Source organism: Homalodisca vitripennis, chromosome 1, assembly GCF_021130785.1.
Source record: "Homalodisca vitripennis isolate AUS2020 chromosome 1, UT_GWSS_2.1, whole genome shotgun sequence".
In the NCBI taxonomy this organism is placed as follows: Eukaryota; Metazoa; Arthropoda; class Insecta; order Hemiptera; family Cicadellidae; genus Homalodisca; species Homalodisca vitripennis.
This window is the reverse complement of record NC_060207.1, coordinates 113,533,452-113,677,630: the sequence shown is the minus strand read 5'-3', so window position 1 is coordinate 113,677,630 and position 144,179 is coordinate 113,533,452. Positions and strand designations below refer to the sequence as shown.

The window sequence follows — 144,179 nt, the reverse complement described above, 5'->3', positions numbered from 1 at the left end:
ACATCTTCAAGTTCATGAGTGAAAAAGCATCTTAATGATTCGTGTAAAAGTTAACTATGTTTTATAAAATTATATCCAAGGTATACAGTCTGTCCCAGTACTTCATAGCCAATAAATATTAACCTGAGACGGTCCCTGAACAGTGAACTTCTTTACAACTCGGATAGAAGCTGTAAATAAAAACACATTTTTATGTAGATAGTGTATGTAGTGTAATAATGGAGAAGATGTAGACTAGTTTCCAGAAAGGAGTGACACGAACACAGATAAAACTCTAAATTTTTGTGTGATAAATTAAATCTTTAAAGAAAACCTAATTAAAGAAAAACGTTTTTTAACGTATTACAAGGTGAATTTATGTTTAAAATTTTGAACAACTGTTATGGTTTACAAATTCACAATTTAGTATTGTATAAAAAACCAATTTCTCAACTATGAACACCAATAACTGTAAAATCTAATTTATAAGTTCATATTTATTAATTGTAAATGTCAATTTGAAGGTAGCTAGACAGTTATAGTAACAGTTATATATTAGAGTTCACATCAATAAAAGTCCCTGGTTCATTTATATGTTACACTGGTTATGTGATTTTTATGCTTTTTATAAGTCGTTTGGTAGGTATCTCACACTGAAAAGAAGAGTTATTTTGGACTAATTAGAATATCATTTAAAAAAGGCAATCGTTCAAAAGCTGAATTCTCCCTCCTCCCATTGCTTCTATCTTTAGAAAATTAACAGTGGTTATGTAATGTTTAGTGTAAAGTTTAAAAATACTTGCACGATGAAAATACAGGTAAAACAGTTGAAAGGTGGTTACAAACACGTAAATCAGTCAGACGTTATATCTCTGGTCTTGTCATCAATAAAAAGGTAAATGAAAAGGTCTCTAATAAGCCCTTTCTGACACAAACTGGAAACAACAGCAAATAAAAAAAAGTAAATGTCAACAAGTAAAAAAGTAATTTCTACATTTAAAAGATGAAATTGAAATACGAGAATCCAAAAAAAACTGAACATATATCGTTTAATATTTTAACCTATTGATATTATGAATGATACACAATACTCACATGGTGCCGTCCCCACAGTGAGATCTAACCCGAGTAACACGACATCTGACCCTACTTTTTGTACGCTCCACGTACTGTTACTGCATTACCAACCTCCTGTATTATGAATGATACAAAATACTCACATGGTGCCGTCCCCACAGTGACATCTAACCCGAGTAACACGACATCTGACCCGTACTTTTTGTACGCTCCACGTACTGTTACTGCATTACCAACCTCCTGCATTATGAATGATACACAATACTCACATGGTGCTGTCCCCCACGGTGAGATCTAACCCGAGTAACACGACATCTGACCCTACTTTTTGTACGCTCCATGTACTGTTTACTGCATTACCAACCTCCTGTATTATGAATGATACACAATACTCACATGGTGCCGTCCCCCACGGTGAGATCTAACCCGAGTAACACGACATCTGACCCTACTTTTTGTACGCTCCATGTACTGTTTACTGCATTACCAACCTCCTGTATTATGAATGATACACAATACTCACATGGTGCCGTCCCCCACGGTGAGATCTAACCCGAGTAACACGACATCTGACCCGTACTTTTTGTACGCTCCACGTACTGTTACTGCATTAACAACCTCCTGCATTATGAATGATACACAATACTCACATGGTGCTGTCCCCCACGGTGAGATCTAACCCGAGTAACAAGACATCTGACCCGTACTTTTTGTACGCTCCACGTACTGTTACTGCATTAACAACCTCCTGCATTATGAATGATACACAATACTCACATGGTGCTGTCCCCCACGGTGAGATCTAACCCGAGTAACAAGACATCTGACCCTACTTTTTGTACGCTCCACGTACTGTTACTGCATTACCAACCTCCTGCATTATGAATGATACACAATACTCACATGGTGCTGTCCCCCACGGTGAGATCTAACCCGAGTAACAAGACATCTGACCCGTACTTTTTGTACGCTCCACGTACTGTTACTGCATTAACAACCTCCTGCATTATGAATGATACACAATACTCACATGGTGCTGTCCCCCACGGTGAGATCTAACCCGAGTAACACGACATCTGACCCTAGTTTTTGTACGCTCCACGTACTGTTACTGCATTACCAACCTCCTGCATTATGAATGATACATAATACTCACATGGTGCCGTCTCCCACGGTGAGATCTAACCCGAGTAACACGACATCTGACCCGTACTTTTTGTACGCCCCGCGTACTGTTACTGCATTACCAACCTCCTGCATTGTGTCGTTAGTGTTTCTTCATTTCTGGAAACGAAAACATTACGAAATTAGTTGTACTGTACCTGAGTGTTTATTGTATCATCTATTTATGATTAAAAATGTAAAAATGATTTAAAATATACACAATATGTTTATTGGTGTTTTGATAAGAGTCGACTGATAAGCATAATGTATGTTTACCAACCACCAAGTACAATTTGGGATGCTATTGAACCCTTTTCCATTACGTAATATCCACAAACGGAGAGTTAATTTGTATTATACGGGAAAATAACTTAGATTATCGTGACCTATAGAGGAATTTCTCCCGAAAGAGTAACTGATTGTCATAATAGCTATGCTGATATAAAAATACAAGGAAGGTATCAAAAGGATTAAACAATAATATAATATTTTCCCTGAGGAAATTTTTCAGTTTTACATATATGTTTCTATAACCGTAAAACATAAAGCCTGTAGAAAGAAGCTTAACATTGCAAAATGGCAAAACATTTTGTTTCACATTTTTATTATCTAGCGCAAAGCTTTATAAGTCGTCTATATAATCTGTCTTTATAATATGTTTAAATGTTTTACGTTTATTAAGAAAACTGTTAAGGTTGGTTTCGGTAAACCATTCACTACTACTTCTTTATTATGGATTCTTTGTGATATGGATCTAGTAAATCATTTCTGTAAGGTTAATAGTATTTCGGACATTTATCATCGTTATATATTACAAAAACAGAACACTGAATTCCGAGAATTGAAATATTATATCCTTTTCTCACGAGTCAAAAACTTAATAACTCAAGTAAAACATGCACTAAATCTAAAAAAAGTGCATTAATCCTCATTTTGTCAGAAAATAATGTTATAATTATTACCAAAAAAATCACTTATAAAATGAACCTGTTGAATTATATGTTTCAAGTTGTCCTTTAGTTATAATATTATAATCCAAATCGTGAGTGAAACCAGTAAGTAATGTTGTATAAGCTTCACTAATAGTACACAACTCTGAGTCATAGCAAGCGGCTGGAATAGTCGTAAAGTTACATCACCATCACCTATTTTATAGAAACTGAAATACAAAACCGATCAGTTCGTATAAGTGTCTCATCAAACAACTAAACTCATAACCTACTTATCTATCATTATTGACTCGTTTTAATTGGATAGAAACGCTTCTGTATGGTAACGTCATAATAACGAAAGTCCTTGATTTCTGATTGCGAAACTAGACTGAATTAACGATAGAATCCTGTTTCCATTGAAGGTTCTTTAAGAAGGTAACGTGGCGTTTTTTGTATATATGGATAATTGTTTTCCTTGATGCAATAGTTGGTGGGAAAGTAAGTAGTATTTAACTTATTGGCTGATTGTTAACTCAAGAGGTTGTTCTTGTCTGTTCATCTGTCCATACATATATCAAGAACGAACTGACCTGTAGAGTCAAAAGATTACATAAAGCTTCATTTTGATACACAATACATCGGGTTGTATGATGGTACAGGTTACTCCATGGAATGTGGTTGAACGGTAGGGAATATTTTTACATTGGTTAATTATAGTGCCAACGAGGAAATCGCAGAATAAATAGATCTGTAAATAAACTGAGTATAATCACATGATGTGCTAACTCGTGACCTAGAAACACTACCAGGGTAAGATAGTATCTCGGGAAAGTTTTTACTGACACAGCTGTTTTATATTTCGAAGGGGGGATCTCAATATTGTCTATATGTATATCTGTCCGTAGTACGTCTAAAGAGTGAAATCAACTATATACTTAAAATTTTGCGTTAAATAATCAAATCCTGTTACGTGGCATGTGTGTGACGTACTCATATCTTTCATTATAGGGATTTGCATTAATAATTTAAAATAGTTTTTTATATGCTTTTTTGCATTTTGATCCCATAATCATATCCAGCTGTTATACATGGCTGAATACTGTGAAGTTCAGGAGGTCAGGAAAATGGACTTTTGGTAAGGAAATCTTGGCAAAATTTTTACCCCTGCCAAATTTTAGCTTTAATTGTTTTAATTTTAGTTTTAAAAATATAAAACTCTACTAATATTTATCGCAGGTTTACAAGAATAGCTTAAATGAACCCTGTCTACATTGAGTGTTTCTCAACAAGGTAAGTGAGTAGTTTTTGCAATACATCAGAATTAGATTGTAATACACATCAGTATCTGTTAACTGTTTTAATAAATGCTCTAATTATTTAAAGTGTTTTGTTTGTTTGTTTTTTATATAACCAAGACTTTCAACACTATTAGCTATAAGACCTTAGTTAATAACTTTGTCCAGATTAGGTTATCAGTAGTATGGTTCAAGTATTGGTAGTAAGTTTTCGTAGTTCGCCCAATATCAGCCAGAATAAACGATTAAATATATTTATAACCAATGGTTTTAAGTAGTTTTTTGTTATCCTAACTGATGGATTCCGATGTTTTTATTGAACTTACTTCAAACTCTTGTGTAAATCACAATAATATAAATTATTTTTGCTAGTGGGTACATGTAATGCAGTCAATAAATGTATTTACGAAATAGGTAATTTTAGTGTTGGAAGTATTATTCTGAATTTAAGACAGTTTTGTATTAAGTTAATTTAATACAAGATAAATATATGTTCACATTCCTTTATAAATAGCTGGAATAAATCTCTGATATTTTGAAGTAATACAACAAAGTATTATGTTAAATTGTACCTTCTGTATTTTCTGTAAATTAGTTTTAAAAACGGTTCATCCTACTGCACAAATCCTGTACGATGTACTTACATTGTGCTATTTTTGATACTTAAGTAGATATATAAAATAATCTGGAAATCAACTTGCGCAAAATTAAACTTTTCAGTGGGATATCCTCAAACTTTGTTTTCGTTTTAATAGAAGTGGATTTAAAAAAGCTGTTTTGATGTGTTGTAAATATTTTACTACTTTACTATGTTGAGTTATAATAATCCTGACAATATTATAAATTCAAAAATACCTTTGCTTGTTTGTTTTGCTTTCATGAGTAAACTATTCAACTGACTGTACTGAAATTTTGCATTGTCATTGTTTCGATCTCTGGGAAGAATAGAGGCAAATTATTGTTTCGGAAGTCCATTCGGGTTACGGCCCACTGTTCTTTAAAGTAGCAAAAAATCTCATCTTGGTCTCTAAAGTTGTGAAATATTAATTAAAACAGCATGTATATTGTAATTAACTGTTCTGTGTAAACATTGATTATTATTTTTAATTTGTTAAAATTTATAATGAGTAATTTCTCTAGTGAATAACAAATATTTTTAACTCCGTTTTTGATTTCAGCGATTAGGTTAGTTACAAAATGCCATAAAATACAAGATTGCCAGAAATTGAAACCAAGAATTCCAATAAAGCAGTCGACATGAACTATGGTACATTAAAGTTAATTTAACTCTGCATTTGAACTAAAGTACAAATTCCAGTTCTAAAGCTCTAAAATATTAACAATATTTTTCAAGTTATAATAAAACAAAACGAGTAGTGTCACTTTTAGTGTAATTTTAACTATACGTTTTTATCAAATACAAAGTATTAGATCTAAAAGAGAATGTTACTATCGAAACTTCAATATAAATTTTAAAACTGATATAAAACTCATTTTAGGACTTTAAAATCTGTGTTTAAAAGAGAACGTAAATAGCGAATACACAGGCAAGACGAAAGACCACTGAATGTGAGTATTTAAGAAAATACTATCAAAGAAGTCATGGAAATTCCTAAAATTGCTCAAAATTGGTCTGAAAATCATCACATGAAATGGGATGAAGCCAACATAATACACCGCGAGGTGATTTTATTTAAACGCAAACTTATTGAGGTTTCATACATAAAATTAGCAAACCAACCGCTGAGCCAAACTCCCGCTGAGGTTAAACCTCTTTGGGTACCAATGCCAAAAAAGAACTAACTAGAAAACCTAAACAGATTATACCAACTAAACCAACGTCAACCAACAGAATTTGTACACACGCCATGACACTAAGGTCCAGGACCAAAACATAGGGCCGGAAACGACTTGATTTTACCTTTTGCCCCACCTGACACCATGGCCTTACTGCCACAATGTTTCAGACGATAATACGCGTTACCGTTGAAAGAGACGACATTGACACTCTTGTTAGTATCTCACTGTATCTCACTGTGCTGGTAAGATGTGTGATAGGGGCTCTCGTACTCGAGAATTTTGTGAATTAGTTTAATTTTTAATGACAATATCTATATACATACAATTTAGAAAACAGTACTGTTTCGAAACCAACCTCATCACAAAATCTCTCTCTCTCTCACACACACACACACACACACACACACACACACACACACACACACACACACACACACACACACACACACACACACACACACACACACACACACACACACACACACACACACACACACACACACACACACACACACACACACACACACACACACACACACACACACACACACACACACACACACACACACACACACACACACACACACACACACACACACACACACACACACACACACACACACACACACACACACACACACACACACACACACACACACACACACACACACACACACACACACACACACACACACACACACACACACACACACACACACACACACACACACACACACACACACACACACACACACACACACACAACATGGGTACCTGATCACTAATTCAAATAATAAACGACTCATTCCATAGGATTCTATCGTATTACATCACAAGTGCTTTCACACTTTAGAGTTTCTCTAAAGTGTTCTAAAATCGTTCAAGACTTACTGAAATTGTGGGAGCTATTCAATCGAATACACGGAATGTTGCATAAAACTTGCAGGCGAAGCCGCTGGTGTCCTCCTAAGACCCAAGACAAAAATTGATATTTCCAAGCAAATACCTGATATCGTTTTAAAAGTGCGCATTACACTTGGGTATAACCCAGGGGATGTTTTATGTTTATTAAACTTAAAACCCGATGTCCTTATAGAAGGACAGGATTTTAGGGGATTTTTTATTCTGAGAAGGGATTTTTGTTTTGTTAAGGTTGGCATTCCTGCTGAAGGATTGTTTTTTTCAGGATATTTGTCATCAGCTGTCTTCTTTTGAGTTGGTTAGTTTTAGATGTTGCTTTGCTTAACAACCATGACTTCACCCAAGAAAAGAAAGGCTTGATATTCAACGTTCTTGTAAGTACTGAAAAGTATTGAATATTCATATTTTCTCATTACAAATCTGTAGAGTAACTTATATAGCAATATGTAAAACTTTGAACCCAATGAAAATTAACTGTGAAAGGCTGGTTTTAGAGTCAACAAAAACATGTCCTTATAGAAGTACATTGGGTCTTAATGTCTCAGACTCTCTAAAATGGACTGTCCTAATAAAAGGACACCAGACTCTTGTGACTATAGATTTTATAATACATGTTTCATGTACGTAATGGAATCTTTTAGGAAAACACGTCATATTGTACAAATTGCAAGCGTTCAATACATTTTTGTTGGTTAAAAACCTCAGAAAAGTGTAAAACATTCAGGCCTAAGCAATTTTGGCATTAATTTCTTTTAAAGTTAAGCACTTAAATTACTGTTTTAGTTGGTATAGGTAACTTTGTTTAATTGTTTCAGTACACAGCGCAGAAGACTTTATTAGAACAATCAACCAGCTTGATGAATCCGACATTGATGTCTCAGAGGACGAGGGTCAAGATATTGTCAGAGACATCCCAAACAACCCAGTACCGGTTTTTGATCTTGGAAACGTCAGTGACGACACGGACGAAGACCCGGACTACGTCCCTAGAATGCACTCCGACAATACAGAAGACAGTGATGACAGCGTGGATCAACCGTAAATGTCAAATAATAAAAACAAGGTAAATTAAATTATAGGTAATTTAAATATTAAATAAATGTACACGCATCTCAAATAAATGTTTTCACATAACACACTTTTGTGTGCTGTTATATCAAAAGCTTACAACATTTTTTAGCATTATTGTTCCAGATGAGTAAAAAAAGTAAAAGGAAGAGGAAAGGAGACGCAGGTCAACTGCCAGCTAGAATGAAGTCAAAAATTACAACTTTTAGTTGGAAAGATGCTCAATTTCTTCCAGAACCTCTGAATTTGTCATCACCAAGTTATGTTCACGTGGATTCTTTGGGATGGGGTCCATGGAAGTACATTGACCAATATTTATGATGATGAAATCCTTCAGTTAATAGTTGACAAAACAAACCAAACTTGTGTGAAGAACTCAGGTAAGCCCTCCTTACATTACTAGAGTTGAAGAAATGGCTTGGAATATCCTTTGTTAAGGCTGCAGTGCAATATCCACAACTCAGAATGTACTGGATGAAGAAATGGAAAGTTCCTCTTGTAGCTAGTGCTATGTCAAGGGAGAAATGTTTGGTTATTAGAAGGTCTTTAAAAGTTGTATATGATGATGATGTTCCTGAGAACTCTCGAAAAGCCGATCGTTTATGGAAAATAAGGCCTTTGATAGATACAATTCAGTAAGACTGTTTAAAACAGGAACATGCGGAACACTTATGCATAGATGAAATGATGATCCCATTTAGTGGCCAAACCCCTAATTTAAAACAATATGCACGTAACAAACCGAACCTTGTTTAGTTTAAAAGTCTTTGTACTTACTAACCCAAATGGCGTAGTTTGCGATTTGGAATTTTTTTAAAGTTCAAACTCTTTTCAGGAGGAAAAAGCTGCGAGGTTCAGTAGTATGGAGGGTGCTATTCTATGTTTGACACGTTCCTCAGTTCCCGGGCACAAAATTTATTTCGTCAGGCTTTTCAGTACAATTAAGTTGGCAGATGAATTATTGGCTCGTGGTTTCAGATTCACAGGAACTCTGGACAAAATATACTTGCCTAAATATCCCTTAAAGTCTGATAAAGAAATAAAAAAGAGGGCCGAGGTGCAATGGATGTAAAAGTGAGAGAAGACAAGAAAGTACGTGTAGTAAAGAGGCAGGATAATAAATCAGTTATGATTATTTCTAGTAATGAAGGAACGGAACCTGTTAATATGGTCCGTAGATTGTCAAAGTCAGAAAAAAGTTGATTTTAGTGCCACAGCCTCAAGTAATAAAAGCATTCAATACATATATGGGAGGTGTTGATTTTGCATTCCGCATGCTTTACTATTGTTCTTCCAGACAGCGGACACGGAAGTGAACGACTAGGACCATGATGCACCTGTTTGACTTAGCATTAACTAATGCCTGGTTTAGTTACCGCGAGGATGCGGTCAAGTCATACATACCCCTAAAGAAAGTGACCCAACTGAGAAAATACTAAATGGATTACGGAGAGTATTTAACTGAATCGGACTATATTATTAGTGACAGTGAGGGCTCAGAATACTTCACAGATGAAGAGGGTACGCCTGCAAGAAATCCTAGGGATCTTCCAAGTCTCAGATTTATAACTCATGAGAACCGCTTACCTGAAATTACACCTGGAGTTCAGCAGAGGTGTAAGAATTCAAAGTGCTCAAAGAAAACATCAGTAATGTGTACAGTACATTTATGTTTAGTAGGACAAAGAAACTGTTACCTTAGCTTTCATAAGAAGTAAGATCTCTTTAACTTATGTGGGACTAAACGAAAATGAAATAAAAGTGAAGTTTTGTATCAAAATGTCCTTAATGTCTACTACATTGGCTTTTACTCATTAAAAACCCAGTCTACTTATAAAAGGACATGCACAAATCATATAAAAATATTTAAAAACATTTTTATATTATATAGAAAAATTTAATTTGATTTTATGGTATCTAAATAAATTTTTGATTAAAAATAGATTGAAAAAAACTTATTCCTTAGTACAAATTTTCCTGGGTTTTTCCTGATTACAAAATTATGTCCTTTTTTAGGACACTGGGTCTTAAAGACTTAAAGTAGTACGTTGAACTTGAGTGTTACTTCAGTAAAAAATATTGTCCTTTTAAAAGACCAGTTAGGAGGGTATGTGCTACTATGTAATAAAATTTAAGTAAAATGCATAGGTTGTAATTATTTTAGAATCTGTATTATTTATTATTATTATTTATTCAGCTATTGCAATGGTTTAACTTTAAAACTTTGTGCTTTGTGAAAATTTCTACTTATTTATTGATGCTTATTTTCGTATAAGCGTTTAGCTATATATGCTACAAATACAACAATCGTATTTTTGTAAAAACAAAAGACTTTCTTTCTATTTTTTACAATAGCAAATGTGCAATATTCTATTATCCTTTCAAACCTTCCATCGTCAATAACAAACTTTAAGCAACAAATTTTCTTCTCGTATAATTAGCTCGTCTTTACTTATCTTTTGCTTTTATATTTGTTTGACTTGTAACATAAACATATTGTAACTAAATAAGTGGCGTCATTGAATGTTTTGTTGTTCACTGGATTTTAATTAGAAAGTATAACTGGGTTGATTCAATTGGTATTGTAACGCAAACAATGTTCAACCATAAAACTGTTCTGTTTGACTTTCAAATTGAAATTATTTTCTCATAAGTACGAATATTCAAGCAAAATCATCGTTAAATTGAATGAAATGTTACTACCAACACCCGGACAGGCACTTGTCCTTGGACTTCTCTTAAGTTTGATCCTTTTGGAAGGTATCTTGTGGTTTCGTAATTGAAAATGTACACAATTTTATTATCCTATTATTTATATTATATTTCGTGTACAGGGAAAGTAATCGGTACTTCTTATTGTATCTCTGCGTTTAGATTAAAAATGTGATAAGCAACTTAAAGCTTTTCAGTAAAAGATTATGATTTTATTTTCAAGTAAATTCACTCAATGTATGTATATATATATTGATTTATAGCATAAAATAACTGAAACATTCTAGTATGATAGAAAAATGTTCAAAACAATTGTTAATACATTAATTATAAGAACTTTAGTACCAAGAACGATTTTGACTGTGAAACAATTTCAACATGGTTACCGGTACGTAATGTGGGGAGATAATAGACCAAGCTATATAATTATTTTGCGAATTAGTAATGCACCATCAGCATTAAATTGACGAATTTGCTCTAGAATTATAATAAATTAAAACATAACTAAATGAACAAAATACCTAATTTTATGACAGTAATCTTCAGTTATACAAAATAATAGTAGTTTAAGAAGATATAAAAACAAGTATAAAATAGATGTCGTACTCACTGGAAGTCCTAAAACTAAAAATATTTCTTATAACAGAACTAATACATGCCTGTTATGAGCTAAGTAAACAGTAACACTACCTGGTCTCAAGTGCACTGAGCCTAGACGAGCCCGACAGACTTTGCGACGGGAACCAGTTTTTGTCCAGAGGGGATGACCTTCACAGAGATATAATTGTATCACTATAAAATTTCTTAAGATAAGTAAACTCAAAAAATACATACTTGCAATTTATATGAGGTGTTGGCACACAGGCAGTGTAATTGTTTTTTTTATACATCCTTCAAAGTATAATCACACAATTACAGTACTTTTGCTACATTACACAAAATGATCTTTAGAACATGAAAGCAAGAATAAACCATGAAAGATAAAATATAATGCCACCTGAAATATTACAGGTTTTATTTGTCAGCGATAAATGTCGTAAGTGTTTTGTACAATTAAATTTCTTTTACGATAAAAAACGTTGGAAAACATTACTAAAATATTCTCATATGAAAATAAATTAATAAAAAAATATAAGCCAAATATCTAATTTACTTTTAATAAATAAACCTGACTTAAGGAATTTTCATGAGTTATTTTATTTAGAATCATTGACAAAATTGGCTGTATACATTAAAACATATCTGCTGAATGGTTTTTTAAAGTTCGTGCTTGGGTGTAGTTCGTGCTCTTATAAGTACTATTCCTCCTAGTTTCCTAATCTTAAACGTTTAAATTCGATAGTTAATTAGCTTAACACTCCTTTGATTTGTTTCTCTCCTAAGTAATTCACCACATATTTTTTTTTACCTCGTAGCATAAATATAACAGTTAGACTACACGGTTTATTTATACCATTAAATTAATTTCGTGATTACAATGCGTGATTATATATGTTTTGCACCCAGAAAAATTAGTTTCATGTCACGGAACGTCACGCATGTTTATGTTTTTTTCTTTCAAAGTATAATGACAGCTTTACCGAAAGGTAAACATACCGTTATATAAACACCTGCTATGAACCAACAGAAGTTGACGTTATTAGAAAATCTGTTAATGGAGAATAACAGGGAAATATAAATTACAATAACACAACATTATATATATGATAAGGAATCTACGTTTCTCTAATCTAGTAGTGTTTTACAATGATTTGTTTTCTAATTGTTCGATCATCTTACTCATATTATTATTGACATAAGTATTATCCAAAATGTCACATTGTCTGGATCCATCCCTGCTTCTGCATATTTCCTTGGTTTTAGGATTTTCAAATTAGGTTACTTAAACTCCAATTTAAAAACTTTCCAGCTTACAAAATATATCCATACTCTGCTAATAGCAGCTATATTGACTTTAATACATTAAAAATCTTCCAATGCCAAACAATCGTAGCAAAGAGACTAGAATATATCGTAATGTACCAGTTTTAATAAATCTACGAACTACTAATTTATTTATTAATGATTCCAACGTCAAATTGATTAACTTATTGCATGATTTAATAGCAGATTCTAAATTGGACTTCAATACGGTTAATACTAATGATTATTCTAGTTCATTTCTAGTTTCATCCTAAAAGGAGGATTACAAATAAATTGATTAAATCTTTTATAGCTAACAAAGTCATATTGTAATTTAATCGTGGAAAAAATTAGTCTTTCTGTTGATTATAATTTTAACCTGTACCAATTATATTGGGCCTTACCTTAAATTCGCCTAAGAAATAAATTACGTAAAACAGATTTTAATAAACATTTTGCTGAAAAACTTTAAAACTATTAATTGAATTGTTAAAAGATAAATTTAAATTAACAATATCAAACGATAAAAACATAAGTACAACGAGATATGGAACAACAATAGATGCTGTGTTTACAAGATATTTAGCAAGAGTGGATTCCAGAACTGTTATTTCTTATTTAAGTTATAAACCAGTATAGTATTCCATTTATAGTATATAATGACGATGAAAATGTAATTATTTCGGAAATACAGGATTGTAGTAAAAATTATACCTACCGCATTAGAGAAACTAATACAAACGATAATAATAAAAGTGTATACATATTTATTACTTTTTCTCTCCTATAGTTTAGTCAAATACATTTTACGTTAAGGATTGCCGTTATAGAATTAAATATGGATTTACATTCATAATTTGTAACACTTAATCGTGACATAAGTTGCTCGAACGAATAAAGGCATTTTTACTTATTTAGATAACACTTAAGGTTTAGATGGCGGCCGCTTAAAGTTATAGAAGTGTATAACTGAACAGTTTAGATTTAAAATGTTTGCAAGCATAATTTTGATTAACTTTTATTGAATCAAGTCCATGTTTTTACAAAGAAATTTATACGCTTAAAACAATTTTTGGAGTTTATAAATGTTTCAAAGTGTTACAACTATTTTTAACGAAACGATTATCATGGGAACGTTGAGAATTATTTTCCCTTCAGTGCTGTGCACATTAACAACAACACAACACAACACAGCACAACATTGTTGCTGTTGGTGCTAACAATGCATGTTCATTTTGAAATTTCCGTCCAAGCGGGAATATATATTTTACATTTCTAGTATTCATAGATTCAAAGGTATTGTTTGAAATAATTTAGGCAAAGTTGAGTTCTCTCTCATCCACTTACATAAAATTATGTTCACCTGTTTTATTAAAGAAAGAAATAGTTCAGTAAGCCTGTTGTAAATCTCTAAAAGCTTTAATTTTGGTTTCAAGAACAAAATATTAAGATAATAGAGGGCATTTGGGAATACCATTCTAACTAACATTAAACGTTTAAACGTAACAAATTCATATAAATATTATATTTTGCCTATTTATCATTTTTCTTCTCGGAGATTTTCTGCCTCTCTCTTCTATTTGGTTAGTACGAAGATTTTCATCACGAGTAGACCAATCAGTTCAGTAAGCTTAATAACCTATTTCAATATACATCCCAATCACCAGACATCTCGGATTTAGAACTATTGTGAGGCTATCGTAACTAATTTGAATCATTCGTTACTTTGAAGATAACAGAATTGAGAACGGCAGTCGTAAGCAATTTCATGTCGTAAAAGCATGTAATGAAACTAATGTCACAATAAGTCTGCTTTAAATACTTTGAGATTGTATAATGATAAATCACTTTAGGTGGAAATTAACGGTGTTTGATAACATGGGGTGAAATGTTATTTTACTTCATTTATTAATTTTTTATGTGGAGAGGCTTAGTTCTAGCTATGAAGCTGAGATACAATGGGTCAGCTATTCTGATCTGCTGACACTTTTTAGCGTTTTTACTGAATTAAAGTTAGTTTCAATCTAGATCATCTGACGTAAGGTGCATGAGCTCTAACGTAGTAACTAACGTAGTGACAGTATTACATGATCTGTTAAAATAACAAGATCTACTGGGATGAGAAACCAAACACACAAAATCCTTTCAAAGTTGAATCAGACCCGAAGGAGTTTAGTAGAACTTTACTTGATGTTTATCAAATTAATAAGTAAAAATGGACAATGTGAGACCAATACTAATTTGTTTGCCATTAATCATAACCTGCCACTGATCCAAAGTTTAACACTTTTAACACTGTGCTGTGGATCTAACCACATTTATCCTTAAATCAGATATGCCATGTAAATTAAGAGATTGCATGTATGCCATTGATACTCGGGCCAAGGGCAATGCCAGATTTGTGTTGTGCATGATGCAAATGTTGTCTTAAATATCAATAAGGACTCATCATGTGTAATTACTTAGTCCAGCGTTTGTTCGTCTGTGCTCCTGAATGGAAAATAACTAGATGTTTCTAGATGAATTGTAGTAAGTGTATCAAAATAATCATACGATTTTAAGGAGTCGTGTTTAATGTCAGATATATCCACTTTTCCCGCAGGATGAATCGAAAACTTATTGTGGTTAGACTTCCTATCCAAGGCTATCATGATGTTTTTATATTTCTCGTTTACATTAATTTTCTTATGTTTAATTTATACTGTAACGATGTTTAATTATTACTTCCGGCGTAGTCGGGAAGGAAATTAGATTCAATATGCGGCTGCCATGTTGAAATATAAATAGTTATAGCAATGCATATTACCTCAGCCTCTGATATTTTCGGGACAAATTGAGCTATAATTTAGCTATTTGTACATACATATGATCAAGATTGATTATGGTGCATGTCCACCCATAGGATTTGTCTGAGCAATATTAAAGTCTAACAATCTGCGGGATATTGTCTAAACGAAATGAGCTGTATATTTGAAATTGTGTTTTTTTAATTAGCTAGTAGTTTAATTTATACACAATTAGATTATAGTCCATCTATGACAATGGTAATGTGGGTGAGCATTAGTAAAGCCTTTAACTCAATACTAGGAAATGCAATGGTTTGTTAAAACACAGAATTTTAATGCACCCTGATCAGGCTGATCACAAAAATCTTAGACTGCCTTAGGTTGTGGCATATAATCTCAGCCTCCTTGGCTCAAAGCCAGTTACAGGTCAAGAGATTCCATGTGGACCTCGATCCGACGTGCGCAGTAGTTTACTGATCATGTGGAGTGGAGGGGAAGTGGCCAGTTCAGACTGTGAACCGGCTCCCTTCCACTACCTCTCCCCTCCTTGTCAGCCGCTGTTCCCCTTGAGCACATCTAGGAGACCACTTGGAAACTCTCGCCCGTACTTCGTTATTACTTGTCCTATAGAACATTCATGTCACTTTTTTCTAAAATCCATCCAACTATAAAGTGTTTAAGAAATGTTGGGCTAATTCTCAGCCTCATGAACGTACCAAAGGTAATTAAGTAAGGTAATTACTTATCTCGCAGAACGTACATTCTAATTTTGATTTCAATCCATCCGAACACAATGCGACTATAGCAGATGTGTTAAAAAAAAGGATCTACCCTGGACCTCCAACAACGAACTTAACCTTGTAAATTCACTTGTAGAATGTTCATACTAAGTTTCGTAAATGTGCGTAAGAAATGCGGCTGTAATCGTGAGTAAACTTATACAAACACAATATACAAAGAATGTTCAAATTTACGCACCGCAATACATATATTTTATTATAAACCACCATATTGTTTCCAGGAATACTTTAAACCACAAAAGGCGATCTTAGCGTCATTACTGACATTTCATACACACATCGTATAGCCTAGTAATTGAACCCAACAAATCATATCATAATGCTATTGTATAATATTTATAACTCTGTTTCATTAGTATAAAATATAACTTCAAGGTTTAGTTTAATTTGGCTTATAATAGTATTCTCTATCTAATACTCAATAAGCTGGCTGCACTTCAATATGTAAAAGAAATCATTCTGTTATTTAAACTTTTACATACAATTACAAAATTATATGGCCCTGGAAAGAAATCATTGTTAGAAAACTCATAGGATTTTATAGATACACAAAGAAATAAAGAATAAAAAACAAACAATTTAAATTTATAATAGGCTAATTGGAGAAGAGCTGAGCATATGCAAAGTTATGATAGAACTTTGAGACATATAGGTTCAGAATAAAGACAAATAAAGTAGACTTATTTATACATATAGTTGAATAATTTGGAAACAAATGTATGTTAAAATAAAATAAAAATATTTTTCTGCAACAGCACAAAAAAACCTAATACACTGGCCAAAGCAGGTTAGTGAATTTATTTTACCAATATTATTAGCGTTAGTCACCAAATTTGAATTTGGAATTGAATTTTGAAAATAATTAATAATATAATATTTAATAATTCAATATTTAATAATATAAATTAATGACTTGTACTAAATTTAAATACTACATCACACGGTTTAAACCTTTCCATAAGCAAATTATAAAAATTCAATACTTCAGTAATATTTAATGAAGTATTACTTAATGTATATTGCATAGGTTTCACTCATGCATCACTTATGAAGATTCTGTCAGACTAAACTGATTGACCTTCTTGTGGAGTTGAACGTACCCGTCTGTAGCTGTACTTGTCGATTGCCTGCAAGGTGGATCAATTTATCGTATATACAAGGTCGGCGAGTCTGATGAGTTTTACTATCGCAAAATGTGCTTCATTCCGTTACTGTAATCTCTAAAAGCAGTGAGACACTACTGAGAGATCAACGACCAAAACACCTATAAGAATATCTTACAAATGATCTTGAAACTCCAAATCTTCCTTTAGGTTTTGCTGTGCATACTTTACCAATCCTTTTCAACATTTTGAACGGCCACCACCTAAAAAAAACTGTTATTGCTTAAGACAAACTGCACAACCTCTATAACAATATATATATATATATATATATATATATATATTTATATATATATATATATATATATATATATATATATATATGTATATATATACACAGAGCCCTCACTGGTGTAATGGCTATATATATTAATATATATATATTTTAATATATATATATATATATGTTTACATTATATTATAATATAATGTATATAATATATTATATTGTATGTACACAATATTGTATAATGCATTTATAATATGTATATAATATAATGTGTATAATATGTAAATTATATTATATTAATTTGTTAATATATATATATATAAATATAATATATATATAAATTTAATAAATGTAAACAAAATTTATTTGACGTGTATTTGGTCTTCCGATGTTGGTTTGGTTATTTAAACGCATATGTGACAGATACGGGCAAATAAAAATATAATTGAATCGTAAAATGTAAGGGCTCTGTGGTGTGTACATATATATATATATATATATATATATATATGCATAACCCCACACGTTCACATGTAGGGCTGTGATAAATGAAAACACTAAATTTGATAAATTCCGTCACGAAAGTCGTTGTAATAACCAGACTATATTCCTGCATAAATCCATAAAAGACGCATAAGAACTGTGGGTAATAAAGTATAAATTCCGCTTTGACTTCTTTCTACGATCCATTGCAGTTGAGTCATAATATTGTATATTGTAAAAACTACAAATGCCCACCAATTTGAAACCTTACAAAAGTGGAGCAAATCAGAAAAAATGTGAGTAAAATAAAATAAATCCCAATGAATTTTGTCATACTCCAAAAGAACCTTGTGTCATGCTCACATAATTAGGCACAGACGAAACAGAGTGTTTACTTGTAATGACTACTGAATGACAGTTAGTAAAGTCTGCATCTCGCTGGTTGGAGTTGGTGAAAAGCGATGCTACGTAAACTGCACGATCGGAATGACTTTCTGCACCTAACAAACAATAGGAGTACTCGACACATATAGATTCTGAACTTTATATCAATATAACGTTTTATAATGGTTTATGCACACCTTGTCCTCTCGATGAAATTAAGGCATGGAGAGAATTATATATAAGAAGAGAGTGGTAACTGAACGGAGACTGAATTGTGTCTCAAACCACAGTTTTAAGTAACCAGTGATTGGAATACTACCCGTAGATTTCTTTCTGATCCATTGGAAGAATTTGAAAACCCTAAAGAAGATGAAGAACAAAACTAACTGGATAAATTAAACAGTTCATGCAGTACTCCTTGGAAAATAAAACAGGCTTTTTATAAAACAATTTTGAAATAATTCAACCTTTCCGATTCTTGTTTACGATTATTATGTTTATAATTTGTGTCCTTTGATACCATATAATAAGTAAAGATTTAACCAATCGCCTGAACAGTAGTTTCATTATAACATATCATCAATTTTGTATTAAACCTTTTAAAATTCAATTTGCGCTGTATGTGTGTGTGTGTGTGTGTGTGTGTGTGTGTGTGTGTGTATGTGCGCGCGTGTGTGTGAGTGTGTACAGGTATGGGTGTAACCTCACCTTATAACTACTTTTCGTGTGTTACAATACGAAACAACAGTAAATTGTTTGAATTATCTTGTTTTTTAGTTTTTAGCTCCAATGACATCTAATTCAAGAGTATTATGTGCTAAATAGCTTAATCAGTATGCTCGGTAAGCGTTTTCACGAGGAAACCTTTTCCAATAACATTATACAGACTGAATGGATATTGCAATATTGTTGATTACACTGTAAATAAGTTATGATACAAAAGTTATTGTTATAAACTGCTGACAACGTAAAGCACAACGGTATTTCATAAGCAAACTTTTTGACACAAATTTAAAACTAACTTTGATCAACCAACGCTTGTTGCATTGCTGTGGAAGGTATATTAATGTAATAATTTATATATATTAATGTATATGTTTTGTTATTAATGCTTATAAATGCTAATATAATGTTATTAATGGTAATGTATATTAATTTTAAACATTTTAGTTAATTGTATTATACTTGTACTTGTATATCATTAAATGTCTTCTGATTTTCAACGACACAACACGCTAGCAAGTTAAATGTTTTAATAAATCGCGATTTTTTTCATAACTAACCATTTGTCATACCGTGTACGGTGTGTAACTTTATATCAGACACAACAAATTAATGTGACTTTGATTTATAGGTTATATTTGTAAATGCAGGGTTTAGAGATAATGCAATACTAATTCATTTAACTAGTGACCAAACCATTGTGAGGTATAAATAAAGAAGCTACACCGATTACATACCCTTACCTTGACCTAGGACGTAAAACACAGTCTTAACACTCTTAGCCCCACGTGAAGATTCGTTGTAATGCTATTTACACTTACTATAGAGTAGCATATACACTTAGGGCTGAAATGGTTTAGAAGTGTACTGGTAATCATTACGATAATCCTTTGACTATATTTTACTAAAAAGATTCTCTTAAACAGTTGCAGTGACATTTATTTTGTACTGATGTTATCATTAATACCGAACTATACATAAAATACAAGTGGGTCCTAGAGAGAATTGTAGCCACTTTGAAAAAGTAAAAGATTAACAAGGGAAACATATTTGAAGAATGAAAATCATAATAATTCTTCTATATTAAAGTTAGATGAAATATAAGGGGCAATATAAATGTTTACTGAATTTGAAAGACCGCATATTAGCTAATTTTGTGTATACAATGACGTAAAAACCCGTATGTGAACCAAATAAAAAAATATATTTTAAAAATGTTTGTAAGATATTTGTATGTCGTTTAAAGAAATAACTCAGTACGTAATCTATTCAAGCCTAAAGTAAAACGTTGGGAATATAAACTAACAAAGAATAAGGATTGTACATTATAAGTTAAACTAAAATTATTTTATTCTTTATACATATTAAAATACTCAGTATTGTGCAAAAATAAAGCATTAGCAGAAAGGGGAAGATTGGTTTCATAAAAGTGTTAGTTGCTCGTTGGCACTTTTGCTAGAAGTTGCTGTATCACAAAACAATTGTAGCAGTTAGGTTTTGCAGTATTTGGTTGAAATGTTCGTAAAACGTTTATTAACAACCATTACTTGCTGTTTACTTTAAGAGTTTGTCCACACATTTTCTTGAATATAGCTATTTATTTCAGTTAGTTAAAAAGACTTGAATAATTTTTTACTTAAGATTGTTACATTCAGTATTGTATATCAGTTGGGTATCTCAAATTTGCACGGAAAGAAATTACATGACTTTTGTACTATTATGAGAATATAGTGTTTGAAACTTATATCAATATTAATGCAAATACGTACCAACACTTTTATATGGTGGTGTTGTTTATGTTGTTCCTAGTATGTAAATTTTATTAAATAATTTAAAATATCTTGCTTTTTAACTTGGGAAAAATGATATATGTTTCTTATGCCATACTGAACGGTTTATTATCGAAAACGACTCTAGTGTGATGTAAAACTCTTTTGTTTTGTTAAACCTTTCCATGATGGTCGAGCGACTGCACCAGCGGTGACGTATATGCGTGCATGTAGTTATCGTACAGACCAATATGTTTAACAGGTTTTTCCACAGGTAGCTCACACAATTCATTAAGTGTATTTTTTATAAGTTTGATGAGTTAAAACTCCCAACTAAAAATATTTTTAGAACATTTAAGGTTTTACTTTGTTTATAAGAAAACTAACCGTTACCCGTTGCTTTGCACACGATATTCTATTGAAAAACAGATACTTTATAAGCACATTATTTTTAGATGGCATAACCAACACTCTTGAAATTTTGTGAAGGTCACTGGAGGTATTCCAATCTCAAAATCCATTTAAGAAAATTGAACTTTAAGTTTAATGAGCAATGTTCTGGATCAACATTCCGCAACGTTTCAATAAACAGCTCTGACAATTTTAGTAACACTTGAATTAGTTTAGACCAGAGTGGGGGAATACTAAGTCCGTTGTAATCTTAGTGAAAGCTCTTATAATGTAATATAGTTGAGCCCTGTGATGGTTTTGAAATGGAAATAGACATGTTTAATGTACATATTATTTAAGTATTAATTGTTGACAGGTTTAAATATAAAACAGCATTGCCACTGATTCTATTTCAGATATAGTGCCTGAAGAAGTAATTCCGGTTCTAATCAATTATATTTCCCACGCCTATTTTCAACTAGAGTTTCCATTGTTATCACGATGAATAAAATATATAAATCTGAAAAGGTCAAAAAGTGTCTAATTCCAGCAAAAGCAATCTTCTTCTGGTCTAAGGTATTATCGATACCGTAGTAGCGTTTTCATAGTTGTAACGTTTCACAATTTGCCTTATCTGCACTCGGAAACGGAATGATCAACCCGTTTAGAATTAATCAGTTGCGGTGCGCGCCCCTAACTGTCCGACAACTTAAGCTAACGATTATCGTAGATATTCGGAAATTGCCGCTCTCTACTGTACTTACCGGTGAATGTAAAATCCATAGATTGACCCAATAGCCAAGCTTGACCTATATTGCGCTATTATCAGCCGTGATGTAATCAAAAGCCGTTAACGAGCAAGGACACGTTGTGGAAGAAAAGTTTAAGTTGGAGGATCATCGTTCGTCACCCTCAGGTCTTCTCTTCGTTTTGGGAGTATTTCGAGGATTTTCTTGGACTTTGAGGTGAAAACAGTGCAATATATAAGTTCTGCTACATCTAAGGAATCAATTGCCCCGAGAGTAATAATCCTTTGTTTCTCTACTCTCTAAAGACATTTCTTCTTCCGGCGTCAGGGATATTTTCCCCAGGGGGAGCCCTTTGTGTCTCTCACAAATGAGGTGGCGCCCTAAAGACAATACCCTTACAAGAGCTAGACTTTAGAGGACCACCGACCCCAACCCACCTCTGAGCTAGCCACCATATAGTTTTCTGGTCGAGGTCTCATGGTTTACCGACTAGGGAAATAAATAGTTATATATCTGAGCTTAAAGTTTTCTTTAAGCGTTTACTTCCAGTCAGTGTAATCTACTACCAGTCTAAGGCATGTTTGGTGCCGTAAAAGTATTTGCATTTTTGCTGTTATAAAGACATAAAAATAATATATACATCGGTCTCAAAAGTCTTCTTTGGTCAATAGACGTATATTTACAACTAGTACAACTACTTCTGGTTCAAGGCGTTTCCGGTTCCGTAGGGGCGTTGCCTTGTTGACTCGACTAAGAAAATTTATACATACGTAGGTCTGATAGGGGTGTGTGTGTCAAAATAATGTCATATTAAACAAAATTTAAATGTTGTAAAACAAAATATAGTTCTTCTAGGGACTTCAACCCATTTTAATTGCTGTCCCCGACGGATATTTTAATTTAACCAAAATTCCATACTTTTTTTATTGACGTGATGAGACATACGTGTGCCAAATTTTAACTTGCTTTATAATATCCTCTAAAGAAAAACCTAGAATTGATTCAGTCTTAGACTCGTTAATCATGCTAGGACGCGCTAGTGTGCCATAGAGTTACGCGGAATCAGGATTACTCAGTATAGAGTCGCATTGAAGGTGTTAAGAATCTGTATTTTATCATACATACCTGTATTGTCGTCAAAACTGGTATTTCATTCGAAATTTACTCAAACCAGTGGCTACTTTTAATTAAAAAAAAAATTGGTATCTAGAATTAAATTTGCTGACAAACATGCTTATTAGTACTAATTTCATAAGTGATCTTTTCAGGCTTTTAAAAATATCTAATTATTAGTTTAGTTAAATAAAGATGGTGTTTTCAGTGCCTAAGTATAGAATACAGTGTATTCAACATTGGAATTACAAGTATTTGTTTATTATAATCGCAGGAGGAACGAATTCCAGAATACTTTAAATTTCTTTATTATGCCCAGTTAGTAATATATCGAATACTCAAAAACATATTAGAGAATTTAGCTTAGATGTTTACATTCCTTATTAATCATAATAAAGAATCTTTTTCGCTCTGTGACTTACAGATTTTTTATCTCTGGAGCTATAGAATCTGAAAAATGTCTCAACGATTCATATCTCTTAAAATGTAGAAGACTCGAGTCGATATTTCAGCCTGTTGATGTATAACTTATTATTGAAATATTATAAAATACCGAAATAAATTCCAATCCCGGAATACTAGTGATGCCTTGTAAAAATAGGATTATTTATTGCATCTAATGAATATATGAGAAATATAGTTGGAAGACACTTTCATAAGACATTTATTTTATGCGAGGTGCTAAACTAACAATATTTCACATTACAGAATCAACTTGTGAATGTAATCATAATATGCAAAATAATGTTTATAATTACTAAGTTTTTGACAAAATAATATATTTATCGTAACAGGTTAAACATGGTAGCGCCTTCAATTAGGAAATCCATTATCTTTAACTGACGAAAATGTATGTTATGCAGTATACCCACAAAATAGTAGGCGTTCGTTTCAATATTTCAAACTGCTTTCATTTACATAAATCTTTTTGATTTGATTTATTTTTATAATATCTTAGGATATCTATCTTATAATACTTTTTTTTCTTAGGACATGAAGTTGAGAAATTGCACTATCATAACAGGAACTTTACGTTGCTTCCGGAGAGAAAGATTCTGTCTTATTCAATCTTTTTCTGGGTGATTAAGATTGTGGTGAGGATACTGGCCACCACCCTGTCGATATCCATGAGGAAGGAATTTGGAAATAATTCTCAGTCTTGGAAGAAGGGAAGCCAGCACTTTACCGGCCTCTCCAGTCAAAGTGGGCAGGAGTGGCACACCCTTGTGTCTAGGCCACTAACAACCCTTAACACTTCGGGAGATCCACCAAATCCAACAGACATTTCCCGCAGTAGGCCAGACCTAGTGATCCACCCTTGTATCCTAATATCACAACATTTGCGGTAAGTGATATGCCGCTCCTGGACATCCATAAGGTTGCCTAAATATAAGTGACACATCGGCTTTTGCTGTATCCAGTGTAGGTTCAGATGACATGTATAAACGAGGCTGAAGTGAACCCTCCTGGAGCATGTTTTGATTAAATGTTTGTTATGCCCAAGTAAAATCTGGATATTTACACGTTTTAAATTTATCACCATAGATTACTGTGATATTTTAGGTTAAACAATAAAATTTCCTTGAAATTCATAAAATTAATCGAGGATGGTGTTTTTTTAGTTAGTATACCTGGGTCAGAAAAATATGGAACTCATTGCAAAGACACCGTATTGGATTTACGTGTGTCTGTATTTTCACTAGATATGACATGGGAAATAGCTTTCATATTTAATACAATTCATACTCAAGATGTTTTCTATACACACATTTTTACTAATATTAAAAATATTAAATTATATTACGTGAATTTTCCATGTTAGTAATCTCAGTAAGCAACAATCAATAAACGAAATCACGACTCAAAACGAAGGAGATTCACGAAAATCCCCAATTACGATTGATATCAGTTACGCGATTCTAAAAGGCACAAGTCAAAAGTTTTATCTAAAAAAGAAACTTAATACAGAAGGTATGTTGCTATCAAACTTTTATCCTTTGAGATATATCTAACTGTATATTAATTACATAATAAGAACATTACAACTATTTAATGAACATGATTATAGAAACCACAGAGAAGCAGAGACAAAACTAATTCTGCAGTAAAACGATTGACTAATATTATTCAGTGGGCACAGTACAAATAACTATAGGGTGTTTAATAACAATTTGTTCTGTTTGTTTGTATGTTCTGTATATATGAACGTTTGTCCTGAATTTCTATAGATCAATTTAAGTCTTAAAAAACTACAAAAAGAAAACACCCATTTCAATGGAAAATAAAGAGAAATTTTACATTTAAAATATTACTTGCATTTGCATTTTTCTACATTCATACCTATTGATGTTTGAGAATATGTAAGATGCACAATAAACGTCCAGTCTTTATAAATATTTCTCAATATTAAAAGAATGAATAGATTTAGATAGTTACAATATAGACTAGGACTTCACAGTTTTATTCTAAAGTGACAACTTTGGTAAATATTTATAGATGGTAAAATTAAATGTTGCTTATTCCACAACCTGCATAAGTCTACAAACATAGTTTATAATTTATGTACATATGTAAAATGACTAAAATGTAGCAATAGTTTATTGGCTAACCAGTCTAGAGGCAATAAAAAGATTTTAAACGGATCCAATATTAAAGTGATCTATAGTGTCTAAGGAAATAAAGGTGCGATAGGAGACTTTTCATTCATTAAATGCTGCATTTCGTGAATTAAAAGCATTCTTCGTGAAGTACAAATAAAGAAGTTCTTACACATAGTTTCTACCGATTTTCTAAATGTCATGTTTAAAAAAACAATAATATTAAAATTAGTTTAAATTTATTTCAATAACTCAAGATATCTCTTTACTGATAACCGTCCAATCAATATTTACTTTTATAATTACTTTATTATCCTATCGGATATAAATTTACGCATTTGCGCCTTCACCTACCAAGTATTTACATAGATATTGACACGTAGATATATAGCTAACACATTTATTTCAGGCGTCTCGTTGTGAAAAGAATTGTAATAAATTAAAAAGATTCTAATCATGGTAGCCTTTTACTTATTAAATATAATTATACGTTGTTGTTTATGTGGAATGTCACAAAAAAGGTTATTGTTTCTTGTTCCCATTTATTTTTAAGAATTTAATATGTGTAATTATTAAAATATATTACTGGACTACTAACTTTTTAGGGTTTATTAAATAACGGACACTGTATACCTCTTGTACACAAATGCAACTTAAATAATAAATTATTTTACCAGGAAGTCTTTTACCGGAAGTGTTAACTAACTAATATCAACTATTCATTACCATTTATAGGAGTGTCCTGATACATACAGTTTTATTTTCTGGATTTAAAGAACACAATAGTAATGTATATTAACCTATGTGCGTATAATAAAACAAGAGGTATAAGTCGTTTACTTTTGAAGCACAAAACTGGCAAGATTAAAAGTACAGCTAACCTACGAGATAGTCTTTTTAAACTATTAACTGAAATTTAAACGTATAGAACATACTTATAAACATTCTTCAGGTTTAAAATCATTATCATATTATTTCGATGAGCAAGTACTTTTAAGAGATGAGGGCTAGGTATATCCTCATCTCATTTATGCACCCCTAACATTGCGTAAACAAAACACAAACATCTAAATCTCTTTACTAAAGAAAAGAGTGATTTAAGAACACTATTACGTTAGAAAAAATAGAATTACAAAGGGAACATTTTAAAATTATGTAGTATATTGCGTATTCAAGTTTATATTCTTTTTACATACATTCATATCAAGAATAATCAAAACCTTTTTGATACCTACATCACATAACTATGTCTGCGGCTAATAAACAATTCGTATATTGTACATCATCTATTATTTTATTTAAAAACTAAAAAGTCAGTACATAATTAATACATATAAAGAAAATGTAACAAGATTTACAAGAAAACGTTAAAAAATTACAGGAACATCTCGCAATTCTGATGGTGTCAGGTGTATCTGAATCCCCCCTCTACATCCCGCATCCATCACTGTTGCCAGTTTTTCGTATGGAAAATTACTGTTTCGTTTCAACATCTGTTTCAATAAACAAACATCATCAGCTGTTACTTCAAACAAAATAATTATAAGTACGTTTAATTTCATTAATCATTTTTGCAGAGAACGTAAATCTAGCAAATTACATAACTATAGCGTCAAAGCGACAGAAAGGTGGATTGCATCGCCACACATATCATTGGACTACTTAGGTATGGACTGATCTAGTTGAGAAATCTCACAACAACATTAAGAATTATAAAATGATGAAAATGAAGGCCTTTTTCACACCTGAAATTTGAATCGTACAAAAGAAATCAAGAATACAACTAAACTTGTGTTATATTTAGCACATATGAATTTATTTATTGTTCATATCTGTTACGCTATTAGAAATAATCTGTACACCGTCAATAAGATAATAGTAAATACAGTAGAATGATTTATATCTAAGATTGCCTAATAGTTTTGGTTACAACAATAAAAACTAAAATTAATAATATTCCAATGTTTTTCATAGTCGATTGCGACTAACAAATTGTGTTTACGTGGAACATTATTACAATTCTATTATAGATTAAGTCTCTGGATAGTTACTTGTGTTATATTATTGCCATACATGAAATATAAATATGCAATGAAATGCGCAGATTCATATATGAACATTTTCCAAAATGGAATACGTTAACGTACAAAATGTATCAGAAACTAGAACGATTTTTAGTTGAGTCACAAATAAGTATATATGTAAGTTCATTTTTCAACTGAATTTAAAAGTAAAGGTTTTCCACGAAACAATGAAATGTTGAGAAACCATTTATTATGAATACAAAATATTTATTTGTTTAAGTTAGTTACACAAAGGACAATGGTTAAGAAACAAAAGTTTATAGATTATCCTATAGACTATAAATATATAGACTATCCTGATTCAACTGGTTTTTCCTATTTAATAATACTACACTTCTGGAAGTGTTATGTATGCTCATTAAAGGTGTGAAAAAGTGAACCAGAAACGTTCCATGACGTCAGGCCTGTCAATAGTGTAGCCAGGATTCTGTCAAAGAGGACGTATACTGAGAGATAGGTACACAGAGCTAAACCAACAATTTTCATTTAATTTACTACGAAACAACTAAAAACAATTTTTGAATTACTCCAAGTATAAATTAGCAGGTTGGTTTGGTAAAGGATACAAAGTTTTTCCAAAATTATAAACAGGGGTAGGCCTACCCATATAAGCCCTTAATAAATCTGTTGCCAATTCATTACATTTTTAAAAGGAACACACTGATTTGTTAAATATATACACAAATTAAGGATCTAGTTATCAAATTCTACCGAAATTGCATTTTCCCCGTAATTCTGTACTAATGGATAGTACAAATATCACAGTCTCAATACCTTGGAATGGAAATTTTGTTTGTTACATTCTCAGATTGGAATTATAATCAGTGTGTTTAAGTTAAAATCAGCCGCCTGTTAACAAGAACACGCACTACAAGAGCCCAGATGCATTTAAATGGTCAGATTTGAGTCAATTGTCATGTATCGTGGAATGTTGTACACATTAACAAACCTATTTTGCAACACTTATTTGCACTCACCATGGTGCTAATACTTCAAAAAAAGAAAGATGATCGGTTATTTGGCACTAACGAAGAATGCAGTAAACGTGGTGTGGGAGATAGATACAAAAGATGTGAGATAATTTATTGTAAAAGGGCAGGGATACTTGTATGAATGCTGGCCGGATGTGTAGGTGAGGTTAGATTTATCCGGGCCACAAAGTGACGTGGAAGCTGATAGAGTGATGGAAATTCGTGGGACTTGTTTTGACTGATATGGTAACAACGGTGTGGATAAGAAACCAGTTATGGGTTCTAGCCAATGTATTATGAGAGTGGAATGTACAGAACGGTGATAAGTAAGCATCAAATTGTACCAACTAAGTTTTCAGAAAATAGCTTGAAGAGCGTAAAGGCCTGTATGCGAATTTAGTACGTTGATCGTATATTAGTTTTCAGGAAAACAGATAGGTCATCACAGAAGAATAGAGGAAGGAGTAGAATACAAAGCAGAAGTAAAATGGTTTCCAGTAATCCATTACTCATTACGACACTGTGGTGAGGGAATATGTTAGGGTTGAAAGGGACGGGGGTCGATCAGCCTACATGGCATAGGAGTGGCAAGGATATGTGATAGGTGAAAATGAGCATAGTTTGGTTAACTGATGGTCCTCCTCTCATCGGAAAGTTTTACAAAGATAGGAACATTCCCCAAAGAGTCTTTACCCAATATCTAGAACATTAAAACAAAGTTTACCAGATGAAACTCTTAACCTACGCTATGTGAAGATTTTGACAGGGCCATCACAGAAAGATAATCCCAATCTTATTTTCTAATAAAGCTGGTTTGGTGACTCTTGACCCAACTCTGATTACCTCTTTACTCGGAATTTCACAACGTTCAACACATTGAATGTGGTGGACGCAGCTTAGCATTATCCCGGATGACCTACAAAGTTGGTACGTCACTCGGATCGCAGTGAAGGTGTTAAGGACTGTAAAATTGAGGAAAATGGTAGGGCACACCATCTAGCAAAGAAGGAAGCTTTGTTGACCCTGAGTTTGTTAGTAGGATTAGTTGAACCATAGTCATTAGTTCCGGGGATAATTAGGCTCGTACTAATTACTATCACAGGAGTTAGAGTAGATTGTCTGATAAACATTCCAAAGTAAGGCCCGAGTGCCAAACTCACACGTTTTCATGTAAGGTGGTGAGAAAGGTTATTGTTTTATCACTAAGCTTAGCCAATTAGGCATTTGGCGTGACCAAAGTGTGAATTTGTAGTCACATTGTAATTGTGTAGTCACATTGAAATTTTGTAGTCACATTGTAATTGTGTAGTCACGTGAAACTTATGTGTTATATGTAATCATGAAGCTGGATCCGATAAATATTTTATCTATTACTGTTTACTGCTAGATTATAAGTATCGGCTGGGTAACATCATTCCTTGGCTTGTGGAAAGAACTGAAATAAGTTTTCTTTCAAGCTATTCATGGCATGATACAATAAGCCTCTGAACAGATTTACCATTCAAAAACTTAATATATAATATCCAAGCCTTACCATATATTTTGTTTAAAACTAGTAAGCTATAACGACCATAAACTATAATATATACACGTTTTTTCGTGTTCCTGTTGCATGAGAAACTGTGACGTAAAAGAGGAAACTTCAGTACGCACTACTCTTTGATTAACCACAAAAATTGACTGTGGGGTGTGGTAACTTAGTTTTTGAATTAAACTTATTCAGAATTATGAATCGTAAACCAAATTTATGCATACATTTTTTATGTTTCAGCTCCTTATGAAATTAATATTACTGGGACTACAATATTTAACCGTTTGCTAAAACTGACTACCCACGCTTCGTCCAGTATAAGGTAAAGGCAATCTCGCAATAATGGCACTGGCTTTGTTATCCTTGAAAAAGGGCAAGTTCATATTTTGAGAACCAATGAGCAGCCATCTTGTGACGTAATGAATAATTCCGCTCGTAAAGTCAACATACTTGTCACTATTGACGCTGCATACATTATACGACATATGTTGTGTCGAGTACCATACTGAGCCCTGGTCCTTGCACCTGTTTCACCAGGATCATTTAGTTCATATTCCGGTTAATTTTTGAGATATTTAAAAGATAAATGGGTCCAAAATAGTGCTTTGGATATACATTTTTAAGGTAATATTGGGTTATTAATTTAATAGGAAACAGGATAGTTAAAAGGTAATGAAATAAATAGTAGCCTACATTATGAGAATTACACGTTGTGCAGTTTTATTCTGCATAATTATACTCGTAGTATGCAGAGGAGTTGGCAGATGATCTAGGTATGAACACTGAATCAATTACAAGGAAGTAATATAGGAACAGTCTGGTAAGCGATAAATCTTCGTGTACATTACTCATGTAATGACAACTAAAATGTAACAATGTAAATTACTGTCAACCAATGTTATTAATATTTGGTAATAGTTAGACCTAATTTATATTTCATTTATGCATATTTAATTTATATTATTTGATATTATTTATTGTTATAATTTTCGTTTACTGTTTTATATATATATATATATATATATATATATATATATATATATATATATTAGTTGTTATAATCCTATTATTGCTTGTCATGGTTACAATTTGTTTATGCAGTTATATTCTTCATTATTTCTTTTTAGACTCAATATTTTGTTATTTTCCGCACCGTCAGTTACTAGTGGGTAATCCTTACAATGTTAGTACAGACTCTGTTATACCATTATTCGTATGACTAGATAATGTCATGACCAGTTAATATTTATGTTCGCCATATTTCCTATTCTCCTTTATATATAGCTATTACTACTCTGTATCTTATCACTTCCAGCTATCTCATGACTATTCATTCCCTATCAATATAGATTTTATAATATCCGTGTACCTAGTGCACGACACAGGAACACTGTAGAAAACGGTGCACACACCAGAGCTGGGTGGAGATTGGTTTTATTTCTAACATGTGAAATGAAAATTTCCGAAATCATGTCATCCATATCATTTTGGGAGACCCCTGAGGCCAAAAATGATTATTAGTGTTGAATTGTTCATATGTGAGACAATCAAAATATTTTAGTCTTTACTCCAGTTTATAAAGTTTGAACATACTATTCGTATGACTCCCATAAGGTGGTTATTCATTGACTCAATGAGTGAATTTATTACTGTAGATGAATCGCCGCATCAGCGTTTCACCTTCAGGGTGTGCATAGAGTTTAAACTAACCATATATACGTACTATACGTTTGTGTCGTAATCTGTTAAAAGAATGGTCCACATTCAACTTAAACCATCTTCTGAGGCCGATAACGCTGCCAGAGAATTTGTTAACCTCATGATAGAACCGATCTTGAGTTGAACCGTCGTTGACTCCTTTGTTACTACACGAACAACAAGCGATTGCTACACTGCCTGTCTACGAGTATGTAACTTAAATCGCAGAACTCCGCCAGTAAATATTTCACTGTCACTCACGATTCCAGCCTCAGTTACGTAATACCAGATGTGTTACGTAATAGGCTATTCTAGTGTCTAAAAATAAAGAAAGCATTAGAAGAACGTAGAATTACAGATACTCTTGACATTTATTTTAATGAATAAGATACGAACTTGACCAAGGTTTTGAATGAACTTTACAAACACAAAAATGTTTACAATTTAATCTCTATTGGGTTATTATTGTAACTTTTTTGTGTGGTATAATTATTCTAGACATGGAATGTTTAATCAGTTACACAACCTCCCATCTCATGATAACTTTGAAACTGAGTTCTACAGGCGTGTGTAGTATAATTATTCTAGACATAGAATGTTTAATCAGTTACACAACCTCCCATCTCATGATAACTTTGAAACTGAGTTTTACAGGCGTGTGTAGTATAATTATTCTAGACATGGAATGTTTAATCAGTTACACAACCTCCCATCTCATGATAACTTTGAAACTGAGTTCTACAGGCGTGTGTAGTATAATTATTCTAGACATGGAATGTTTAATCAGTTACACAACCTCCCATCTCATGATAACTTTGAAACTGAGTTTTACAGGCGTGTGTGGTATAATTATTCTAGACATGGAATGTTTAATCAGTTACACAACCTCCCATCTCATGATAACTTTGAAACTGAGTTTTACAGGCGTGTGTGGTATAATTATTCTAGACATGGAATGTTTAATCAGTTACACAACCTCCCATCTCATGATAACTTTGAAACTGAGTTTTACAGGCGTGTGTGGTATAATTATTCTAGACATGGAATGTTTAATCAGTTACACAACCTCCCATCTCATGATAACTTTGAAACTGAGTTCTACAGGCGTGTGTGGTATAATTATTCTAGACATGGAATGTTTAATCAGTTACACAACCTCCCATCTCATGATAACTTTGAAACTGAGTTTTACAGGCGTTTGGTCATTGTCGTCGCTTGTATCGTAACTAATGGAATCACTCAGCGATTTCGGCCCATTTTCCTCATATCGCCAGCGCTTACCACTCGTATCGTATCCGAAGTCTCACTACAAGAAAAAAAGCAAAATATTGATTTAATGCTCCTTCCTTAACGCCAAATATCGGTCTAAAAACTCATAGGTGACCAGTAAAAAAACTGTACTATGGTATCATACAAAGGAAAATGGATGTTATTTTGTAACTAATAATACACAATGGTGAAGCTGTACATATGAAACTGTCCTCTATCTTCAGAAAATAATAGAAAATATTGTTTCAATATTAAAGGAGGGATCAACAGAAGGTAGATCCATCACTGTAGATTTCCTATGAGATTGTAGAACTTCTTTCTTCGTAGTGGAGGTCTTGATAATATACCTATTATACATTGTGTTTATTTAATATATTGTGCCATACAAACATTTGTGAAGAAATAATACATTACATTTGGCAGACTGTGAATATCGAGGACACTGGAATTCGACAATGTATCGCTCCAAATGATGATGTAATATCCGGTCTGTGCTGAGTGGGTGGAAAATGACGTCCATCTAGATAGAAGTGTACGCTACCAATTGAAAGTTGAATCTACAGTGAACATTCAATTGAGAACCGAAAGTGTTATGTTCACTATATATGTTATTTATTTAGGGTTCCTCATTTTTATATTTTAGCTTTATTTATATCATATCATAAAAATGCAATAAATGTAATAATAATACGTTTAATTATAATAATTGTATAAGTAATAAAAATAGTTTTTACTTTGGTGTATATTGCCCATTAGCATAAAGTAATACTCTGTGATTTGTGATAGTGTTTCTAATAGAGGGTTACTTTTGCAATGTGAATGAAATACAAAAATATCAAAACCTTTATACGAACTTCTTTGTTTTATCTGCTTTGTCCACGTATAGACTAATAGGAAAATAGTCTAAAAAGGAACGGTTCAGGAATAAAATATGTATAAATAACACAAAGTTCAAACAGAGTTTATATCAACTCATATATGATTGCTCTTCTCACCAGAACCTGCAGATCTGTCGCTCATATCTTTTCACTTCTTAAATTTTATGTGCTTCCTTGGAAAGCAGTATAATAAGAGTAAGCTTTAATATCCTCAAATAATCTCCAAATCATAATGTGAAATGACAAAACATTCCTGCATAACTATAATAGGTCTACATGATCAACGTTTTCTATGTAGTCTTGCAATAACAAAATTGATTTGCATGCGCATGTTTCTATGTTTCAAAACAAGTAATGGCCAATAAAGCATGTGAAAGGAAATTAATGGTTCAAAATTCAGTCCAATAAAATAAATTACAAATATCCTCACTGTATTTACCTAATCAAAGGGTATTCGCAGGATCTCATTGTAATAAACAGTTATATATGGGTACCTAATAATAGTGGTAGACCTGTATAGCATGAAAATTCAGCATTCTAAACAAAGATCAGTGTGGACTTGGGCTGACTGGTATATGAGATTTAAATTTTTGTGCTGCAAATATTTTCTGAGATGCCGGTTTACCCATTACAGTTGCATATTGTAAGCCTATCCTTTTATTCTTATATTAAGCTCTCAAGGTACATTTTAATACATCATTGGAATATTGTAACTTAAACTAAAGTAACGATATTATAACTGTTAAGTATAACACACATACAGGCAGAACTCTGTGAACAAAGAAAGAAAATATGTTTATTTATTGGAATTTTTATCCTGTTAACGCACACTGTGACGTTTGCTTAATTAATTAGTTCCTTGACAACTGGTATAATGGAAGTTGCCTGATCCTGTTTCTGTTATACAGTTGTGGTCGACATCGAGGAGTCGTGAAGCAAGTGACAGTCTAAACCAGAATGTTGAAGGTCAACCACCTCAAGGTCATGTCTGCAGAATTCTTTAGTACTTTACCTAAGCGTTGGTGAGCTCACATTTAGATACATATGGGGCGGAACCGGTTTATAGCGACTGGCTGGCTGTGGATTGTAAATTTTGAATATATTATCTGAGAGCGTAAACATACAATATGTAGGTATACCACTATGTGTCTTATTATATAAATGAGTTGTTTAAAACTCTGGATTATTGAAAGTAATAAACAGCTATGCAGAAAAAAGCAAATGTTAATTTTAATTTATCATTATGCAAGAATCCGAAAAAGGAAACATATTTCCAAAGGCTACAAATTTTAAATTACAATGTTTGTTGATTATGTGGATTTAGCCATGAAATATAGTTTCTTATACAAAATTTTAATAACCTTCTTTATCCGTAGGATTTAAAAAATCACAATAAATTTCCTAATTGTTATTATTGCAACAATTTCTTCTCTTACAATAATACTGTAGGCAAGAAAAAAAAATAATAATCATGAATGAATAATCAATCGAATTATTAATATTTGTACATATAAAGAGACAAAAATATTTCATGAACATCGATATTTACAAATACTGCACTAGTGTATTGTAGGAATTATATTTGACTCTGAAAAATTCTGTGTGTTTACAGCAAGCTAATACATTTCTAATTTCAGGTATACCTGATGATATCTTAGATAAATACTTTACCGTGTACGCTGAAATTATTTTTGATTGGACAATAAACAACGAAACAACTGTCTTGACTGTTGTAGAAAAATGTAAAATTTGTCCAACCACACTCTTAGTGCTAATTTTACTATTGCGTGACTTGTATACGAAACAGAAGCCTTTTTGTTAGTGACAACCTGCACAATAATAAGCAGCAACATTGTATTGAAGCAGATTAAATTATCGAAATTATCTTTTCAACAATAAAAAGCCCACTTAATGGAAGCAAATGCATGCGCATGTATAACTCCACGCAGGGACAGCCATTTTAAGAGATTTTTTAAAAAAAATTTGAGGAATCTGCCTTTGTAAAAATCACAAAAAATATACATTGGAGTCATTATTTGTGGAGATAAACATGTTATTGCTTTAATGATCTTTAAGTAATTTTTACCTTACAAAATATTAGTCCAAAAATGCCTATTAATTGAGATAACATTTGGCGTAAATGGGTTCAGTGAAGTTGCATGCAAAATTTAAATATATAGCGCATTTAGTTCTCAAGATATCATTTGAACAGACATACAGGCAGGGAATCGGCCCCAAGAGAAATATTTCCCTCTCTTGCAAAAACATAACAACATAAGAAGACTCATTATTTTATATTTATAAATTAAGTTATACGCCAAATTTTAAATCTGCCGATGATATCTTTCTCGAGATATCTTACAGATAGTTAGGCAGTGTAAACGCTCAGCCTCATCCCACAGAGCACAGAGAGAAATATTCATCATCAAACACAACGTTGCCTATGTATAAATTACGTTATATGCCACATGTCGTGTTTATACCTCAATTAACTTTTATACACATCACCCTAAGTTATAAATTATCCTAATGATCAGCCAGATCCTATGGAGGGACAAGCACCTGACCCTGTCTGTATACCAATAACTCGCCTTCGGCTCGCCGGGGGCTACGCTCCCAGGCCCCTAAATAGGGTATTGATAAATTCGTGCATATGAGGGATTTGGTGATTACAAACAAATACATTCGGACATTTGAACATGAAGTTTAAACGTCTTCTAGCCTCATCTACTACGGTAATAGTGTTGTTCAGTATCAATGCCTGTATGTACTTATATTGCACAAAGCAAATTTGGACCAATGGGAATAGTAAATCGTTACTTTTGTACCTTCGGAATGTTTGGTATACTGAAATCCCTCTTTCCCTATCTACTAATACTGGTTTAAGAGTGTTTCCGAGTTAAACGTTAAAGATACGGAAAACATACCCTAGAAATTATTTGTAGCTCGCCCACATTAAAATTGAAAAATAACTAAATTCGAGGTTCTAATCATTCAAACGCTATTTGGCTCATATCATTAATTTTAACGCGAAAATCAAGGGAACTTCGGATGTGCAAGCGTTTTGTGACTAAACCATATCAGAGAACAAAAATCCAAAAGACCTAATTTGTGGATCACATTATTTGGTAACTCACAGAAACATTTAAATTTAAGCTTCGGTGAATAGTTCGGTCGCTTGACCTGTAAACAGAATTGTCAAGTAAAAATTACAAACAATGACAAACCTTTTGCACTTAAACGCGTTTTTCAGCTTAAAGCGATAGAGATACGGTAAAAAGTTGCCGAACCTTTTTTGTAGATAACGCAATTTGCTAATTTGATGGGTCAATTAGATTTGAGCTACGACCAACCGTTCGGCCTCTCCTATCGGGCTCCAAAAATTATTTAAAAATAAAAAACCTCTGGAATGTCAAATATGCGAGGATTTGTCGCTTAACCATAGAGAGGACAAAAAGTAACTGGACATTTTTGTAGTTCACTTCATTCTGGACAGAACGATATTTTGTCACATTTGATCTAGATCTAAGGGATCGCCCCCTATCTGGCTTCAAAAAAAGCCTGCAAGGGTGAAAAATGTGCGAATTTTCTCGAATTTGTTTAAACAGTTTAAAAGTGAAAATGTTCAGACTGTTCTGCTAGTTATACGGAAAAGGGTATCTGCGTGACAAATTTCAAGTTTCCAGCACTACTAGAAGTATTTTAGAATTTATCTATATGTCAGCGTGTGCGTGAGTCAGTCAGTTTCACATGCGGCTGTATCGGATCCCATATCCTATACAACGGAATACCACTAGACCCGACAGAACATATCTGCATATCTTACCCATCAATACAATAAAGTGTGACACTCATTACACGTGTTATTACTGGTATGTCTCATGTTAGAATGTCAAATGACTGTTTTCAGTTTATTTATAAAATTTTGGATCGAAATTAATTTTTCCACATCTTCGAGGAATAGCCGTCACTAATGCTCAGCCAATTAATGCAAATCCATTTTGCATTAATACTTTTGGCCTATTAAAACATCTGTTTTAAGCTATGCTGTACTGTAGAAAATCTAAATATTTATAATTAAAGTCTAGTTTTCCAGATTGATGTACTTGGATTGTGCAAAGCAAAAGAAAGTTTATATAATCTACTGCACACAAGAGTATACAAAATATTAGGGCTAGTATTAAAATATAAAAGTTAAGATTCATGTAAACATAGATTTTCTTCATATATATATATGTGTGTAACCATAATAGATTTTCTGATTAAAATGATGTCTCCCGTAAAAAAATTGAGTCATGTATTAGTTTGAGAACACGTTACGAACACGCAACACGGTACAGAAGAGCAGACATAGCAGAACAAAATAAATAGTTACATAACCAAACAAGATATAAACGTCAATAAAACAAAAGTAATTAAACGCAAGAATTCCATACTATAATGTAAGAATAATAAGATAAACCTTATAAATAGGTAAGAAGACAAATAACTTCATTGAAGAAGATAGCATAAGGCTATCTAAAATATGGCAGCTTGTAATAAAGCAGCCAAATTAATAGCTGATTTGCCAGTGATCGATGATTGGTAAACCTTTAGTAAATCATAATGAAGTTCTATTTTGTTTCTCACTTCTCAGAACGTCAACTATTACCTAGCAGTTTAGTGTAACATTTGATGTATGAAGATGACACCTGGTGAGGATAAAATAGTCCAATCTTCGAATGGTTTATAATTTTCGATGTGGTTGAGCAGGAGAATCATAAATATAGTTATAACAACGATGGCTTAAGCCTAAGAATCTAAAGGCGACTAGGAAATAAGAGGTTACTATTCCACTCTCCATGAAAATTTACATTAATAATTGCGTACTATTAGTAAGCAGCGTGTTATCACACTTTGTTTACTCATTGCTCCTTCGCGTGTGGCATAAATCATTTTAATTATTCTGATCAAGGTAGACACGAGAACAAATGTAATTGTTTTTAGTACTGTTATTATAATGAATAATAAATAATAAGCAGCACAGAACAGAATACATTTAAAAGGAAGTATTGGTTGGTTATTTCTTTACATTAAAGAGTTACTTGCAATACTTTATTCACACAATATAATTTCAATTGCAATAGAATATAGTATTAAAGATACTCCTCTGGTTTTTACCAGACCACAGTAGTACTTAGTAAAAATTAATATATTGCTAAATAATATTTTTATTAAAGAGATATGCTTTAAATAATCCTCTAAGAGACGATTGCATAATTATTAGTACCATTTGATCTATTGTGTACTGATTACCAAACATTTCAGTCCTGATTTTATGTTACTACTAGCTGTTACCCGCGGCTTCACACGCAATCTTTAGAACCGAAGTCCTTATATTACTTAGTAAAAGCACTTATGATGTAATATGATGGAATGCTATGAACATTTTAAAACGAAAGTAGGCGTACATCAAGTAGATATTATTTAAGTTCATGGTAAATAGTATCAAAGTTTAATTTAAATAATATATCATGTTTTGCACCGGGAAGAGCATTTCTGGTTCAAATTAACTATATTTCCAACGTCACATCTGAGCCTGCATTGTTACCCCGATCAAGAAAATACAATACACAGGTCTCAAAAACTTACTTCGGTAAAAAAGCGTCTATTTCTAGCCTTTATCACATATTTCTGGTGTAAGATATTTCCAGTACCATATTAGAGTTTGCCTTGTCCTGTCGAAGAAAAAAAGTATACTTACGTGTAGGGCCAAGAACCCTACTTCAATTAAAAAGTTCACCTAGTGCAGACCATTTAAATTCACTTACTATGTCACAATTTATTATTTATACGTATTGCCTCGATCAAAATACTATTTAGTTGGAATATGCAGTTCTTGGAAATCTACTTTGGTCAAAATAATCTACTATGGGCTACTGTAATATACTTTCCGTCTAACATTTTTCCAGGGACATAGTTGGGTTTGCCTTTTTGTGAAGAAAATATACACATAAGTAGAACTGAGAAGCCTATTACGGCCTAGAAAGAAGTCCTACCCATTTCCTATGTACTTTCGGTATAAGGGAGAAATCCTTATTAAGGTTATGCAACATTCCAAAATAAAAGTGTTTTGTTACGTTGAGGCATGTTAGTATTACTTTTTCTCTGTTTTCCCATAAGCCACTGTTAAAATGCCATATCACAATGTCAAGAAAGCCTACCAGTTTAAAGTAACGTATGTGAAAACATTCATGACTTTGTTCATTAAGGTTTGTTTTATAACAGTGTTGAAATAATATATAAAATGCATTGCATGATTTAAATTTAAATTCATCACTGGCACGATCTGGAGTAAAATTTTGATATTAACTTTGTATTTACTATCTGCATTACACTACTGATCAAGCACTGTTTACTTCATATTTGATCAAATTTAAATGTAAACAGATGTATCAGCCAATTTGCCAACATAAAACTGAAGGTGTGAACAGCTGTTTAGTGCCAGTTTAATTTGGATTATGAAACGTAAAAACTACATTTTTTCTGAATTTCAAAATATTCCAGGTAGCTTTTCTTATATTCTGCTTCATAAAAACCTTCCTCGGATTTCAATGGACATTTTACAAAAAGAATTAACCGAATTGGTCCAGCAGTTCTTGAGATTAGCGCTTACCAACACATTTAACGATTCATTTTTATTTATAAGATGGGCGCTAGTTAAATTTAACTTCTACACTTCTGCATGCTATATTAAGGAATTGAGCTTAAAAGCTCAATTCTGTATAGGGTGCAAAGTCCCTGTATCCAGGTCGTTAGTGAGGAGTAACCAATCATCCGGAGGATATATCGAGAACAAATTGAGCCAAATGCTTAACATTTTCAATTAAACCAATAAAGACTGTGTACTAATACTACTAGCTTATTTATTAGTAATGATGATTATTTCTTTTAGATCAAATCGAGTATCGCTGATCGATTGACGCCTGCACCTTTATTTCATCGATGAGTTTTATTTCGACCACCATGTAAAATACTGCGTTTTTTCTGATTCCCAACATCTTGGAATTGATATTTATAAATTAGTTTTCAAAAGTTTGATATGAAATTATCCAAAATTTATGCAGTTTCATCTACTTGAGAATTTGATTGCTTGGAGGTTAGGAGACTTATCTGTTAGTTGGTAACAATGAATAAATCTGCTTCCTATGAGCTTCTAAACAGAAGTGACGTCCACTTGCTTTACGTCAAAATAAACTGTTATTTAACTTGAATACGTAGAAGAGATATATCCATGTGCTGTGAAAAACACTGCACTCGTAATTTACATCTGCCACTCAAACGCACAATTGCTTGCCACAAAGCTTTGTCAGATACAAGTTGAATTGTGATGTAAGGGCAGTTATAATATCGTAAGCTGGTTATAGTTTGTTAAAGAGACAACAGCGTGTGTATCGTTAACACTAAGATGGTGAGAGCAATACGGATATGGATATCATTGCTACGAAGAAGACCAATAGTCTAAGAAGAATAAACAATAATTGAAGTAAGTCTCTTGTAAAATTGATTTATCACCTCGTTGTGCACGACGATTTGGTACGGGGTTTAATCTCACAGTTGGGAATTCTTGGTTACTCTGTTACCAAGTTGCTTTAGGTGAAATAAAATCATTAGGAGAGCTTTGGGGCCGTGTAAATCAGATAACCGATCCCACTATTGGGAACCAGGTAATCTAGAAAGGTTAAATGTTGTAAGTATCCTGAAATTAATTCCCTCTGTAATTTCTATTCCTTTTGCTAAATTATAGCATGTGTACGTATAACATTGAATACAAACTTGTTCTGCACCTTGTCATCACAGACAGCGGCACTGGCTCTTCGCAACCGACACTGACCTTGAGATCAGATGGAGAGCTGCGGCCTTGGCCAGTCTGGATGCCAGATGTTGGGTAATCTCCTTCTGCTGCCTCGAGTGACCTAACAGTCACCTACCGGGCCCTACACAAAGATTAATGCTACTTGCTTGGCGCTTCGACAACACCCATAGTTGTACCGAATGTCTGTAACTGACCTTCATCTTAAGATAAGACGAAGACCTCAACCAACCAATCAAGTTATCAGATGTTGGGCTCCTTTTGTTTCCTCGGGATGCCAGGTCCTACACAAAGATTAATAATACTTGCTTTATGGTTCGACAACACCCATAGCGTACTGAATGTCTGTAACTGACCTTAATCTTGAGATAGGAAGAAGGCTTCATCCAGTTAAGGTACCGGATGATGAGTAACTTCCTACTGTCGCCTCAGATGACCAAACCTATGCCTACCAAGCCGTGAATAATGATTGGTAATACTTGCTCCTCGAAAACACCCATAACGGTACTGATTGTTCGTAACTGATCTCTATTTTGAGATAAGATGAATCCTCAGCCAGTATGGGTACCGGATGTTCAGTAATCTCCTCCTGCTGCCTTGGGTTACCAAACAACTGCTTGCTAAACCATACACAGAGATTAATGCTGCTTCTTACGAGCATTAAAACCCCATTAAAGGTGCATGATTGTTTGAAACTGGCATTCAGTTAAAATCAATGCCCTACCTAGTTTAGACGCCAAATGTTTAAATAATTTCTTATAATTTGGTACAGAGAGCACTAGCCTTAGAATTAACTGGCTAAAGGCTCGTAGCGACTCCTTTGTATATGTTCCTTCCCCCGTTGGCTAAACACTGCGAGTTTTGTACAAGATTACATGATATTTATTTACACCTAATAACAGGTTATCATGTAATCTATTGCAACTAAGAAAAATGTCTTAGTATATTATTAATATACGTTGAATATTTTTATATAAGACAATTAATGTTACACAAACAACTATAACAAATTATAAACATTAGAAAAATCACAATAAATAGTAGTGGGAGCATCAATGATGAAAACTTTATATCGCGCATAATTTTCTTTGCTTTATTATTAAGGCTGAATTATCACAATAATAAGCACAAAAATATTATAATCAGATTTTTTAGTATTTCTCTTACATTTTATTATGTACTGTTAGAGAAAAGTGGTATACGGGAGCTCCCGCATTTATGGCTCCTTCTTGCCTGAACGATTGATTTAGTGCGTAGAGATGTCAAACATTGTCTCAAACAAAATTAAGATAACTCTTGGTTACCTAAGGGTATTCTTGGGCATCTTTTACTCGTGGTGTATGTCTGTGGAATGAATTCAGTTGTTCAACATGGAGCATTGATTCAATATGCTGACGCCAATATATTCTGTTTTAAAAGCAAATAAAAAAATAGAGGCAGGGACAAATTTATAATTTAATAGGTTAGATAGACGATGTCTCAAAATCTAGCACAACAAGTTGATGTCACATGAACTAACTAGCTCCCTGAAGGTAATACAAAACTGTAACGACCAAAATCAGTTTAAATTTTGATGGTATCCAAAGCGTTTTACTCTGTTCGAGATAAGAAGCTGGGATATATGATGTACGGAAAAGCTGGATCTGTGGTCAGAGCAAATGTGTTTGAGCAAACGTGTGACGTTGTAAGTTTCACTGTGAGTACATCTTCATATTAGAGTTAACAATCATCTAAGAATTAGAGATTGTGATAAAATGTACATTGTGAAAACATAGGACCAATATAATATATTATAATAATATTATTATTATTTTTACTTTTTAAGTTGTATTGTATAATTTTATGTAAAAATATAATTTGAGAGCAAAAGTTACAGCGAAACTGTGTAAATGTATGTACTTTTTATCCTTATTAATTGAACTAACTTTACATTATATGTTCAATAAATCTAAAATTCGAAAGTTAGATTGTTATGTAGAAAGTTATATTGTTGTTATCGCATTTTTTTTAAAGATTCAGAGAATCAGCAGTGAAAATAAAATAAAAGTACCATTTTATTCAGTACAACCATTATCATTCCTCTGTATGAACTCATTTCCCTCAAAATGAAATGAGTAAGTAATAATTAGGATGTTAATGAATAAAGTTTAGAATTAGGAAACATAATGCACATTTTCTGGTAATTTAGTAGACTTCTAACTTGGAATCTTTATTTTAATTTTTAAAATAAAAAAAGGAACTAATCTATTTTACACACATAAAATTTTATTCGACAAATTATTTTTGTTATGCACATAATAAGTGGGTGAAAACGGTAAAAGTTATAGTTATGATATTATGTAAAAAACCACTTCCTTTCAAATCAAACTGTATGCAACACTATGAGGTAAATCTAAAAAATATATATTTTGCAACGACACTAAGATTTTCTAGCCAGTCTATACTACGATCACGTTGTTATACAAACGCCAATTTTTGGGCTAACCAGCCACAAGCCTGTCTGTAATAAGGAGAATGCTACTTGCTTTACGCCTCGACTATACTGGCGGCAACACTGACTTTTCGCAAATGACCTTGAGCTTGAAGTCTTGTGGAGTTCTCGACCACTCTGGGTGTTGGGTAACTCCTGTTGCAAGGAGTTACTAGACAGCTCCTTGTCACACACACGGAGGAATGCGACTTAGTCACCAACACCGACAGCGGCGCTATCTGTCCGTAAATGACCTCGTCCTTCAGATCATGAGCTGACATGTTCCATCGGATATTGTGGACGTCAGTGCATGTGTTTGTGTAATCACCTACTGCAGTTGTGATGGCTGCTTACCTATTTCGCTTCAATACTTAGTAATTCCCCGTGAGCTAAATCTTTACGAATCTTTGGATATTAGTCGTCGTTTCTCTGTTTTAATGGAAATAACCTGATATCAGTGAACCCATTACGTGTTTTGAAGATTAGTTTAAAATGTCAACAACCCAAGTAAATATCAATTAATATATTTCCTGAAGCAAAATTAATGCCATTGTTATCTTATTTTTCCAGATTAGTAATATCCCTTGCAGATTGGCTAGGAAGGAGAAATGAATGAATGTTTTGAAATGATTTTGACCTTTTGACCTCTTGTTTAGGAAAGACCTACCGTTCGATAGAAGCTCTTCATAGGTAGCTTGTGTTACTGATATTTTGTATCACTACACAACAATTTAAAATGTCCTGTGTTCCTCACCTCATACCATATAAAATCCGTCGTTTTCGTGACACTCGGTGCACTACGGTTGAGAGAAAACGGATCGTGTAAGATGAATATTTTCATTTATTCCAATGTTTTCTTCTCTGAAAACGTAAGCAGTGTTGCTTCGAAAGTTGCGAGAAAGTTAGATATTGTGATGTAGACTGCTCAATACTTTATAGATACTTAGTCCAAATCCATCTTGAGTTTTCCACCGTAGTCCAAAATAGGGACAGAGACTATACAGAAACGGAAACAATTGAGGTTAAGCAGAGAAATTCCTCCCATGAATGGTGGGGAGTTTTCTAAGCTAATTAGAGTAGATGTATGAAAGTAGCTACGACTTCCTTCACCTACCTCTTCGTACTGTGATAGAATTCTTGTTTTTATCGAGATGTATAAGATGGCAACATATCAGGGTAGCTTGTAAGGAAAAGAATTCAGAAAATAACATTCATATGAGAAATCCGTTATTAGCCTCTATTTGTGTTTGATGCAATTAATTTAGATCAATTTGGAGCACAAGTCCTTTCAATGTGGACCGTTTTTTGAAGTAGCGTTAAATGAAATGAGAACTGTAATAGTGGGAAATATTTTCAAATTGAGCTTGGCTTTTAATAAGGACTCATTAAAAAATAAATAATCTTTTGTTAACTTATATATTATAACATTTTACGAGTTTTCTATTTTTAAATGTTTAGGTAAGATCATTATTAGTTGGTAATTTAAAATCAGTTATCAGGTGCATACTTAAATGTCAAAACAAGATAATCTACATGTATTACCAACCGGATCTGTTTTAAAACGATGCTAATCAGTGTGTGACACGTGAAGGATTTATAATTTCTCGTTATGATTTGCTATAATTAATTAATTATGGTGATTTAAATGTTCAGACAGAAATCAATAGCAATCCAAGGAAATACTTAACTTCGCAGCTTTAATTTATGTGGAAGTACGGAAAAACCGGTATGACCTTGAGAGAGATTGGTCGGAACTCACTAATTCCTGCGTAGTAGTTATTATCTCACATTGGACCTTCCTACAGGCAAACCTGCACCTTCCTATACATGAGGTCACAAATGATCTGGAATTATTTTAGCTGTGATGGGAAGTTGTCCACTCAAAACAATTTCGTCAGTAATAAACTATGAAAATATGTATTTTCTGATAGCTATTTTACGTTCCTATTACACATGGGAATTGTTGACATAAATCTTTTGTTGCAATTCTGAAAATACTTTTTTGATTAAGCAGTAAATGAAGAAATCCAATAGTATTAATGTGATTTGAATGGTATTTTTACATAAAGCGATTTGAGCTCAATTTGAAAAACAAAAAATGGAAAAACTTCTGGCAATCGTTTGTGACTTGTTGTTCCTGGCAATAAACTGACCAATACCTTAAACATAAGTTTTTAGAAGAAAGAAATTATTTTAATGTGTATTCAAACCATCATATATGCATTTTGGTAAAGTCCTGTATAGATTTGTGTTAATTGAGGACCTCGTTCTCCATTCTAGGTATTAAAAGAGGAAATCATTTAACTTTAATATAAGATATTATATTTAATGTTATTTTTAAACTTGCATGCTCGCCTGTAATTCTTTTTAGAATTGTAACCAACTAAGCTAAGGTGGGCAATTTGGAATTCAATTTGGATAATGAGTAGTTTAAGCTTCTTTTCGTCTTCCCCTTAGTACAGCGTCTGAAATCTGATACTGGTACAGATTGACTCCTGGAATCTGGAGTGCACATTTCTCTGAGAGATTCATAAAGAGTCAGCGATGTATATGTGTGCCTGATGTTGAATCGGTGGTAGGAACGTCTTCGTCCAGCAGAAAATGACGAAATTAAAAAAAATGAATACGCTAAGAAGTGTTAGTTCTTCAATGAACTTAACTAAGCGAAGTATTTCGAGGTGGGGATATTACATAAAACTTGCATACCTCATTTGAGAAACATTCGCTCATTGATTGCCCTGTAGATCGACGTTTACGAATACGTCGATATATACTGAGAAAGACTATGCATCGTTGTGTTCATACTTCTGGTGTGTTGATGTATTTTTTCATATTAAACAATAATGGTTTTGTTGATATTTTGTCGATTGATAAGTTTGGTATAAAAATCTAATTTTGTCTATGTTGACGGGATATTTAGGCAAAGATTTATAAACCAATTTTCCCGTCTGATTGTATGCAGATAAGCAATAATTATGAAGAATAGACACGACAAACGACTGCCCCTGGTAAGGAGTGGCGGCGCATTTGTGTTATCCAACCAGTTTAGTGAGAGTTTGGGTTACCAGTTTAGGGTAGTCAGAGTCGTATTTCCTGTCACCTGACATCTCATTCCACACTAAAACCCACCATGAAATCGATGTTTTAAAATGATCATGGAGACGTGATGGCATTCAAAGTTAGACGCATCAACTTTGGATTCATTCCTTTATCCTTCTAAGATTAAGAAAACATTTATATTTTAGATCTCAGGGTAACTAAGACAAATGGAGATTTAAATGCACATTATAGTTCATAGGAAAGCAGTGCAATGAAGTAGAATTCTAAAGATGCCGTATAAATCCATTGCAAGATCTAGCCCTCGTATTGCCCACCCTTTTATGGTTAACTGAAACTACCAAGCTATATTTCACCTAAATCACATGGTTTTACTTAAATAATAGTTAAGTTAAGTCAACTAACTGTTATGAAAATTCTTGCTTTTCTAACTGTAGTTCATTAAATGTGATTAATAATTTATGTGGTATTTTAATTTTATCGCAAATAACACTTTTTAATTACTGACCAAAATGTCAGTAATCTACTATTAAATACACACATATTAAATTCGAAAAAATCATTCTATTTATATCAGGGAAATACAAAACAAAGTTTTATACGATAATTGCAGTACTTTTCATTCCATATACTTTTTTCTGGAAGAAAACAAAGGAGTTGTTGGTAAAAAAGGAACACTCGATTTGTTTAAACTACCATAACGGGCTTAAAAATTGGTCATAAGTGTACAATATAATGAAGTAGTAGTAAACTCTAATGAAATAGAGACGTATGTCCTTGGCTGCACTTACGCAATTCTGCACAAAGCATTGGATCAGAAATGTTTGTTTGAGCCTGTGATGTGTTGTACAACGCCCAGTGACCCAATGTTTACACCGCGTTGACTGACTACTTAGCGGCAGAGGTATAAGTGATGGTGAGTTAGCCAATATCTGCGGCTGGCTTCCCAACCTAAGCCTACTATCCATCCTAGTGTACAAGTATGAAATATGCAACAAAACTCTGTAGAGATATGAACAGTATAAATAAAATATGAAATCAATACAAATTATTACAACATGATGTCGTGAAAACAGTTATTTTATCTTCTTCAGGGGAGAAATTTTAAATCGAATACTGAATTAAAGAAAACAATGACAAAACTCAACAAATAAAACTGGTTTTGGGTAATTTCTGTTTTTGAATTATTGGTGGGTTTCTTCAAGACTTCTTAATAAATGCAATATATTATTCAGTAGTACCATTCCTTTTGAATAATATTCTGTCTGATGATATATAAAATACTAACATATTGACCAGAATGCATAAGCTTCTTTTACAAGCAGTCTGTTTACCTAACCATAAACAGATTGATTACCCAAATATTTCTCAACTAAGCGTCATACAATTATCCACCAATGAGGTTTTTTGTGAGGAAGTGAGTCTTTTAAATATTAACTATGAATCACTAGGCTTGTTTGCCGTACTTCCTTTTGTTGAAAATGTTTCTTCTGCTATAAAAATATAAATAGATTTTTTGATTTCTCCTAATAACTTTTTGAAATGATGAAATATTCTATTTTCCAGGTTATTACCTGGTTATTACCTGAAGACCAGAAGTTTATAAGTACAACAGATGAGATAAGATAATGATCAAAGAAAGCATTATTGACCTGATAGCATCCTGGAAATTTTTTCTGTGCAACCTAGGAATAATAGTCACGTGCCACGAGATGGTTGGTGTATGAAGAAAATCCTTTCCCTCATCTATTACTGATCACAAATATGGATTGGCGGACTTGGTTCTGGAAGAGATTTTGTTCTATTCAGGTTTGATCTAAGAGGACGTAATGTAAAGTGTAGATGGAATTTCCCCATTGACTACAACTGATAAGAGACGCTTGGGACTAACTCAGCCCGTGTCAGGGGTTCCCGGTGACAGTTATATTGGAGGCCATTAGGTTCTGGTCCTGATACAGTGAGGCGAAACGAGGTTTGAAGATTAAGATATCTTCCAATGGTAACTAATGACAGTTGTTCTTCGAAGCTTAACAGTGTTCAGGTAAGATGAAGCAAGTGTAAAGGTTAATAAAACATTTAAAGTACGTTAAAGGCTGCAATATTCATACAACACGTTGTAAAAATATTGTTAATTACTTTTAATAAAAAAGTTATACCATATTAGTTAAATACGAACCACACACCCTGTTAGTACTGTAATTAGTTTTCAACAAATACTAATTCAAAAGGCCAGTATTTTTATTTCATTTAAATTTTAACTTCTTAATAATAGTCGATACAAAATTGGTGTATTAACATATCAAATAGATTTGTCAATACGATATCTATGATATATGCTTAGTTAATACATAGGCTGAAGATTGTGTTATTTCCTGAGAGAATGTTGAACATTAATTAAATTAAATTTTGACTCACATATTAAATTAATAACTGTATAAAAGTATACCCATATACTTCCTACTTACACATCTTGGTACTATCCCATCCAGCTGGTGGTCCGAAGTAAATCATGCGTTTGCCCGTTTTCAAAATTGACACAAGTGCAGTGATTGGTCAAATATTTACCTCTGAATCTGCCTGTTATTTTAGTGTGAGTAACAATAACAGAATGATGTGCTCTTGTAATAACGCTCTGCTCTCTGTTCCCTCAATGCACTCTTTACAGCAACCATTGACCTTTGACCTATACTGGAAACCAAAATATTATTTCCTCGAATACATGAGACTCCATCATTCATTGTTGTAACTATGACAAAGCTAGATACATTTAATAATGGATGTTTAACATTGAAAACTACAATTTCCAGCTGTTATAAAATGATTGAGACGGAGTTCTATGTTATGTGACTTGCTTTATAGATTATTTACCTAAAATTTCTTTACCTCATAAGGCACATACAACAGTGCTGAATCTAAAACCTAAAGATGATCTGACAGGAACAGTCACGCACAAACTTGAATAATGAATTTGTGCGTTAACTTTAGTTTAAGCAAACGTACTTGTAAAATAAATCTTTGATTTTGTAATATGAATGTTTATATAATTTGAGTGATCAATATATTTAGTTCATGCTTGACATATATAAAAAATCAAATGCGTAAGGACGCATACTCATACGTATACGGCACATAATGGGGCATGATGGATTCTTCAGAAAAGTTCTGTTTGTAAAGCTATCTAGGTGATTGATTAAATTTTGTTCTGAATGGCTGGACACATTTCTATATTTATTATAATGAACAGATATATATATATATATATATATATATATATATATATATATATAATTATAATAAATATAGAAATGTGTCCAGTCATTCAGAACAAAATTTAATCAATATATATATATATATATACATATATATGTGTGTGTGTGTGTGTGTGTGTGTGTGTGTGTGTGTGTGTGTGTGTGTGTGTGTGTGTGTGTGTGTGTGTGTGTGTAATTAGATAGTTAATACATAGAAATGACTGTCATAAAGTTTAATTATTTAAAAACTTTGAGAAGCGTAATTTAATACTTCAAACTGTATAGTTCTAAAACCAATTTGAGGGTATTAAACTGAGTTTTGAAAAAAACTTCTGATATAGGATATAGAATATGGTAGAATGGAGGAAAAGTATGACCCGAATTGTCATGAAATTCTGGGCGTTTGTTTTATCTGCATACCTGTATAAAGGGTCTTGTTTTTAATATGATATAGGGAATATCGTCTATACATATATCACATCCATAACCATTAAATACATTTTAATTGGACAGACTATTGACTGTTTCTATAAAATACGCACATTAGGAAATTCGCCCTCGGTTGTTTGTTGCGACATATTTATAACAGTGGAGCACACACGTTTCTACAGATGTAGCCTTGAGGTTTTGACATGGGAATTCTCAAGGTCTTGGACATTTCACGCGTTTATATCAGGACGTATTTAACCTGTTTTTACTGAGAGCACATTCCAAAGTATTTTACACTGTACATTGTTCAACAGTTTTACTGGGGATTCTTGTATATACTAGCACAATGGTGTTAGACATGATTAATTAAGTACCTAAATTTCAAATAGCAGCGTAAAACTATGGTATACGTATTCTGTGATGTATTCAACATTGATTTACCTGTTAACGGATGTGATAATTTAGAATGTATGAATAAACTAGATTGATATGTTTGGTATCAAGTTTAATTGACATATTTTTTAAATATTAAAATAAAAAATTTGTGTCATAACACAAATAGTTTGCAATGACAGAACCAATACTCTGCTTTCTTGTACAAATAGCACTTGAAAGTACGTATGGTATATGTATGTAGAAATAATTTAGAGAATTTATTCAATTTGGATATACAGTAAGATACAGAGTAGACTTAGTTTTAAACTTTGGATTGCTTTCAAATCCTTTCTTTTTTTAAATGAAATAGCATCCAACAAGTTGGTTAGGAAACAGTGGATTTAGATTACAGAGCTAATAAATATATTCTCTAATTCTTGCTTACTCTTTGCAATCCATTTCAATAAAAATATTTTGTTCACAAATACATATTTCTAAACCTTTACAACAAAGTGGTTTACTCCTTCGATTCTTCTTATATAAAAAGGGGTTGACCTTGGCACAATTTCAAGCTCTTAATTTATAAATTGCAGATGATCAATACTGTATTTGGTTCCACGTGAAATAATGCGTGGATGCATCACGATACCGGCAATCTGTTATCGGCTCGCCGATGTGCCAGTGCTAAATCAAGGTGAAGTAGATAGGCGGAAACAGGTTCTGGCGGCCTAGTGTGCCAGCACTCCCTCGCCAGTGTCTGGACAGTAGTAAGAGTCAAAGTGCTGTTGCCTCAAGTCACTGGTTTACTCTTGCTTTCAGTGCGGTGACGATCTGAGTTCCGCGCATTACTGTGAAACGTTCATTACTACTTTTCATTGGTTATATGGTGAGTTTTACATTAATGTATTTATATAAGTATTTATTAATATGTTAGTGTTTTATTATATTAATAATATATCACTGTATTATTCACAATAAATATAATGTTCATGTAATCAATTATACTTTCAAAACACAATAATAGTAAAAACCTTTCAACATATATAGTGTTTGGTAAACGAGATGTTTTTGTGAGTTTTGTTTCTTTGGATATTTTAGTAGACATTAACGTCCAAATAAGTAAGCTCATTGTTATCTGATGCATATCACAATATCATATTAAAAAAAAAAATACTTTCTCCAATGTTGGATTTGTTTTGCTTTAAAATGTCGCTGACATTGTATTTTCAACAAAACATGCCATGCAAGCCTTGATTAATATATTGCCAAATTTGCATTATATAAAAGCAAAGTACATACATTGATTTGCTTTGTTTTAATGTATTAACAACTATATTGGTTTGTATACCTATTTGTTAGTCTTGGCAGGATATATACCCTGTTAGTAATTTTTACAAAGCTGTTATTGAAAATTACATCACTTAAAACTAAGATGTGCCAATAATCAATATATTTATTTTTATAGAGAATCAGAAAAAAATTTGACCAAACAAAATACTCATAAGATAATAATTGGTTTGTAAATAATTGCATTTACAATAACCACACACTAGTAAAAACTAATGAACTAACCACTGATTTAGAAAAAACTAAATATGTACCATTATATTACAAGAAAATGTTTTACAACCATTAAATAGTAACAGAACAAACAAATTAGTAATAGAGATAATTGCATCAAGTTAATACTACAATAAAACACTTTGAAATTAATAATAAGATTGATTCCACAATATATTACATAATCATTATTTGCATACTTCTGTTTATTACCTTAAAAAGTGCATGCACTTTCAAAACACAATATTAGTATACAATTTTGAACACAACACTAGTCAGACTGTGGTCTAGATGATAGAGTTAGCAAGTATTTTATCCTCTCGGGTTATGAGTTAAATGGTCTATATTATTTGCTCGACTAAAATAAATCTGTGGAATTTCGATAAAAATTATACTGAAAATAGTTCATCATGTTAGATAAGCAATAGAGGAAAATTTTGTATTTATAGAATAAATTAAATATGTACACCATGTTTATTTTTTCCGTATTTTCTTTCAAAAACTATATCTACTACATTTGTTTTCCTGCGTCGTTAGGAGTAATATGGTTAAATTATATAAATATGGGTAAATGTAACGCTATAAATGTAGAAATATTACCTTTAGGTTATTTTCAGGTAATAAACTCAGTCATTGGAGTGAATAGAGTACGTACCATATGAAAAACAAACACACTGTTAAATATTCAACCCCGAGTGTCCCTAGTCTGCCGAGGCTAGAGGAGTGCCCAGCACAGATGCACTGGTTTGGCCTAATGCCACGATCTGGTGGTCTCATTGTTAGCCTAGGCAGAGGTTAGGTACATCAATTCACAACAGGGATTGTCGTCAAATTATATGCCATGTTATATGCAATGCACTGATTTGGCTTATTGTCATGATCTGGCGGTCTCATTGTTAGCCTAGGCATAGGTTAGGTACACCACTTAGGCATCGTGGTTAGATTATATGTCATGCACTGATATGGCTTATTATCACGAACTGGAAGCCTCACTGTTAGCCTAGATGAAGATTCGGTATTTCATTGTACAATTGGCGTGGCTGTCTTCTTATTTGCCATGTTGTGTCATTGGAGCTAAGTTTTCTTTACTAGTGGTAAAGAGGCTCAATTTCAAAACTAATAAGCCAAATTCCAATGGTATTTTATTATTAATGTAGCAAGGAAATACAGGGTTAATTTTACTCTTAACCTACCTGTTGGTATATAACACGCGGACACGATTTACTACTGTATTTTGTATTATTTTTAAATGTTTACGCAAATTATGTGTATACCATACATAAACAAATTGATGTTGTCATTTGAAACATTTTAGACAATTTGTAATGGACTTAATACTAAAATATGAACTGTATCTCTTTTACTACATATAGAATTTAACGTGCATAAGTTTATTAAACTTAAACTTTAAGGGACGAATAGAAAAAAGCCACAGCGATTTAAAAAATTAAATATTACTTCTTATGTTACGTCTTAAATATTTTAATTTGCGGTGTGAAAGAACTGCAGACTTATAATTAGATACCAGTATCAAATAGTAAGTATATTCCTAGAGATTCAAACAGTGTATCGTTAATGTTGAGAAAAGACGCCGGCATCCACAAATAAACATACAAGAGCCAAAATATATACAAAGCATTTAAAGAAATTATAAATTTAAATCATCTGTCTTGTGTTTACACATACAATATAATATAATTATAGGTTTTTGGATTAACGTTAAGTATAAATATGGTTGGTTAAAACAATCTAAAATGAAATCCCTAAGCCAAATATTAAAGAACGAATGAGTCCAGGATCCTCCGCGAGGCAGTTCGAAAAACCAACGAAATTATTTTTAATATTGCTATCAACCAAGGCGATGAAACACCTCTAGGACAAAATAAGAGTGCGCCATACCACGAGTCTTGCAAACTTTTCAAGCTATATCTTAGTTCATTCTCGATATATCTTTCGAACAGTTAGCCATCACTAAACCTCAGACAAATTCCGTAGACTTATATGCACTACCATTGAACTCGGTCTTGCCAATGCAGAAATGAAGATTTATGCTATATTTATAACAGCTTAATTGTTCTCGAGATATCCTGCTAATAAGCAGAAAGACGGGATATGATTATTGGTTTTTTTATTACTCAATCAATCATCTGTCTGTGCGCAATAATGAATGTTCCTTTGATGTTTGAATGCACATTAATTACAACTGAAGAATTAATGGATTGGTGATGATAAAACAAAAATACTAATACACCGAAATGCGAATTTTATATTGTAGTATAGGGTTGTTTTAATCACAGCTAAACGTTTTGAAATAGTTATATTAATGTCATATAAATTATAATTATTAGTAGATTTCTCTGAAAGAAAACCGAGGAAGCTACGCCGAAGACTTTTATGGTTTGGGTGAAGTATAGATTTGTTTTACATTTTTGTGAAAAATATAAAACGTCAGTCTATTGGTACAATTTAAATTTACACGTTATCAACCAGAAGGTACTTACATCGGTCCCTTCATATTTACAAGGATGGTTTTAAAATCCTAGCCAACCGCCATCTTAAAATCTTTTCATATTAACATTTTTATCAGGAGATCTTTGACAATGCAAATTTAGATGTTATCTACGTATGAAGCTTAAAGGTTAAGATATACGGAACTAATGTTGGAGTATTTACTCTGAATATCTTCTGCTCAATTGTGCAGTAGTCTCTGTTGGAACGATAAAAAGACGGCTAAGTAGCAGTTTTGATTAGGCTAGTATGAAAGAAAGATTGGTTACACGCATACAGTAAAACAATTAGTTAAACGAATGCTTGTAAGCAAAAACGGATCCGTTTTGAATTTTAAATCGCATTTTTATGCTTAAAATATGGTTTTGATAAACTTTATTGTTCAATCGAAATGTTTTACTTTGAGGCTTTTGTAAATTTACACATTTTCGAACACTTTATTTTGTGTTTTTCTCTCTAAATCCGATATCTTCACTTTTTCCACAAAAGGACAATTTTAAGACAATAGAAAATATTTAAAAATTAACAATTACATACAGGACTTTTTGACAGTTATCAAATTAAAAGTACATTTTTTGCAAAGCCTCTTTCTTAAACTAATGGAATCAGAGTTTAAACTATATATCTCTTTATAACTTAACCTCGTTAACCTAGCATATTTTTTACTAGTTGTTTTCACTTTGTATCTGACGATATACATGATGGAACGAAATGTAAATAGTACGTAATAATGTATAAAAACCCACTCTCTAAGAAGGAGTAAATTTTGGATACAAAGTTATATCTCATTCATTTATTATACAGTCCAAATATTATAGATTTTAATTTTAATATTGGAATAGGTGGGGGATGTAAACATTTACTGCACAAAACCTATTTCCATACAAGGTAGAAGTACGCCACACCATGTGTTGCGTAACAGGATTCGCTGAGGTCGCATGTAAAACTTTTAATCTATATCTTGTTTAGTTCTCGAGATATCCTTGCGGATATATAGACAGGCAACCTTTATTTAGGAAATAAATCGACGCAAAACTTACGCTCAGCCTAATTTTATTTTTGGACATGCATTGTCATAGAACACATATTTAAATATTTGTCTGCGTAGAAAAGAACTTTTATGCACAATTTAAAGTGTTCAGATGAAATCTTTCTCTAGATGTCTCGCCATATGATACGTTAAGTTTTTGTTCATTGTTGATTTTCAGAGCAATGTTCAGTGAAGTTACTAGAAAACAAGATTGCGCTGTGATCAAATACTGCATCCAACTTCAATCAATTACTTGCCACTCTTTTAGTTTTCGATTTACTTACTTACTCTTACTTACTCCTGTGGCCACTCGAAACCCAGATGGTTTTTGACTTCGCCAACAATGTCTCTCCAACTTCCTCTATCTTGAGCCACTTCCAGTGTAGCGCCAATCGTTCTTAAATCCTTCTCCACCTGATCTCTCCATCGCATCCTGGGTCTTCCCAATGGCCTCACTCCCTCTGGTTCCCCTCGCCACACCTTCTTTATCATTTTATCTTCCCCCCTACGGGCAACATGGCCCATCCATCTCATTCTTTTACTCCTGATCAGTGCAATCACATCGGGATCTTGGTATATTTCTCTTAGTTCTCTGTTCTTCCTGATCCACAATATGTCTCCTTTTAGTTTTCGATTTACTTTACGAATATAAAAGTCACATTTACAAATAACTTTATACTGTACGCGGTTTGTCTACAAATTATTATCCATAAGAACAAAGTAAAAATATTCGCTAACTCTGAGCCTAATCCCATATAGTTACATGCTCCATCAGCAGTACTGTTCATATAGAAATAAAGCTTCATTGCAAAATGTCTGGAGTATTTTAGTTTTTGTGATATCGTGCAGACAACCAGAAATTTAATTTCCCCCCTCCCCTCTCGAGTGATGTGCTTCGCTACAGCTCAGCCACTTGTATGTGCCAATAGGTTATATCGACAGTGTTAGCGTATAGCGTGATTCACTAAATCAATAACACGTTTTCTGTGAGATGTATCCTGTTTTGGTTGGTAGATGTCAGGAAATCCCAGGTTATTAGCAGTCTAATAGCTACAATTAAATTTATTAGAAAGAAGATTATACGTGAGAATATAACTTATTATCAGATTCTTGTGGCATTGAGATCTAGTTGCTGTCTACTGAAATATCTTAACTAGGTGGAAGTAACTAATCATCAGGTATACCTGAACAATTCTATGTATCAAATTACTGCTTCTTTTATATTCTAAAATTTAGATTGTGGAGCTAGATTGTTTGGAATCTTCCTTTGGATCTTCCTTTCGTCAAGAATGCGTGGGAAAGGAAGAAGATATAACAATAATCCTTGAAAAAGTGTAGCCCTATAACTAATTTCTAGAAAATGGTCTGTCCCCAGTTTGGGTATAGAAGGTAGGTCTACGGAACCAAGGAATAAAAACAAAGTTAATGTGATATTGGATGATGTCCACTGTCTAGGTCAATAAAACAATCACAGTCAGTAGTCCTATAAACAATTAGCATACATTCCTAAAACGTAATATAAAATAGCACAAAACCTCGTAGCTCATCACTAGGATTCCCAAAGACCCTAAATAATGCAGTTCTAACATTTTTCTATAATGGTAAAATGAATTGAAATTGATTCTATCATTGGAAGTTTCCAACATGTACGAAGAGAAAATGTTACATTACTCTGTATCTTTCTGTTGGAAAATGTATTAGTCCTTAACTTGAGAACTTTAAAGTTCCAATAGATATTTTTACAATTTTGCAAACATAATGATTTAGCTGCTTTTTATAATAATTATTATATCGCGTTGCCATAACTATAATATTATAAACTTACGCGTGCATGAGCTATTAATTCCAATGTCCATGGCGACGAAGACATAAATCTCCAATGATACTCTGAGCCTAAGCTGACTGTTTAATTTGTACGACATAGGAGATTCAAAATTAAGTTTGAGTCTTAATATTTCGATTTTTTATATGTTGGTCTTATAAAAATAAATATGTAATATTAGTTAATATAAAAATGACATAATGTTTTTGGATGTTATGTTTCTTTGAAACTTCTGACTAGCAGTGTGCCAGGTTTGGGGTCCGTGGTAAACTGAAGTGGTTTTGTAATACCTTGAAGGCTTGTTCAACCGGATATTTTGCCTAACTATGGGTAGTATGCCAACGGTCCTTTTCAGGAGAAGACGTTCATGAGTGCTTCAGGTCAACTGTCAAGTAAGAAGTGCGGCAGGAATCAACCACGCATGCTTAGAGAGATAACATAAAAGAATGGAATTGTTAATTTTCTCTCAAAATTTAAATAATGTTTAAAATTATTACAGTTATTTGGAATAAAACCGTAGCCTCTCTTTACACTTGACTTGATTTATTTATTAAATATGAACTTCGTAAAGTTATTTTATATATTTTATTTCGCTGAGAAATAGAAGTTATTTTGTGATTCTGGGGAAGAGTCTCATCCCTTACTGAAATACTCTACCTCTGTAAGACAAAGCATTTTTAACAGCTAAAAAGCTGTAGCTCAGGTACTGAAAAGCAACAGGAATGAGATGTTTCAGCTTAGCTAATTCAGCAAATGGATTATCATGTGCTTGGAAACCATATCTCAGCTGTACTTAGAGAAATAATTAAAACAGTTATCCCTGACTAAGTCACAACAGGTAGAGCACGCATGTAAGTCAGATAATCAAAAACAGGACGATGATGTAAGGTGGCGTTTTTGTTTTGATCTTGTATTAGATGTCGATATTAAATTTGTATCTTACAAATATTTGCACAAATATCCATGTTTTTTTTCGATTTTTCATTTATGAGCAAGATCACCCCATGAAGAAAAGGACAAATACCAGTTCTTGAAACAGAATGCATATCGAAAGCAAATATAAAAAATCCTGTTAACCTTGTTCAGGGATAACTATAATCCACAGAAAAACTATATAATCCTATTAATATTATGAATGCCAAAGTGCCGATTGTACTGAAATTTTACATCGACACGCTTACGGTTACTGGTACGTACGTATATAGGCCTATTCGTATTTTGAAAATTCCTCGGGATTTTACAACACCCCACTGGTCTTTAGTGGTGAAAAATCCCATCTTTGTCTCTAAAGTAGTTAAATATTAATTGAAAGATCCTGTAAAATGCAAACAATTGTTTTGAGCGATCATTGTATCACAACACAATCATATGTTTAATTAATTTAACCACTATTTTCAATTTGTTTATTTTTATAGTATGTAAGTTCTCTAAAAATTAACATTTAATTAGTTAATTAGGTCTCATCTACCCTAGAAAATGTCCTAAAACCCAAGATGTTCTAAAATATTTAAAATAATTTCAGTTCATTAAGAAACAAAAACGTAAATAGTGTCATTGTTAATGTATTTTTAACTGTACATTTTTAGCAATAATGTTAAGTATTAGATATAAATACAAAGTTACTATCTAACTTTTACTATACATTTAAATACTGTTATAAAACACATCTTAGTTTTCTTTTAAAAGAAGTAGGCTTCTCTGATCTGTGATATATTTTCTTGATCGGGAAATATACTACGGAATAAAAATACTCAGAATGAAGTAAATAACAATGGCCATAAATATAAAATTATATATACACTATTTAATCACTTAAATTTGATTATATAAGTAAGTTCTCACACCACTATTATTTTTAAATAGTAAATTTTTTCGAAACTTTTCACTTTTTACGTCTGTTGTTTTACTTTTACCACCTAATAATATAAAGCATTGATGATGTTCAGTCTGAATATTCACCTACGTTCTTGTTATATAAATTATTTTATTTACAATTTCTCAAACAACGATTGAATTTCTATTCATTCTAATTTTACCAGAACTATGTAGATATTATTGAGTTTATTTCAGTTTCTTAAGTAATATGACAGTTTTAGATCGTAAGAATGTTTCTTAAGGAACTTGAAATATAGCTTGCTTTCTATGACAATAGAACTGCCTGTTATTTGGTACATGTCCAAACGGGTAACAAAGTTTAGCCAACTTGTAGTTATTTTAAGCAACCTTATGTAGTTGTGAAAGTTGAGTTTAGCTCCAGTTCACCTTCCTCTAAGAAGACGTATGTATTTAAACCTACTTGATAATCGTAAAGCAAGATTTACTCCGACAGTGTAATCAAAATAATGAGTTTGAACTTGCTTTGTCTTAGAACTCCAAGAAGAAGCTCCGATCCTAATCACGAGCCATGTCACATGATTTTTCCAAGTTCTGAAACAGGTTTTACAACTGATAAGTATGAATGTACGCAATGCATCATTAGTAACACTACATTACATGGCGTCATGAGTAGCAAATTTCCTCGATTGACCAATGATTTCCCATTTTATGATGGTGCTGAGAATGACGCAAGCCTTCTGTAAAAAACGTAAATTGTATGGCAGTTTGTTTTTATACGGCCTTCATAAATTGTTATTTATCATTAAAAGGACGTGGTACAATTATGTAGTTATAGAGTTGTTTTTCTTCTATAATAGCACAGGTTTGTCGTATACTGTTAGTTACATCTGGTCTTAATCAATTGTAAAATACGGAATTTAAGTCTTATTCTATGTAAAATTACATTCTGGAAGCCCAAAATATAATTAATGACAATGTAATTATGTAAAGTCACTAAAGTCGGTCTCGAGAAAAGACGCAATAAAAACGATATTGCGCTTTTTTTTATTAAAAGCAGGAATTTATGCCACGTTATTATTATTACGTTTATTGTTAACAAAACAACATGAATTGTGAATGAAACTAATTCTTATTCTACCAAAATCCCTTTCTTTGAGATCCGCGAGTGTGCCTTGTGGTCGCTCCAGTTGTGTGGTTCCTCGCCGTGCTTAATTGAGTTGAGTTACTTAGAGAAGCGTTCTTGGTTAATAGAATCTAGGTTGTAATCGAGTATTGCTGTATTAAATTCTTCTACCTGTATTGCAAAGTACCAAATATCTTGTGAATACTTAAATTATTACACTTATTAATTTACCAATTGCAGAATAATTTATCCCTGAGTAAAGCAATACAGTTCTGGAAGTTTAAGGTATACGATATACCCTAGTATAACATATAACTGTACGTTATTGTTAATGTAAAAATACGATAAGTTAAGTAATAATGTTTTAGTACTTTGTAGCTTCGAAAAAAACACAAATTTTAAAATGATTATTTTATTTTTGAGAGCTTTCACTAGTGGTATTATATTTATTCAGAATTATTTAGTGCAAACATTAAATAGTTGTAGAATATTCTAGTACCGTTACTAGCTACTGCAAGCCATTAAAAACCTCAATTATTTACTATAAAAAACAATAAGACTTAGTTTAAGCGCAATGCATTTAGTAGGTAATTGTATATCTTGTTGTTAAAAAATGTATAGCACTGAGACGGGGTATCCACATCAAAGTGATGGAACTAAACTATGTTGAGACAAAGTTTCCAGCAGAGTTTCTGAAATGGTTCCGAAGTCACGAGCCAACTAAACCTCAAGGTCCTCCGGTTGGTCAGCGGTTAGAAGCGGAATGAGGAACCGTTTGTGAGACCGGTGTAATTATTCTGAGGGATCAGCAGATCACTTCAGGGCCATCCGCATAAATATGTGAAGACGAAAACAAACAAACGTTGAAAGTGTGGATGAAGATTGTCACAACTTTATGGGTATAAGAAAATCACGGATAAAGTTTTTCATTACCGTCTACAAGTTTAAAAAATCCAATGAAAATATTTAATAAACCCTCAAGGATACAATTGTATAACACCTTATCCATGAAGTTACCGATTATATAGACGGAAACCTAAGAATGTGTATTGTGTTTTGTGATGAGTGGTTTCCAATTGTTGTTGACCTCGTATCTTTAGATCAGGAAATGCCACAAATGAAAGGAGCGAAGGCGTTGCCCGTCTCACAAATTTGCAGGTGACGCAAAAGTTTGTTTATTCTGTCCATCGGATACAGGTGGGCGGAGAGCGGAGCCTTGGAACCCAGAAACCTATGATTACATTATACAACGATTTAAAAGCACGCTTTTAACACTGGAAATCGTTCAATGTTAATGACCTTTAAATTGTTCTTGATGCAGTCTGTTCGATTATGTTCCTGTTATTGACCTGTAATAAACTCTGCCCAATTGACGGGTCTTTGAAGCTGCTACTAGGGCTATGTAACTACTTATAAACTCGATGCTACAACTAAGCCACTCCAAGAGCCTTAAGTTCGGCTCTATAAATAGTACTAACAAACACAATGATACAATTCGTAATCTCCAACTGCTACTAACAACCTTAACTACGACGCTTTACTTGCTACCTATTAGATTGATGCTAAAACTACGCCTCAGAAACTCCTTCTAACAGCGTTAACTGCGACTCTACCTACGATTAACGATCTTTGCTACAACTATACCTCTAGAAATGACAAGAAAATTCGTAATTACAGCTCTATTTATAGCTTGATGAAAACTTCGCCTCTCCAACAACAGCTTGTTAGTCTTAACTGAAGACACTACAGAGTTATACAGAGGTGCCTTTATGTAAACTTCTTGTGTCTTGAAAATATACCGTTTTGGGTATTTCCTTATCTTCCTTTCGGACATTTTGCCGGATAAAATGTTTCCATTTTATCCCAAACTCACTTTACTCACTTGTTCCTTTGGTTCATGATCAAAACAAAATTGTGTACCAACGTACATTTGTTACTAAAACACTTGTTAGAGTTAAATAGTGGACCTGCTACTAAATATGCCTTTTAATACAGAAATAAATTACTCCGAATCAATTAAATATAAAAAAAATCTTTAGTCCTTGTTAAAATCACACACATATAATAGCATTTATCTAACTGGCTGATAAATATAAGATACAAATAATACTAACTACTCGTATTATCAGGCCTACGATTGATAAATTGAAGCCAGAAGAAAACTATATGATTAGAAGATGACCATATGAGCCACAAGTAAACAAGAACAGAATGTCTCCAAAATGACATTCTAATAAAAGCGTGTGTAGAAAAACGGACTTCAGAGTATAAACAGCAGCCTCGTAAAGTGATACTTTCTGGGCTTTGTTAATAGTCATAGAAAAGTTTAATATGATAGGATAGTGGTTTTTTTATATATATTCAAACACCTACTTTTATTAAAAAACACTGTTTTAAATTCAAGATACAAATCCTCACTATACAACAACAAAGTAACAATGCTTTATCAATCTGCCTCTTAGAGTCTACATAATACTAATTAATTTATCAAATCACGATCAAAATTAGCTGGAGAAAGATTAGCCTCGATGTTCATAACTGATTTTATCAAGATTACAACTAAGTATGACCACTAACGAATAACTACGATACAGGCAAGTATTCCAAACAAAATTTAAATACGTACTTTGCAAATTTCCCTTCTCCATTATTAAGTCACTTTTATGAATTAAGTGTGTGGTAAAGATACCTGGCAGTTTTAAGAGCCTATGCAATTATACATGGTAGATACCTAACATCACGGAAATTGCAGCTCTTAGTTTTCACTGTTTAGCTTCAGTAAATTTCCCTCTCACGGATGTGTAGAATATGCCAGCTATGTTATGCTAAGACATTCCCGAACAGTGAAGACAGCTGATATATAGAACAATCCTGTCATTATAATTTTAAGTAAAAAGTTAAATTATTTAAAGGAACTCAATTTTATGGCCTCTTCTGTTCATTTGGCCATCAAATGTTGCAATAACACACAACAATTTTGAGTTATTCATATTCCTTAGTAAACTTGACCATTATACCCATATTTGTAATATTACATCTTGTGTATGGCATAATATTGTTACTGAAACTTACCATTACAATGCAGTTTATAACATTTTAATTGTTTTATAATGAGTTATTTCCAATTATTAAAACTCATCTGTTAAATAAATGGCATTCTTAATACTTCTGCGTGGCACCGCACAGTAGACGTACGTAACATAATGACGTAGCACGTCACTAAGAGGGATATACTCGTAGTACTTATAAAAACTGAGGATTTACGATCAGAATTTCCAGTTGTTGCAATAATAAACCGCTATTTAAATAATACATTTGTATCATTGTTCTACCTTTCATATTAAATTATACTAATTTGGATATTTTAAATTATTCACAAAAATGTATTTGTATATATTATAATTAGAATTATACATTTACAAAAATAATGGGAAGATAAAGTGTCACTCCCTGTTCATTACAGGAAGGATATTTATCAAAATGTCTCGAGTAATACTTATTTTGTTATTACTTACCTGTAGACACCGTACAGCTATTTCAGAATTATTATAAAATAAAATTGATTTATTAGGCTTGCGTTGCTTTAGTGTATAAACGGCTGTTTTAGGACCAAATTGGTAATTAATTGTGTTATCCTTATGGGGAAAAACAAATTATGAAGGCAGCCTGTGTCCATCAGAATTAAAATAAATAAAATTAAAAATTACTTTGCATAACTTGGAACCATTTGCAAAGCACAAGGCTACTTTTAGACAGTAAAATTGTTAAAGCGGGTCGTAAATAACAGAGAAGTTATGTCATTGCGCATTAGCGCATTATGATATCATGATGTATGTTCAACTTTAAAGCAATTGATTATAATAACAAAATTAAAAACATTTCATTGGTTATTCACATTTAATTTACGATACGATGCTTTGTTATTTGCAACAGTTATGGCCAACATAACTGCGCACGGTAACCAACAATAACGAATGCTCTTATTTGTTATGGACTAATTTAGATTCTACAAACGCGTGGAAGACGCATGGGAGTAAGTTCTGTGCCAAAGGTCATTTCGGAGGCCATATCCACCATTGCTGCATATAAAGTATCGCATGAATCATCCATCAGTATTTTTCCGGTTGCATGTATTGCCATGTCATTTTAACTTCTCTTTCTCTTATAATATGTATGTAATTAATAATATAGTTTTTCGCACGATTCAGTTCGCTAACGAGTATAATTTTCAATTTCTGTTAACAATAAAACTTTGTATTAAATTATATTACATCTTGTAGTAACTAACTACTCGAGGATACTTTGTCATGTTCTGGAAAGCTGTGTTTTGGTTAAGAACCCAACCAATATTTTTATTTTTATTTTTTATTAATAAACACGATCTATGTAAAAATATTATTAAGATATAGGTTTTCCTTTGCTACCTAGTATCTAATGAGGAAGCATAAATATAAATAGTTTCGGAAATGTCCTGATAAAATGATCAAAAACCAATTATAATGTTATGAAAACATATTGTTATGCATGTGAGTGTATAATTACACACTTGTTACCAATACTTAAAACTCTATACTTTTTTATATGACTAAACTGTATCGCTTTATACAAAACATTTAGTTAATGAAAGCATTTTATTGTAAAATAATTGTTTTATAATTTAATACAATATTCAGAGATTTACTATAAAAATTACAAACATAAAATGAAATAAAATTTTCTATTGAAAATCAGAATGAATTAAACTTAAAAAGTTATAATCACATTTCCATGGGAATGTGTTCAAAAATTGTTTTAATAACAAAGTCTCTTCCTCTCTCACGGCTAGACCACTAGATCGATCTGGTTACCATTGCTACCTTGGCAACTGGTAACCATTCATTATAGTAATAACTTGGAGCCAAAATTATCTGAGGTTGTTCAATTTCATGGCGGGGGGAGAGGGCCCCCTGCATCATTACATAGCAGACCCAGGACTACAGACAAACATTCTCTAATACAACGAAACCTTTGCAAATTTATTCACTGAACTACAGTAAGTGTTAGTTTTTAACAAGTCTCTTAAAAAGATCTTAAAAATAGTTATTTGTGATAAAAAAGTAATTTATAATATCAGAACAATAAAATAAAAGCGTGACCTACATTATGTGGGATAGTAAACAACAAGTCTGCTGGTGAAGACACCAGACGAAATGTGTTGTTTTCCTATACACCAAAGTTCGTGGCATAACTAGAACTTATATTTTCTCGTATACTCACATTTTGAATTTCCAGAATATGCAGTTGATACACGAGGGCTTAACTGGCTACATATTTTTGATTCTTATAAAATTATAATCATTAAGAGTGGTGTCATTTCAAACTTCACTTGTTATAGCTGCTGGCCTCCGATCTCCATTGTGTACTGGTACAATTACATACTTTGAACCAAACGTAGAACTTATGACCTACTAGCAATTCATCGTGGTGCATCTACAATAGGAACTTTTAACCACGATTTTATTAAAATAAAGCGTTCTTTGTAAACACGAAAACAACATGTGTCCTTTACAAAGAACCAGGCAGGGCCTTCTTAAAATCGTGTTGTTGTCTGTCTGTCTGTTCGTTTCTCCGTTTTTGCAACAACTCTCAATAGAAGGGTTGATAAATAGGATCAAGAGACTTTAAACATGGTAGTTAGGTTCGTACGGTCCACCCCAGCAATCATGAACGTTCATGGTCAAGGCCAGGTCGGCCGCCCATCTGTCTGTCCGTCCGTCCATCTGTGAAGTACGTAGAAATATACCTACTGTTGATTTTGGGATCAAAAGGTCAAATGTCTTTCGTCTAGCAATAAATCACATGAATATTGCTGTAAAGATTTCTCTACCTCTTTCTCCCCTCTCAAGGAGGGATTTACTAGTTTTGTCATACAAATTTGAGGAATTCCATTTATTTTTCTAGCCGTCTGAGCAATATTGCTTCATAAAAAGGATCTAGACACTTGAAGTTTGGAATATAGGTTTGCTCCAAGAAAGATGTATATCCTGTGTTTGAAAAGAGCAATATGTCCGTCTGCCTGTGTCTCTTTGTAATAACTTTTCCGTACTTTCTGTTGGTTACTTTATAAAACTTTACTTATTTTTATAGATTTATTTATTCTAACACTTGAACGTAAACAATGAAACCAATGAAAACTAGTTAGTCAACAAAAGCTGAAACATCTAAAAAACAAAATAACAAATAGGAATTCCATGTTAAACAATATCACCATTAAGGGAAGATAAGAGCAATGAACTCAATATGGTAATAGTTAAGTTAAGCTGTTGACCGCATCAGCATACTGTTTAGCTCGCATCAATATGTAAACCATGCAGTTAATTGTGTTATTCTGCTACCTACCTGCAGTAAGGTGTTAATATCTCCCTTAGTAACAAGCCAAATTTAGAGGTTTTAGTTTCGATAATGTTTATAAAATGTAGCATTTTTGTTTTTCAATGAGTTTTTAAGACCTATTGCGTCCTTACACTGTTTCAGTATAAGGTTTCTCTAGGCCACGGTTTTAAAATGGATGGAGTAAATAAAAATGTAGTTTGAACCAACAAAAAATGAGCTAAACAAGGAATTAACGATATTCAGTGATACTTTTTTAACTGGTTTGAGGTAATTTGATGAATGTTTGAAAACATGTCGTTATGAAGAAAAATAAAAATGGTGAGTAGAAGTTAAAATTTACTTTAAAAAGTTTAGTACTTCCTCTGATTCTAATTTAAAACAAAAGAATGTTTGTACACACTTCCGATCCAATCAATATAGTTATTACATTCTGAAATTAAACGGTATATAGTAATACATTATTGTTATAAACTATATTAATTACATAATTATAAAGCCTGATGCTGAAAACAATAGGTCTGGATAATGCATGAGTATTTGTTACTATAATGATTTATTCTATTTAGGCTACAATTTTAAATATAAGCTTTTTTATTTATTTTTAGAACATACTTGATACTGGTGCTAAAATTAAGTTTTCATACAGTAAACCTATTTAATTGGTCTATTTAATTTGGAGCTTCAGTGCACTTGATATGTTAATATAAAAAATAACTATTCAATGAGTGTTCCATAACTATTCCATAAAATCGTACCATCAGGCCATACCTGTTCGAACTAAATGATCACCCATCAAAACTACGATAGTTAAATTGATAAGTAACTGCTTGAATAAATCATTAGCGCTGAAGTTTTAAAACAAGAAATGTTACATTAGTCACCTACAAGCACAACGTATACAATACATTTATTTAACAACAATATAAAAATATATTAGTTATCTAAATATACTCACAGCATCATTGTAAACGTATGATTATATACAAACCAAGGTATTTTGCCAAATACTTCTCTTAAAAGGGGCACCAACTTCATAAAACTATAACAAAACAATTATAGACTCTAAAAGCATGGGGACGTCATTGTTATAATCTGTTTCCGAAAATCCTTTTGTTATAATACCGTATTGGTTCAATTTATAATTTATTAACTCTCAATTAAATAAAATTACAGCTAACTTTTAAACAATCTTAATGAAAATATAATTTTACTACAATGAAACGTTTTGTAGAAAAGTTTTTCTAGCATATCTCATCTTCAAAAAGTGAGAAGATTACCAAGTTACCTAAACGTTATATTTACACAATATATAAGAGCAATTTGAAGTCTTATAACAATAACAAAAACAAAAAGTGAAGAAAAGTACTTTTGTTTGGTATATATTTCAGTACTGTGCGATACTCCGATTGCGAATGTTGTGTAACACACTATGCAGGCGAGTTCTCAAAAAATCTCGCTAACCCAGTTGTTTTCCAGCTTTTTGTAGAAACAGGTGAAATCGAAAGTGGATTGGGTCGATTTAATTGGAGCTTACAAGTTTGGCGGTAGCGTTTGTCTAACAACTTGATGCCCGATACCGGAAAAGGTAACATAATACTTAGGTATTATCTTTTACCTTTTCCAGTTTCATAGTCATGTCGCTGTCACCTATGAAATGAGTAGCACAATTAAAATAATATTGTATAAAACTAAACAGAAAATATTTGTAATAAAGGCAATATTAAGAAAATCTTCTCGATGTAAATTACTTTTGAAATGTGTAATTGACTTTTGTTTTGTGAACTGCATAATGTTTATTTTTCACCAATACTAAAAAACAGTTAATTTTAATTTTCCTTTGTTACTTCCTATGTTGTTTAAAAACGTAGAATAGAGTTATGTAGAGTCAACTATTGGTTGCTGAAATGACTGTGAAAAATCAAAATTAGAAATTAGTTATCCTTCCGACTTATTCTCATAATATTCACAGCTAGTCACTTATTCGGAACACCAATAATTGAGATTTTACACCATTTAAAAATGTTTATGGGGCAGTGCTCATGATGTGTAGGGTTCTTTTACTTCATAAAAGGTTGTAAGGATAGTAAATGGGCTCGGGAACAAAGCTCACTATAATTATTGCCACCTTAATATATAGCAAAAGAAAACATTATGACAGTATATAACTCGTTTACTGTATTTGCTTGTTTTACAGGAATTACAGGTTATGTGCACTGACAAAACAATGTTCACCGTAACCGTAGTACAAGGAACAACAATGTATTAAATCAAGCATATACACTCTTGTTGAGGACACAAAGTTTGTTTGGTTAAATATCTCTAAATTTGACAGTTTATTTTTTCTGTTTTTTTGTTTGTTTCTTCTTTTTAATATATATATATATATATATATATATATATATATATATATATATATATATATATATATATATATATATATATGATCAGTTTTAGTATATGAGTGTATGGGATTATGCAATATATATATTAAGGCAAACATTTTACTTCTAGACATTTTTGACGTTATTGGACCTTGATCTTGCGCTCTGTGAGTAGTTAGTAAGGTACTGTAGTCTACAATTCTGGACTACGTCTCTTGCAGTTTATAGCGAGCCGACCAGTAAAGAGGAAAGCGATGGACAGTGTAGAGGTGGCCGTGTGTTGGGTTTCGGGTGATGGCTGGACAGGGAAGTGTGGAGTGCCAATATTTGCCTGACCCACAACTCGCTGGCACGTCCTCTGGCTCTAGTGGGTCACGGAGTCTGAGGCAATCCTCAAACAAAAGGCGCAAATCCTTGGTCAAGTGCCTCGGCCTCTATTTACTATTATATATTATGACGATTGTTGTGTCTAATGCATTGCTAAGAAAAAGGGTGATAATTTGAAAAGATTTTATTATATATTTGTCTTATATTTTATGTAGATCTCATAGAAACACAGCTAATCACACTCAAAACAGAATTTCCCGGACAATAAATCTTTTCAGATCATGACCAAATAATTCATAACTAACATAATCTGAAAAGTGATATACATAATATGTGCTTGTGTGTTTATGGGATTACGCAGTATAACGCGAGACTGTGAACACGATAAGAGCTAAAATGTTTATAATATCGGACTAAATTTGGTACAAAGGCAGTACTTGCACATAGCTTGGTTGTGTTCGTTAGCTAGTCTTAACTAAACAAGAGTTTCAAAATGGTGGCCATTCATATTCGAGCAAACGTTTTAACACAACTAATATACAACAGAGACCCAAATCGAAGAATTTTTTTAATAAATTAGATAATTATAAATTATACAAGATGGCGATCATTCAAAGTTGTATAGCATATATATGGCCACCATATATATGTATATATATATATATATTTATTTATTTATTTTTATATATTATACAAACATATATAAATTATTATGCATTATAACTTAAAATGTCTCTAGAATTCATAATGTTTGTTCTAACACGTTTTTGGATCTCATAAGATTTACAGATATTGGGCATACTAAGTTTCAAGTAGTATACAACATTGCGGGAATAATTTTGAACACGATAACTACCGTATATTCAGACTAAACTTGGTACAGAGACAGTATTCACACATCCCTTGATGAAGTTGGCTAGTCTTAACCAATAAAAAATTTTAAGATGTTTAAGACCACCACTCAAATTTGTTTTATAATACAAATCTAAATTGATACTTTTCATGCAAAAAATTAATTTAAATTGCTTCTTAAAAATTAAAACTAATTTTAACAATCCGACTTAGATGAAATATGATAATTTGCTAAAATTTAATCAGGGAATATCCTCATACAATTTCTTTTATGAAAAATTTTGTTTTTAAAACTATTTACACTGAACTGTCAATAAAATGTGAAATAATCAATATCACATATTATCGTCGCTTATAGCCCATACACGTTAACAAAATAATGAAAGCTGCAAAACATACGAGTATTCTTCAGAAAATGGGAATGGTGAACTATTAGTGGATATAATGTAACATAAATAGTAAAAATAGAGATTTTGGAAGCGGCGTGAGTTTTATGACATTTACAATGCAGTAAATGTTTGTAAATATCCAATTCAATCACTACGTCAGTAAGTAATTATATTTTGGAATTTAATAAATTAAAGTATTACCTAAAGTGAATGAAATAGCTATAATGTTTTAGTTTTGTAAAAATTATGTATTTTGATATCTTATGAAAATAAAGAATTCAACTTCAAATCAGAAGCTATAGAAATATATTTTGGAAAATATAACAGTGTAATATATGGTGCTTAAAGGAAGAAAGTTTTTAAAATAATTTGGCACTATTTACATTTTCATTAGTGGAAACATAGGCTTTGCACAAACTTCTGCACTGAAAGTTACAATAACGTGATTTTATAGTAGCAAGGGAAAGTAAACCTATAAGGAAATGATTAACTATACTTTATTATTGATTGGAAAGCAAATGTTTAATTAATTTAGAAACTAGTAAAACTAGGAAAAACTAGTATAACCGATCAGTAAAACATTCTAGGAAAAACATGCGTCACGTGATCAATCCGCCAACAGTTGCGGAACAAAAAGTTATCCCAGCAACTTCAACTCAATAATTAAGACACTTTGTGCTGTTCTATTTACTATTTTGATGTCTAGAAAGGTGGTGGTCTTAATGTTTTCAGAAGTATTTCATAACATAGCAAGATAACATATCAGTGTGTTAAATCACAATATCTACCTGTCATAGTTGATATGATTTTATTTAATACAAATACTTTGAACGGGATTTTAATCCATAATCGACCATTCAGATAAAAAAATAAAGCAGCTCTTTACATCACTTCTTAAATATTTCCCCTTAAAATGTTACGTTTAACTGAAGTATACTGTACTATATACGAGGTACTATATGATATTAATTCTAGAACATACTATTCTTTATGAAACACATGTGTTAACGTTAGTGTCAGGAATATCAACCAGTATGGAATAATCACAACGGTTCATATATCGAGGTCCAGGTTGCTAATGTCATTTTCATTTCACCATCAACGTCGTACACAAACAGGTAGTGAGCAGATAGAGATCATCCTTGGCCATAGCAGTCAGCGATCATCTCTTAATAATTACTTCTAGCATAGCATGTTAGTTAGTGATTTCCCACTGTAGTCTCCGACGTACGTAACACTCAATCCTATAAGTCTTGAGCAGATAGAGATCATCCTTGGCCATAGCAGTCAGCGATCATCTCTTAATAATTACTTCTAGCATAGCATGTTAGTGATTTTCCCACTGTAGTCTCCGACGTAACACTCAATCCTATAAGTCTTGAGCAGATAGAGATCATCCTTGGCCATAGCAGTCAGCGATCATCTCTTAATAATTACTTCTAGCATAGCATGTTAGTGATTTCCCACTGTAGTCTCCGACGTAACACTCAATCCTATAAGTCTTGAGCAGATAGAGATCATCCTTGGCCATAGCAGTCTGCGATCATCTCTTAATAATTACTTCTAGCATAGCATGTTAGTGATTTCCCACTGTAGTCTCCGACGTAACACTCAATCCTATAAGTCTTGAGCAGATAGAGATCATCCTTGGCCATAGCAGTCAGCGATCATCTCTTAATAATTACTTCTAGCATAGCATGTTAGTGATTTCCCACTGTAGTCTCCGACGTAACACTCAATCCTATAAGTCTTGAGCAGATAGAGATCATCCTTGGCCATAGCAGTCAGCGATCATCTCTTAATAATTACTTCTAGCATAGCATGTTAGTGATTTCCCACTGTAGTCTCCGACGTAACACTCAATCCTATAAGTCTTGAGCAGATAGAGATCATCCTTGGCCATAGCAGTCAGCGATCATCTCTTAATAATTACTTCTAGCATAGCATGTTAGTGATTTCCCACTGTAGTCTCCGACGTAACACTCAATCCTATAAGTCTTGAGCAGATAGAGATCATCCTTGGCCATAGCAGTCTGCGATCATCTCTTAATAATTACTTCTAGCATAGCATGTTAGTGATTTCCCACTGTCGTCTCCGACGTAACACTCAATCCTATAAGTCTTGAGCAGATAGAGATCATCCTTGGCCATAGCAGTCAGCGATCATCTCTTAATAATTACTTCTAGCATAGCATGTTAGTGATTTCCCACTGTCGTCTCCGACGTAACACTCAATCCTATAAGTCTTGAGCAGATAGAGATCATCCTTGGCCATAGCAGTCAGCGATCATCTCTTAATAATTACTTCTAGCATAGCATGTTAGTGATTTCCCACTGTCGTCTCCGACGTAACACTCAATCCTATAAGTCTTGAGCAGATAGAGATCATCCTTGGCCATAGCAGTCTGCGATCATCTCTTAATAATTACTTCTAGCATAGCATGTTAGTGATTTCCCACTGTCGTCTCCGACGTAACACTCAATCCTATAAGTCTGATTTGTTCTAACTGTTTCAATCTCGAGTGATTTTTAAGACATCGCGTGTAACTGTACAGGTTAAATTGTAAACCAACTTTATTCAGTGCTAGCAGTCATCCACGGCTTGACACACAATTTCCAAATCGAAAGCCATATCTATCTTAATGAAAACATTTATTATGTAATATAATGGAGTCCTACAATATTTTTAAACATAAATAGTCATATCAGGTTAAGATCATTTCAGTATCTATGGCTAAGAAATTCAAAACGTAAATACAATTTTGAATGCTTATAATGTATATGTTGTTGCATGTATAAATATATACATTGAAGTGTCGAAAACCTAATTTGATCAATAAGTGTTAACATCTGTTTAGACTTATTTTCTATCTAAGTTATTTCAAATACCGCAGTTAAGTTTGACTTTTGCCCCGATCAAGAAAATGTATACCAACAAAAACCAACTTCGATTAAAAAGTATCTAGTTTTGGGTCTTTTAATTTACGTACTTTCTATTAAAATTTGTAAAGTTTGTTTTTTATCCCGAAAAAAGGAAATATATAACTCACGTAAGACTGAAAAGTTAATGCCGATGAAATTCCAATCCGCTATTATTAATTTACGGTTCCACAGTTGAGTTTATGTTATTGCAATGACAAAGAAAATAAACATATATGTGGGTTTTGGTATCCAACTTACTGTAGGTTTATTTGCGGTCTGCGATGATTCTGGTAATATTGATGTTTACACCGATCCAGAAAATATGTTCATACGTAGGATTGAAAGGATTAATTTAGTAAAAAAGCACCAACCAAGGACTCTTGAATCCTGCTTCTCATATAAAAGGAAGAGTGTGCTATCTCTTCGCTTTTCTTTTAAATACAGTTAAGGGAGACGACCAGTTTCGATAACCATATGTGGAAAACACTTATAACTTTGTTCATCGAGGTGGGTTTTAGAACACCGTATAAGTACGAATTTAAGTGCATTAGATGGTTTATTCGTCACTGGTGCAATCTACAATAATAATTATGTAATAAACTTGTCTTTGCAATCTGCATGGCACTACTGATTAAGCACTGTAAACTTATTCAATATATACAAAAATTAAACGTAAACACATGTTTCTGTCACCTTGGTGAACTTCATCCGAAAGTTTCAACAGCTACTTGTTGTCAATTAACTTTGAAGTACAAGTCGTAAACATTAAACAAATTTTTCTGAATTATTAAATATTCTGAGAAACTTTTCTAATGTTTCTTACCTTTTAAACGTTCCTTGGGCAACTAAAAATAATTCAAAACTAAAATTAGCCGAATCAGTCCATGCGTTCTTGAGTTTTAGTGAAACTAACAAACGTAATTTCACTCTTTTATATACAGGGTGTAACAGAAAGGTTGGACTGGTTATGTACTTTCAAATTCTGTGTGTGATTCTAAGCTAAAAATGAAGACTAACTTTTTCCAATTTCCACTTCGTTTAGCCACTAACCGATATTTTGTATTTTTGATTAATAAATTATAATATCTACAACTAGTAAAGCTAAAGAAACCAAATTAGAATTGGCACATGAGATTGAATAGGTAGGAGGAGAATAAAAAAAGATGTGTTATTTTCTTAAATATTAACAACATGGCGTCTGTTAAACATTTTAAAAGTCACATAATAAAAAACGAGTTTGGTTATACAACATGTACTAGACACCAAATATTTGTAGAATTTTATTGCAATTCCAACGGTACTTGCTTTAACGGAATCCTTCAGCCATAAGGGGGCACGACCACTTTAAAGGTACGCTTGCACAAGATGTGAGCAGTGAACATTTTGTCTTTTGATAGGTATCAGCTGTTTTCCATGGGTTATTACAATTTTAAAAGCCCAGCTAGTTACTCGCTTTTAAAAGTTTAGATTTTTGGATGGAGCGGAGTTAGTTACTAGTTATTGCACATGCGCTCAGCGCTTCCTTGCCACTGCACATGCAACCGTAGTTTCTGTACATAGTCAATGTCTTGGATACAAAAAATGTGCTCCAGGATGTCGCATTGTCTACAAAAGCTGATTTTCAGACTTGTCAAAAAGTTAGTTCCAGTTTTATTCAGTTGAGGTTGAACGCGCGCTATCGTTTGTCTTAAGTTGTTCATGTTTGTAAAACATTTTGTTTGTTAGTTTTAGAGATATTATACGGAACTGTTGAACTGTAAAATATGGTAGATGTTTGTTCAAAGAGCAAAACACTAAAGCTAGCAGAGGAAAACCATAAATTTTAAGTTGGGAGAAAAAATGAGTTTTTCTTTGTTAAAGATAAGACAGACATGTCAGCCTTATACAATATGTAATATCTCGTGGAAGTGCTAATGGAAACAAATGGTACAATCTAAATAAACAATATTCTACTGTTCATAAAAATTTAGAAAACAATATCTAAAACAATACAAACTCACAGATTAAAAATTACAAACCTTGAAAAAGTCTCTTGGTTTGGAAACACAAGTTTTTGCGCAACGAAAAAAATGAGCAAACTACTAAGACATCTTATTTTGAGACATATTCTACTAACAATGATTAGGCCTTTCTCTGATCCCGAAATAGTAAAGGAGTTTGTTATAACTGTTTATAAAACATTTTTCTTACAATTCCAGAACAGTAAAGAAATATTGGATGGTTCTGCAAAATTACAGCTGTTCCATTCAAGTTGCATGAGAAGGTCAAAGGACCTGGCAGCAAATATAATGTTGAATCTGAAAATATTTTAATCTTGCCGTTGGCACATTCACAGACATTACATCTACTTCCAAATTGCATTTGATTGTCAAAGACTTGTCTAAAGATGGTGGAGTAAAAGATCTTTTAGGAATGGTTCCAATGAGTGGGCAAACACGTGTTATTGATTATTTTGACAGATTATATGGAGTTTTTAATGATCAGTTTTGTTTATCTGTTGAAAAGAAACTTATTAAATGATAACTTGATAAGGTTCCACTGCATAATCCATCAAGAAAATCCTGCCACAAATTTCGGGCAATCTTTAAATTAGTTTTGAAAACAGTGGTAAGCATAAACAATTTTATCAGGTCAAGAGAATTAAACCACAGAATATTGAAAGAGTTTTTAAGCCTACTTATATCACAATATGCAGATGAGCTTTACTATATAGAGGTGAGATGTTTTATCAAAAGTAGAGTTTTAGACCAATTTTTCAATCTTCGTCATGAGATAAAATATTATTTTTGTCTGAAGTTGTTGATTTAGGTTGGTGGCTGAAAGTTGCAGTTATTACAGATACCATGGGGTTTGTTGACGAAAATGGAAGGGAACATAGAAATCATCACAAAATGATAAGTATTGTTTTTTCTCTGGAGAAAAGGCTTTCTATGTACTGTACATTTATTTACATACGGTATACACCATTTCACATTTGTTATAGGTATTATGAAAATACAAGAGGCTTGATATAAACAACTTACATAAATAGTTTACATGCATACATGCTAAAGCAAACAGAAGCAAAAAAATAAGCAAAACAAGTGCCAAATAACATCAACATCGTGAATAAAAAGAAAAATTACAACAGCAATATAGTTCATAAACAAGTGCAACATGAAGGTGGAACCGTAAAAAAGACTTAATTAAAGTACCGGTAGCGTATAAAATATAGAGTTACTTATATACTACTGAGACTTACATATGCATATGAACAAATACAATACGAAAGAAAAAATAAAGATTAGCGTAGCCTATGTTCATTGATATATATAAAAAAATCACAAGAAACCATTTCCATTTAGCAAAATATAAAACATGCTACAATACATGCAAATTTTGATGCTATTATAATACTATATGAACAAAAGTGTTAAGAAAATAGCAAGCAATATATAACATTCACAAGAAACCATCTCTATTTAGTGAAATATACAATATGCGACAATACATGCAGGGTTTGATGCCATTAAATATAAACAAAAGTGTTAACAAAAAAAACAAAAACAAAAAAACAGCAAGCAAAATATAACGTACATTGAAGAACTCGTTGCACAAAGATTTATCTTGTTCAATCATTTTTGAAATAAAACTGAAATGAAATAAAAAACGTTTCCGAGATACCAAAGCTTATATCAGGCCGCAAAGAAAAGATTTCTTTCAGGTTTTGTTATTTCAGAAAATATCAGGATATATTTTGTTTGGTTGAAATTCCGTGTGCAATAACAACAAGAAATGTGTTTCAACTGTCCGTTTGTGGGTATCAAGCCAGCGACTTGGTAGCTCTTCAGCAAGACAGAGCTCAAAGGTTGTTTTAAGAAAAATAAAAGACGAAATCTCAAGCGAGTTCTGTAAACTAGTCGAAAAGGATAAGTTCTCTAACTTAACGGCATGTGCGTAAATGATTCTTTGCACATTTGCATCCACTTAAGTCTGTGAATCTACCTTTAGTAAGTTGAACTTCATAAAAAATAAGCATAGATCCAGACTCACAAACGACAAGGTTGAAACTCTGTTAAGATTATCCGTCACTTTACAGCCTTCTAATATCAACGCAATACTCCAGGAATGTGACATATTCAGACCTTCAACGTCAACATTATTAGAATATGAAATAGCTACAGTAAAACTTGTTTACTAACCTTGACATATACACACATATACATTAAGTTATTACATTTACATTTGTGTCCAGTGATTAGTAACTAAAAATAAACCTTAATGTAAACTTTCTTCTATTTTCGATAATCTTTAATAAGATTAGTGTTTCAAAACATATTTAGTTCACTTATAATGTACTAGGACTTTATTGTAATATATGTGTAATCAGAAAAAAAACTAAATATATTTACTTGCGGCCCTCAGATTAATGTGAGACAATTAATAAGGCTCGTCACGAAATCGTAGTGAGGGGTCCTGTGCTAAACCAAATAATTATCAATTTTTCTCTCTACATTTACAATTGGACTTCAGCAATACGTTAGTTTAGTGGTGTGCTATACTGATTAGAAATATAAGTAGGGATATTTTAGCTTAATATTATGTTTAAGTTTTCATGATTAACAGGTTAAAAGTTTAAGTGAAATTGCTAATGGCTATTAGTATTTGGGATTTGTGTGCGCATACAGAATTTTGGTTGAATTGAATTATATTTCCTACGCCAACGTTGAGTTTGCCATGTAGCCCTACCAAGAAAATGTTGACAAAATTATCATCCGAACTCTCGATATATACGTATATAATATTCAGGGTTCGAGTCCCGGCGGAGCAAGCACTCTGTGTAATTTAATGTTTATTGAAATTAAATCGCATCGTTTATAATCGTTTATTGAAATATGTAGATATATATATATATATATATATATATATATATATATATATATATACGCAATAAGGAGAAGCTTTCTTCTGTCAAAAAAACTGGTAAGGTGAATTTTATAACAGTCTTTAAATCTGTAGTAAAAGATAGTAAATTTGTCTTTGATATCTGCATTACAGTATTAAGGATTGCATACTTAATATATGCTCAAATATACTGAAAAAGTATATTGTTTTCAAATTGTTTTATCTTTTTAAACTCTGTCGTCAGGAGTGCTTATCAACAATAGTTGAAATATAACTGTCACTATACAGTCTACTCTATAGTTTTCAAGACTATACATGTAAACAGATTAAAAATTTGAGTCAAATTAGTTCAACATATGGTTGTGCTGTCATATTCCATGTTTACACAGAACAGTTTAACAGTCTCTTAATTACGTACACTTAATTAATGACATGTGTTTGCAGTACCTTGATGTCAGAGATGAAATAAGTCAGTCAGAGCATCTCTCTCTCAAATATAGTTGAACTTTACAGACTAGTGGGGCTAGAAGAATTTCATTTCTGTCTCTCTGTGTCCGTAAACCTGTCTGCATATATCTTGAAAACAAACTGACCTATAAACTTGAATTCTTACATGAAGCTTCACATTTATATTTACAGCACTGAGCCCGATGGTTGTGCATGTAACTCTATGGGAATTGGCACCAATAAAATGGTGGAATAAATAAATTAGTAAGACAGTGTGAACTTTTAATTCATAGAACGAAATCTTTTTAGGATATAAATGTTAAAAGACGGGGTTTAGACCTTATTTCATCGCAATGGTTTGCTCTGCCCCTTCCCTAGTTCACCGGAACTTATATTTGACCACTGCTATGACACTTGCCTTAAAGTACAAAAATGTTATTATATCATGTGGCAAGATGTCTCCATAAAGACATAACCTGTAGAGTTTAAATTGTGCGTGAAGCTTTATATCTGTGTAGACACGAATAAGTTTTATGATTAAGTTTAGCTGGGCATCACTGACATAATTTGTAGTTTGTCTGCCACGTTGGTGGTTGGTGGGGGGGGGGGGGGTTGTAAAGCTCCCTTCTTTGTACGATTGTCTATATGTCCGCAGAACATCTCGTGAATGAAGTAGTCAGCTACATACAATATATTATTATTATTATTATTATATATATATATTTTTATATATATAAAAATTATATATATATAGTATTTTGAATGTGATAGAAAGAATATGTGAATATAGTGTACTGTTTTTCAACGGGAAATTGCGTGCGAAGCCGCGGGCAACTGGTAATATATATATATATATTATCTTCAATAAGATAGAAAAAAATAGAAGAAAAGAACATAAAATTCTCTATATTTTGTCGTAAGACATTTTCAAGAGTATATATATATATATATATATATATATATATTAAATTGTATAAATGGCAATAGCCTTATTTAATTTAAATAAACATTGAATCGCAAAAAGTACTTGCTCCGCCGGGAGTCGAACCCGGATCTCTCACTTGCCGGGTGAATGTGCTACCATTACACCACAGAGCGCTCACTTTTCCCGATTCAATTATTTTGTATTTGGCCGTATCTGTCACATATGTGTTTAAATAAGCAAACTAACATATGATCGGAAGACCAAATACCTGTCAAACGACTTTTATTTACATTAAATTGTATAAATGGCAATAGCCTTATTTAATTTAAATAAACATTGAATCGCAAAAAGTACTTGCTCCGCCGGGAGTCGAACCCGGATCTCTCACTTGCCGGGTGAATGTGCTACCATTACACCACAGAGCGCTCACTTTTCCCGATTCAATTATTTTGTATTTGGCCGTATCTGTCACATATGTGTTTAAATAAGCAAACTAACATATGATCGGAAGACCAAATACCTGTCAAACGACTTTTATTTACATTAAATTGTATAAATGGCAATAGCCTTATTTAATTTAAATAAACATTGAATCGCAAAAAGTACTTGCTCCGCCGGGAGTCGAACCCGGATCTCTCACTTGCCGGGTGAATGTGCTACCATTACACCACAGAGCGCTCACTTTTCCCGATTCAATTATTTTGTATTTGGCCGTATCTGTCACATATGTGTTTAAATAAGCAAACTAACATATGATCGGAAGACCAAATACCTGTCTTATTTGGTATATTATATATATATTATATAATATATATATAATATATAATATATATATATTATATATATATATAATATATATATATATAATATATATATATATTAGCAGTTGCCCGCGGCTTCGCACGCAGTTTCCCGTTGAAAAACAGTACACTATATTCACATATTCTTTTTCTATCACATTCAAAATACTCCTGACATAATTGATAGTCGTTCCTTAGTGAGCCTCTTGGGCACATTATGAAGGTATGTACCATATTTCCTGCCTCTATCTTTCATGGTTTTTGCTAGGCGTTGATAAGTTATTCTGAACAATTAATTTATATGGATGAATCTCGATAAACTAATTAGGTTATAAAGAATCAAATTCGGTCTGTTAAAATTAATTTTCTGTCTAAGATATTTCCAGTATTGTTGAGGAGTGTGCTTTCAAGAAAATGTACCAACGAAAACTAATTCGATCACAAAGCGTCTTCTTTCAGTGCTTTTCATTTAACTTCGATCTAACCAAATTCGATTACCTTATGTGCAAACATTCACGGATTTGTACTATGAGGTTGTTATCATAATAGCGTTGAATAGTATTTTCATTGCATTAGTACATTTTTACTTTTAAATGTACTATTGTGACAAAATAAGCTACGGTATAATAAAGATTTTTCTAAAAAATTGTAGCTATGTTAAGAGAAGAATTATGGTATAAACATTATTTATAATTAATCAAATTAAATAATAATGGATGTTTTATAATAAGCAATTAAAATAGGTCAATAATATTGGTTTAATAAATACGATTATTTAAATTTTTTAATAAAATATACAGTTACTGATCTTCCTGTGAAGCTTGACCATCTAGAATCTTATAGTTAGTAGTGCAAATTGTGTATTTTCACTTTACAAAATTCCATCGATTTGTAGCACGTTTTAAACTTTGAGAAACGACCCACGTCAGTGCCTAGTGGACCTTTATTGACTTCGTTAAGGGATTCTGGCCACACAGCAAAAAACAAGGTGGAATACTTAGCGTTGATGGGAAGAATTAGTTATATCTCCAATTTTACATGTTCGATAAGGAAAGTGCTTAATAAATCCAAATGCTATTTAAACGGATTCTATTAATAGATTGTCTCTTTTATAAATCAAGCAGTTTTACATTTTTTTTTATTTGTATTACTCACTAAACATTACATCCGGAACCAAATAGGAGAGGCATATTTCAAGGTTATTTGTATGATGTAAACAAAGAGAAAATACGGTATACAAAGAAGAGAAATGTCTGTATATTAACAGTTTGTTTCACTTCCATTCCCTCTACCTGTTGTTAGCTTTGACTTTGTCAAATAATTAAATCTGTTATGTAAACATGTCTATCTTAGTACAGCTGAATTATCTCAGGATCTTTTAGAGAATGTGTTGTGTTGTTATAAGAGAACAAATGACTGAAAACTATAAATTTATGTTTTATTTTTCTAGAACAACACATAATAAAATAACAGTAATAATATTGAAGATGAAACTGACATCAGTTGTTATAAAACAGCTGGTGTTATGATTAAAACTTTCATAAAGCGAACAGTAAATTATCATCACATGTGTGAAGTCAATTTATAAATTGAAAGTACCCGTAGTAATAAAATTTTATTAAAAGTTGTACAGTTTAACTTATGAAGATATTTATTATTTTCTAATATCTATTTTCTATTTATTATATTCCATGTTGTATTACCATTCTAAAGCCAATGACTTCTTGTAAATACTATTAAATGAAAAATGAGCGTTGGCATGCCATATTAAATATACTCGTATTTATTTATAGTTAATTTGAAGAAGACTATTACATTGATATGTGCTGGATTGTTGAATCTTCATATTCGTTCTTACTGTGGCTAATGTTTCTAGAGAAAGGATGTACTAAAAAACAAAACATGCGGGAAAATTCAACAAAGGCAACTTGCAAAGTACCAGCTAATGACGATTATCTATAAAAGAACGTGGTTATAAAAACAAACATTCAATATAATTCCAAAGGACTTCCAGAAAGTCCATTCTATTATCTAGGAAAAATAATAGGAACATTAGAAGCAATCAACAAATAAAATAACCGCGATATGGAAGATAGCATTAGATTATCGCAAATTTGGTAGCCTTTGATAAAGAAGTCATATTGACCTGTGATTGAGTAAGCTTCAGTTACTCACGATAAAGATGCACACACCTTCACTAATTTGTAATTTTGCTTTACTTATTTTTAAGTTTCTGTACAGTATTAACTGGAAAACCGGTGATGACAATAGTAATCCCGTAACCCTAAGATTAGAATATTGTTTGATCAAAAACATACATATAGTTCTTTAATAAAACTGGTATAAAAAACTTTTCTAAATTTAAAATTAAATATTTCAGTAAATCAAAGATTTGTCGATAATTGTAAGTACAGTATTGACCTAAAGAACAAATGCGACTCCACGGCTTTTCATTGCATGCTTGATAGTTAACCTTCAATTATAGTAACAAATGTCAGATTGATCAATCATAGCGAAAGTATAATGGTTACGCCTCGCTGTTCCATGCCGAGTGAAGTGCACCCAGTTCTTGGCATTGGTGGCTCTGACGGCCTTGCGTACTACTGGTAGGCGCTTCCGGTGACCCCAACGGTCGGTAACACAGATCTTCCGCTCGACCGCACCTTGCTAATCGCTTTGTCTCTTTGTTGGACTTTTTGTACTTGATGGTATCTGACTCTATCATTCCACCTTTTAAATCCACTAATCTACAAGAGCAGCACTGATTCCATCTTTATCCCTGATATCAATTTGCATAATTGCCGCCTAATCATAATGGGATATTACTCAAAAATAGACCGAGGAAGAGTTGTTCAATCTGATATGGTTATAACAAACCCCTCAGTATAAATGATCATTTATTTTCTCAAAAGTTGCAGTTATACCGACACTTGTTGTTTTATTTCAGTACTATAATGATACTTCCGAAAATGAACATTCGTATGGTATTATGAATACGAATTGCATTTACTTATATCGAATCAATCATGTAATTTAGTGGATGTGGAAGTGATAGCATGTATTGTGTCCTACTTTCGTTTGATGCCATGGCAATGTATTCCTAGTTTCATAAATCAAAGCAATAGAAATGAAGTATAAATTAAATACAGTACATAACACTCAATTGCTATATAAAATTGCTCTAGTCGTAGTGTGGGAATTTAAAAGCAAAGACATTTTATTTAAAAATCTGGGACTCACTTTAAATGAAATTTTCGTAATATTGCAATGGTTAAATCCTAATTTAACAATTTATAACAATACAAGGTATGAGTATGCCACATCACAAGCAAAAATGTAAAATAATCAACTTTCTCTTACACAAGTTGCAGTAGAAGGTGATATAAAACATACATGGTTTCGTTACATAAAGTTAATGAACTAAATTAATCTGTTTTCTGAGTTTTCTAGTGAAGAATTGCAAACTTAAATACAATTTAGACATATCTCTAATCTACAAGTTAATAAACATTATTCTCATTTAGCTCCAATATAAATAGTAATAATTACTTAAATGAATATTATGTATTAGTTTCCGTATACGAAATAAAATATAAAACAGAACAATTCATTAAGAAACCAACAATATTAAAAGATAATATAGGGTACTTTTTAGTACAAAGTATTAAGGTAAAACATTACGAACGAGTTAGCGTTCATGAAGTTTACTAGATAGAGTAGTTTTTATTACCAAGAAAATCGAGAAAAACGAAGGAGAAAAGAAATAATAGAATGTGTGCAGGTACTCTTATTACTGGTTAGGTAAAAAAATACTATTATTAATTGTAATGCATCCTTTCTTTAGCGATAACTACAAAAATCTATATTGATAGAAAACTTATATAATATGCATATGTACATTTTCGCGTACACACATTTTCGCGAGATACATTTATTTATTACCATGTAATGTTATAAAAATAATTGCCTTCATCTAACATATTTTATAATAGATCCACTATAAATAGGACATTGAGTTGTACAATAGCAAACTGAATAATTTTTTCAAAAACAGTTTTGTGCCTCTTGCCATTATTGGCCGAAGTCAAGGTTCGGGATGTCGAGAAATTATTTATCTAAACATTTGTATTATGAATGTGATACAATTGTAACAGAAATTGACTTATTTTATGCAACGATTGTTTCTGCAAAAGTGGACTAAAAGGTCACCCACAACTTTGACAGGCATGACCAGAAGGAGTATCTGAGCAATGACAGTACCTTACAACCACATATGACATCGTAATATATTATTATTATTATTACGTATGTATACAATTGTAATTGAACCGAGTGTGATTGTTTCAGAATATGAAGCGATAACCAGGAGATATGGAAATGGAAGGAAGTGCGGTGATGGTGAGGGGGGCGTTCAAGAGGTACAGTCATTCTACTGTTGTATTGAGAGGCTTGGATCTCACAGTCGCAGATGCTACCATGTGAGTACCAGACTGTACAAGTAGAACTTGGCAATACTAGTACAATTAAGGGTTAGTGGAGTGACTATAATGTAGATCACCTTGTAGACGTGATATGTACACTCTCAACACCAGCAAGAATAATAGTTGGCAATCTTAAACATTGCAGTTGAAGAGTCTGTTTAAACATATGTAATTTGTTGTGAAAGGAATATATATATATATATATATATATATATATATATATATATATAATTTCAGAATAAGACATTTCAGAGCGCATTGCATTATTATGGACACTCTAAACTTAGATTACAAAATCTCACATAGTTGCGTCTAATATTTTGTATTTTAATATCAACTTCGTAGTATTAGAAAAACTTTGGAAAATGTGTGGAGCTGAACTGATGTTACAAAGTCACTTTTGAAGGGGCAAAAAGTGACCTTCACTAGTTTTTGTTGATAAAAATCATTTCTTTTGTTATAGCTTTTAATATACCTTTCCAAAGACAGGGAAAAAATAAAAGTTTTGTTATTCTGAAATAATCTGTAGTTATATCAAGTACTACTAAGTAAGTATTTCGAAATCAAAGTCATAGGTCGTAAAGGTCTGTGACTTGAAAATAACCGAACACCGATTGCACGACTTTAGTTGTCTTGACACGAGTACAAACAGTTCTTTGTTGATTTTTTATAGGAGAAGTTTCAATTATATCTATTCAATAAAGATAGTGGTGCCGTATTAATATCTCTCCCACAGTCTTTTCGGAAATGCCAGCTTACATATTTAAATGTACTGCCAATTGTTAAATATGCTGAAAAATTCCATTTCACTCATAAAAGAAAACAATTAGCTTAGGTGATAATAGCTTCAAAGAATTTTTTAGCCAGTTTCAGTTAAGTTATAAAATGATATTTGTTAAACTGTAGATATTCTCTCACTGACAGATCTATACATTCAACTATAGTGCACAAATTTTCGGAAATTTTGCTTAAGATGTGTACTTTACAGAACACACTGAAGTTTGCCAAATTTTATTATATTCTTTTTAAAAGGTAAAACAATTTGATGGTCTTAACACTGGCTTGAATTCTTCTAATGAGCTCTCATGTTTTAAAGGAAACATGCAAATCAAAATTTGATTCTTTCAAATGCTGTTAAACGTTTTTCTTATTTATTTTAATAAAAGTTACATATCGTAGTATTTTATTTTGGAAAAATATGGTCTGAAGGCTTTCAAAAATACAATAATATGTGCAAATATTTTGTGTGAATTATATTACTCATTGGTTACGAAGTGGTAAAGGTTATATTCAGTTCAATACGTGGGTACTTTGTGAAGTCCTGTGAACCATACACCTATGAACCATGGTTGGACGTTCGTCTACTTCCTCGTAAAAGTGTTACATTTCTTGCTTCATAGACTGGTATCTAAAACAGTTTAACCACAATGGACATGCTTCACTGACTCAGTGCTCCTGGCGATTACATTCAAGGTCGAATAGATTTATTACTACACATTGTGGTTAAGAGTAAGAATAATGTGAACATATTGTAGTCTATGATACCGATTTTCCTCGTAAGTACGAGAGCAACTCTTTATTCTTACTGGGCTACTACTTATTCTTCCCTTGAAGACCTTGAGTAAACTAAAAAATAATAAGTTCATTTGTTTGTATAATACCACTGATATTTATGCTGGAATGATGTGCATATTGGTTTTGTGTCTGCTGGAGGTTAGTATAAAGGCAACATTTTTACTTCTTCACAAACCTATTCTAACAATACTTACACAACGTATTATGTTTCAAAATAGTTATAACTATAATCAAGATTAATATTGACATAATATTAAATTATTGTAGAAAAATACTGACCAGTCAGTAAATCGCAGTAGCTTAGGTAAAATTAATTAAAATTCGGTACAAAAGCAAACATAAAAGCGTTTGAACTTCTTCCAACTTTCCCGTTCAAATTAAACATGGGATCCAAACGTTATAGGCTGTTTACATTAAAACGTGACGGAAATGATTCGTTGAGATTTAATACGAGATCTACAGCGACCATTTACGGTGGTACGAGAGCATTACGGTTTTATAGGCCGGCATGTTATTAACGAGGAAGCAGTTCCGTAGAAAAAAATCAACAGGTTACACGGTGATTGCGTCCTCGCCAGGGCCTTGGCCCGGAGTGTCCTTAGAGTTGCTGTAGTTCCGCTGGTACGTGAGGAAATGCTACCGTTGAGCGTATAATCACAGTTGCCTATCTGATTTTTTCCTCAGTCTATTCGTGTAAGAATGTTGTTTATTGTTCACTAAATGATATATCTTTTGTTATTTATGTTGTATAAGTATAAGCACAAACAGCCTTGTTCGTGAGGAACCGGCAGAGGAATTTTGCCTACGAAAGACATCGATAATCAGTCTGGCTAGTTTTGGAAGAGATTTAAATGGGAAAGAATGAAAAGGGTTATAATAAATCAGGTCAAATGAAAATTATTTTCACAAGTCAAGTTTTTTAGGTAGGCCACAGGCACTTAAAACACCAACATTGAGACACGTAACTATAAGTTAAATATGAGTCAGCCAACCGTTAAAAGTCCCATATATATAAACACACATACACACACTTTTTATTCTACAATACCATATTAATAATGTATTACTACGATATACTTACTTATATGAGAAAATTATAATTTTCATTCGTCATATTTGAGTAATAGAACAACTACATCTGCCTTCACAATTTTTACCAGTCTATAAGCCCAACGCTACTCCTACGAAATGGCTGTTCTGAGCGAAATGTAAATTCTTGATTGGGTCCACCTATTTTTGTATTATTCTGCCCTAAAAAATATTTTGCAGCAAATCGGTCATTCATTTCCAGTTATTTTCAGTAGCCGTAATATAATTATTATGGCCTCTCATTCATGATTTAATCTAGGGATATACTTCTTCTTAAACACTTGAGGTATACAAGCAGGATCTAGGAAGTGAAGTATGTATTCCAGCAAATAAGAAAAAAAAAACAATCTTACATATTTAAGTAAAAAAAAAAAAAAAAAACTGTAGTGGATTGATATGTAACAATTAGTTTTATTTATATACACATTAATTACTTTCTGTTGATGAAAAAACAATTTGTCTCAGTTATTTTGTCAACTATGGCTTTTTTGGTACGTTTTAATATTTTCTGGTATGTTTTATTCTCTTTGCTTAGTGCCTACAGAAATACATGGGAAATATATTGGCATAAATTAAACCATAATGCGTTTACTTTTTCGAAGGCGCTGTAGTATGAAATCTGCTTATACGTACTCGTTTGACTGGATTATAAATAAATATTCTAGTGCAGTATGAGGGAAAACTGTGATCATAACGTACAACAACAACTATTGTACTATAACTAAAGGTTAATTTCAATGGATTCTAACGGTTGATACAGTTCCAGAGTCGAGCCATTAGAGAGTAGATATTGTTTATTATACCATGTATGTTGCATATTTTCCAATTATGTCAGGCTTTATTTATTTAATTTAATTATACTCCATTATAACAGCGTTTATTTACAGTTATGGACTGCTGGGGCCTAGCGGATGTGGGAAAACGACCCTCCTGCGCTCCATCGTGGGGATGGTCCGACTTGACGCGGGAGACATATATGTTAAAGCTCATCAAAGACACAAAGTCGGCTACATGCCCCAGGTAACATCTTCTGTTTTTTAAGCGGCATTATTAATTAAATAAGTGATTTTAGTACATGTTTAGATATTACAATTTTAAACTACTATAGAATAATAATAAAAATATAATGTGTTACAATTTATGACGATTATTGTTTCCACAAAAATTACAACCGCTTTTCTTTGCTATAAGAAAAATAAATAGTACACAACCCATAAAAATATGAAGGGTTTATGTTGACAGTCAGAATTGGTGGTTTTATTCTTCTTACAAGTTCGTTGTAACTCCATAAGAGCGTTATCTACCTTTTATTATGACCATTACTGCAATGGATTCGGCTTTAGGATGACCCGTGTAGATACTCTGAATTTCAGGAAGAAGAACAACTGCAGTTTCGAAATCATTCCTCTATAGTCTCAGCAATGGTTATAATTTTGGAAAGTAGCAAGAATACATGTAACAAATATAGAGCGTGGTAGGAAATAAGGCGTAGTTCTATATATGTTTATAAGAAAAACCAAATATCATGTACAACACTACCCAATCAGAAAATAAATAAATATAGTATGACGTTAATGTACATCGATGTGTCGGGGTGCTATCGCAGGAGCTGGGGCTATACGACTACATGAGTATCATGGAGGCCTTCCATTTCTACGGGAAGCTGTATGGGATGGACAAGGAAGAAGTGAAGAGCCGTGGACAAGAACTCGTGGCCTTCCTGGAGCTTCCTGATAGCAAGAGACTGATCGGCACCCTCAGGTAGGCTTTTTATAGCCATCTATCTTAGTATTTGAGAAATATATAATCTCTAAGTCACAATCAACTGTTTTGCTTTCACGTTTATTCATATGAGTAGGTTAGATTTTTTTTAAAGCGCTTAATTAATGAGAATTGTAAATCTAAAGGTTTAATATCAACATGAGCTAGTGAACACATACAGCACACTAAACGTCAGGATATTAAAAATTCTGCTAAAGCCAAACATGAAATGCAATTCTATATAGCAAAATGCATGAAAATTACTTACTTTTATTCAGGGATAAAAAGAGAAACCAAATAAAGAAAATAACTTGTACAAAAAAGCATCAGATCAACAAATAATGATGAATAAACATGATCTATTAGTCTTGTAATATTGGTCATTATTTGATTAAGCTTTAGCCAATTACGAGACACGCAATCGTAAACTCATCTCTAGAAGTGTGTATGTGTTATTTATAGTTTTGTCTAAGCATTTGGTTTAAATAGGTCTCCATAGAAATACTTCATGAATATAACTTTGTAATTATTGTTTCGTTCGACTCGGTGAGAACTAAAAAGCTTAAGTTAGTTATGAAAACGACCACGTAAGTTTAAGAAATGATAAATTTTGTTTTGGGCAATATGTCGGATAGAAATGAAATGTTTTCCTGTGTTCTCTTTCAAATAATATAGTAAAGACAAAACACCCATATTCTGGAGCCAACTCATAATAAAAAATTTGTACTGGCAGACTCCGTTCATTTATACTTCTCCTAATATATTTTTGTACTGACATGAAAAATAAATGTCTTATTCTTAGAGCCTGCTTATATTATCTAATACATTCCCTGTCCTTAGGCTAGTAATTTGCGGTTGATGGTTCTGAATTAATACTGATAGTTGTCATCGTCATAGAAATTTACGAAAGCGCTTGCAAGGACTGAAATAGAATCTCCATGAATGAAATTGCAGGAACTACTATTGGTATTGTGCAGATACTTCCTTTAGTACTAGGTTTCAGGTATTCATACACACACACACACACACACACACACACACACACACACATATATATATATATATATATATATATATATATATATATATATATTTATGTAGTTAAGTTAAACCAGCGTCATTGGTCTTGATTTTAATTTTTTGTCATACTTCATTACGAATATCATGTTCACTCTAAATTAAAAAAGCTAACAGATATTTTCGTATATGCTGTTTGACGTAACACATGCTAGCTTTAGCTAGTAATAGATATGTAAAGGAATCAAATCAAATCAAATCAAATTCTTTATTGTTCATTGACATGAGACATGCATGGAACATGGTCAGAGATTATAAAACCGATTAATACTAAACAGAAGAATACAACATCACACATTTACATCACAGTTAAAAACAGTTTTAAAACATAAAATATTACAACTTAAACTACAAACTATCTTATCTATATCGTCCACTAGGCTGGAGCACCGCTCACCAGTTCGTTAATGGAGTAGAATGCTTGTCTTAATTAGGTATTTTTTAAAGTTGTTTTTAAAAGGACGTCTCAGTCTCGCACGCTGTCATACTAGAAGGCAAAGCATTAAAGATTTTAGGGCGCCCATATATGACATTGATTTTTTAAATGTGTTATTATGGTGTTGCGGAATGATTAGAGCATCTCTGTTTCTTGTAGAATACACGTGGTTAAATGATGGGAAGGATTGAAGGTTCTTAAATGTAAATGTGGCAACCGAATATATATAAAGTGATGGCAATGTCATTATGCTTTCCTAGGGAAAAACCTCCCGACAGCTCTCACGATGACCCAGACCACACATCAGTCGAACAGCCCTCTTCTGCAGTTTAAAAACCCTAACCGATCAACCCACCTGAAGCCGTCCCCCAGAAAATCAAATCCATATGTTAAAATGGGCACAAAGTAAACCAAAGTACACTAGCCTAACGGTATCTCTAGACAGAAAACTTGTTAGGTACCTTAAAGAGTAAATGCTGGCACCAAGTCTTTGACAGACATGACTGATGTGATTTGACCAATCAAATCTGGAATCAATGTGGAGTCCCAGGAAGCAGACCGTTGAAGAATGCTCGATAGGTATATTGTCAAGGAGAGTAACTAACGCACTCTCATTCTTGTGGGGTCTAAAGTGAACTATTGAGGTTTTTTCAGGATTGAGAAATAAATAGTTAGCAGAAAACCAAGAACTAAGACTCTTGAGTGAAAAAGCCAGCTCGGTGGAAAGAGATTGAGCTGTGTCAGCTTGAATAAGTACACTGGTGTCGTCCGAATATTGCACCAAGTGGCCCCTCACAGATGAGTTAAGGTCATTCACCGTATATATTAAATAAAAGAGGGCCAAGAATTGAGCCTTGCGGCACACCAACCTTGACCGGTAAGAGAGCAGACCTACCCCTACCCCCTTTGTTGGTGATCTCAACAAACTGAGAGCGACCAGAAAGATAGGAACGAAACCACTCTAGAGGGATGCCTCTGACACCGTACCTTTCCATTCTTGTCCAGGAGGCGTTGATGGTTGACGGTGTCAAAGGCACGGGAAAGATCACAAAAAATGCCCGCAGTATCACTGCCAGAGTCAACAGAAGAGAAGGCGGTATTAAGGAAATCATTTATCGCGTGAGTGGTTGATTTATCTTTTAAGAAACCCGAATTGTGAAGGAGATAGTAAGGAATTTTCGTTAAGAAAATTAATCAAGCCTATTGTGAATTAATCGTTCAAATATTTTGCTCAACGTGGGAAGTATTGAGATGGGGCGATTATTGGTTAACTGAGGTTCTATCTCCCTTCTTAAAGACAGGAATGACCTTGGCGGATTTTAACGCAGAAGGAAAGAGTCCCTGGGTCAATAGAATTATTAAACAGGACAGTTAAGGGATACGAGAGTGAATCTGCAACCCTCCTTACAATGGATGGAGACATATCAAATACATCAGAAGAGGAGCTGGCCTTGAGACCCTTAGTCACACTCACACTTCACTGTACGAGGCAGGAGCAAAAAAAATGCTCGATGAACTTGGAGAGCTGGGCAACCCCGAATCAGTTGATGTTATTTTGCTCGGAAGGTCCAACTGATTACAAGCGTTAACGAAATGAGAATTAAACCTTGCAGCTCTATAAAATTAGGTTCTGAGACCAACAAGCCATTATCAATCAAACCATTTATGCGTTTGTTACTTTTGCACTTCCCTGAATACTATAAATGTTTACAAATGAATGATTTGCCTAGTGGTGGACAACAAAGGAGACTATCCTTTGCTGTGACATTACTGCACGATCCTGATCTCCTGATCCTGGATGAACCCACGGTGGGAATCGACCCTGTCCTGAGCGCAGCGTAAGTACTTTATGGTAGTAAAAAATAACAGTGATTCGTTTATTAATATTTTCTATTGTTAAAAATATTGTTTCAAAATATATATCTCTTTGTGTCTACTTTGATCAGTTGCAACATGTTGATGAGTTGTTATAACATAAAATGTAAACGTTTAAAAGGTATGGTACGTCGATAAAATGTTTTACATTTAAAACTGAAAAACCGAAAAGTTATTTGACACGATCGAGCTTCTAAAAAATTAATTTGTGTCAAATTGTGCTAAACAAAAAATAATTGTAATATTTCAATTATGGAAGAAAGAATTTTAATGGTTTCTAGGATGACTTGATCATCATAAATCCACTAAACCATAATTGAGTATAAAATGTTTAATTTTTGTGGGCAGAAAACAGAATCTAACGCAAAATATTTCTTTTCCCCAGTAAATAAGTGTAAAATAACTGTTTCCGTGGTTAAATATTGATTAATACTATACACCAAATCTAAATTACTATTGCTATGAACTAATAAGTTTACTTCATTAAATTGTTAATTAAGTCTGGACTGTCGCCGTATACTAATAATGTTAATGGTTTACCTTTCATTACTTCCGAAATTGTATTTAATGCCCCTTAATATATTTCCTCTATTATGCAAACTCTAGTCATAAACGTTAAAACAGATAACGCTATACAATTGTAGAATTTGATACCATAATTATAGAATTAATTATCTATGTGATATTTATATTTCAACTTCATAAGGTAGAATATCATGTCGTTCGATTCTAGCACTTTAAATAAGAAGATGCTATAATTACATGAGAGCTTTTTGTGTTCATTGAAAGATATGACTAAAATAATTAAAATAAAAAGCACATGATTCAAAGTGGTATATTTAATAATGTAATGTCCGTAACACATTTATGAAATTGTTGAAAGTGATGTATGTATAATTGATATGGCTATATTTAATTGAATAATTCCCAATAATTAAACGACTATGCTTAAAAACAAACAACTTAGAACACATAATTAAGTCTCTGACAATAATGAAGGTTTTCTTTAAATATTTTTACTCTAACAGGATCTGGGAGCGACTGCTAGAGATGACAACTTGTCAGAGGAAGACGATCATCATCACCACTCATTACATAGAGGAAGCCAAGCAGGCACATATGGTGAGTCCAGTAGCCGAGTACCAATACGCATTGCATTGTACAATACCTAGTTATTCGTGAAATCAATTTCACCTTACCCTTAGAAAGAGATCGACCATCAGCCGGGGTAGTCTTTATGATAGACAAATTGGGGCGGTAACAAATAATAATTCTTCTCAAATATCATTTTCTCAGCTTAATACATATAAAGTAAGACATAGTTAATATTTATATATATATATATATAAATAAATAAATATATATATATATATATATATATATATATATATATCAGCGCCAGAATACGAGACAAAGATATTAAAATTACTTTGAGGCAAAAAGTTGGTATTTACAGGAATAACGACAAAAATTAGCCTTACTACAAAATTAATCAAAGGTAAAAAAATGGTATATTTGATCATATGTCTGTTTTTGAAGATAGGTGTATTAACTATCATTCTCCTTCTTGTGAAGCATTTTATTTGCAAATTTGGTTTATTAAATCGACAGTAAATCCTTTTGTAATATTAAATGAACGCTGCAGTATAAACTATCGGAACAATACGTTGGTCATGGAAAGTTCAAAAAATTCTAAAATAAAAATGGTACACATGAGTGTATTATGAGTAAACATAGGAGAAGAAAGAGTAACAGAATAATAATTTAGTCGTTCATATAAATACGTGTTCATACATTAAACAGGTTGTAATTATTTCGATATCAATTATACTTAATGTGAACTTATTATAATGTACTTATTGAGTACAAGTCTCCCTGAAATAATCCTGGCCACTCTCCGACATGTTTGCAACTATATTCAAATTTACAATTAGAGTTAACAATAAAAAACAAAAACAACAGTATAAGCAATATTAAATTTTCGGTATACAACAAAGTTTATGTCATTTCAAAACAAATTAATATGAACACAAATAATACTGATTTTCTCATCTATACAATACATATACATACACATAAAAGTAATTTCCCATTCTACCTCATGTTTATACTCACTTATTCTCATACATACTCTGAAAAAATTATTTGCTATGGACTACGATATTTTAGTTTTAAAATCAAAGTTTTAAAGCAAATAAATTCTATATGGAAGAAAAAATATTTTTTAATTTAGCTCTGTAAAATAACAAACATAATATTTTTTCGATTACCTAATAAAATACACTATTGCAAAAGATTTTAATTTTGGGCCTACGTACTGAAAACCGAGTCTAAATATTAAATAATATACTTTTGGTACTCTAAATATATTTCTTTACGTTCCTTCTTCCGTATACAAGACAGTTTGTACCTGTGTTACCACTTCTAATATAACATTTAATTACTTTGTACACATAAAAAAGTTAGATCGGAAGGGCTCTAATTTGGTAGAATAGGAGCTAACTCGGAGTTTTTTTTATTTAGAACTATGCGAACTATATGATTTGGTGAAATTATAATTTTATCAATTGGAACTTTTTAAGCATCCCTCCTTCCCTGCAACATATATATATATATCTTAAAAATTACAAGTAACGGTTTGTATACAAACCTGCGAGTGACGATATGTAGGTAGGTTTACAAAAGCAACAAAACCAAATTTTTTATGTTTATTTTAGGTTACATACAGGATATTAGTGTTTATTGTTTGATACAAAATTTTTGTTTTTTCTCTACATACGAATTGCAATGTCATCTGCAGATCTACATTTTGAATATACTAAACGCTAAGCATTATTTTACAATATTGTACTGTAATACTGGTATCTTCTATGCTTTTTAGACATTTTCAGTATTCAAGTTCAGTAAAACGATAATGTAGTCTACATTACATACAACATTGAAGCTTTTAAAATCAACATGTTTAATTTCATATATATTTTTAAATAATTGGGCCTTCATCACTCAATGTGATTATTTAATAAATGTAGCAATTATATTATTACAAGTTACGACAAAACATTCCAAATGTAATTCCTTCAGGGCATATTTGAAAATACCTTTCAAATAATAGGTCACTGTTGGGATATGTTTTATAATAATTAATGCTTTAAGTTACACGGCAGACTCGCTGGAGGATATTTTCTTTTTAAGCATCCCTCCTTCCCTGCAACAGTTTTACCCGTACAAGACTCTTGATTAGGATAGGGAAAAATACAGTTTTCTTAATAAAAACGAGTCAAAATTTTTCTTAAAAAGTATAAAGTTCTTACTTTGGATCTAATTTTTTTCGATTTAGCTCATGTATATTATTTCTCTAGCTTAATTTTGGAATAAATCGTGATTCCTAAATACCTAAAATGGTTAATTTTTTATATATCTTAAAAATTACAAGTAACGGTTTGTATACAACCCTGCGAGTGACGATATGTAGGTAGGTTTACAAAAGCAACAAAACCAAATTTTTTATGTTTATTTTAGGTTACATACAGGATATTAATGTTTATTGTTTGATACAAAATTTTTGTTTTTCTCTACATACAAATTGCAATGTTATCTGCAGATCTACATTTTGAATATACTAAACGCTAAGCATTATTTTACAATATTGTACTGTAATACTGGTATCTTCTATGCTTTTTAGATATTTTCAGTATTCAAGTTCAGTAAAACGATAATGTAGTCTACATTACATACAAAATTGAAGCTTTTAAAATCAACATGTTTAATTTCATATATATTTTTAAATAATTGGGCCTTCATCACTCAATGTGATTATTTAATAAATGTAGCAATTATATTATTACAAGTTACGACAAAACATTCCAAATGTAATTCCTTCAGGGCATATTTGAAAATACCTTTCAAATAATAGGTCACTGTTGGGGTATGTTTTATAATAATTAATGCTTTAAGTTACACGGCAGACTCGCTGGAGGATATTTTCCTAGAGTTCACACAGCAGCAGCTGACGTTAAGTACTTGAAACTCTTGTACTTCGCCCTGCTCATCACATTGTGATTGTATCCTAGATTGGACTGATTCGAGACGGAGTGTTACTGGCAGAACAGTCGCCGACTTCTCTGATGGTCTCGCAGGGCTGTGACTCGCTAGAGGATAGTTTCCTAGAGTTCACACAGCAGCAGCTGACGTTAAGTACTTGAAACTCTTGTACTTCGCCCTGCTCATCACATTGTGATTGTATCCTAGATTGGACTGATGCGAGACGGAGTGTTACTGGCAGAACAGTCGCCGACTTCTCTGATGGTCTCGCAGGGCTGTGACTCGCTGGAAGAAGCTTTCCTGGCTCTCAGCCAAAGGCAGGAAACCTCAAGGTTTGACGATGCTCAGTCAGTGGTAAGCTATACCTCAAGTATAAGAAGCAATATCGTATCACATATCAAGTTCACACGTACTTAAAGAAAATCGTCCTATATATCTAGTTACATAGAGTCACGTTCTGTTATAGTTAACCACTGTATAGTTTTGTAACCCATCACTAGACTGGACACATTTTAATTTTGTTAACCTCAATTTGATAAACTATTTTTCTTGTAAAAGATACGCCTTGTGGCCAATACCGTTTGGCTTAGTGTCTTTTGTATTCCCTTTAATAACTTCCTATTAAGCTTCTTAAAATTCTGGGACCTACTAGCGTCCATTGGCTGAGGAAAGTTCTTTCAATCTGTCGACTTATTTTTTTAAAATATACAGACCTCTGGGTCATTCAGTATTATTATTCTATGACGTTTTAGCTAGGTAACGTGGTCTAAATTTATGTCTGCAACAAGTTTCGACATTTCTTTGGTTACGTAATTGTAATTTTATTGTTATATGTAAAAGTGTATGAATAGTTTTAATTGTCTGGACTTCTGGTTATTGCCCTAGCGAGGTTAACGCCTTAATCTATTACCCATTCAGAACTTCCCTTCCTATATCAAGATTCCCAACGTGTAAATAAGGATTTTCATCCCAGTGTAACGGTTTTTATTCTATCACGTCCTTCGTATACCCAATGAGATACCCTTCTATTGTTAAAATATTGGGTACACCTTATAAGTGTTGTGTTTGGTCATTATTACTATTAAAAAATTAGAAGAGCTAATAACAATTTGGACATGTAGTTGTCTCCATTTCTTTTGCTTTTAACGAACACAGCTAATGCTATCATGTAGGATTATAGGATAAACCCTTCAAGGAAACTTGGTCTGAGTCTCAATTTCATTGCATAGATAAGGCCGTCTGTAGTAGTACACAGAAAAACATGTCTTCTTCTTGAGGCTTAAATGGATTAAAAGAATTGATTTCTCATGGCATTCTTCTACTACTTCCTTGTTTCATATCTTGGATGACTAAATAAATGTGTATGGACTTCTAATCCCCTCCTGATTCAACGGTCAATTTCGCATTTTAATAGATTACGTAATATTATAGTAATTCAAAAAGAAGGGAAGTGGAAATTTTCAGAGCAAAATCTCACATTATTTGGCTAGTTATAGTACACGATCATATAACAGCGTGTAAGTAAGTGTAATATTCTATATAATCCTTTCATTTCCAATTTCTAGCCGATTGTTTTATTATAGAGCATATTTACTTAGTACGGTGTTTGTAATTAGACCTAAACCTCAACATCCAAAGTAAAACGATTTTCCTCCAACACCAAATTGGCTCTACATAGTCCCCCCCTTATTCTATGGTAAAAAGTTACACCATTTTGAGCGTCGGGTTTGTGGTAAATTTTTTTAGTTTTTCGTAAAATATATTAAAAAAACTAAGCGGTTTATTCCTAAACATGTTATATACAAAAATGTTCTACCTTAAATTTTTAATAAGATATGTGGTCCTTTTCATAATGTACACTCTAAATTGTACGGTTCAAGAGTTACGGACGGTGTGTAAATGTTAACTTTTTCGTAATTTTGATAATTTTTTAAAAAAAATAAGCTTCGTAAAAGAATGTTTGCTATTTCACAGTGGCCGGTGGTATGTTAGTGATAAGCCCTTGAAGGAACGACAACCTCACCACCTTATCAAGGGGCAACTCTTTTTTAAGGGAAAAGAAGGCTTCCACAGGCCTAGGCCAATATAAACCTGTGGTACGGAGAAAACCACCCTGAACTTTCTACGAACATTGCAACATAAATTCATCTTCTTTAAGCATAAATATCTTTCAAATTTGGAAATGTTCAATGTCTTTATAAACTTATCACTCATCCTCCAGCACATTATCCTCCTCCTCTAGCCTCGTCGTCTAAGATGTTATTATTGTCCATGTGTATCACATGCTTGGCCCTGAGCAAAATTGCTGCATATGCTAGTACAGTTTAGGGACCACTCCTTCTGCATTCACAATTACGAACGCATTCATCTTTGCAAGTACCACATTAATAAGGGAAAAAAAGCAGTATTTCCTGGGGGGCTTGCAGGACGTGCTGTTGTAATTGGTGTCAGGTGGTCGCCAATCTTCTTCCAACCCCACTCGAGTGGATCCTTACTTCATTTTCATTAGCCCACTGTTGTACCTGGTGGTAGGTCCTAAATGAATGCAGTTCTGGACGCTCCTGAAGTGGGGGGGTAGTGCATCCAACTTCAGTAATGCATGTATAGGCTGCTTTGCTTGCAATCGCCTTTCAAGTAGGACTGGTAGCGGAGACAATCTAGATCTTCAGTTGTTCTTGGCTCCAAACATTGCAAGTAGGAAAGTAATTTTCTGCATCAGCCACTGCACTGGGTCGGCTTTGAGGGTTGTTGAAGACCAGAAGTTTTTCACGAAGAACGTTGTTGGCTTGAACTTTCCTATTAGGTGCAATTTTTCCCTCTCTTATAGACAGCAGTACACAGTGTCACATCCTGTGAAGGGCGTATGTAACCAGAAGTACATCTTTCATATCCCCAATGCCTTGCTGAATGTCAGAAATAATTGTACACTTTTTCCTGGTGATTTCCTTTTGTAGGTACGACCATTTTCAGTTTATTCCCTGAAGGTGCGTGGACAGTCAACAGTACTAACAAGTCCGTAGTCCATCACCAATAACACACGTTTGAACATCTTTCTTCGCTTCATCAATTAGCTGTTGAAGACTCTACATAAGGTAGGTTCAGCATCACCCCGATGCTTGAAGAAACTGTGCAACCACATTGTTGCTAAGTGCGATGAAAGGAGGGTTTATTAGACCCATCTTGTTTTTAGCACTAGCTAAAAAATTCATTTTTATGATTTTATGTTGACATGGATTGAGTTTTCTACTTTGACCACAATGTTGGAAACGTGATCTTCGTAGGTGTTCTTGATCCCTTGTTCGTAACCATCAAAAACAACAGTCGCTATTTCCATAATGAGTACATACCCTAATCACTCTATATGCTCGCAAATCTGTTTAAATGTAGCAGGCTGTTGCCAGGACAACACGATGTTAGGAGGTGGCCTCCGTCAATTATATAGGACACTTTCAACTGGGGGTCATCGATGTTTGATGATTCTTTTTGTTGGTAAAACTGCAAACTATTACCATAACGCTGGATAAGTTTTTCTTTTGAAATGTGTGACAGTATATGGCTCAACTTCAGGGCTCGGACGAAGGAATATATTTTGTAGTTCTTCAAAGTCGTATTGACAATTCATTGTTTTCCTCCCAATAATCACATAGCTTTTCAAAAGTCATCTTCTCTTTTGGCAATCAAGACTAAAACCCACCTTTACTGGTTGCTACTCCTTTTTCGGGCCGACGTGACGATCCTGGCTTTTGAAATGTTGATATACAATGCCAGTGGTACCCTTCCCATCAAAAACTTACGATAGATCTATGACCTGAGAGAGCCTCACACTTACCTCATCTACTCCCCACTTGTCATGCCTGCTGTTATTTGCTTCAGTTCTGATGCTTTCAATCAGTTCAAGTTTCTGCACTAAACTCCTACTTTTCTTGAGCAGGATTCCTGCATTTAGATACATCTACAACACTTGCGACCACAAAGAAAATATAAGGCTTTAAAATCAACATGATTAACGTGAGGTTATCTTTGCTGGAGGTTTCTTTTTCCATTTCAGGTGGTTTTGGACGTAATATATAGGTTTGATCGACACTTACTATGTACTTGAAGCGAATCATTCTGCAGGAACTTGGCTTTGACGCCTCTCTTCTTTACGTATTTCACTGCACTGAATTATTTTGGTCCACCGCCTTTCTTTCTAGTCAGAGTTTTAAAAAAAAAATTAGTTCACCACCCTTGTCCTTACAAGGTTTTATAACACACACTTCACGCCATAACTAACACACTATCTCAATGTGATTTTCACAATATTTTCGCATACGTTACTATAAACACCAACCATAAAAATATTTACAGCAAAATTACTACACTATAAGAAGTACCTACGCACAAAACATACTCAACTTCGTCTCCTAAGACGACTGAAGAAGAATATCGATCGATCTGTGACAGTGTGTGAGGGAGGGGTGAGGTGGAATAGGAGGGTGGCAGACAACAGGTGCAGAAGACATGAACCGCCATGGTTGCGGCCCGCGGTCCAAGGTCCACTATGATGGCGGCCACGCCATGCTTTGTACTACCACGTTTCTCCTAACAATTATTTTTACTTTTTCAAACCTGCTATGGTGCCTCTTAGCCTCTTTTTGACATTGAATACTATAGTATATTATTACTCTTTAATTAAGAAATCATTTACTTATTTCTTTATATACAGTGGAGTCCGTCGCTAATCCGAACACGTGTAATCCGAACGTCGGTTAATCCGAACGGGTTCAAGGAGGAATTATTTATAACGATAATGAACAGTTATAAGAATCTAATTACATAAAAAAATTGAAAATGGGTGCATCATTTCGTACAATAAACAAAGAAAAACTTTAATTAAATAGACATACAGTATTTTATTAAGACAAATTGACTGTACAGTAACAGTACATAAATAATGAAGTTAAATTACAGTACCAAATTGAAACTTAATAGGTTAAGTATGAGTTAAATTACTGTATTAAGAAGTGAAATCAAAACAAAAATTTGGACGTACAGTACTGATATTATTATTGAGTACAATATTAATTGTCAAAAGACATACATTGAGTTATATGTCTTCTGTCGACGCATTAAAGAGAGTCTATTGGGATGACTCATCAGTTTCGTACAACTATTGAACGCGTGGACTCACCCGTACAATATCCAGTACGCTCACATTGCTTAACATAGAACTGTCACACTAAATACGGTAAATGGTGCTTAGTATTATTTCGCAACACACGTTTATTTGTCAAGAAATACAATGCAACAGTCAGAATAATGTTTTAATAAACAATATTGATAATTCTATAACAAAATAGAACCCATTCTCAAGTTTTAAACCGTATTTTTCTGTAATTCTGGCTAATCCGAAACAATCACATAATCCGAATAGGGCTCGGTCCCAATTAGGTCGGATTAACGGGACTCTACTGTAGCTTTATTTGGAAAAAAAACCTTAAAAAATTAAATATCATTTTTATTTTTAACACCGTCTGCAAACTCATGAGAACCGTAAAATTTTTACAGGGAATATGCATAGGACATTTTTTGTTTACAATTTCATGTAGAATATTTTTGTATATAACACTATTTTGTGGCCCTAAACAGCTTAGTTTTAAACAACCAATTTCCAAAAAACTAAAAAAACTACTAAATTTCCTACTTTTTCTCCCCTCCTCCCCCCCAAACCCGACGCTCAAAATGGTGTTGAAACTTTTTAACCATAAACAATAAGAGGGTTATGTGAGAACAATTTGGAGTTGGAATAAAACTTTTACTTTGGATGTCAAGGTTAGGCCTTTTTTTTTTACGTTAATAACACCGTACTAACTCTGTGCCTTTGTTTGTTTGTTTAGCGTTCACGAATAAAATATTAAACCGATTGTACTAAAATTTCACATGAATATATATCTTTGATTCCTCTGTAAATAATTAAGTTATCCAATTTTTTATGAATTAGACCTACCAATCAATCTCCTATTATGTTGAAAGTACAATATCTTACATTATACATATGACCAATTCTATTCGTTACATACCTCATCAGGCATTAGTAAATGTATTTTTTTAAGTGGCTTAAAATATGAAATATACTCCATGGTTTAGTTAAGTCATTAATTCAGTATGCATTCATAATCCTGATATTACAGAAAATTACATAAAAATGAAAAAACAAATATATATATATATAATCTATAAGTATATGTACTCTTTTATTTATAACTATCATTAAAATAAATATGTCTGTAACAATATCTGAGATACTACATATAATGGATTTATTTCAGAATTGTAAACGTGTTAGTGTTGTAAAGATGGCTGGATACTAGATGTATAATGATTGATGTAGATGTATAATGTATGATGATTACTCAAATGGCAGATAATCATTTCTCTTTTACATGCAGTAATAATGAGTTACTGTAATAATCTGGAATGAAAAGCCAAAGCCGAATTTGGCACTGTAAGTTTGAACATAGTTGAATAAATTCTACAAGCTCTTTTCCTATTGGAATTATTTATAAATTTAAAACAAAACTCCAATAATATACTTTTTATTTCAGTGAGGCCTTTCGTGCTGAAAGAAAACAAATCATCAGACCCACATAATCGAATAAGAAAGATAAAAAGTATATTAATGTTTTAAATAAAACAAACACTGATTTAAATACATTTGTATAGTTGAATAAAAATCAGCCTTTTCAATAATTGTAATAAAAGGTGACATTTGTAAAATGAAATTTAAACATGTCAGTAGTGTTAAAATTACGATGTGATAAGAATGATTTAGCGCTTCTATCTAGTTAGTTCTGCCAAAGTGCTAATGAATCTGTTAACTTTTAATAGAAGCTCAATTAAAATGATATGTCATGTCTCTAATTAGACTGAAACACTTTGCTATTGCTCTACTTAGTTATAAATGCATGTATTCTTGAAAAATATAATTGTATACATTTGAATGTTTAACTATTCTTTGACGTTGAAACGGTTGCTTACGTCAAATATTATTTATTCATTTCATGATTATTTAATTGAACTTGTTTTTGTGTCATGTTTTATTATGGATATTAAAAAGTCAATTGTTTTAGGAACTGAGTTATCCTACCACTCAAAAGAAAAGTCTACCACCTCTTGTAGATACCTGCCCTTATTGGAAGACCAACAGATTCATGGCTCAACTTACCAAAAACACAAGATGGTTGATACGGAACGTATTGTAAGTCGTCCTTTAAAGTCAGGTTTCCAAAGGTCTATTATATGGTTACCTGTTGTTGTTATTGAATTATTGTTATCTATTGATTTAGTCGTTATCAAGTTATTGTTATCCAATTGTATCAGTTGTTGTATTCGTTTGTTGCACTCTTATTCTATATTGTTATGTTATTTTACTATGTAATGGTATTGTAAAAGTGGCGATTGCCGTGGAAATAAATAAATGAAATGAAATGAAATATTCAAAAGCTATTCCATACAAGGGGGTTCATTTTAACCTGTTATGTTAGTGACTAATTCTAAAGTCGTAGTATAGTCGTAGTACAGTGAAATGTATATAATTACTCCTATATGTTGAGTGCCATTTGTTACATATGTTTTACTCGATTAATAAAATTATAGTTTGTTAATTATTTGTTGATTAGTTAGTTGTGATAGTATGTGCACTGAATAATTACTATATATTCTTCAATTTTCTTGGATAGGAGTTGAAAATTGGAGTTCTTAAATTACGTGTTTTTTGATTTCTCCAATACAAGTTATCAGTACAACTTATTTAATGTAATTGTTTAACAAAGTGATATTGGTAATTTTACAAGTAGTAGAAGAGACAATTCTTTGAGAATTGATAAATCTACTATATATAATATTACTACTTGTATGACCATATATTAATATCCGAGACTATTGTAACAAACTTTGTTGTTGTGTTCAATTACTTCAACCAATTTTTTTTATCAAGACGCTCCCAGGCTAAAACTGTATGTTGTTTTCTATTATGATCATGTGGGAGGTTTTGCGAGAGTATGCCCAGCTCAAATCTCTCGCATTAGCAGCTTCCAGGAATATGACATTCTTGGAAAACCATTAAAACAAAGCTTTTATAAAAAAGTGTATTTATTACGTTTATTACATTTTGAGACTTCTAAGGTCACTTTCAATCTATAGTTTCCACATTAGGATAGAGATGCGTAAGCAGTGGTCAGCTTACCGGATCAAGAGACAGAAAGATAATATTCTGTGCAAATATCCCTTTAAGTTTATTTACTAATGTTTCCATGCTTTTAAACAATATGACTATGATCTATGATTTCTAATGTCAAATCAAATGTATGTCTCTTACGAATTGTTATTATCACGGAGGCTTATTTTTAGTTTCTAAGTTTTAATTAAATCAGAACCATACTCCAGCAGTCTGGATTAGGCGGAAACTCGACAATAAAATTTTGTAACATAGTTGGGTAATATATAGGGTTGATATTTGTAGTATGGACAATTCATTAAATCCATTTCTGGTGCCAATATTACAAAATTTTAATAATGAAAATAACGTGGCTGATCACTTATAAAAATAGTTATACCATACAAACAAATATTCCAATCGTTATCTAATTCTCTGACACTGAGATTGAAATTCATATTTACCAGTAGTATGAGGCGACCCCACATTTAACAACTCCGAATAAGTAATGTTTGCCTCTCTGACATGCAGTCATGATTTTATTATTCCCGTAGTTATGTGATTTCAGAAACGTATTATCATTAGTAACAGAATAATTATCGCTATTATAATGGTGAAAAATGTACATGTTTCTTTAGCGGCGTTGTTACAGATAGTTTTTGTGAAGTTGGCGGTAATTATCTCTGTTGCAGTGCTGTGTCAGTATTCCGTTCACCGTTACTACGTATCTGCTGGTCTTTACTGTCCATGGCACGTAGAAACCAAGGGGGATCATTTGTCTTTCTCCAGTCCAATTAGAATTGTTAGTCCAAACACTTACCACTGTTGCAGTATGGTATCGGTATTTCGTGCAGTGTTATCTGCAGGTCGTTAATCTTCATGGTATATTAACACAAAGATAACTATCAGTTATAAGCTTTGTTTTGTCCGAGTATAGTCAAATATACACTTATAAATATTTAAGGCGTAATAGACTTTTCAACGAGTACGTGTCTATACTTTTATATTAACCCAGCCTTGTCCTCTCAGCATTATTTAGCTTATAAGTAAGGTGGTATATTTATTGCAGTATACCTATGGTTTATAAACAATGGAATAACTTTAACAAAAAAAAAGATATTACTTAGGCAATTAGGTAAACACTCAGAATTATTTTATATTCTCTATAACACATTTATGATATTCAATAACATTGTATGTCATAGCGCTACAATGTTTTTCTTGTTGCTGCCGGCATCCATCGCCCTCATGTGTGAGTTTGTGTTATCGCACAACCCTGGGGCACACCGCACCATCGGTATCGTGTCTCTGGAGCTGGCCGACGGCCTAGCCTCCTGCACGGGCCAGGAGTACGAGGGCTGCGGCAGCTACGATCGTCCCTTCACATGTAGATTCATGGACTATCTCGTTAATTCCTCAATAGAGACGGTGAGTTATGTGTATTAACTTCATAATCACTGCTCCCACTTCTGATGCTGACTCTAGTGACAGACCTCAGGAACATTATAAACGAATTTTCACTCTACCTATTCTAAAATTTAATTGATATAGGTGTTACATCCACTTGTAGGTTTTGATCATAGTTTTCTTAATACCTTATAACTTTCAAAAACCAATAGCTTTTCTGTACGGCATTTTTTAAACGCCAGTATTTCATAACCCATGTTTGAAAATCACCAGAATGTTTAGACCGAAAAGGCTGGTTTAAAAAATTGACTTACAAGTAAACAGATATGTTATAATAAAGAGTAATAGTAATTAACGTTGACAAAAAACTGTAGGATTGATTTAATATTATTTATATTATTATTAAATATCGTATTCGTTCTTTCCTATCCAACTCTTAAATATTGTTTTACTGGTAAGATCTTAAGTATTACAATTTAATCTCGGTTTTTGCAGAAAATTTACGACAGCCTAGAAGAAGGGAAGGAAGCGACGCGGAAGAACGAAGTATGGGGAGTCTTGGAGTTCAATGCGAACTACACGGATTCTGCCCTAGACCGGATACAGCATGACATTTTCTCCACACCTGAGAGTGTTGTGGAATCTAGCTTCATCAACGCCTACATGGACATGTCGAGTTAGTAGAATTGACTTCTTATGTATTTAATTTTCAATCTCTATTGTTGCCACAATACTATGTTAACACTTCTTACATGAACATTTACTCAAGAACCTGACTTAAAAAGTTATAGTTAATTTAAAAAATAAAAATATTTAAAGACAACATTTCTTGTGCTTATACACAGGGTGTAAAAAAGTCCCGCACGGGCTTCATAATTCCCGAACGATTACAGGTAAAGCAATAAAACTTGATACATTACGGTTAAGATTACAAGTTGCCTTTAGAATTTGTAGTAATTGAAGATTGGAATAAAAAGAATTTTAAATCATATCCCTAAAGGAATAATATACAATGAGATGGTTAAATAATAATTTGAATTTCTAGAGATTACAATAAAAACGTGCTCATTTTTTGTAAATCATAAATAGAAGACTCCTGCCGTTATTTACAAACGTTTGTATGATTATAGATATGTGGGTAAGCACGTTTCTGCGGCGAGAACTACTTCTAGACGTTCGGATGATGATACAAGGATTCCTGAAAGACTGCGATATAAACCCACACTTACTGGACATACCTGTTCAAGTAAGTCTTAAATTTCATAACAAATCTATACTTCTCGTTTTTATAAGATAAAAGTTTATAAGTAAAGGCAATGTATGTTTCTCATTTCCATGGTTAATAGTACAAGTGTCTTACATTTATTTACATATAAATTCGTTTATGCTGTAGTGATATTGAATAAGTAAAACTACAAAAGTATGAAGCTTCTTGTGCTAGAGTTCTTTTACTAACGTAAACAAATTTTACTGTTTTACCAGTTTCTGAATAAAAAAAAACATTTCTTTTTGACTGAAAAAATCTAAATGTGTATTAAAATTGGTTATTTTATCAATCAAGACAAAATCTTGTTCAGAACAAGAAAAGTTATGTTTCAAAGTATGTGGAACGTGTAGGTCCACAAATACTATCATATTATATAAGTATTTATGAGCTACAGTAACTTTAAACAATCTTTGAATTAACTTTTTTAACATATATGGGTATAACAGTGGAATTATACTACAAATAACGGGTATGACCGATTTGGAAGTGGCTAGTAACTAAAACATATGATCACGAAGCAATTTATACTAATATAGGGTCTAGCAATATAATTAATTATTATCTTGATCTTCAATAGAAGTTTTGTAAATGTTTACGACACTGTAAGATAAAATGATTCATCACAATTTATTTAAGGAATTTTAAATACCAAATGAGGTGAAACAAGAAGCTGCAGTGGTCTATTGTTAGGTCTTATTACTCGTAGGTACTAATAGGTGTCTGAATACAAATGCTTTTTATAAATTACCAATACAAGTACATGAAGAATATTAATTTGTTATATATTAAATCAACTGCGGAGCAAATGCTTTGTATTTTTAATCTTTGTGTATATCCTGTTACGGTATTCTGCTTGTAAAATTACTATCTTTAATGAATTCATTCATCAATAATCTAAAATTATATATGTCTAACAGTATGCATTTTGTTTTGGTTTTCAGTTCAAACCTGCAATTTTCGGCTCAAATAACCCAACTTACCTTCAGTTCTTCATTCCAGGAGTTGTTTGCACGTAAGTTATAAATCTCACAGATCTAAGTTCCTAAATTTTGTACTTGCAGCTTCTCCTTTTTAAGCTTATGTAACGTAATTGACACCACATAACAATGCGTATACATATTTCTGTACCATACATAGATTTTTAATCAGTGCTTGGTTCTGTAAACTCCTTTTTTATTGAATAGGAATATATTTTCATAAAGGCTGTATTGTCTGGAACTCTCACATGGAAACCGTACACAAAAATTATATCACACAGGTCTGAGTGCAATGTGGATGCCAAACCGCGTCATTTAACCTTTACGTACTGTCTATCTATTTCAGGAAGCGTAAAAAGGTGACTGTGCCTAAAAGTCATATGGATATTAATGTAGAACTAAGTTTTAAAAATATTATCGTATATACAATGGCTATAAAAATGTTAGCATTTCTTTCCATGGGTAAGTTGGACTAACACGTTTTTCTCACGGTAACTTTCAAAACCTATCTTTCAATGTCTTACCTTTGTAAAATATTGCTTCAGATATTATAAATTAATCGGCTTTTAATACAGGAGCTAAAATGCCTTAAGATTTGAATGTTTCTGTTTTCAAACAAGTGGGGAACTCTAGTTCAAAATAATAAAATCTCTTAGAACCTGCTGAGAAGTGTAGATCAAATTTCTAAGTATCTACATAAGATTACCCCTAAATTGGGTCTTGAGTTTTGAAATGTGGAGCGGAAACTGCAACGAAGCACAGACCGCCCAATTCGTGGAGGCCTATGATCATTTAGGCCACAGTTTCTTTGTATTTGTGAACATTTAGTGACAATCCCAATTATATAAAGTCTCTTGAATGCCAAACAAGTCAAAACTATACAAATATAAAAATAATTATTCCAACACCATGGTAAGAAAGAGAGGGTGTTTTAATTTATCAAAACAATCACAGATTTTATTGAGAAATAAAAGTTTAGTGCTAATTTAGAAGATAACTGGCATATATTTATATTTAAAACCGTTAGATATGTTGCAAGGGTGACTATAAAGCATATTTATCTAAGTAATGATGTCTTAAATTGTTTAGCATAAACAATATTGACTGATTGAACCAAACAAACTTTAACGTAATTCAGTTGAAAGTTGGAAACTTTGACGATCAACCGACGAAAATTTATGTTCTGGAGTTTAAGCTTTGAACTTCATCTACTAAACGCCTTACTGCTGCGCATTATACAGTAAACTATATTGAACTCTGCAAAGTAAGCGATGGTATTGGTAACTTTGTTCTTTCGTTTTTATCACTTTAACGACGATTTCCTACACTTAGAAACTACTCTTTGAAGACGGAAATTGCTAACGTTCACTTGGCCTAATTTAGTCTATTAAATATATTTCTTTAATATGCCTAGGTAGCTGAAAAAAAACACAGTCATAACGTTAAAGGGATATTAATGTACGCATAACTTACAGATATCGAGAGAAATGAAAGGAATTAGATTTGAAGAAATGCATGTTTTTCATCACTCTGTATGGTCATTTCCTTCGTAGCAAAGACAGCTCTCACTCCAAAACATGACTTTCCCTATGTAAACTGTTATTTGCATATGTAAAAATCTCTCTCTTTGTATAAACAACAGAATTTCCGGTTTAGCCAACAGGAACACTAATGATTTTTTTTGTAAAACAGCTGATTTCATCTCCAAATAAGTTATGAAATAGAGTTATTTTTTCTTATGAAAGAACAATTACTAAACTATGAAATGTCAAATCATGTGTTAAAAGGCTTAAAGTGTTCGTTAGTGTTTTCCACGCTTGGCTTCGCTTTGCGCGTAAATGCAATATCGCCCCTCAATACGTCACTTTCGAGGCTAATAGTGAAATGTACTTTTTCAAATTTAACTTAATCGAGAACCTATGTAGCTTTGGCATTACTACAGAGAATGAGTATTGTGTTTCATTCAGCGTATGTAAATGAAAAAACCCTAACATTGAAAACTTTCATTATTGAAATTTGTTTTGATCTAGTATCGCAGATATGGTGTGACGTCAATATTAAAGGCCAAGGGTAAACACATCAAGTTATGCTTTATATCATCTTATTTTAATGCACAATTTTCACCAAGGTTGCTTCTAGTTGTAAATGTATAATACCCCTATTTGTTTCATATTTGATTAAAATAATTATTTCTTGATAATGTTTATATATAAGAAAAAATATTTAGCCTTCAGTTTAAGTTATAAAACATTTAAAAAGGTATACACTTTCTTAGAATTCTCTGACATATTTTTGATAAACATATTGTTGTGTTGTGTTTTAAACTCATCACAAAACAATAATAAAAAAAAAAAAACGTAACTTACCCTTTTTCCATTAGAAATTTCTCCAAAGTCTAAGTGAAAGTTTCCCTTCAGGAGGTGGAGCACTTACGATGTGAAAGTACCACTCTATCTTCTGTTAAGATACATAGATTCTTTTTTGTTAGTTACAGCATTAAAAAAATGTTTTACATCGTAAAACATACGTATACAATTGGACTCTAAAATGGATCTCCCATGTGCCAGTCGATCTTTTGCTAACATTACATCACAAAGTTCAAAGTTTTGGTACGTCAGTAATTACTTTATACTCTCCCATTTTTGTGACACTATTTAAATAAAAAAGTATCATGTGATTGGAAGGCAAAATACATGTTAAATTATTTTTAAAACGAATTATAAGTTGTTTAATTTTTGTCTTAAAACACTAAAGTACAAATATTTGTTATTTCTAGATTTGCCTTTTACCTGTCCATCATGTATACCACGGCTGCTATCATGTTCGAGAAAAGTGTTGGACTCGAAAGAAGTCTAGTGGCTGGTAAGAACTAGAACAAGTAAAAAAGAATTAAGACTTTAATTTATAAAGAAAATAATAAGTTATAAAACTTTCATTACAATTAAAAAAATGCTAACTTAAATTAAATGTTATATACAAATGAATATTTCCAAATTGTTTCTGTTCCACAGAATGAATGAATGAATAAAGGTAATTTACAAAAACATTGATCAAAATATAGTTTTAATATGAGGTTACGTAATGATGGAGTAACATCTCAATCATATTATTTTGTATGCTACGTGAATTTGATATCTTAGAAGACAAAGAGATTAAACATCTTCTCACATTTGTTATGGTTACGAAAAGTTATAAATAATTATTTTTGTTTTGTTTTCCTGTTTAGGAATGACGAAGACGGAGGTAGTGATCGCTCACTCTGTAGTCCAAATCGTGATTGCCATTGTCCAGGAGCTTACCATCCTCGTGATCCTGTACTACTGCTTTGACAATCCTTGCCGCGGGAACATGAACCTTGTTATGATCCTCCTGATCATGCTGCAGATCATGGGTCTGTTTTATGGTAAGTACAAACTTTAATTCTTGAGTAATAACGTTTAGTTTCAAAATAATTTATTTTTGTACTCTTTCCTTTTGTAGGATTGCAAAGTTAGATCACATGTAATCCATGATACTGAGTCGTTATGTGAGACATTCATTCCTTATCACAAGTATCAAACAGTGTTATCTCGGTAGCTTTGCTAAGCGCCTAAGGTTATATCACCAGAGTCTAGAATTCGAACCTCGGATTGGTCAAGGGATTTTCCCACGCTAACAAATCTGAATATTACCTGAAGTAATATGATAAGCTCTTTCAGGACTAGAAATGTTTTAAGGAGAGGGCGATATAACTTTTGAGCTTTATGTTCCCCATTGTAATAAACGATTAGCCTGTGTCAGGATCTTCTTAAAAAAAGGAGGATGGTACAGTTCAAGATTGGCAGAACTGATAAGGAGTGCTTCAGTCAGGGCTAGGATTTGAACCTGCGCTACACTAACTCAGATCCGAAGTCCAACTTATACGTGTGCCAAACTGGCTCTCTTAATCGATCTGTAAACAATTTTGTTTAATAACTGATATTGTATATGTATTGTAGTATCCTTCTGCACTTTTACCTTTCCTCAAATTAATGTTTCTCTTTAATATACTTGTTGCTTTTAGAAATATTCAATTTGATAATTCATGTAAATAAAGCGCTTGAAATATCTCTTTATAATACTGGAAATAATTGATTACTCTATAATCACTGTAAACATCAAAAACTTGGAATGAACTCATTTTATCTGTTCTATTATTCTTATCAACAGTAAATTACTAAGTTAGCAAAAAGCTATTATGTTTATGTTTTATTTTCAGAAGGACTTTACTTTTCACATAAATGTATACGAAGATTATTTTATCGTCTTCGTAAATGTTCTGTGTTGAAACTAATGAAAGAAATCCATAATATTCCAGTTCAAGGATATTTACTGATTTATGTTAATGAAATGTTTAGACATGTAAACCGATTTAAGACTAAACGATGCCATTAAATGTTGTATAAGATTAATTATGTTATTTTAATCATCACTATATGAGGGAAATTATTAACTCAACGTTTTTCTTCTGTTTAGGACTTGTATTGGGATTGTTCTTCACTAGTCAAAGAGACGCTACAAACGCAGGAATAGGAACCGTCAATGCTTTATTCATGCTTGCGGGTAAGTTTCTATCTTGGCTATTTATTATTGCAGCCTATTGTTACAGTTAACTTCTGTTGATAGACTCATAAAATAGGGTCCTTTCTTCTTATAGTGGTACTCTATCATTCTTATGTGCAGTTTTCATTTGATTCATGAATAGCCAATGGCGAAAAGTACGATTTCAATTATCCTTTTTGAGGAAATGTAATTTTCCATAGATGTTATTTTAAGTAACGTGAAAATTAGATACTATTTGTAAGAGAAGAATAAAAATGTTAATTAAAAAAAACCCAATTGAAGAAAACAACAAAATATAGGGTATTCGAAGAGTACGTAGTGTGGCTGGAAGACGCGTGTGTTGAATCATGAGAAGCGACGGACGGCAGGGCTTTAAGATAGCAATAACCACTGTTAACCAATGTCCATTCAATCTGAGTATATCTCGCTTAGTATGATTTAACATTTATTTATAATAATTGTTACTATTCACAATGTAAAATGTTCTTATTATTTCTTGCCATATTTTGTAGATTTAAATACCTAATTCATAACATTGTACATAAAGAATCAACTGTAAATAATAACATGTCATGATATTAAGTTTTATCACGTATTCAAACAGACTCGGTAGAGAAAGCGACAAAAATGCCATGGAACAAACGCAAAATCTGATGGTATTTTTTTAATTGATTAATTCTCATAGAAACATTAACTTGTCATATAAATAGAATAATTATCTCTCCAATTATAATTTTTTAATTTTATAGTGAACATTTTTAAGTGATGTAGTAAGAAAATGGTTTTCATCACTGTGTTTTATTTTTTTAAACCAAACCTTGAAAAAGAAACTTACATCTGTTGTAATAGATATGTAATAGTATACAAGACTTGGTTTAATTGCAATACTGATCACGTATAATTTACCTATTTGTTAGAATGTATGTACATTTATTTTTAAATATCATGTACTAAAATCACATTCAGCATTCAGAACTTTAAACACATGGCTGTTATAAATATATATAAAATACCATGGAACAAGACTTGGTTTAATTGCAATACTGATCACGTATAATTTACCTATTTGTTAGAATGTATGTACATTTATTTTTAAATATCATGTACTAAAATCACATTCAGCATTCAGAACGTTAACACATGGCTGTTATAAAATATATAAAAATACCATGGAAACAAGACTTGGTTTAATTGCAATACTGATCACGTATAATTTACCTATTTGTTAGAATGTATGTACATTTATTTTTAAATATCATGTACTAAAATCACATTCAGCATTCAGAACGTTAACACATGGCTGTTATAAATATATAAAAATACCATGGAACAAGGACTTGGTTTAATTGCAATACTGATCACGTATAATTTACCTATTTGTTTAGAATGTATGTACATTTATTTTTTAAATATCATGTACTAAAATCACATTCAGCATTCAGAACGTTAAACACATGGCTGTTATAAATATATAAAAATACCATGGAACAAGACTTGGTTATAATTGCAATACTGATCACGTATAATTTACCTATTTGTTAGAATGTATGTACATTTATTTTTAAATATCATGTACTAAAATCACATTCAGCATTCAGAACGTTAACACATGGCTGTTATATAAATATATAAAAATACCATGGAACAAGACTTGGTTTAATTGCAATACTGATCACGTATAATTTACCTATTTGTTAGAATGTATGTACATTTATTTTTAAATATCATGTACTAAAATCACATTCAGCATTCAGAACGTTAACACCTGGCTGTTATAATAGATATTGTAATAGTATACAAGACTTGGTTTAATTGCATAATACTGATCACGTATAATTTACCTATTTTGTTAGAATGTATGTACATTTATTTTTAAATATCATGTACTAAAATCACAGTCAGCATTCAGAACTTTAAACACATGGCTGTTTATAAATATATAAAATACCATGGAACAAGACTTGGTTTAATTGCAATACTGATCACGTATAATTTACCTATTTGTTAGAATGTATGTACATTTATTTTTAAATATCATGTACTAAAATCACATTCAGCATTTCAGAAACGTTAACACATGGCTGTTATAAATATATATGTAATAGTATACAAGACTTGGTTTAATTGCAATACTGATCTGCACGTAGATAATTTTACCTATTTTGTTAGAATGTATGTACATTTAATTTTTAAATATATCATGTACTAAAATCACATTCAGCATTCAGAACGTTAACACCTGGCTGTTATAATAGATATGTAATAGTATACAAGACTTGGTTTAATTGCAATACTGATCACGTATAATTTACCTATTTGTTAGAATGTATGTACATTTATTTTTAAATATCATGTACTAAAATCACATTCAGCATTCAGAACGTTAACACATGGCTGTTGTTAATAGATATGTAATAGTATACAAGACTTGGTTTAATTGCAATACTGATCACGTATTAATTTACCTATTTGTTAGAATGTATGTACATTTATTTTTAAATATCATGTACTAAAAATCACATTCAGCATTTCAGAACGTTAAACACATGGCTGTTTGTAATAGATATGTAATAGTATACAAGACTTGGTTTTAATTGCAATACTGATCACGTATAATTTTACTATTTGTTAGAATGTATGTACATTTATTTTTAAATATCATGTACTAAAATCACAGTCAGCATTCAGAACTTTAAACACATGGCTGTTATAAAATATATAAAAATACCATGGAACAAGACTTGGTTTAATTGCAATACTGATCACGTATAATTAATTTTACCTATTTGTTAGAATGTATGTACATTTATTTTTAAATATCATGTACTAAAATCACATTCAGCATTCAGAACGTTAACACATGGCTGTTGTAATAGATATGTAATAGTATACAAGACTTGGTTTAATTGCAATACTGATCACGTATAATTTACCTATTTGTTAGAATGTATGTACATTTATTTTTAAATATCATGTACTAAAATCACATTTCAGCATTCAGAACGTTAAACACCTGGCTGTTATAATAGATATGTAATAGTATACAAGACTTGGTTTAATTGCAATACTGAATCCACGTATAATTTACCTATTTGTTAGAATGTATGTACATTTATTTTTAAATATCATGTACTAAAATCACATTCAGCATTCAGAACGTTAAACACATGGCTGTTGTAATAGATATGTAATAGTATGTATACAAGACTTGGTTTATTGCAATACTGATCACGTATAATTTACCTATTTGTTAGAATGTATGTACATTTATTTTTAAATATCATGTACTAAAATCACATCATTCAGCATTCAGAACGTTAATTACATGGCTGTTGTAATAGATATGTAATAGTATACAAGGGGACTTGGTTTTAATTGCAATACTGATCACGTATAATTTACCTATTTGTTAGAATGTATGTACATTTATTTTTAAATATCATGTACTAAAATTCACATTCATGCATTCAGAACGTTAAACACATGGCTGTTGTAATAGATATGTAATAGTATACAAAGACTTGGTTTAATTGCAAATACTGATCACGTATAATTTACCTATTTGTTTAGAATGTATGTACATTTATTTTTAAAATATCATGTACTAAAATCACATTCAGCATTCAGAACGTTAACACCTGGCTGTTATAAATAGATATGTAATAGTATACAAGACTTGGTTTAATTGCAATACTGATCACGTATAATTTACCTATTTGTTAGAATGTATGTACATTTATTTTTAAATATCATGTACTAAAATCACATTCAGCATTCAGAACGTTAACACATGGCTGTTATAAATATATAAAAATACCAAAATATGGTACGTCAAATCGAAAAAATGTCACCCATCTGTAAAATTAGCGCTATGTTCGAAGAAACAGTCATAAAAACCACTACAACACACTAATGAACCTCATAAATACATGGTACGTGCATCACAGCCGGCAGGAGAGAATTCCTGGAAGTTTTGCGTCATCATTACATCGCGGCTAATGACAAACAAACAAGGCATCCAGTCCTTTAGGTTATATCCGCAACCCTGTAATCCCTTTGGATGTTAACTACCTGCATATTCACCAGCGTCATCTGCGTCCTTCAAAATGATGTACTACTCGACCATGTTTGAATTGATTTTTTCTTAATTTGCTTTATTAGGATAGTTTGCATTCTAAATGTAACAATTTCGTACTAAATATTGAATTTAAACATTGCGGCATAACAAACATTGCGACACGTTATGTCATGTAATGTTTAGTAGAGTGCGGCCACCTAGAACTTTATAATGTCTTAAATGGTTTCTTCATCTCCTGCTGATAGAAAAAGGAATATACCTGTTTAAAAACATAACTTGTTGATTGCATTGAAATTAATCCAATATAGTATGTTGTTCTTTTATAAGTTACGAATTTTGAATATTTCCAATGTGTTCCCAGGGTTAGTTTGGCCAGTAGAGGGGATGCATTACATCCTCCGTAATGTATTGTGGGCGATCCCTGTGCAGCCCGCGGTGGAAGCGTATAGAGCCATCGTCATGCGGGATTGGCACATCTCCCACCCCGTTGTGTACAAGGGGTTCCTCTCCACTTCCATCTGGACAGCGATCTTCATTCTCGCCACTATAGCTCTCGCCCGCAGCAACAAGACCAGTCTCTAACATAAACTGAATGATTGTTTCTCTTTGGTATTTAGTGTGCCATTATGTGATTGTTGGTCCGCATTATATTTATTATTTTTGTTACTTGTCGTTGCCTTATTTTTCTATCACGAATCAAATTTGAAATGAATGCTGTAATTTCAGTTACATACAAGTTAGAAGTGTACCAGAACATTTGTCAAATAACTCTGTGGACTTCGCTAACACTCATCCAAAAATAGGTTCAAAATTTTGACGCAATTCAAAGTTACAGATGGATTGTATAGTTTCATAAAACCCCATATATTGGCATTAGAATCTATTTTGCGTATTATATTAAACTTTTATGGTAATTTCCAAAATATTTCCCTAAATATCCGTAACCACAACATCCAAAAATCAATCCCGGTTCTATAGTTTAAAATTTTTGCATTGTTAAGCTCGTGCTTCTTCACTTATTCAAATACTACCAAGCAACAATAGCTTGCGTGTACTACTATTATAGTTTTATTGGATTGTTTCATATCATATGAGGTTGAACTTCCAATAGTTTATTTAGTATAAAGTATTTTCAACCAGTCTGAATCGATTTAACGGTTGGCAGTTTAATTGTCTTTCTTATCTCTGTCCTCGGTTACAATTTGAAGTTGACTAAAATTAATATATTTCTAGGAACATGTGATTAATATGATTAAATTTTAACCGTGTTTATTTCAGAGGTATCCATAACTCATAAAATGTCAGTTAATATAAACTAAAAAGTTCAGATTGCGTAAATTATTTTTTTTTGTTTATGCGCGTTTTCTATGTTAGCAGATTATGAATATTGTGACAATAAAAAGACTCAGTATAACATATGTTTTAAGTTCTTATATATATTATTCTTAAAACTGCTAAACGGTGAACGTAATATTCTGTCATTTGGGCAGAGTTCTAAGGCAAGTCCTATTCGCTTAAAACTTTCGAGGCGACAGTCGTACATACGAGGGAGGATCAAAAGGTTTACCAACTAAGGTATAGAAGGGGCGAATAAAATATGACACTAATTTGCTTTTCAACATACTCACCCCTTAATTGAATACACTTGGTCAACCTGTTTGAAAGACTACTTAAGCCTTCTAAAAAATGTTTTCTACTGGTCTGCTAATCACTGTTGTGTAGCAGTTTTCACAGAACAAGTTCTAAAATCTCCTTCCTCTAAGCTGATTTTACAAGTTGGGAAATAACGAATAATCAACAGGTGCCAGATCTGAACTGTAGGGTGGGTGGTTGAGCATACTCTCGCACGGCAGCCTGTACAACTCGAGACTGGAGTGTTTTCGTACAGCAGGAGAACACCTTTGCTTACCATCACTAGTCTGTTTTCCAATATTTCTTGTCTTATAATCCAGAGTACAATATTCCCCTGTTATTGCTCTTCTGTTGTCAAGGTAATCATGCCCTCGGAATTCCAGAAAATAATTGCCATCACTTTTCTACTGATTTCTGAGTCCTGAACTTTCAAGGTGGTAATGCCAGTTTTGTCTTATGTGTCATTTTAATACAGGCGCAAAAGTTCTCGAGAGGAAGTCACACGATGATGAATGAGAGGTTTCGAGGCACCCATCTCGCTGAGACTTTGGACATGAACAATCGTCAAGTACGAGTATTATCGTGAATGCACTGCCAAAGGATACATTTAGTTTAGTAGCAATTTCGGTTACCTTTATCCGCGGATTTTCCATAAAGAGAATTTCAGCTCGGGCAACATGATCCAGGTCAGTCAAGGTGAAAGGTCTCCTTGCCCGTAGGTCGTCTTTCATGGTTTTGCGTCCACGCTTAAACTCATTAAACCACGGAGTTATTGTAGAAAAAGGACTTCTCGCGATACACTTTCATCATTCTTTCTTAAATTTTCTTTGTGGAACTCCCCTATTTACATAAAAATTTGATTACACAGCGTTGTTTATCTTTAAACTCACTGGGATCAGCTGCAGAACCAATTTCAGACTGAGCCAAATATGGTGATATAAGGAATATTTTCTCTTAGAGAGAAAAAAAGTAAGGAATCAGGCTCATAGATAAGCCAGGGCTGCTTTCTTCTTCTTACTTGCAAAACTTTTTGATCAACCCTCGTATAAATATGCTAGATTTCTCTATGGGCTTTGAAATTTATGAATGCAAACTTTAAAGTTAGGAGTCTTAGTCACAAAAACAAATGTTAACGAATATTTTAAATTCTAAACACAATAATTGTATCTTTTATTTCAACATAACCATAAATTACATTTACTTTTTCTTCAGTCTACGCCATAAGAAATATTTTACGCTGTACTACAAACTTAATAAGCTTAAGTACACATAGGTATGGATGTTAGATCTTTTTAATGCCTACATAAATCACTATTATTGACGTACCTTAGTATTTTTAATTTTCACCCACATTAGGATCATGATTAGAAAAAAAATAATGTTAATTTATTTAAACGCCGCACAGTAAAACATTTAAGCTACGTTTCGTTCTTCTAGTGATCTAATAGATTCCTTTGATTTTAGGATTAGTTTGATGAGGACCAAACGTATTTGAACTGGCCCTAATGGAGCAGTTGTTTGATCGGGCCCAATGCAGGGCAGGTATTTGGACGGTGGACGTTGTAACTAATCAGCAAATCGACTAACTACTGATTGAGCTTATGCCTAGGTTTGTACTGTACATATATTAAAGGACCTATTTATCAAATAGGGTTTGATTAGAGAGAACAGTTAAATATGGCAAAGTAGATTTCAAACTATAAATTGTCATATTGTAATTTGTACCAGTCAGTGATTAGCAACAGTAATTGCTATGAGGTGAATTAATATAAATACGTGCAATCAGCTATGTGCATGCACAACTGAGGCAACCATGTTTCACCACCTGATGTTAACAGTAATGTTTTCGAGAATTCGCAGAGACACCTACATAAGTGTCCATAATTTAAAATTTGAGAATATATCTCTTTTAACAAAACATTTTGACACAAGACTTTGTAATGTTTAATGTAAACATTTTGAAGGAAACAGACTTTTCCGAACATTTAGCATTGTTCAGTAGTACAAAGAATCAGTAACATCATGGTTAAAGATCTATAATCTATTTTTCAGGTGAATGACAGTAGAGATATAGATATGAATTATTGTAAATCACTAATTATAGTTCAGTTGTAACGGAGTTTAAGAATCATATTGATTTAACATTAATAAATTACAGTTTTAAATAATTTTCAGTAATTACATTGCAATTATTTCGGTATCAATAATCTATTTTCCATTTAAATTATTACATTACTACTATACAGAATACCAACGAATTGTTATGAGATGGTTTTGGTTTGTAATGAAAACGAAATATTCACAGTTGCCAGAAACACAGAATTTCAAAGGAAACACTTGTCTCATGTTTGTCGCTGTAAGTGTTCTGTAAGCTCTTCTTTCATTAGTCAAACAGAAACATTTGAAACTTTTCCCAGAGCGTTGTCAATGGATGTTTGTCTTTGACCTTAACTTGTTTCCATAGTCTCTCGTCCTTGTTTAATGTTTCCATTTCAACGTTTATTCTATTATTTGTAGTATTGAGTGTTGGAATATAATTTACACTATCTCGGTTGTAAATCAAACTTAATTTCCTTAAGAAAAACCTGAATTGTTATGCAAAACTAAATCACGTCCACTGTTAACACATTATGTAAACGTTCAAGACATTCCATTCTTAACATGTTTTGCATACACACATTTTCACTTTCTTCTGATAAGAAAAAACCAAAGTTGTGTTAACCTGCTGAGTTATAGGTAGCAATGGTGCTCAGCCAAATTCAATATTTGCACATGGATCATCATAGAGTTCATCTTTGTCTATATATAAGTTAAGTTTCATGTGAAACTTTAAAATCTTCAGATTAAATCTTTCTCAACATACATGATATATCCATATTTTGTTCACTAGTTCAGTTTCATAACATTGTTTAAATAATAAAAATTCCGGTGAGGTAGGGAGGGAATTACAACGTAAGACGGAGCTAAAACAATTTTTGATACCGCCTTTTATTATTGACTTTTCAATGTATTATGGTTCTCAATAAAAAATTTCACACGGTAAAATTTCCTATGATTGTACTCAGTTCAAGTTCAAGTTCACCCAATTGCTATTGAGTAACATATAACATCATTCAACATAGTGTGATTGTATAGTATAGCTCCAGTTAATATTCCTCTTAGTGCAGCGCCTAGAATATGAAGCGGTTATAGATTTAACTCCTGCAATCTGAAAGTTCTGTGACAGCGACAGATTTCAGACACCCTCAATTTCAAACACTGAATAATACAGTCTTCATAGGCATATACTTTTTAAATGGTTATTCAAAGCTCGAGAGAAAAAGTAATGGGAACAGAAAAATATTCCAATCTCGCGAAACATAACCGAATGGTTGGAATTCAAGTTAGGACAACAGTGATATGGGAGCCTGAATTGAGTGATGGACAAACTATATAAATAGCCTACTAATCAAATACAAAATTGTAATTCTCTGAATTTCATGTAGTTAATTGAATAGCCCCGACGGTTTCAATAATATTTATAGTAAAGGATTTTAAATTAATGTGGAGGAGTCCTAAAATTGAAATCCGTAGTTTTCTTAGTGAAATCATTCCTGATGTTTTACGAGACTCCTATAATACTTTAATAGTCATAAGTCCTCTGATCTACGGAACCAAAATAGGTATACATCAGGTAAACATTTTATCAGTTCAATTTTATTCAGTTAAGAATACTGTATTAATTAAAAAACTAAATCTATAAAACATGATTTCAATTTCAGCCAAGTATACCTATATATGCGTGGCTAATGAACTAAAAACTTCTACATTTTTGTCAGTTATATATAACAGAGCAAGTATCAAATTCTGAAAATAGACTTACTTTTAGTATTTTTCAAACTGAATTAAACTGATGAAATAATATACTATAATATTGAATAATTTAATAAATAATACATCTTTTGTACTGATTTCAAATTACAACAAAACATAAAGTAATAGGATGCAACACAATAAACGTATGTTTCTAATTCATACTTTTAGTGCGTCCATTCCTGTTAAAGCTAAATTGCGAGAGGCTCTTATTTCAAGTCGTGCGGTTGTAGAAGCTCTTCTGGCTCGATTTGATCATATTCCCGACGACAATTTTGAGTTTTCCTTTAAAGAAATCCCAATAAAGAATTAATAGAGGCTATGATACATTTTTGCGGTAAGGTTACATATAAGTAGAATACGTAAGAGAATAATAACATTATTACAAAAATAAATTAACTTCAATACTTGTACTAAAATAAAGGAACTAAAAGGTAAAAATACGATTTTCATTTGAAAAAATAAATGTTGCTTAAAGCCAAATTTACACAAATTTTTCAAAAAAGATTCATAAGCAACGAAAGGAAATTCATCTTTGCACTCAATTATACCTTATTGTTTCAAAAAGAATTCCATATTACCTTAAAACAGGAACGTCACTCGGACAGTTACCGTGAACAATGACGTTTTATGTTGTTTCTCTACTATTTTATCTTTGAAACTTATGTTGTTTGGGTACTTATCAAGACGCTACTATTTTTTGACGAGTTTTTCTTATCCAGGACAAAATAAATTACAGTATTAAAAAGGACAGACTTTATTTAACCTATTTTGGAATTTAAAAGTTACTACGACAATCAATGAAAACAAAAACTAAAAGAACAACGTTTTATTAATCGAAAATGTCAAGTCATTCGTGTGTCTATTTGGAGACGATTTGGAGATAGGAAGTATGACTCATGGAGTATTTTTCGATGAATTATGGAAGAAGAAACGTATAATGAAGTTTATTTTGGTTCCTGATAAGGAAATCTCGTCCAAAAACAGTTGGCTGCGATAATACGGTACCGACGTACCTATGCTATGTTTTTGGCTTCCAGTCACGCGACGTAGAGGAGGAGTACCGTGTTGCATAACGGCCTTTCTTGTTGTATATGTGCCGATAACCAAGCATTTGATTGAGTAATATAAAAATCTAAAATAGTAACTTATACAGTATTTTAACGTATTTCTTTACAAAATTAATGTATTGATTTTAGTTGTGTCCAAGCGAAAAACGTGAATTTTCAGTGTAAATATATTAGGGTTATTATTTAGTAAATAAAAACTTTTATGTTACTATGTTAGCAAGTGTTTGTCTCCACAGTTACTAATAATAGTATTTACTTGTGTTATATTGCTGTTTTATTAGATTTTTTTGCTAAAACACACTCTTACTATGTAATTTATAAACTTTGACAAATTAAGTACAATTTATAACAATGTCGGTACCGGGCAGCATTTTGTCTGTACAAATAATGCCATGTTTATTTAATTCTAGAATAATATATTATACATGGGTTTTATTTATGATTATATGGCCTTTATCATGGTATTAAGAAAAAAAATATCTTAAAAATACTGTGTACACTCGAATTCGGTCTGAACTTAACTTTTTATACAAAAGTTAAAACACTTTTTTTATTAATACTGAAATTGTTATACTTTTATCAATTAAATTTGGTTTGTAACGATATGTATCATATCCTGCATTTAATGAGAAAAAAACAACAACAAAAATATGAAAATATGTTGGGTAGTTATTTTACAGCAGCTTTTTTCCCAAAAGCTTACAGGTATGAAAAAGACAGACTAGCACTTTATGCATATGCCTTGGGAAAATACCTGTGGTTCTCAAAGGGTTAATTTAATAATTTTATTTTATTTTTAGGATTTGGTTTAACGCTAACTGACATAATTTTCAATAAAGCTAATAACCGAGACAAAGTCTTTACTGGTCTCATAAGTATATCAGTGATTTGTGTCACACTCTCTTGAAAGCATGAGTTAAGTAGAAGTTTACTATTTCCATACATTACAAAATAAACAATACAAATAGCAAATACAAGGCGAAAGGAAGTGACAGTATAAATACAACTTAGGGAGGCAGGATTGATGCAAGTAAGACATTTGCCATGCATAATTTACAAGCCTAGAGAATTGTGGAGTCACAGTGGGCAACATGGAATCTATGTTGTACACATTGTGAGAGTAGTACTCTGGAAATAAATGGTGTATATGCCTTTCAGTAGAACATTAGGCAAAAAAAATAGGTTCTGAAAGCTTTATCTCATAATTGTATATAAAGTTATTTTAATTTCTTAATTATATTTTGTTTAAATTCAGAATTCACATAATATAATAGTATCATGCAATAAAATGAATTAGATGATTAAATACATAAAACAATAAAATTTTTACCTATCGATATACACTATCATTTGTGTTTTACAACGTTGGCATTTGGTGACATTTGGCGAGTGCTTTCCCTTTACGAGTTCACCCAATAGCAGTTTTATCGCGAACATAAAATTGGACCTATCGCATTAACTGATATCCATGCACTGGACTATCACCAACGTTTTTAAGGGCTGGAAACGTTCAAATTAAGAATCCTCACTTTAAAATAAGTAAAATATATGTAACGATTATACTTGGATTGAAATATTGATAAGACATTGGAGGGGACAAAGAATACATACTTCCGGTAACGTACCTATTGTCTACTCAATACATAAATAAGCATCTCCATCTCCCCTATAAATAAGCACCGATATTTATTAGAACTTATATGGAATTAAACCATGATCGGTAATACAACAGTTTTTAATGAAGTATTTTTGAAGGATCAATCATACAGTAAGTACCCAGTAGAATGTACTTACATTTTCTATAATACTATTTGAATAATATGCAAAATATTTTAATAATTTTTTATTATTTATTAATCATTTATTAGCTGTAAGTTATTTCCATTATGAGTGACAACGTCACGTTACGTCAAATCCGGTTCCATCCAAATTCGCATGGCGTGTTTTACATTAAACAATGTTGGTGGCTACACGACAACTTCACGTAACGTTCCGTCCATTCTAATATTCTTAAGAGTGTCCTTCCCACTCGGCTCATCCTTCATTTAGAAGATTGCTTTATAAAACCAAAGAATATTCAGTGCCAAAAGTATGTAAGTATCATGACAGACAGCTGAATACTGTGTTTTTACAATAGTAATGCCGATAGTAATGGAACACACTCGTGGCTCCACGCAGAACGAGTACGCCGCGCAATTGTACAGGGAATTACAGATGACTCAAGATTTGTCACACTTTACTTGTTAAATATTAGTTTGACTCAAGTATTTATTGATTTCTTGTGTTATTAATTGTATTTTAAATTACCTGTACTTTAAAAGTTAGCAATGCTTAAAAATAGTTATAAAGTTAGAGCATAAAGAACAATATAAAATTATTATTACGTTTCATACGTTTAAAAATATAGAATATTTTCGAATCTTTTTGTGTAAGTAACACCATTAAGATTAACGGGCACGTGAAAAATATAATTATTTAATTTCAAAATGAAATTGTTAAGTATTTACCTAACGCGTCGCCATATTTCACACATAGAGAATACCAAGATTGTTGGTTTCCTTTGTCATCTCTCTTGAACTGTCCACGGTTGGGAACATTCTCAAGTTAATTGTGACTGTTTTGGTCTACTCCGTTCTCCTTTGTAATTATTCGGCTTCAGTAGTTTTCATACTCTACTTATTACTCCATTTATAGGGATGGCGTTCCAATCTATATCGCGTTGCTTGCTTCCTTTTAGTTCATAAACCATGCTTCAGCGGAGAAAACAAATTAACAGTTTTTAAATATTGTATTTCCATACTTTCCCATCAAAAAGATTTTTTACGTTAGATGTTATAATATTGTTTCGGTTAACATGAGAAGTATTGATTAGAACACGAACATTGCATTTTACGGTAAAGTTATAACAATTATTCATGAACAACAAATATTGAGCCAAATTTACAAACTGAAATATTTTATCTGTTAAAGAACGAAACTCAGATTTAGTAGGATATACGGGATAGCATGCATTATCCACACAATAACCGTGGTTGTGCGTTTCCCCATTATACTGGAGGATCGTCATAACCTGCTGTATTTTGTTTTTCCTTCACTTAGTACAAAAAGCCGAAAAACCTTTTATTGCACTTTGAGGACCTTAGCGCTTGCTTCCAGAGTAACAAGATATTCAGGATGGGTAGGGGCTGTTTCCAATTGAGATCCTATGTGGAGAGATTAAGGGACATACCTCACACGTATCGCCTTGAAAGAAAGGAAGACATATGTTCCTCTCTCTCTAGACAAAGCGGGCAAGGGACATCACTGCCTCGTATTTAAGCTAGCACCTTTTATGACTAAGGGATCTCCAATCAATCTTAAACTCATACTTCATTGTTGTATGGAACTTAAGTTGTATACAACTTAAGTTGTATGGAACTCTGTAATCCAAATAAATGTATGTGTAAAACTCCTGGTTATTCCATTGTGGATTTAAGAAGTATCTTCTTTTAAACACCAATGACAATTGTTTTTTTTATTATTTCCTCAATTTTATAGTCAGACCATTATTTTTAAATGACAACTATGAACTAAAATATTATATTAAAAATAATAGTCTTATGAAATCCCACAATTACAATGGCTTAATTATCAATTTTTTCTTTTAACAAATATGAAACATGAAAAATGCTACAACAGTAGAATGAGTCATTCATAATTTCCCAACCATCTTTTTATAATCGGATTTGTACTAGATTTGATGGAAATCGACTTAAACTCTAAAAATTTTACAGTTGTCTGTCAAATAAAAAATCTCAAAAACAAATAATAAACATTTATGTACATATACACATAAAAATAAATTGTTTTGAATGAAAATAAAGATACTATGTATAATAATGTAAAATAATTTAACCGGGTTCGTAGGATGTAACTCTAGATGTATTAGATTCTTTTGATACACGGTTTTAAAGCCTGTTGAAGACACGAAATTACAGTTTTGATGTCATTGAACTATTCCAACTATTGAACTATGTCTTTAAACCTGAGGAAGATATCAGATAGAAGATATAGAAACTTTTACTGGTTTCTTGCATCGTTGAATGACATCAAATGTCTTAAAATTTTCTGTTATCTTCATAATAAACATACAATGAATAAAATATATTTATACATCTTCTCGGTGAGTTACTTTACGATACACCTTACATGTATTTTGTGCGTGTGTTTAGCATACACAATAAATCACAATTTGCTTCTATACACGGCAAAGTCTCAATGGTTTACGTATGAAATCCGTCAACAAAATACTGGTATCTTTGCTTGGTCAGTTACAGTACGAGTACACCCACATATTTGGACACCATTCGTCGCGCTACTCTGTTCATCGCAAACACAGTTGCAGAGTTGCAGTGTACACAGCTGCAGTATACGGATATAACAAACTGTACTTTTGTGTCAATATCCATTCAGTTTGTCTGTACTTGGTAGTAAATATATTAGTACATTTCATTACTAGTCTCGAAAGTCACCTATCACCTTGCCGAGCGTGAAAATTGCTTTAGAACCCTGCAAATATTTTAAAAGTATGTCTGATATTTCATAGCCTACTAATTATTTTTCCATAGGGAATCATAACACTATTTTATAGTTCATTTTGTTGTTAAAATCAGCAGCTTGAACACAGAACTGTCCAAAGATATAACATGAATTTCTATTGTTTATTGTACAGGAAAGAGATGTTTACATAGAGAAAGTAATGTTTGGGAAAGGGAATATCAGCAGACTTAGCTTCGAGGGAAACGATGACTTTCGCAGACCTCACCCGTAAAGTAGACCTTTCCATACAGTAAGGAAAAATATAATGATTGGGGTTGGTGAAAAACAAGTTTATAGTTCTTAAATTATGTTGAATTTGTTTCATATAATATATCTAATTGTAAAACTTCAGTAGCTGCATGCTATGGAAATAAAAATGGATGCTGTAGAAAATAAATAATAGGTTACAATATTATTTTGATAGACATCAGACTTATATGGACTTATTTGACTTGATGGACCAGATCTATATTACTCATGTAAGGCTAATAATACTCTTTTTAAAATATAAATGTAGAAGGCATCACTGACTGATGTATTAAAACATGTTTGTTTAAGTCAGTAACAATGGAGATACCTAATCACTTAAGCAGTCTGGGTCTACATATCGGTCTCTGCTTCACTATTCTGTTTTTGAGAAACATTTACGGTTGTTTCTTCTCATTGTTGGTTAAAGTGAAAGTTAACCTCTCTTCGAAATATTTATATCACTTTCTGAAAAAATAAAATGCCATAGGATTAAATGCATTGATACACAATTAAAAATAGATGGAATTCAAAGCTCCAAAGTTAATGATGTACGTTGATAAGGTCATTAATCCTTGAATTTATGTCATCTGCTATCATAAGTGTATATTATATTACTTTCAAAAGCCGGCAAAACATATGAGGAGAAGAAATACTGACGGCGTAAAAGAACTGAACAATTATATAATATAGCGGTTTCTTCCTTTCCTTTTGTGTGGCTGGTAACACCTTCAAAGCTGAACCACAATCCCCAGCTGAGAGGTCCTAAATATGTATGAGTTCGTTTGTGCAACAAAGTGGTTCACTTGCAGCCGGAATCTTTATAGCAATCTTGGCAGCTCTTTCAACTTCAATTTATTCCCCTAATATAATTTATTAGGTTGAAAACAGTGACCTCTACGTATATTCTTACTTATGCTAAATTATATGTATGTATAACTATTGTGATACGTCATAAGTTTCTTTTAGAAACTATCAGTAACTAAAATCGTACTTTAAGATGCTATAAATTCCTACATATCACGAGAAGTAAATGCAACTTTTTCTGTTACTAAAATAAACTAATACGAAATATTCACTAGTGCTTCACTATCTATGCATATAATAACGTGCAGCTAATCCTGCCTTAGTCATTAAAGATCACATGGCTGCAATGTTGACTGAAGAAGAGACATTTTAAAGTTTTACTTACTATTTAAAATGTTTGCTGTAGTTTGAATTTATAGAATCGTGAACTGGCAATTTTAGGTGTTTTAAAATTTTTCGACTATAAATTGTGCAATTCATTCTGGTTCCGGATTGAACTTGTATTACTACTTTAACGAGTGACTACAACCCCACATTGGAAATTGGCTGAGCATTAGCGTAGCGTCAATATTAGATAGGTACAAGCGTGTTTTGATTAATTTCATGAAATAGTGGTTCATTGTCAAAATTCTGGCATGGAATGATAATCTCATGAGGTAATTAAACCCCCTGATCAACTTATCCTTTTCATAAAAATTACTGTACACATATTCTTGTAGCACAGACACAAAACCCTTGTTGTAATGACTTACATAGATTATACGAAATTAAGCCCACTTTCTGGTATACTAGAAACTTGGCATTTAGAAAATCTATATTAGTCCGTTTAATTACTAGAAATCACTTGAAATCCAGAGATTTGTTCCATCACTACCTTCACTATAGCTTCACCTAAGTTTTTCTATACAATTAGTTAGGTAAATCCTCAAGCTTTGTAAAAAAGTGGTAAACAATGGCGAATATTCAGTTGACTTCCTGCTTGATCAGTTTTTTGTGTTTATTTCTAAGTGACGACGAGCTGTAATATTTTCACCAACATATATTGGTGACAAACACTGCCTCCTGTAGGGGAAAATCTAGAGGGATTACAATTAAATATCCTGTATTTGGAGCAATCAGTATACTCTGAAGTAAGCTGAGGAACTGTTAGGGAGCGTACAATGACTAGCAGAGTAATTGACAAGACTGATAGAGAAACAGCTGAGAGAGTTGATGGACTTCTTCGTTAGGACAGTTTGAATACAGAATTCAACTAGAACTTCTCTACAGGGTAGATACTGTGTTTGCAAAGTAAACACCTCATTACTTAGTGGGGTGAGATTATCGGAGAGGCAAAGAAGATTTACATAAAGTCCATTCTCAAATTTTATTGGCTGAGCTTATACGAAACCCATTTTACTCGAGGGGCTAGAAAAATGTTATTTATGTCTGTTTATCTATGTGTCTCTCCACAATGTATCACGACAACGGATTGACCTATAGACTGGAGATTTTGCATTTAGCTTCATTTTGTTATAGGCAGCATCAGTAAATATCATTTGAGTATATATAACTCCAAACACTTTGGCTCAGCGCTAGCAAATATTTTAACATTGATCTTATAGATAACAGTGAATGGAATGAGAAAATAGGAGAATAAATACATTCGTAAGGAAACTGAGTACAACCACATGAAATTTTAACGTGTGAAATTTTTATTCATAGATTCAAAAATAAAACTATATAATGGAAAGTCAATGTTAGTTTCTTCATAGAAAAGAATGAGTTTTGTGATGGTGCATGCCCATAATGAAATGCAGATCTCGATAATGAAATGAGTAATAGATTTACAATTTTGCTAGAAACCTTAGCGAAGCCTGTTACGCAACATACCTTCTGCTTAATAAATAAGAAACAATCTGTCACAATCGATTATATACTGTGTATGGTATTAGAGGAGTCAAATAGCTGGAGAAACTGAAAGAATTCGTCTAAAAACAACATTACGAATGCTTAACTAATACATTAGGGAATAACAAATTTTATTCTCCGCAGAACAGTACTTTTTCATTTAGTTTTGTGGGCCGTTTTTGCAATCGATGGTAATAAAAAGGAATAATCAGTCAATAAAAAGGTTTCTTTTAAATAAATTACATTACAATCTCTGATCGAGGGGTAATAATGCAGCCATTCTTAAAAACGGGTTTTGCAATAGTAAAATCCTAAGCAAAAAAATTAAGGAAATATGTTATTGGACATTATTTGATTATATTAAAAAATAATAAGAGATATACATTTTAAAAGAATTATTTATCAGGAAATGTTTTCCCATCCATGTAATATTGAAATATAGACGAATACCATCGCACTTTGTTTTGTTAATCATGTACAGTTAATTTAAATAATAATAAAGTAAACATAAACTTGTAAAACTGAAAGTTGTAAACATGTAAACGACAACATGTGGATGGAATTTTATGAATATCATCAGTGTACTTAAAAATACTGTTTCACTTACAGAGTTTTTAAAACTATTATCGGATAAATACACCTGCGATATTAAACGGTCACCAGGAGATTATAGTAAGTATAATGTGGCCTATCTTGTGCTATTTCTAATAGAAAGCAGTGCACAACTGCAAACGATTTGTACAAACCATAATTGTAAGCATAATTGTAACCGTAACATTTCTCCTGGTCACTTGAATAATAAAATAACAAAATCTACATATTCGAAAACATCTATAATTTTAACTTTTGTTGGCCTCCTGAGCTTCGAATAATGTAGTTTAAATACGTAGTTATAATTTCCTAATATTAATACAGCAATAACTCATATACATAAAAATTGTCCATGATTGATGAAGAACGAAATTTCTCTTAAAAGAGAAAACATTATTCTATTATCGATAATCCTAAACGTGTTAGGGATCACTTAATTTCTTTGTTCTTGTACCTGCATTACGCTATCATGAGGAGTAAACAAGGAATGTTTGTGATACATATTAAATCACAAATCATTAAATGTATTAAAATAAGAGGGTAGATTTGTATATTTATTGAAAACAAATATAATGCTTTTTGTTGTGGATTGTATTCTGGAAAAATATGTTAAAATGTCGGTTTTACAGTCTAGATATAATATAGACATTTTAAAATTTTTGCCTGGTGTTTTGATTACAGTAACAAAAAGAATAGTTTTTTAATGTGGTTTAAAAGCTAGACGTGAATTAATGGTCTGTACACTGGGAGGACAATTAATCTTCCAAGTTCTTTCTATTCCGTCAGTCTTCTTTCACAATATGTTATGCTAGTATATAGTTTAAATTATGATCAATTAAATATGGAAAATGTTTGTTATTATTGTTAATTATTCGTGGTAACATAAGATCCTACAGTACAACACAAATTTTTTAATTTTCCATAAGGTGTCGAATTATTTACTCGGTTTTATCATTATCTTACACGTATACTACTTTTATACATATATCTATTATGACAGACATTATGATATGGGATGGTGAGTTGTTTTTTTTTCAACAATGTGATCAGAAATAATCTCAAAGAGGCTTAGTATTCAGCTGTTTATACTTCCTGTTGGATGTACACTGCTTATAGCAAAACTGATGCGTTGCTTACATCTGGCGAACCCCATGGATGTCCAAGAGCTGCGCATCAATAACAGCAAATTTTGAGATATTGGTATTTAATATTTGTAAAATGGTTGAGCAATGGTCCAGTTTACTGAAAAGATGTTGGAATGGGTGGAACTCAACTGGTGTTAAAAGCTGATGTAGCCTAAATATCAGGGAGTACTAACCTATGTTCACTTTTACATGGATAGGCTGGAACGTAGCTAGCCTTCCCTTCTACCTTGGTAACATCGCCAAAATACAGCGCCTGCTATCCCACCTCATGAGATCTCTACGACCCTTACCACCAGCTTTATCCATCCTAAAAAGGAAGTCGCTCCGTAACAAGTGTAGAGATCAGCTTTTTTGTCATAATTAAACAAACAAATGTGGCCCGTAGCAGCCAGTCTTCTGAATATTTCAGAAGTTTGTTTGCTTCTTTTGCAATTAATAGTTAGATAAAATACATGGACATTTTAAAGTTCTGGCTTAAGGGTGAGTTTATAGAGTGATGCTGTTCAGGAAATTTTTCAGTAGTTACGGTTGTTATCATTGGCACGCCAATACACATACATAAAAACGTTTTCCTCCTAGTAACAAACATATTAAATATCTTTCGCATGTTTTGTCGGTGTTGTGTATTAATTTGTGAGAGTTAGTGTTTTCGTGTTATATTTTAAATTACTTCTTATTACTTAGCAAAATCTTGAGTTTTCTTCTTATTTATGAAAATTATACAGTTAGTTTTAAAATAACAATAACAATTTAAAAACATTGTATATGGAGGTTTAAGGTCTAGGACCAAAGCATGGATTCGGAAGCGGGTGGCTTAACCTTAATTTTCCCACCCGACCAGGAAGTGGACTCCAAGCAGTTTTCGGGTATCTTCATCTTTCCTTTCTCTCTTATCTTTATTTTTTAGTGGCAGTCCATTACCGCATGTTGTAACTTTTAAGTACATGCATATACTAATTTCCTTCTTCACCTGACAAGAATAGATTTAATTCCTCGAAACTTTGTGTTGTACATTTTGTAACATATAATTTTGTGCAGCAAATGTCCGAAATCCTATTGTCCTCTGACACCTTCTATTGTCAATAATAAATTGAAACAAAAAAATAATGTTCTCATTGGAAACCTAGTTAATTTGGTTTCCGGAGTCAAGTAAAAGGGCTCTTGCTCCGAATACTGGAAATGGATCAATGTCTGAAGTGTTGTTCTGCTCATGACACATCATTAACGAGCCCAAATTGGATTGCAAGAACAGGAGTCAGCCAAGTCCACAGAGACTAATAATACTCCGAAACCAGTAATATTATTCTTAATTTTATCTGAAAGAAATATGACAAATATCTCACCTTTAGATAAAAGAGAGCACGGTAGATTGAAAGGATGATTGACTATACCATTATTCATAAAATGAAATCAAATGAAATACCCAATGTTGTGTTCTACCAATCACGAATAATGGTTTAAAGATATCACCGTGGCGTTTTCTATTTTCGAGATACAGTAAACCAATCGTTGAAGTTCGTAACTGAGTATTATTCAAACCTGTAGGCGTTCTCAATAATGCAATCAGTTTTGGTTCCATGTGTTATATGCAATTCCGCCAAGGCCACTTACGTTATCCAATAACAAATAGATAGGACTACGTCAATAATCAATTTTGATCTTGTTTTTATTGCTTAGTTCTTTATTCTCGCAGTATACTGTATGTCCCGATTGCTGGCTTAACTGACAAACGTATGGTGAACAACTATTTTACACCTTTACCTCTTGTTGATCAACTGAAAGCTAATGGGCATTACTGTACTGGCCCAATGCATATAGGCGCTTTTAAGAGAGGTATCCAGCAAATTGCCGATATTAGTATATGTTTATTTTAGTTCTTTCCTATTTTGTTCTTCTTACACTCATCGGTTTATTATTTAATTATTATAGTCTCTATTATTTCATTCCATTCATAACATATTAATAATAGTGCAGCATTAAAGTCTGCATCTTCATTTCAACTATCTTTAATATTGAGGTAATGTAAATTAACAATACAGTATGGCTTTTTTAAATAGAGTAAATTAATAATTGAAAATCACATCTAAGGTGAGTGTATGTCACACCACGTGTCCCATGACAGGCTTTGCTGTGGCTGGATTCAAAACTTGAAGTCTGTATCTTATTTCATTCTTGAGAGCCCCTGCGAACAGTCATACAGATTTAAATTCCCTTCCCTGGAAGGCAAAATGAACGACAAGCACAGCAAACAAAGCAACATTTCATGGCTGGACATACACCGTCGTAGAACTCTGTCCTGTCTATGTAGAAATTACTTTATGCGAAACTTTAAGTTTACAGAAGATATCTTTCTCAAGATGTTGTCATATGGTCCATTCTCATTTTTCTCACTGAACTTGGTTTCATAACTGTATTTAAATACTGTGTATTTTCGCACAGAGCCACCAAGTGATGTATGTGTAGGGGGTAGTTATGCTAACAATCATCAATCTCTGTGTTACCTGTATATAAATGAAACTTCAAGCAAGATTTCAAGCCCACTGGTCAGTTCGTTTTTAGGATATCGTGTGGACAGACAGACAGATAGACGTAAATACAATTTTTTCCAGACCCTAAAGCTCCTTCGCTAACAGTCAGCCAACCAACACAAAACTTTAATTCCAACGTTAACAGTAAAAATAGTATTAATATTGTAAACACTTTAGCTGAGTTCTTATTTGATGAAAAATGCGGTCGATATAAGACCACATGAAATAATACAATTTCAATAACACATGTTACGTTCAACAAGTCTCTTAAATGAGTCGGAACATACTGGGAATGGTTTTTAACTTGTTGTTTTTAATACAAATTATATGGATGCGAGAGGATGGAATGTTCCTGTGATGTTGAGCTTACAGTAATATGTTTTTGTCCTGAAACATTGCTTCCACCAAATGACCTAGTTTATGGTTTATACTACACTTTTAACAGTAATTTTAGCTATACGTTAACATTCGCTCATATTGTTGAACTTTCATACTTATTGGTATAATAAATCATACTATCATATTGTCAAACATGTAAAAAATACCTTAATATACCTGGATTTACACTTTTCAAAACATTTTATTAGTACGTATGCGATAGTTTCCCCATCAAATATTGAGTAAAAAAGTGATATTTAATATATTCTGGACAAAGGATATAAATAATTTCAACCTACCATTTAAAGCTTCAACATCGGCAACAGAAAAATTAATATCGACTGTATGAAATGTATGAAATACAGTATTACTTTACTTTGCCATATGAATTTTATGTATTAGTTTTTCGGATGTTTCTCTGCTAGATTCGTAAACTATATGTTTATTACTGTCAATCAGGTTTTGTCAAATTATATGTATATACAATAAGTTACAGTTTATAAAAAAATAGAAAAATTAATTTATTTCAAGTGTTAATAGAATAAATTTTACACTCATTACTTTACTATTTTATAATTTTACTATAGTTAATATTACCGATCACTTATTTGAGATATAATAATGTAGAGATTGGAATAGATTGTGGTTTACAAAAATGACATTGAACAAATTTTAAATGAGGAAAATAACACCTCATCCTTGGAATACTTTGAAATGTATACTACTCATAGGAAAGTAACCAATTTCAGTTTAATAATAATAACATAAGTTTGATGGCGTAATGTTTGTATTTTTTACAAATGTAGCGAATATTGATACATCTGGTTATTCTTACTATCGTCACATATTCAGGTAAACACGTCACAAATAGAGAAGGTATATTGTCTGCTCTCAGAGGGTTCCCCACCCAATGTGTAGGCTCATTTCGTGCGGTGGATGGCATATCAAACACTTGTGATGAAATGGTTTCGTATTGTTTTCAATACCTTACAAAACGTCCACAGTACAGTATTTTTATATACATTTTAGACATTTCCATAACAAAAATATCGTCAGTACTTTGACTACTTCTTTCTTTCCTCCTTTTATGTACTGTGTGAGTTTATTTTTCAGGCACTTCATTAGTCAGTAGAGGATATCGTAAGGATTTTTTTTCTCTGTATCTTTTTTGATTATAGAATGTTTTTACTGTACCAGTTTATTTGTTCCACTACCATTTATTACATCGGTAGTGGACTATTTTAGCTTCTGAATAACAATATAAACATTAATGTTAAAATAAGTAATATTAATCTTAATAAAAAATACATCACATGAAAATTACTTAAAAAACTAACTACGAGCTCGTATTATTTAGGATTAGCAAATAGTCATAAATTAGAAAAGTCTATACAATACTTTTTTAACAGTTATATGAATTGTTTAAAAAGAAATATATTTTATATTACAAATGTAGATACATCAAAGGTACTAACTATGATTATCCAATCATAAGGGACCGAAATTATGACAGTACCATGTCATTGTAAGGTTATTGTGACGGAAGAGTAATTGAAATAAAGTTTATTAGGGCGAAGGGTGATGTTTTCTCTAATTACGGTACATATTTCCTGATAGGTTATAAAAAGTAACGACCTTATACCCAAAACGTTATAAACGAAATTTTGTAGTAGACTGTGACTTATATCTTCTTTAGGTTTGTATCAATGGTTTAATCGTTGTTCAATTAATCCTAGTTCAAGCAAAGGAAGCCTTTCCACTCCTTTTATCAAACTGTACCGTATTTAGTTGAATGTATATTTTACATATATAAATTTTGCTTTGCCATATTCTATCCACCGATAGCTAAAAGAGAGCTTTAAATACGAGTTTTATGCATTACAGTGCTATATTAAACACTGTATAGTACAGTTTAAGATGTATAGTTCAATTACCAGATGTCAAAGGATTACATTTACGACCAGCAAGGCAGGCCTTGTTCTATTTTTGTGAAAGCGTGTTGATTTTGCCTCAGAAGAGGTAAATTGTGAGTCATTGTGAAGTTTTGTGAATTTTCAGTTTTATATACTAAAAAAATATAAATGTGACTGGATAATGGAAATCGGGTAAGTTATTGAAATAGTTGTGTTAGCAGAACATATTTATAATGGGTTGACCACGGTATTGACCTAAGGATTGCTGATGATCGATCTCAGGGATGGATGGCATTCAGCAAGATGAACTTTAGGATAGGATTTCAAACTGTTTGAATCAACATAGTATTGTAACAACAAGGCTTTACTCAACAACGTTTCATTGCGAACGTTTAATTAAGTAAATAACGAATTATTTTGTCACATCTGCTTATAGAACTTTAAAGTTAATTCAAATTTTTTCTAACTATGAAACGACTCACACTCAAAACGGTCTATTATTAATTTTTTTTAAGTAGGAGTTAGACTTCTGATAAGAAACAAAAAGAACCAAGTGAGAGTTTTTGGTGCAAAACCATAGATATAAATCAATCGTTTGATTATTTTATTTGTTGACAAATCTTTATGCTAAGTGTAAATGTTATCATCATTGAGTGAGAAATAGGGTCTCTTGTTGGCAACTCACAGGAATACTATTCAGTTTTACAGAGGAAACATTTTACAATATCCACCTATAAAAGCAACAAAGGTTTTAACGCATGGACAAAACAAGGTTCTGGTCAAATAATCTCCTAGCCACTGTTCTAACGGTCTTAATGGCCACAAGGCCGGTCATAAAAGATGAGAAATCACCGTCATTGTGGTTTACAGTGATGTTTTTCTGAACTATATTTCAAATTATTGTCAGTTTTAGCTACGGTTCTGTATCTGTACCAAATTTTGCCTGAGTCATGTTTCTAACAGATTCACATACCTAACTTGTTATAGAAGATTAAAAATAATCAAGTCTTTGTGGTTTACCCACAGGGATGCTCTCTAAGGCTACCCTGTTATAAAAGCAGCCTTTCAAATTATCCTTGTTCAACATCTCAAGCAAAACGTTTATTAAATCCCAATAGTATTTTTTTTATACATTTTTACTTTTCATCTTAAATATTATTTTGTATAGTAACTTTCTAGCAGATCTGAGGTTTCAATTAAAAAATAAACTAATGAAGCTTTCTTAAAACTTTATCATTTTAATTAAACTACAATCTATTGTGAAAAATATTAGATATGTAAATAATCAGTGTACGTAAAGGTAACGTAAAGGTAAAGGTAACAGTGTACGTACGGTAAAGGTAACTCTAACCCTAAATACGAGAGTTACACAGATACAATAATTAGTTTTCTGGTATAATACGTGTAACGGAGAACATTGTCTTTTCTCTTTGACACGTACTTCGTTAGGGAAAGGCAAATGTTAATGTTTTTTTAATTACAACAACCAACCAAACAATAAATTTACAAATAATTTGGCAGCATTTTAACTAGTTAAATAACGGCGAACTGTTACTTTATATAATAAAAATTTAAGTTAAGTTAGTTTTAAATAAAAGTATATATTAATGCATAAAGGTTGTCGTGTACCTTGACCTCATTTATTACAACGAACACTTTAAGGAGGCTTGGGATTATGCTCTCAGGTAAATGGGAAAATTTCCTAAGGCTGTATTTCTTTTGTATGAAATATATATTTGAATGTAATTTAAAGGTAAAAACAGGATAAATATATGCATTTGTTTGAATAATATATCAAGATGGTATTGTTTACTTCTCGTCCTTCCGTCTTAAATATTGATAAGCTGAGGACCGTTGTGCTTATCACGTGTATCATTGAAATAATTTGGATATTTCTAATAGTATTTGGATGACATTAATAATTGTATAAGAACTTAAAAAGTAAGCTTATTATTTGTTAAAATAGTTTAACCAAGAATAAAAATTAAATTATTAAGGTTTCATATCCATTTATGTAGACAAAACACTGGAATTAATCAACATTGATACCTTTGTTTCCTCCTACTAATAAGAATAACATAAGCTAAAATTTGTAATAAATGTATACAATATGTGTATAGAAACTAAAACTTGTAGTAGGTCATCAATAAACTAATAACGTATAAATCGTGACCACGATACTAATTCCTTGTCCTAACCCAGTTTCAACAACGAAATTTACAAGGCATTTGAATATACCTGTTACTGTCAGATCTTAAACAAAACCTATTAAAGGACCTTTAACGATATGTATATGTGGCGGCACATAAACTGCACTATGATTTGTTTTCACAATTTCGAATTGATTTTTGTTTTGTAGATACACGAGCTTCATTCTATGAGGCTTCAGCTACCTTAATTTGGGAAACATATGTAGCACTACGTTCTACCGACTAGAAGAGTGATTAGTAAAAAGTTTTGAAAGGCACACAAACTACTTGTCACTATAAATTAATATTGTTTAAAAAAAGTTCATAGTAAACTATATTAAACACAATGCGAATAAATAACTTTATTATGAATAAATATAGTAGCTGTGGCATTCCGTATCCCAAAATGTGTTGTACGCGTAGGTTTTCATAATTTATAAATCATTATATACTAATTTAAAACTGGTAAGTATGTGTTCACCTTAAATCACCTTGATCAAGAATGACGAAATGACGAAATTCTGTATGATATAATCTTAACGAATAACAATGCTTTGAAGCTTTCCTTTAGCGAGTCAGAAACATATCAGCTGACACAATCAGTTTTTGTCCATTTCCTTTGACGTCTGCCCCCTCCCCACAAATCAACCCCCCCCCACGGGATTGTGCAGTCAGCAACATCTGTCAACTAAACTAAACCGAGATTGCGTGCCATTGTAAACTGTGATTGGATTTTCAATTCAAGTTAAAATTAAAAATTAAATTTCCATTGATAGTTTTTGTTTATTTATAGAAATATATATAAACTCTGTAAGCAGATATAATAACGATATTGAGATTTAAAAGTGTTGCAAAAATAATGTTGTTGAATAGAAAATAATTTGTTTCGAAAATACAACTAATTTTTGTGTGTGTAATTTTCATTGTAATAACTGTAATGTTTAAGTAATTTCCAGAAACCAAAAATGATCCATTACAGCCAGCTGAGTAGTTCGGTTTCTACATTAAATTGTTAATCCCCAATTTCCAAACGTCACTGATCTATTCAGATTTATTAGACTGTTATAAGAACCAGAGGATCTCAAATAGCGACAACACTAACCGAGATGACAAATTGTGTCTTAATATGTTGGTTACAGTGACCGGCGTCTAACTGGGTGTGTGTTTTCTGTTCGCCTCGCTTTCTCCGTGGCTCATGTCTGCTTAACTTACGGGACACAAAACAACTTTTTTTTTAATAATTGGATGAAATGTTTCTTTAATAATCGAGTTTCAATAAGAATATCTCTATCTGTTCCTCTCTGAAAGAGGAACTGTGCTGGAAGTAAAAGTGCCGATGACACTTTGAAGATACTCTGAATAGTGTTTTGACTGTGTAGTGCAAGACTACCAAGTGTGGTACTGTGTGATAAAACCTGCGCTGTGCTGTGTCATCTGTTCCTCTCTGAAGGTGTGAACGAAAGAGGAACTGTGCTGGAAGTAAAAGTGCCGATGACACTTTGAAGATACTCTGAATAGTGTTTTGACTGTGTAGTGCAAGACTACCAAGTGTGGTACTGTGTGATAAAACCTGCGCTGTGCTGTGTCATCTGTTCCTCTCTGAAGGTGTGAACGAAAGAGGAACTGTGCTGGAAGTAAAAGTGCCGATGACACTTTGAAGATACTCTGAATAGTGTTTTGACTGTGTAGTGCAAGACTACCAAGTGTGGTACTGTGTGATAAAACCTGCGCTGTGCTGTGTCATGTGAGAGAGAAGCCTTTGTTACAGGTTCAAAAATCAGCGTCATCCTAAATTTCTAATTTCATAATTCACAAACCTATTTTACCCCTTTATAACCCACCACTGTCCAGCCTGCTTTGTTTATTAAATATCCGTAAATATTAATAGGCTCTCTCTAGCCTGATTCACATTCTACTTTTATCAATAAAAATGTAACTATTCACTAAATATGTACTTCAAAAGGATTATTGTCTCTAAAACATAATTCTATGGTACATAAACAACGCAACTCAAAAGTAACAAAATACATACTAAGAATTACTTTTTATTGTGTAATTAGGAAAAGGATTATTACCTTGCATCTTATACAGCTGAGGTAATGAAGGTCACCTAGAATTTAGGGCATTTGCAATCGTTAGATGTCACAAAATATATTGATACAAAAATGAATATGTTAATTTTTTTACATACGCAGATGGATATTGTCCGAAATTATATTATCATTTGAACTTATAGTCATATGTTTTGAAAACTTAAAATTCAAAATTTGTAAATCAATATGTTGCCGTTACAATAATTGAAATAACAATAGTTTGTGGATTAAATAAAAAATCCAAATTTTAGTATTTGATAATTTTGTTTTGTTACGTAATTGTATCAAAGAGAATTTTATTTTATTATAAAATATATGTATATATTTTCCAATACTTTTAAAATGTAGTAAA

The 144,179-nt window shown here is 32.3% G+C and overlaps 2 protein-coding genes across 4 annotated transcripts in view; one reads left to right on the top strand and one right to left on the bottom strand.

Annotated features, from left to right (window-relative positions):
- Positions 1-11,674, bottom strand: part of LOC124369619 (ABC transporter G family member 20-like) — a 42,054-nt gene extending 30,380 nt beyond the window's left edge. Inside the window, exons 1-2 of one of the 3 annotated variants that reach the window (XM_046827671.1) lie at positions 11,608-11,674; positions 2,213-2,340 (exon numbers count right to left, since the gene is read on the bottom strand). In XM_046827671.1, coding sequence (XP_046683627.1) covers positions 2,213-2,316 — 104 coding nt within the window. In that variant the 5' untranslated portion in view covers positions 2,317-2,340; positions 11,608-11,674. Of the gene's footprint in view, positions 1-2,212; positions 2,341-11,558 lie in introns of all 3 variants that reach the window. The other 2 variants (XM_046827675.1, XM_046827670.1) reach the window with 2 other exon arrangements.
- Positions 11,675-52,629: 40,955 nt separating this feature from the next.
- On the top strand, positions 52,630-119,581 carry LOC124369612 (ABC transporter G family member 23-like). Its single transcript, XM_046827664.1, has 16 exons — positions 52,630-52,784; positions 86,424-86,554; positions 90,109-90,241; positions 90,828-90,982; positions 94,226-94,333; positions 95,399-95,492; positions 98,619-98,765; positions 105,521-105,648; positions 107,811-108,033; positions 108,508-108,688; positions 109,143-109,258; positions 110,221-110,291; positions 113,033-113,118; positions 113,483-113,659; positions 114,751-114,837; positions 119,277-119,581. The coding sequence occupies exons 2-16, from the start codon at positions 86,448-86,450 to the stop codon at positions 119,495-119,497; spliced, it is 2,034 nt and encodes a 677-aa protein (XP_046683620.1). The 5' UTR covers positions 52,630-52,784; positions 86,424-86,447; the 3' UTR covers positions 119,498-119,581.
- The last annotated feature ends 24,598 nt before the right edge of the window (positions 119,582-144,179 follow it).

What these genes read in the sequence shown, in the direction of transcription:
- LOC124369612 (XM_046827664.1), top strand. Translation starts at nt 86,448, where the DNA reads ATGGAAATGGAAGGAAGTGCGGTGATGGTGAGGGGGGCGTTCAAGAGG. An exon ending in ACAGTCGCAGATGCTACCAT is followed by an intron (nt 86,555 to 90,108) that starts GTGAGTACCAGA and finishes GTTTATTTACAG; the next exon opens with TTATGGACTGCTGGGGCCTA. An exon ending in ATTCCAGGAGTTGTTTGCAC is followed by an intron (nt 110,292 to 113,032) that starts GTAAGTTATAAA and finishes TGTTATTTCTAG; the next exon opens with ATTTGCCTTTTACCTGTCCA.